This window comes from Staurois parvus, unplaced genomic scaffold (genome assembly GCF_062004578.1).
Source record: "Staurois parvus isolate SC_StPar_1 unplaced genomic scaffold, SC_StPar_1.0 ptg000282l, whole genome shotgun sequence".
NCBI lineage: Eukaryota > Metazoa > Chordata > Amphibia > Anura > Ranidae > Staurois > Staurois parvus.
The window spans coordinates 12,235,154-12,351,862 of NW_028318078.1; the positions used below are offsets into that span (position 1 = coordinate 12,235,154).

Sequence of the window (116,709 nt, forward strand, 5' to 3'; positions counted from 1 at the left end):
CACAAAACATTTCCTCTTCTTCCAATGTGGCCCAGGAAAGCCAAAATGTTAGACACCCCTGATCTATGGAAATTATCCAGTAATCTATTCTGTAACCAAAGCGAGATAAAGACAACCTCAAAGGAAGGTAGTCTCATTGTTTTGGGCCATGTGTTGTGACAAAAGACAGTCTGTGGCTAATAACACAAAATAACAGTGAAATACAAGTACGTCATAAAAATTTATCAGCACTGGACTAATTTTATTGAGGTATTAATAGCTTTCTGCTATCAAGGTTACAGCAGTGCATTAATTATGGCGAGACAGCTACAGAAATGTTTGCCATAAGCACTGAAAATCCCAAAACTCCAAGGTTTGTGGTAATATTCTTACAGTACAAAAACAACTTTTACATCTATTGCAAAGTACTAAAAAGCGTCAAGTGTAATTCTAAGTATGTGGCAAAGCAAGATACCCTCTTTGCATGACTTTGAATGCTTGTACAGCAGGTAGAGGCGGGTCTTCTGGTGCATTTTGCTGGTTTTGTTCAGTGGCTGGTGTCATTTTGTTTTCTAAATTTTCTTGGCTTCCACGAAGTCCAGGGAAAAAACAGTAATCTCCAACTTGCTTCAGCAAGAGTGGCCCAGATCCATCAGGGTTAATCATCATCAATGGTCCTTCTGGCAATGCTTGGAAGTTAGATGATGCAGGGATTGCAAAGTATTTGTTATCAGGAGCAGAGTTCTTGACATTATTCTGCATTGGCTGAACAGAAAGTGGTTTCTCCATACTAATCACATAACCCAATTGATCCCCTGGTGGCTGAGGTTTACATGATTGGGTGGTTTCTTTAGGAAGATTAAATATCTCAGCTTGGCATCTAGGGAGGCTAAAATACCCTGGATGCTTTGTTTCATTTGAAACTAAATTTGACATTGACTGAGCACCAGTGAACATCAGATACGGTCCATTATAGCTCTTTTTAGAAAGACCTTTCATATCCTCTGATGCAGGCATTGTAGTAATGCCACTTTTCCCTCCAGTGTCCAGAGATTCACATTTGCTCTGGTCAGGCATGATCTTCTCCTCTGCTGGTGGTGGTAATAAATTAGATCTCAGCAGACAAACACCAGAATTTAGAGCTTTCTCTGTCACCAATTCTTCTGCTGATTCATACGTTGACTGTGTTGCTACTGGACTGCAAATGTTCAAAGAAAGTTTAAGACATGAAAACAGTCATTGACAAAATAAATACCTATAAAATAAAATATAGGTTCAATAATTATAATAATAACATAAGAAAATGGCACATGATATAAAAGGAAATCGCTGAGAGTCACAGTAATGTCACTTCTATTTAAGACTTCTTCAGCAGAAGACATTGTGTCTCTGTATTCATCTATCAATGTTTCATCTATGTAAATGAATGTGATTGAGTCTTATTTTCCCATTTTGATGTAGAATATAGTTAAATTATAGAAAGATGCAACTATAGACACACACACAGCATAGCTTAGCCCCCTTGCTGCTCACAGGATTTGATTGACAGCAGCAGAAGCCAATGGCTTCTGTGACCAGAGAGAGAGGAGAGAGCTTCCAAAGATGGGGACAGCTCTGGATCAAAATAGGACTCACTCAGGTAAGTATAAAGTGGGGGGGGAGGGGGCAATACAAACACTGTGACATTTTTACTTTATTGCAGGAAATGCATCAAGGTAAAAAATGGCCAGGCTTTAGAACCACTTTAAATCTACATATATCACATACAGTATGTCTGCTCAGCCTGGTGTTTAAACTCGCTATGTGTTGTGACCTCCTGCATTAGTTCTGAACACAGGCATAGAAAGTTTGCTGCTGATGGAGCACAGATATATGACTCGGGGATTTAATTCTTCCTTAAGCTGGGTATAGATGTATCCAAATTCGGCAGGAACAAGCCAATTTTGGTATGTGTGTAGACCTGTCTGTTCAGTAGAAGATGCTTGTTAGACCTGCTTCTGTTGAATAGCCCTGCTGGAAAACCAGCGTTCTATCACCCATTGGCTACAGTGTTGTTACTGCTATGCTAGATAAATATCCCTGGCCGCCCAGGTGGGAAGGGGTTAACCCAAGTTCCAATGTTTCCCAGGCTTGTCTATGCTCTGCCCCCCACCCTGTACTGCTAGTAAAAAGGGGGAAGGCTCTGCTCAAGGGGCTTGGAGCCATGGCTACGCGGAAAGAAGCGCAAGAGGTTGATCATGAAGATGTAGCCACTAACAACCTGCAAAGCACCCTCTGGGGATGTCACCTGGACCAGGACATTCTCATATTTTGGACTACTGTCTGGGGAAGGTGTGCATTGGCCAGCCTGTGAATAAATAGTTATGAAGAGATTGTTGATGTAATATTAGACTGTCGTGTTGAGTGTGTCCAGTAAAGGTTAACTGTTCTGTACCTGGTCTGACGTTATTGCATTTTGCAAAAAAAAGGACCTGTTTTACACACACGGGGTGAAGAGGAGTACATAACGTTTCTAATGGTAACCATCGCAAGGGAATGATTTGACAGACAGACAGTGGAAGTACAGTACCGGCAAGGGTGACATGTTCTCTGCACAGCGAGGAGAGCACTTCGCTGTTTACCTCCCTAGTAGTCGGTGATTTGGTTAACCTGGACCAAACTCACATGGCGGAGACTTTAGGGAACTAGCTGCAGATATAGGAGCCGTTAATCAAGTCAAAGTCATGCATGCAGAGGGGTCCACTTGGGCTCATGACAGGACTTATACGCTATTACTGGGAGAGAGGTGATAGGAAGAATCAGTGGAACCGGACATAGCTCTGCAGTGTTCCCTTCGAAATGTTACATTCTGTAGAGGTGTATGTATCATAAGATAGTGTGGCTCATTCAGTAAACCACAAGTTGTGATACAACTGCACCAGGTGTACAGCTCGCTTTTAATCTGGGGTGTCGCCTTAATGCTGCATTGGCATTAATGCGGCCCTGCCTTTTCCCAGGCATTAGCAGGGTATATACCTGAGAGAGATAGGCCCTGTTTGAATACATTTGTAGGCGGGGCCAGCTCAACCTTCTGAGGGGGGTGTAAGAATACAATAGTGAAGTGGGGGTGTTCCTTGCATCCACATCACTTGTGTGGAAGCTGGAATCTCTCCAGTTTTTTTACATTCAACCCACTGGTTGACTGAAAACAAAAAAAAACTTTGTCTGTATACCGTACTTTAGACCTGAATTCAGTATTTCTGTATTAAATACTTTTGTTTTATATCCGGCCTTTGAATGAGCATATCACATCACGTTAAAATGCTGTGTAAAATCTCCTATTTTCCTGTACTCTTGTCCTTTGGGAAAGCCTAAGGCTCATATCCAACTTATGATCATGTCACTGGTGACAGAATTGTTAGGAGTTCACTTAGTTTCTCCTATGGTGTTGCTCCTTCACTATGATGTTTTGATCAGAGACTTCCATTAGGTAAAGTGGCAGCTGAGCCTCTGTGATTCTGTGCTGTGTGGGACACCCTGCCACTGTAACATGAGCCTAATTCCAAGCTTGTGGTCCAATAGGCCACCGTTTCTGAACAATCCAAGTCCTGCAGTCTATGTATGCATGAAGGAAATAGCCAAAGTATCTGATTAATTCCTCTGGTACTCTACAAGCCTAATAGATCATCATGCTTTTAAACTGGATCTGAACTGAAAAAGTGCAGATTTGCGGTTATAGTAAACTTTTAGAAATGTTGTTTACTAACAGTACCCTCAAATACACCGATGAGCCATAACATTATGACCACACACCATAACCCATTCAAAGTATGGATTCCACTAGATCTTTGAAGGTATGCAATGGTATCTGGCACCAATCAGTAGCAGATCCTTTAAGTTTTGTAGTGTGCAAGGTGGGGCCTCCATGAATCAGACTTGTTTTTTCATCATATCTCACAGGTGTTTGATTGTATTGAGATCTAGAAATTTGGGAGGCCATGTAAACACCTTGAACTTGTGTTCCTCAAACCATTTTTGAATTTTTTCAGACAAGGCCATCTTTTTCCATTGCTCTGTGGTCCAGTTCTGAAGCTCACATTCCCACTGTAGGCGCTTTGGGCTGTGGTCACAGGTCAGCATGGGCACCTGACTGGTCTGTGACTACATGCCCCCATATGCAACAAAGTGTAATGCACTGTGTGTTCTGACACCTTCCTATCAGAAGTAGCATTAGTTTTTTCAGCACTTTGAGCTACAGTAGCTCTTCTATTGGATCCAGGGGCGGACTGACAACTCATGGGGCCCCCGGGCAATAGGGGATCATGGGGCCCCTATGTCCTTGCCCAAACTCAAAAAAGCCTATGAAAAAGGTACCAGGGGCATCTCATGGGGCCCCCTACTGACCCTGGGCCCTCGAGCAGTGCCCGAGTTTCCAAATGGTCAGTCTAATTGGATCAGACTACATTGGCAAGCTTTTCCTCTGTATGTGCATCAGTGAGCCTTGACACTTTTGACCCTGGTGCTGGTTCTCTGGTTTTCCTTCCTTGGACCACTTTTGGTATGTCCTGACCAATACAGACCAGGGATATGCCACCGGAGCTGCAGCTTTGGAGATGTTCTGATCCAGTCATCATGCCATTGCAATCTGGCCCTTGTCAAAGGCATTCAAATCCTTATGCTTTTTGCTTGATTTCGGGGACAACATGTTCACTTACTGCCTAATATGTCCTAACCCTTTTTTAGATGCCATTGTAATGAGATAATAAATAGTATTCACTTTGCCAGTCGTTGGCCATAATGGTATGGCTGATCGGTGTATGTACCCTGAGTCTGGAATTTCTCCTGAAAAATAGCAATGTGAATGTGCCACTCCTGTACCTACAGCCGTATATCTTCAGTGTGAGATCTAAGGTGCTGTTGCCTATGACTACTAGTTTCACCAGATCTGGAATGAGATTTGTTGATGTCACTATTCATGTGTCAAACGAGCCAGAATGGTTGGCTAGAAGCTATTGTCCTCCCCAGTTTATGAATGTCCTGCACAGTCTGACAATAAGAAAATGACATCAGGCTCAAATAAGGTAAACAGAGAGGACTTTGATATAGTGGCAATATTTTCTGAACAGCATTAGCAGTTCACAAAAAGCTTTTTACTTGATGCCTGGAGTTGATTTTTAATGTATTGTTACGCACAGGCAATAGGTTTGCTTTAATGGCATTGCTGCTGATTTATTTAATCATTCTGAACATTTCAAATCCCATAGCAAAATGCACTTTATTAAATTTAGTTACTATTGATTCTCTATCATTTTAAAATACCATTGCTGGAAAACCTCCACCTTGTGCAGAAAGACTAGCTGTTAAAACAGTGACCTTGTTTAAACTATGAGAGATGCCTCTTTCTGATTATGTTGTCTATGCTGCATCAACCCACCAATTAAAACTCACAGACATTTTAAGCAGTGGCGGTGGCAAGGAAGAGAGTTGCAGTTTTACAACTGACATTTCTTTGTGGCAGCTACTGTAGATTAAAAGAATCTAGTTTTTACACAGGTTGTAGTGTTAAATTGTTAGATCAGAATTGTTTCTATGCTGTATTGCAGTTAAACATTAATGTGTTTCTACAAGCAGCAACATTTTTTTTTAGTTTTAGATAAAATGGGTCCCATATCTGCAGCTAGTTCCCTAAGGTCTCTGCCACGTGAATTTGGTCCAGGTTAACCGAATCACCGACTACTAGGGAGGTAAACAGCGAAGTGCTCCCCTCGCTGTGCAGAGAACATGTCACCCTTGCCGGTACTGTACTTCCATGTCTGGCTGTCAAATCATTCCTTTACGATGGTTATTCTTAGCAACTTTATGTACTCCGCTTCTCCTCGTGTGTATAACACAGGCCCTTTTCTTTGCACCATGCAATAACTTCAGACCAGGTACTGAACAGTTAACCTATACTGGACACGCTCAACATGACAGTCCAATATTACATCAACAGTCTCTTCATAACTAACTATTCACAGGCTGGCCAATGCACACCTTCCCAAGGCAGTAGTCCATAATATGGGAATGTCCTGGTCCAGGTGACATCCCCAGAGGGTGCTTTGCAGGTTGTTAGTGGCTACATCTTCATGATCAACCTCTTGCTCTTCTTCCCATGTAGCCATGGCTCCAAGCCCCCTGAGCAGAGCCTTCCCCCTTTTTATTAGCAGCACAGGGTGGAGGGCAGAGCCCAGACAAGCCTGGGAAACATCAGAACTTGTGTTGACCCCTTCCAAAAAACAATGCACATTTTTTTGCAGGTAAATCAACTTTAATGTAACAAACAACCAATAGACACAACTTGAGTAAGTGGAGGTCACATTTCCTGTCTAGAGTGGTGCTCCAGTGTGAGCTGCAAGGCACAATGATTGCTGCACTCGGCTCCCACAGTGATCATTGTGCTCTGAGATCCGAATTTGGGGATGTCTGTGTGCCTCAGACCCTGAGACAGCCAGGCACTCCATTAACCCCTGATTGCTGTGGTACTGGTATAGCATGAAGATGTGTATTCCATGAAACTATGTATCCCCTACAGCAACTGTGCATGCACCAGATTCAGGCAAAATAACCCGAGCGCCAAGCTGCAGATCTTCATGCTACACCCTGACAGCCGAGCGGGTTAAGTCCTTACTTGCCTTGCAACCGAAGAGGTGCCTGGTACCTATGGTTGGTACATATCTTCATGCTACACCAGAAGCCTAGGAATCCAGAGGGGGCTAGGGGCTGTCAGAGGGGTGGTATTTGGGGAGGTTGGGGATGATTATCTACTTGCCCATACAATGTGCACGCATACAGATACACTGATAGGTCTGCAGGAGACCTGCACTGCCCCAACGATCGCTGGTGCTATGCTTTAGAGGCTCCGGAAACAAATTTTAAATGCACATTTTGTGCCTGCACAAAAAATGGGCATTTATTTTTTTTTATTAAAAAGGTGAACTTTTCCTTTAAAAAAAGACAAAAAAAACTTTGAGTGGATGTCGCATGTTTCCTGTTGAGAGCGGAGCTCCTGTCTGCAGCCATTTCTTTGTTATGGCTGCAGACAGGAGCTCTGCTCTCAACAGCAAACAATGTGTCCATTTAATGTGTCCATTAAAGTTCATTTTAAAAAGGTAGAGTGAAGGTTACATGTTTCCTGTTAAGAGTGGAGCTCCAGCTTGACCCCTTTGTACCATTATGCTATCTTCTGTTCTCACTCAAGATGGTCTCAGCTTGAAATACATTTTTCAAAGTGATTTCTCAACATAATAAAGCATGGAGACATGGATAGAAGAGCGAGTTTGCTTTTGATGGAGATATTTCATGTTCCTTATTATGGCTCAAGAATACACAAGAATGCATCCCAAGCCTGGTATAGGGATGGTTTTACCTTAAATGACCTAATGCTATAGGATTGCCATTACTTTGAACTGACTAACTGAAGAAATGTGTGCTATCTTCCTGAAAAGGTAATACCACTTTCCAAGAGTTATGATTGGTCATTATTACTACCAAAAAGTCCTGTGTATACCACAGTCAAAATTGGAGCAAGTTAGTCTCTCACCAGGGCTGCACTTGCATGCGTCCAGGGGCGGACTGACAACTCATGGGGCCCCCGGGCAATAGGGGATCATGGGGCCCCTGTGTCCTTGCCCATACTCAAAAAAGCCTATGAAAAAGGTACCAGGGGCATCTGATGGTGCCCCCTACTGACCCTGGGCCCTCGGGCAGTGCCCGAGTTTCCAAATGGTCATGCGTCTGATTTGATCATCTGCCAAGTCATAGAAAAACGGGTGGGACTGTTTTTTTAAGAGGCATCTATAGCTAAGTTTGTTATTATATTTTCAAAATATTATTTGTTTTACATTTGATATCTTTATCTGTCATTAATTAACCACTTCCCTGCCACCCTATAGCAGAAATAATGCTGCAGGGGTGCACAAAATCACGTATAAATACGTGATATAGTATTTCCGGGTAGGGGGCACGCATGTCCTACCTGCACCATTTGCGGCTGTCAATCACCGGGTCCTGGCCGGTTATTCCCCGCCGGCACCCCGTGATTACCGAAGATCTCCGACGGGGAGGAGGACTGCTTTGTTTATCAACAGTCCTCCTCCCTGTCGGCTCGGACACACTGACATGGCCTCCATTAGTACAGTGTCATTGCTTTTTTTTTTTAGCACTGATCACTGTATTGGTGTCACTTGGGATGTCAGTGACACCAAGTCAGTTTCCCTCAGTGTCAGAATGTCCGCCGCAGTGCTGCTATAAGGCGCTGATTACCGCCATTATTAGTAGAAAGAAAAAAAAAATTCCAGTATCTATACTGCTATTTGTAAACGCTATAACTTTCACGTAAACCAATATTATTTAATTATACTTACCTGCTCTGTGCAGTGACTGTGGACAGATCAGCCACAGATCAGCCACAATCCTCTTCTCAGGTCCCCTGCTGGCACTCCTGGCCCCTCCCTCCTACCAAGCGCCCCTACAGCAAGCAGCTTGCTATGAGGGTACCCAAGCAGGCTTGCTCCTGAGCTGCTTCTCTGTGTGCCCATTCACACACAGGTGTGCCTCTGCCCTTCTCCCAACTCTCTCCTCATTGGCTCACTGGCTGTGATTGACAGTAACAGGAGCCAGTGAGAAAGGGGAGACCCAGGACAGCTGAGGCCCCTGTGCACATCGCTGGATAGAGATGGGGCTCAGGTAAGTATTAGGGGTGCTGCTGCAAAAAAGAAGGTTTTTACCTTTATGCATAGAATACATGAAGGTAAAAAACCTTGAGCCTTTACAACCACTTTAAGGAGGAAAGTCCAATAATTTTCCTTTAGTGCAACTTCACTTTATTCCTAAAGCTGCTGCTTTGGTGAAGCTTATTATAGGTTTGTTGGCAGGATAACAGCTATCTAAAAGGTTTGCTCTATTGAATCTTATTAAGGGTACTTTTTTGCCAAGAAATGTTTCATGGACGAATCAATAGCTGTTTTTTTTTTTTGTTTTAAACTACTACACCCAAGGTTCTGTCATCTTCTTGTTAGGTTGCTTCCTATCATCTGCTTAGTCATCTAAAAACCTTTCCCCACTTCCTAGGACAGTGAAAGTAGACCTATGGGCAACAAAAATGTGATACATGGTACAGTCTGTCATTTGCAGTAAGAGCAGTTTTTGTTTTTCTAAATTCTCCTTGAACCAACTTTCCATTAGAGGCTACAGTCTACAGCATGACATTCTGCAGAGAAATTGCACAGCAGAGTTGTAGGACAGAGTTGGCTTAGACCAGTGGTTCTCAACCTGTGGGTCGCGACCCCCTTGGGGGTCCAACGACCCTTTCACAGGGGTCCCCTAAGACCATCAGAAAACACATATTTCCGATGTGTAAAGAGCAGCTACTGTGTAGAAAGCAGCTGCTGTGTTGAAAGCAGCTACTCTGTTAAAAGCAGCTACTGTGTTGAAAGCAGCAGTATTGGAGGTAAAACGACACACATGAATTATAATTACTGGGTAAATAATTTTATGGTTGGGGGTCACCACAACATGAGGGACTGTATTAAAGGGTCACGGCATTAGGAAGGTTGGGAACCACTGGCTTAGACGGAAGGTAGTTTTGAATGAAATCTATGTAGGAGGCAAATTAAAGCCCAACTGCAGCTAACAAGTTACAGCAACAGTTTTTAATCATCTTTTGAGAAAAAATAACATTTAAACCGCATGAATAAAGGATGATCATTGTAAGCACCCCTGTCAGTGCTAGATGATTTGTTCCAACCCCTGTAAATAAAACATATGCTGGACAACTTGACTTTTTGAAATTAAACATAAATAAAAAAAACTATTCTACTGGCAGGATCAACAAGTAATAAAACTAAATAAATATGTTCTAGGGGGACTCAGAAAAACAAAAAACTACTGTAAATGCCATTGCCAGACTGCATCATATAAATTATTTTGTAGTGCGTCAATACAGTAGTTTCACTTTAAAGGGGCAGCAAATAGTAGGCTACAATTTTGTGTCCCTAGTTAGAACTGTCCTAGCTAGATCCCTCCTACATTTCATATGTTCCCTCAAATAGTTTCAGTTAATTGCAGACATAGGGTTTGGAAAGTCATTGCCTTTTTACACTACACAAACACCCACTTGGGGGTAAAGGATCCACAAGAAAAGAAATCCCAAAGAGAAAAAATCTGTGGCTTTGAAAATTATTTATTGAACACTGTAAGATATCAATATGGCAAAAAATAGTACCTCCACAAAAGTAAAACACAATGACAACATTGTCATATCATAAAATCACCCACCTGGGCATTCAAACATACCTGCCATTCACACTGGAATATGCATAACATGAAAATGGGGCTATGTAGGCTGCAGACCTCATAGAATTAACTGAATGTAATGTCATATGCAATATCACTGCAACTGAATGACAGTATAGAGTTGCAAACTCACAGGGGCCCCTGAATAATCACAGGTAGGTTGTATATCAGCGTAAAAAATCCAAGCGATCATAGTTATGGCAGTCCACCAATCTGAGGATGTATATGCCCAATGCTGACACACATAATCCTGTGTGATGGTCTTTACTTGCAATCAAATCATGTAAAGTATGGCAATGATAGCACTGACAGCGGCAGATAAACAAAAATCCAGCACTGATAGATGGCAGCCACACATGACAGTGACCTGTGGGGGAGTATATAATGAAGCACAGCCTCTCGCTGCTTGCAATTGAAAAGAGTCACCAGGTGTGTAGCTCTCGGCTGAGCAATCACAATCCAAAGGATGAATTCCAATGTGGACACAACCTGGGCCATTAATATAAGCTCAACGCTCCAGATATGGGGACTGATACCGATGGATCCTGATTGGCTGTATGGTGCTGTTGGTCACGCACTCCAAAAAAGACTGCAGTGGCAGATCCAGTGTGGCACGGCTGATTGGTAATTCCATGTAGCGGTGTCTGAATGTCCGGGACACGTTGACGTCACAGCAGTGTCCTACTTTTTACCATCCTCAGCCTTGCTGTGGGGTTCCTGGGCTTAACATTTCTTTCTGTATATATATATATATATACACACACATGCATACTGTACATATATAGGCAGAGGGACAGGCATGACAGGGTGAATAGTGGGGTCAACCTGGAGGAGGTTAAAAGGCAGTTTTGTTTTCGAATGTGTCTTCTTACCTGATTGGTAATGGCAAATGTTGGGAGTGGTCTCAAGACATAACGGGGAGTGGTGAGTCGCCAGAGTCTGGCCAGTGATTCTATGGTGAAAAAGAAGTTTCCTGCTCTCCCTCCCCATTGATGGTCATGGTTGCTCTTATGTGGTTGTCATAGCAGCCTGGCAGTTGTCGGTCTTTGGAGGAGGTAGAATTAAGGATAACTCCAAACGTCGGTGTGGTTTCTTTATTGTATAGGCTTGGTTTGGGGGAGGGGGGGGTATATGGCTCATATTTTACATATTGTTAGTGTGGAGCTGTCAGGGAGAGCTGACAAGTCCATATTGGGATGGATAATGTGGTATATTGTGCTATACTGCAGTTTGCAGTGGTGGGCTACATATCCTTTGGTACCTTGTTCTGTAACATGTACATCTTGAACACATGTTCCAAGCCTATACTTTAAAGCGAGACTTCACCCTAAAGGGGATGTTCCACTTTTCCTCCTCCTCCCTCCCTCCTCTTTCACTTTTGGCACATATTTTTTTTCAGGGGTGGGGGGAAAGGGCGTCTACTTGGTTTTGACAGGTACAGGTCTTAAGCAGAAGTTCTCCTCCCCCTCACTGCCTGCATCCTTCTGGAACATGTCAGAGGTCCCAGAAGGCTGCAGAACTATTCACTAAGTGCAGTGCGACTGGGCAGCTGACTGTAAAGCCGCAAAAAGTCACAGCTGGCTTCCCACAGTTAAGGTACTGGTGCCGGAGACTGAATACTGGTGAAGAAACCGGCTTGGGTGCTAGATCCTTGGAAAGGTGAGTGTCTGTTTATTAAAAGTCAGCAGCTACAGTTTTTGTAGTTGCTGATCTTTAATTTTGGCTGAATAGACTGGAGAAATTATTTAGGGATTTGTGTATTTTCAATGTAGTCCTCAAAGCCACATAAAAAATGCCCTGTTTCCGTTGTACAGAGGGGCTGGTTTGAAGGCACATGGAGGCCAAAAGCAACGTAGATGGGTTATAGGTGAATATGGAGCATGTTGTGTCAGTAAGAATGATATCATAGTCACCGCATTACATAATAAATTTAGATTAATGTCAGCTAGGCAAATGCACTACAGACCTGTGTTGAAAGGCTTTTTTTTTCATTTCCAATGGATTTTTTTACAACAGCTGGTCAGATCCCACCACCTATACTGTATCTGACAAACAACAGGTTAGATATGCCACCAACAGGTAACAAACATGGGATAAACTCACACCATACTGTCAAAACTACATGACAATGACACCCTCAGTCTCACCCTGCACAAAGATTTTCCAGCTTGCGGGACCACAATTTAAGTGCCAGCAGATGCTGGAGTTGGCTAACTAAGGGTATATAGGCATTGTCCCCTTTATGGTGTTATATTTCATTTAAAGTGGAGTGTAAACTGAAAAATAGTGTTTCGTTCTTTTCTTTGTTCAGAACCATAGCAATCTAAATAAAATATATTTGTTGAAAGAGTAATATGGAGTTTTTAATATAATGATTTTGATAAATACTGTAAGCAGGTAGATCTCCATGCCCATTTTTTGTGTTTACCTATAAATTTTTGCCCAGTTGTTTATAGAGCTCAGTAGCTCAGTCTACAAATTACACACACAAGTGAATCATCAGAAGAGGACTTACTTATCTGCTCTCCGTCCTCCCCCCGCCTGCTATGTTCAGGCCCAATGGCGTTTCAATCAGAGACAGAATTTCAAGAAAAATGTCTGCTGTCTCTTGTGCCATGGGTGCTTTACATATATATTGTACATTCACATCAGTCCCTAACCCTCAAGGGGTGTACAATCTAAGGTCCCTAACTCACATTCATACATACACATACTAGGGCCAATTTAGACAGGAGCCAATTCACCTATCAGCATGTCTTTGGAGTGTGGAAGGAAACTGGAGTACTTGGAGGAAACCCACGCAGGCACAGGGAGAACATGCAAACTCCAGGCAGGTGGTGCTGTGGTTGGGATTCGAACCAACGACCCTAGTACTGCCAGGTGGAAGTGCTAACCATTTAGCCACTGTGCTGCCCATTAAATATATATTTCTACAACAAAGGTTATATACTATTGGAAAAAGATAAACATGAACTGTATTATGGGGAGTGGTAGCTCTTGCTTAATGTGCAACTGTGCACAGCATACTTGTAAACCATGGCAGACTTAACTCTGAGTGTTTCTTTCTCTGACGCTGACAGGTCTGTGATCTCCCTTGCTACTTTGTCCCAACTGCTGACAATTTCTCCTATTCTTCTTCCCTCCAGCCATTGGTCAGCCACTGCTAATGTAATTCCTGTACATGCATGCTGACGTTAAACTATTCTGGCTCCATTATCAGCTTACAGATGCCAGGAATGGCCAGACAGTGTACACTGTACTGCACTTTGCTGCAGGCAATTCACACAAAAAAATAAAAAGATTGCTAGAAGGAAGGAGAAGTCAGAAGACGTCTCCAACCATTTTTAGGCTTTAGTTCCACTTTGAGTTTGAAACATGTATAAACTACAGTTAGACTATGTATGTTTCTGACACACCATATTTTATTGACGTTAATCATTGACTAGGTGCTTTAAAAGAACAGCTGGCACTACTATTTTTCAGACACCTGGTGCTGGCAGTATATAGACAGACTCCAGAAAATGGCACTATATTTTCTTAACATTCAGCAGTTTGTATACAGCACATTTTCAGACACCATAAGCTAATGCTTTACTTTTTTTCTTACATCATTTAATGACATTAAACATTTTATTGGAAACATGTCTCCTAATTTCTTCTTATTGTTCACTGTATATGCAATTCACTATGTGACATGTATATTCTCTGCATATCATAAAACTTTATGGAAGAAAACAAAAAACATTTTATTGATAAGAGATGGTATTTTGCTTGGCTACAAGCACTATAGCCTTTAATAAAACACCCTGGATCTTACAATTACCTGATTTGCTAAACACAGTCCAACATTGTCATCAAGGATGAGTAGGGCCTACTCTGCCTCTCCAGCCATCATCATACAAAACTTTTTTGTAAAGTGGTACATAAACATGGCTATACTCAGGGGATGATGAGATGCACACTATTGCGGATAGTAGTGGTGCTTAATTACCATATTATAAGCAAATTGTGGTTCATTTAGACTACATTTTGGTGCATAGGGCTTCCATAAAAGATGTTTCGTAATTTCTTACGTTTAGAATAAACAGTTGTAGAATTGAAAAATAGTTGGATCAATAAAGAAAAAAATCCTTCCAAATTAATCAAACAAATGCTTTCAAGCAATGGCCAGTACACAAACCTTGGGACCATGTGCACAAATGCATGACAGCAAAGTTAGATGTGTATATGCACAGTAGGGATGAACCGACAGTTGGGTGTGTGGCACCCAAACTTTTGCCTGTTTGACCCCCCTGTTCAGCAGGACTAGAACATCTTATATATAAGCTTCTATATATAAGTTCAGGCTGTAAGTGGTTCCCAAGGAAGTAGTGGTTGCTTGCACCCACTGCATCCCAAGGAACTGCTGATATCACTATGAATCCCCACCATGTAAGCAAAGAGGCAGCAGTGAAATCACTGCCCAAATATGTCATCCCTACCGCTTCTCTTAGATAGCTGATGAGAGCTCGGGGAGCTGACATTCGGCTGTGAGTATCACTGCGATCGGTCAAAAGTGCCAAGTTTTTTCTCTGTGAGTGGGCAGGCAGCAGGCTACATTTTATTTTGTCTGTGGGGAGGTGGTATCTGGTGTCCCTCTTATTGTTAAGAGGGGCTTCCAGAATCAGATAAGCCCCTTGTCCACACCCCCCCCCACAATCACCAGCCAGGGTTGTGGGGAAGAGGCCCTTTTCTTGTGCTTTTGCCAAGAGGATCCACCATGATAAGGTACCCTCAATGTTGAGAGCATATAGCCTGATATGGTTCAGAAGAGGGGGTGAATACCAGGCTACAGATTAAGAGTCTGGTATAGATTTTTAGGGGGACCTAATGCATGGCATCCCCATAAAAATCTGTATGAGACACAAGAGTTTGGAATGGATTTCCTGGGGGACTTCACACTTTTTTTTTCCATGAGGTACCCCCTTAAAATCCATACCAAGTCAAGAGGGTCTGGTATGAGTTTTGGAGGGACTTATGGATTTTTTTTTCACTTCTTGCCATAGTATGTGCTACAGCAAAAGTTATATTTACACACGTGTGTACAGGAAGACTATGGCATGAATATTAATGCATGATGCAGGTCAGAAATCCCCCTTCCCTTTACAATTATCCCTTCTATTTTATTTTCCTCTCAATTTTGACTTTTATCCTCTTGTATTTAAAAATTTTCTTTCTGCAACGCTTTATTCACATTGCCTGAGAAGTATCCATATGTACAATTTTAGTCCAGCCCTCAAGTTAATGTCAACAGTGTATTATTATAGCTGTGTTTTTGTTTGTTTAGTTTGTATAATTTGTCAAAATTCTGAAAAACCTTATTTATTCACCAGTAGAAACTCAGCTCATTTTCTAGTCTCTGGAAATAAAAACCTGACAGTAATGTAACCTTATCCCCACTTTCAAAAACTAAAAAAAAAAAAGTTTTGGGTGCAAGTAGGCTTTAACAAGGATTCAGTTACAAAAACATGTGGTGTATATGTTCAAAAATATTTCAGGCATATAAAATACAGAAAGGGTCATAATTTCTCACCTGATCGGAACACATATTGAAGGTTTTTCCTCTTCTGCATAAAAGTCTTGATGTATGAATGGGCTCAAGTTCAGTTTCCAGTATCCCTTACAAAAAACAAAGCAACATTTCCATATAAATATGTTTTAAGTGCACTACAATATTTACATATGTGATTGTCCTTCCACTAGATCCATGGAGTTATCAAAACTAGGAACTACGAAAACTCGTACACATAAATACTAGTAGCGTCACTAACGCTGGTGTCACCTGGTGCTGTAAAACATGATGTCACCCCCCCAGGCTCCAGATCAGCTGGGTATACTATCTAACCCAGGGTTTCTCAACCTTTTTTCAGTCAAGGCACCTTTTAAAATTCTGCACAATCTTGAGACAACCCATTATAAAATGTAAAAAACAAAACTAATAATTTTATATAATACAGCAGCCTCCACATGTGTGATCCAACATTAGAGGTAATTTATTCTTCCAAAGCAAATACACCTGACTAACATTCCAGTGTTTTTCTACACCCTCAGTTTTCCTCCCTCACTGATGGAGAGGGTCAAGGAAGGGGCAAGCAAGGATGCTGTGGAGGCCAGAAAAGAGAGAGCCAGCCTAATCCAGCAAAGAGGTGACCCAATGCAGCAGAAATATCCCAATATATTCAGCAAAGAGACAGCCCAATCCAGCAAAGAGACATCCCCATATATTCAGCAAAGAGAAGTCCCAATCCAGCAAAGAGATGACCAAATCCAGCAAAGACATCCCCACATATTTAGGAAAGAGACAGCCCAATCCAGCAGAGACATCCCCATAGATTCAGCAAACAGACATCGCTAAAGTGAAGAAATAGTTTATTTGGCTGGGGAGTTTTTTTTTAAATTTCTACAGATCACAGTGCTGTGGGTCCTCTCTGCCTCCACCAACGTCCCCTTTCCTCTCTGCTAAATTGGCCTGGTCAGTAGTGGAGGAGCTGAAAAGCACAGCATTCTGGGGGGGAGGGGGCTCCAGCCATGTTTGGAGCCTGGTCGGCTGGGCCCCTCAGGATGCCTGAGACCCCTTCCTGGTTGTCACCCTTTTGGCGGCTGTCACCTGTGAGCGAGCCACCCCCCTGCACACCCATAGTGATGCCACTGATAGATACATTGTTTTTAAAGCTCAAGTCAAGTCCTTTGTACAAAGGAGTGGTAGTTTTTCATATTTGCACCTTTTTAGAAAATACCTAGACTTCAAAAGTATACTAATATAAGACATATAGACCAAAAATTGGTAATGCTTGGATTACAGAAATACAGAAATATTTTATGAGACAAATATTTTAAGCCCATAAATAGAAGGCCAACCTTATTAAGACAGTTTAAAAAAAGTCAATGGGCCATGATCAGAGACCCTAAATGTTATTTGATAATCCAGAAAGGGAGTGATGGTCAACAGCCTGATTCAGTTTTTCCAGTAGTAATGTCATAATTGGATCATCATTTCTTCCAAAGTATAATTAAAGTATACACTGATCATCTATAACTGGGGTCTCAAAACTGCAGCCCATGGGCCGGATGTTGCCCTTTGCTTGCTTTTCCTTCCACTGATATGAAGCACTATTCCTCCCACTGACCGCAATGACGGGGCACTGTTCCTCCCACTGACCCCAATGATGGAGCGCTGTTCCTCCTATTAATCCCAGCGATGGGGCACTGTTCCTCCCACTGACCCCAATGACAGGGCACTGTTCCTCCCACTGACTCCAACAACGGGGCACTGCTCCTCCCAGTGACCCCAATGACGGTGCACTGTTCCTCCCACTGACCCCAGCAACGGGGCACTGTTCCTCCCACTGACACCAGCAACGGGGCACTGTTCCTCCCACTGACACCAGCAATGGTGCACTGTTCCTTCTACTGATACCATAAATTAGGAATTAATTATCCCACTGACACCAACGATGGGGCACTGCTCCTCCCATTGACTACAAAGCCTAGGGTATGGTTTAGCCCCACTGATGCCAGGACATTTTCTACTCCCACTGGCCACAACCCAGCTCCCCTAATGTTTGAAGGGCAGTAAACTGGCTTTTTGTTTTAAAAGTTTGGAAACCCCTGATCTATAACATTATGACTACTGTCAGGTCAATGGAATTATTGATTATCTTGTTACAGTGGGTGAAAGAGGGTGGGATATATTAGGCAGCAAATGTACATGTTGCTGATGTGTTGAAAGCAGAAAAAATAGGAAGTATAAGGATTTGAGCAACTTTGACAAGGGCTAGATTGCAGTGGTCAGGATCTACCAAAAGTGGTTCAAATAAAGAAAACTAGAGAAGTGAACCAGTGACAAGGTCATGGAAGGCCAAGGCTCATTGATCCATGTGGGAAGCGAAGGCTGGCTCGCATAGTCTGATCCAATAGAAGAGCAGCTGTAGCTCAAATTGCTAAAATTCTGGTTCTGGTAGAAAGGTGTCAGAACACAGAGTGCATCATAGTTTGTTGTGTATAGGGATGCATAGCCACAGACCAGTCAGGGTGTCCATGATGACCTGTGTCCACAGCCAAAGGGCCTACAATAGGTATGTGAGCATCAGAACTGAACCACAAAGCAATATAAGGAGGTGGCCTGGTCTGATGAATCATACACTATATTGCCAAAAGTATTGTGATGCCTGCCTTTACACACACATGAACTTGAAAAGCATTCCAGTCTTAGTTGATAGGGTTCAATATTGAGTTGGCCCACCCTTTGTAGCTATAACAGCTTCAGCTCTTCTGGGAAGGCTGTCCACAAGGTTTAGGAGTATGTCTATAGGAATGTTTGACCATTGTTCCAGAAGTGCATTTGTGAGGTTAGGCACTGATGTCAGACGCGAAGGCCTGGCTCGCAGTCTCTGCTCTAGTTAATCCCAAATGGTGTTCTATAGGGTTGAGGTCAGGACTCTGTGCAGGCCAGTCAATTTCCTCCACCCCAAACTCATCCATGTCTTTATGGACCTTGCTTTGTGCACCGGTGTGCAGTTATGTTGGAACAGAAGTCCATCCCCAAACTGTTCCCACAAAGTTAGGAGCATGAAATTGTCCAAAATGCCTTGGTATGCTGACACCTTAAGCGTTTCCTTAACTGGACCTAAGGGGCCAAGCCCAACCTCTGAAAATCAACTCCACACCATAATCCCCCTCCACCAAACTTTACACTTGGCCCAATGCAGTCAGGCAACCAAGTTCTCCTGGCAACTGCCAAACCCAGACACATCCATCGGATTGCCAGACAGAGAAGCGTGATTCATCACTCCATAGAACACATCTCCACTGCTCTAGAGTTCAGTGGCAATGTTCTTTACACCACCACACCCAATGCTTTGCATTGCACTTGGTGATGTAAGGCTTGGATGCAGCTGCTCAGCCAAGGAATTCCATTCCATGAAGCTCTCTATGCACTGTTGTTATGCTAATTTGAAGACCACCTGAAGTTTTGAGGTCTTTAGCTATTGACTCTGCAGACAGTTGGTGACTTCTGTGCACTGTGCACATCTGCATGCGCTGACCCCAGTCTGTCATTTTACATGGCCTATAACTTCATGGCTGAGTTTCTGTTGTTCCCAGTTGCTTCCACTTGTTTATAATACCACTAACAGCTGACAGTGGAATATGTAGTAGCAAGGAAATTTCACGGATGGACTTATTGCACAGGTGGCAACCTATCATGAATGAGGAAAGAACAAACAGAGGGTGCACAGGCCTAGTGCATTACCATAAAAAATGTTTAATAAGAAATAAAGTAGGTGTTGTACTCACAAATGACAATAAAGTCACGGCACAACATAAAAGAACAGCTTAGTCAACACCGTGCTGAGTAACAGTCCGCAATAGGGAGTGTAGACATCCAATAGGCTAACGCGTTTCGAGGACTTGCCTCTTCCTCAGAGCCAGAGTGGTGCCCAGCCACAGGAGTCATGTCCATCGATACCTACTGCGTTGGGTGTTTTTCTGCATCCAATGCAGTATGATTGAGTCCTAAATACCCATCTACTTTGTAGTCCAAGTTACCATTGTCTGACCAAAGTTGACATACATATTTCTATTTCTATCTCTATCTCACAGTATGCCTTTTTCTTTTTACTCACTAGTGAGTGACCTTTGAGTAGTTTGCTCTTGCTGGGGTCGGGTAAGGAATCATCCAACCTTTTCTTCAACCTGAAAAAGAAACATAGTTTTTTCAGAATGCTAGCTCAGAAATGAACACTGTTCTGTGTAATGTGCTCCTTAGGGTACCATTTTACTAGCTTTAACAATTGATCACATAATCCTCTAATCGATCACAAGCAATGCTTGGTCATATAGATAATGTAATTTGAGGTCACCCATGTGGTTTTGCATATAAAATGCTCCTTGTTACCATTTACACTCACCTCTTATAATGCCTGAATGCAAAAAATGCAAACAGTGATACAGTGACAGAGATTACAAAGGCAAATATGCATATGACGTCTGTTGTTAAAACTGCAAAAAAACAAAAAATGAAATCTTATTCTGGGTAAGTTTCAAAAAGCAATATATAATATGCAACAAACAATGGCAACTAATCAGCAATTTTTATTGTTTTGAAGGTGCTAAACTGATGAAAATCTCCACAGGCCACCACAGCATTTAATCCACACTGTGCCTGCATTTTACAAACTCTCTGTGATGGAAGGAAAGTCCAGTCACTTTATTCCTACTGGCACTTTTTTCTCATTAAAATGAAAGGAGGCATTACGATTTGCTTTACCCTCAGTTATTAAGTAGTTACATTTCTTATTTTCTTAATCATCAAAAGGTAAAAAAAAATGCTTTCTAACAAAGGCTTTGGTGTCCCATGGACCATTGATTTATTTCTGCTCTATACAGTTATACAGTTTGGTGTTTGCAAATGTAAGAAGAAAACACTTGTATGGTGTGTTGATCTAGTCTCATGTACTGCTATACGTTTAGGACATCAAACCACATTTAAAATCCTGCTAAGGAGTAATGGCATAGTATACACAGTATATACGTCAGTGATTGAGCACTCCCAGACCCGTTCATGCAACGGTTTGGGTGAACTTAGTGTAGGATATAATCTTAGGCATCCTCCAAGGACACATCAATGAAACTACCCTTTGAATTGTTTTGTCACAAAAGAGTGAATCAGCAAAGCCCTTACAGTGGAAAAAACTAACAGTAGGGTCAATAACAACACACATTATGAATGTGAAAAGAACAGAAGAAGTATGACAATCACAGGCATTACCGAAGGTTGTCTTCCAGGAACAGCTCTGGCTCCATTCACTCCATGTGCCATTATACAGAGACTTTTCATCAGGCTTTGCACGCACCTTGGCTTTGTAGTTCGTTGAGCCCTCAAGTTTAGAAACTGGAAAGTAATATTCAGGTGGATTGCCGGAGACATTGACCAATGAGTAAGCAGGACATTCTTGTTCTCCCTGAAGTGACATACGGGCAATGGTTAAGGTAAGAGCTTTTGCACATGCCCATATATTAGGCATTATGGCTGTACAGAGTGAAATATGCTTGTTGTGGAAAATTTTTGTTTTGTAAAATATGCTCGTAGATGACTGAACTCGAGTGCTGGCGTTTGCACATGTATAGCTGCGTACTGCATTTTTGTAATGTATGTCTATGGGCAAAAATACACTGCAGCTGTGGCTCCTGGGAGCCACAACAACAAGCATAATTTACTCTGTATAGCTGTACGCCTAATATATGGACATATACAAGAGCTCTAATTTTCGCATGTTAGGAACTAGGAAACAGCTGTCTGTCTGAAGTATGGTGACTGAAAAAGGGAAAAGAACAAATGAAAAAGCAGGTAAAATACAAAAGAATGACTTGGGATAATATTAGAGAAAATGCCACATTAAAATATAATTCAGTAATATTATGCAGAACTGTACCTCCTTCCAGTAACACAACTGGTATGTTAATTGGATAGTGGAATAGTAAACCTTTGGTGGGCTCCATCTCAGTGTATATCCATCCTTTGATTGGTCTTTTATTTTGAGATCCATAGGGGACTCAGTCTGAACTGCGACAAAGAAAGATAATCTAATATGTAGATTCTGACAGTAGTATGTCTGTGATCAGACTTCAGCGACCTGGACTTTCAAACCGAACAATAAGGATAGCACATATTATATGAAAGTACAGGTGAAACTCAAAAAATTAGAATGTTGTGCAAAAGTTCATTTCTTTCAGTAATGCAACTTAAAAGGTGAAACTAATATATGAGATAGACTCATTACATGCAAAGCAAGATAGTTCAAGCCATGATTTGTCATAATTGTGATGATTATGGCTTACAGCTCATGAAAACCCCAAATCCACAATCTCAGAAAATTAGAATATTACATCCAATCAATAAAACAAGGATTGTACATAGAACAATATCGGACCTCTGAAAAGTATAAGCATGCATACGTACTCAGTACTTGGTTTGGGCCCCTTTTGCAGCAATTACTGCCTCAATGCGGCGTGGCATGGAAGCTATCAGCCTGTGGCACTGCTGAGGTGTTATGGAAGACCAGGATGCTTCAATAGCAGCCTTCAGCTCTTCTGCATTGTTCGGTCTCATGTCTCTCATCTTTCTCTTGGCAATGCCCAATAGATTCTCTATAGCAGTGGTTCTCAACCTTCCTAATGCCACGACCCTTTAATACAATTCCTCCTGTTGTGGTGACCCCCAACCATAAAATTATTTACCCAGTAATTATAATTCATGAAGTGTCGTTTTACCTCCAATACTGCTGCGTTCAACACAGTAGCTGCTTTTAACAGAGTAGCTGCTTTCAACACAGCAGCTGCTTTCTACACAGTAGCTGCTCTTTACACATCGGAAATATGTGTTTTCCAATGGTCTCAGGTGACCCCTATGAAAGGGTTGTTCGACCCCCAAAGGGGTCGCGACCCACAGGTTGAGAACCACTGCTCTATAGGGTTCAGGTCAGGCGAGTTTGGTGGCCAATCAAGCACAGTGTGGGCAGGTGCCAAATCCTGCTGGAAAATGAAGTCAGCATCCCCATAAAGCTCGCCTGCGGAAGGAAGCATGAAGTGCTCCAAAATCTCCTGGTAAACGGCTGCGTGGACAATAGGACTTAACAAAGCACAGTGGAACAACACCGGCAGATGACATGGCTCCCCAAATCAACACAGACTGTGGAAACTTCACACTAGACTTCAAGCATCTTGCAGTGTGTGCCTCTCCATTCTTCCTCCATACTCTGGGTCCTTGGTTTCCAAATGAGATGCAAAAGTTGCCCTCATCAGAAAAGAGGACTTTAGACCACTGAGCAACAGACCAGGTCTGTTTTTCTTTAGCCCAGGTAAGACGCTTCTGACGTTGTTTGTTGTTCAGGAGCGGCTTGACAAGAGGAATACGACATTTGAAGCCCATGTCCAGGATTCGTCTGTGTATGGTGGCTCTTGATGCACTGACTCCAGCCTCAGTCCACTCCTTGTGAAAGTCCCCAACACTTTTGAATGGCCTTTTCCTGACAATCCTCTCCAGGCTGCGGTCATTCCTGCTGCTTGTGCACCTTTTTCTTCCACACTTTTCCCTTCCACATAACTTTCTATTAATGTGCTTTGATACAGCACTTTGGGAACATCCAACGTCTTTTGCAATTACCTTTTGAGGCTTTCCCTCCTTATGGAGGGTGTCAATGATGTTTTCTGCACAACTGTCAGGTCAGCAGTCTTTCCCATGATTGTGATTCCTACCGAACCAGACTGAGAGACCATTTAAAGGCTCAGGAACCCTTTGCAGGTGTTATGGCTTAATTAACTGATTAAAGTGGGACACAATTGAGCCTAGAATATTGCACCTTTTCACAATATTCTAATTTTCTGAGATTGTGGATTTGGGGTTTTCATGAGCTGTAAGCCATAATCATCACAATTATGACAAATCACGGCTTGAACTATCTTGCTTTGCATGTAATGAGTCTATTTCATATATTAGTTTCACCTTTTAAGTTGCATTACTGAAATAAATGAACTTTTGCACGATATTCTAATTTTTCGAGTTTCACCTGTATATTTAGGAACTTATTAACAGACATGTGCATGCCAGAAATGTTCATTCTGGATGCATTCGTTCTTTGAAGAATTTTGTTTTGCCATATTCGTTATGTTAAACTGATTCGTTTTTGGAATTTGTTTCCCGTTTGGCACTTCTTTCATATATTCGTTGGTCCAGGTGGATTGGAAAAAATTTGCAGTTTTTCAGAGAAATTGCTGTATATTTAATAAATTATCAAATTGTAAGCATTCGATAGTTTCAGGCACTAGTCCAACCCACCAAGAGAAATGACATGAGCTAACTGGACAATAACAACTGGTATCATGTATGTCTGAATTAAATAAAATGAAATTTGGATCTATTCTTTATTTGAATCTGAATTAGCGAACAAATTTGAAAACTTAATTAATTTCCCCATGGGCCTGAAGTACTATCGCATCATGTGACACCATCCGATCGAAACAAATGCATTCGTTAATTTCATTATAACGATTTAAGATTTATTGGCATTTGTTACTATGTCCATTCAGAGACTTGTATACATCGGAAACTTTGGAAAGGAAAATTTCATCCAAAAATCCATTAATCGTAATTAAACAAAACGCAAATGTCTACTTATTAGTGGGAGTAATTCTCGTGTAACATCACAGGCTTAGATGGTGCAATCATCCTTAACATAATGATATGGTACAATTGGTCTCTTGCCATCACTGTGTTCCTTGGTTCTGTTAAACAAGGGAAAAGCCTGAAATTTGGGGGAATTTATGCATCTTCACACTGGGAACTGTATATGAAGAGGACTGGTGTGGATGAGTAGTACAGCTAAGCATTTTTATACCTTTAGTACTATAGGACTTTGTCCCAGCACTGATAGAACTCACTCCACCACCATCAGTGGCAATATTTTGGATAAAATGCTTAATTTTTCTAAATCCCATGCCTGTGAATCCCTAAAATTCTGTTATACCCATGCATCCTCTAAATCTTAATACTAGTGGCTATAATTCACAACATAATTAAAACTATACTCACTATTCTTGCACGCTTTCAAAGTTTTCACCTCCTCCTGTATTCTTACTTGGATACTAAAGGAATTGTTTGCCTTAGATGAAGGTACTTGCAGAGAACAACTGTACTGTACATAAGGCACACTGTTTTTAGTCCCAATCATTTCAGCAAAACATGATTTCTTTCTAAAAAAAGAAAAAAAAACAACACGGTACATTTTAAGAATAAATTAACCTGGAGTAATGTAGAGTATGTAGAGTAGTCCAAATCTCACAAGGAGACAATCCTGCACTATGCTGCAATATCTACTCAGTATTCCAAAGGATCTTGGCAGCAGAAGGCTGATATCGTCCTCTGCACTAAAGCGGCTGGGTAAATGTGAGTATATTAGCAAACTATTTTTCCTTCAGTGGTTTTTTTTTGTAATCTTTTTGGAAGGGAGAGCCACATAGAATAAGTGGACGTTGCAGAAATGCAAGGTCCACTTTAATGTATTTTAGAGACATATAAAGCAGAATCAACAAATCAACTACAATTAATTCCTATCTGTATTTTAATTGATATGGAGTTACATCAATTAAGGCCTGTCAGAATCCTTTGGATGTGCTTGATTCTTAAAGACTATTCTTAAAGAGATGATAAAAGTAATGCCCAATGTGCTCAGATAAAGGGGACTAAGAATATCCAGGCTATGGATAGTCAAGAATTTAAACAATATTAAGAAGCAGTAAATTAATTCCAAAACAAGCCCCCACTGAACTATATGGCTGCATGTGTTGTGGAGCAAATCATTCTCAAAGTTCACAGCAGAAGCAGAGACAGAGGCAGCAATAAGGTAGCAACAACAATAAGTATCTTAGTTTAGGATATGCTAGGTAAGGGCCCCCTTTTTAAATTATATAGAGTAAATAGTGATATTTATTGTGGTTCTAAAGGTTTAAGGTTTCTCACCTTCATGCATTCTATACATGAAGGTAAAAAACCTTCTGTGAGCAGCATCACCCCAAGGCCCCCCTAATGCTCACCTAAGCCCCATCTCAAACCAGCGATGTGCATTGGAGTCTTGGCTATCCTGGGACTCCCTCTTCTAATTGGCTGAGACAGAAGCAGGAGCCATTGGCTCCCACTGCTGTCAATTACAGCCAGTAGGCCAATGAGAAGCAAGAGGGGGTAGGGCTGTGAATGGACACACAGAGCAGTGGGTGCCCCCACAGTAAGCTGCTTGTTGTGGGGGCACCCAACAGGAGGGAGGGGCCAGGAGAGCCTGCAGGGACCCGAGAAGAGGAGGATCCAGGCTGCTCTCTGCAAAACCACTGCACACGGCAGGTAAGTATAGACATGTTATTCTTTCTTTAAAACAAAATAAGCCTTTAGAATCACTTTAAGGTAATATATGGAGACATGCTTTAGATCTGGGAAGAGGATATTAGAGCTTTAAAGAGAAAAGATAAAAAAGAGAAGTGCACAGAAAAGAAACTGTAAGGACAGAAGAGGATGTAGACAAAGGGCAGTGTAAGGGAAGAAGGAGGGTCCCAGAGGATCAGATTACTATGGAAATAAATGGTCAATAAAAAATCATTAAACTGTGAAGGTTGAAAATAAGATATTCAAGCCTGCCAAGTAAGGAGGAATTTGGCAGATGTTGGCCAAGATTGCCATCAGCTCTTCATTTATCATTATATCAGTCAACCTGTTTTTACTGCTTTAAAGCTTAAAGGGAATGTCCTACAGGCCCTTGCAATTGTGTGTCTGGTGGCCATGAATATACAGTCATGGCCGAAATTGTTGGCACCCTTGATATTTTTCCTGAAAATCAAGTATTTCACACAAAAAAGGTATTGCATTAACACATGTTTTGCTATACACATGTTTATTCCCTTTGTATGTATTGGAACAAATATAAAACAGAGGCAGAAAAGCAAATATGACATAATGTCACACAAAACCCCAAAAATGGGCTGGACAAAAGTATTGGCACCCTTAACTTAATATTTGGTTGCACACCCTTTGGAAAACATAACTGAAATCAGTCGCTTCCTATAACCATCAATAAGCTTCTGACACCTCTCACCCGGAATTTTGGACCACTCTTCCTTTGCAAACAGCTCCAGGTCTCTCTTATTGGAAGGACACCTTTTCCCAACAGCAATTTTAAGATCTCTCCACAGGTGTTCAATGGGATTTAGATCTGGGCTCATTGCTGGCCACTTCAGAACTCTCCAGCGCTTCTTTGCCATCCATTTCTGAGTGCTTTTTGACGTATGTTTGGGGTCATTGTCCTGCTGGAAGACCCAGGATCTTGGACGCAAACCCAGCTTTCTGACACTGGGCCCTACAGTGCGACCCAAAATCCTTTGGTAATCCTCAGATTTCATGATGCCTTGCACACAGTCAAGGCACCCAGTGCCAGAGGCAGCAAAACAACCCCAAAACATCATTGAACCTCCACCATATTTTACCGTAGGTACTGTGTTTTGTTCTTTGTAGGCCTCATTCCGTTTTCGGTAAACAGTAGAATGATGTGCTTTACCGAAAAGCTCTATCTTGGTCTCATCTGTCCACAAGACGTTTTCCCAGAAGGCTTTTGGCTTACTCAAGTACATTTTGGCAAACTGTAGTCTTGCTTTTTTATGTCTCTGTGTCAGCAGTGGGGTCCTCCTGGGTCTCCTGCCATAGCGTTTCATTTCATTTAAATGTCGACGGATAGTTCGCGCTGACACTGATGCTCCCTGAGCCTGCAGGACAGCTTGAATGTCTTTGGAACATGTTTGGGGCTGCTTATCCACCATCCGGACTATTCTGCGTTGCAATCTTTCATCAATTTTCCTCATCCGTCCACGACCAGGGAGATTAGCTACAGTGCCATGGGTTGCAAACTTCTTGATAATGTTGCGCACTGTGGACAAAGGCAAATCTAGTTCTCTGGAGATGGACTTGTAACCTTGAGATTGTTGATATTTTGCCACAATTTTGGTTCTCAGGTCCTCAGACAGTTCTCGTCTCCTCTTTCTGTTGTCCATGCTTAGTGTGGCACAGACAGACACACAATGCAAAGGTTAAGTGAACGTCTCTCCTTTTTATCTGCTTTCAGGTGTGATTTCTATATTGCCCACACCTGTTACTTGCCCCAGGTGAGTTTACAGGAGCATCACATGCTTGTAACATTCTTATTTATCCGCAGTTGTGAAAGGGTGCCAATACTTTTGTCCAGCCCATTTTTGGAGGTTTGTGTGACATTATGTCGAATTTGCTTTCTTTCCTCCCTTTTTTTGTTTTGTCCCAATACACACAAAGGGAATAAACATGTGTATAGCAAAACATGTGTTAATGCAATACGTTTCGTGAGAAATACATGATTTCCTGGAGAAATATCAAGGGTGCCAACAATTTCGGCCATGACTGTATATAAGACCAATGCCTGTTCCATGCTTAAAAGATTAGGGATTTATTAATATCCCTGTTGGCAAGCCACATCCCTGCTTCTCCCTCCAGTGGCTGATTGACAGCATCTGGAGCTTGTGCTGTCCCTGCTATACTGTGCCTGTGAAGGGCATAGGGAGTGAACTACACTAGCCAGAGGTTTCGTGGAACCGGTGCTGAGGACCTGGAGCCATTGGTGGTGAGCAGGGAGGGTAAGTAAACTTTTGGGCACAAACATTTAAAAATTGTCCTGGGTTCTTGACATTATCCAATTAATTAGAGAAAAAAGGGCTTAATACAACTACTTTAAGCCCCTCCCACAATTAACACACTTTTGGCACACCTATTGTTCACAGTGGCATGCTACATGTGCCACATTACTACTTCTTTCAGTTGGCCAAAGTCCTAGCAAAGCCCTCCAGGACACAAACAGATTTTATTAAAAGCGAAAAGGAGAGGTTTTATAGATACAGTCATGGCCGAAATTGTTGGCACCCTTGATATTTCTCCAGGAAATCATGTATTTCTCACGAAACGTATTGCATTAACACATGTTTTGCTATACACATGTTTATTCCCTTTGTGTGTATTGGGACAAAACAAAAAAAGGGAGGAAAGAAAGCAAATTCGACATAATGTCACACAAACCTCCAAAAATGGGCTGGACAAAAGTATTGGCACCCTTTCACAACTGCGGATAAATAAGAATGTTACAAGCATGTGATGCTCCTGTAAACTCACCTGGGGCAAGTAACAGGTGTGGGCAATATAGAAATCACACCTGAAAGCAGATAAAAAGGAGAGACGTTCACTTAACCTTTGCATTGTGTGTCTGTCTGTGCCACACTAAGCATGGACAACAGAAAGAGGAGACGAGAACTGTCTGAGGACCTGAGAACCAAAATTGTGGCAAAATATCAACAATCTCAAGGTTACAAGTCCATCTCCAGAGAACTAGATTTGCCTTTGTCCACAGTGCGCAACATTATCAAGAAGTTTGCAACCCATGGCACTGTAGCTAATCTCCCTGGTCGTGGACGGATGAGGAAAATTGATGAAAGATTGCAACGCAGAATAGTCCGGATGGTGGATAAGCAGCCCCAAACATGTTCCAAAGACATTCAAGCTGTCCTGCAGGCTCAGGGAGCATCAGTGTCAGCGCGAACTATCCGTCGACATTTAAATGAAATGAAACGCTATGGCAGGAGACCCAGGAGGACCCCACTGCTGACACAGAGACATAAAAAAGCAAGACTACAGTTTGCCAAAATGTACTTGAGTAAGCCAAAAGCCTTCTGGGAAAACGTCTTGTGGACAGATGAGACCAAGATAGAGCTTTTCGGTAAAGCACATCATTCTACTGTTTACCGAAAACGGAATGAGGCCTACAAAGAACAAAACACAGTACCTACGGTAAAATATGGTGGAGGTTCAATGATGTTTTGGGGTTGTTTTGCTGCCTCTGGCACTGGGTGCCTTGACTGTGTGCAAGGCATCATGAAATCTGAGGATTACCAAAGGATTTTGGGTCGCACTGTAGGGCCCAGTGTCAGAAAGCTGGGTTTGCGTCCAAGATCCTGGGTCTTCCAGCAGGACAATGACCCCAAACATACGTCAAAAAGCACTCAGAAATGGATGGCAAAGAAGCGCTGGAGAGTTCTGAAGTGGCCAGCAATGAGCCCAGATCTAAATCCCATTGAACACCTGTGGAGAGATCTTAAAATTGCTGTTGGGAAAAGGTGTCCTTCCAATAAGAGAGACCTGGAGCTGTTTGCAAAGGAAGAGTGGTCCAAAATTCCGGGTGAGAGGTGTCAGAAGCTTATTGATGGTTATAGGAAGCGACTGATTTCAGTTATGTTTTCCAAAGGGTGTGCAACCAAATATTAAGTTAAGGGTGCCAATACTTTTGTCCAGCCCATTTTTGGGGTTTTGTGTGACATTATGTCATATTTGCTTTTCTGCCTCTGTTTTATATTTGTTCCAATACATACAAAGGGAATAAACATGTGTATAGCAAAACATGTGTTAATGCAATACCTTTTTTGTGTGAAATACTTGATTTTCAGGAAAAATATCAAGGGTGCCAACAATTTCGGCCATGACTGTAGCTATTAAGACGTTGCTACGTTGGCTTAAATTATGAGGGGAAAATGCATATCAAAATATTTGGGGGTGGATGGGGAGGACAAACATGTTTCTTGCAGGCAAGATATGTTAGAAACATAAACATATGCTCAAGAAACAAAAAATTTTAATACATTAATGAGAGGCAATTTAGGCTATGGACATTTAATTAAAGACAATTAAGAGCCATTAAAAATAAAAAAAAATCCTTTCTTTACCCCTCTGCTCCACCCCAAAGCTTATACATCTCACCATCACTGCTACCATCTCCCTACTACTGCTCTCATCACCTCCTGCTGATACTTTACTCAACTGCTGACCCAAACACCAGGACAGGAAGACATGTCCACTCATATACATCCTGCTCCCACCTTACTTTCCTCACCCTACTTCTTCAACTAACCTCTGGGGATATTTCCCCAAACCCTAGTCCTCCAGTATCTCACCCCCACACCAGGCACCCTCCTTCCTCCAGGAATAGCCGCAATCTGCTCAATTTAATCTCTATCCCCATGCTCCTAAAAACCACCCTCCCTTTTTCATGTGCACTGTGGAATGCCAGCTCTGTCTGTAATAAGCTCATCTCTGTCCATGACCTTTTTGTCTCCCGCTCCCTTAACCTACTATCAATTACAGAAACCTGACTTCAAGCAGCAGATTCTGCTTGTCCCGCAGCACTTTCCTATGGAGGCCTTCTCTGGACCCACTCAATCAGACCCAGTGGTCGGAAGGGAGGTGGAGTTGGTTTGCTTCTATCCCCACTGAGCATCTTTCAAGTCCTCCTTAACCCTCCTTCTCTATCCTCTTCTTTTGGGACTGATTGCATTCAGCTGTTTTCTCCCATTTCTATGACGATTGCAGTGATCTATTGGCCTCCTGGACTGGTGTCTTGCTTTCTTGATGATTTCTCTGCCTGGCTACCCTACTTTCCCTCCTCTGAATTACCCACTATCATTATTGGAGATTTTAACATCCCCATTAATGTGAACAACCCAACTACATCCCAACTCTTCAACCTAACCTCATCTTTTGCCTTAATAAAATGGACACAGTCCTCCACTCACTCTGATGGAAATACATTAGACCTTGTTTTCTCCCATCTTTGCACTCCCTACAACCTCACAAACACCCCCTTTTCTCTCTCTGATCACAATCTCATCACCTTCACAGTGTCCTCGCCTTCAAACATCTATGCCTCTAAGCAGCAAACAATTACCCGCAGAAACCATCGCAACTTAAACCCTTCTTTTTTCCACTCTTCAACTGACCGCCTTTATGACAGAATCGCTCCCCTGTCCTGGCCTGACCTGGCCACTGCTGTCTGCAACAGTTCACTTTCACCCACAATAAACTCACTTGCTCCCATAACTACACGAAGTTTCAGGCCCTGAACCATTACAACCGTGGCAGACTGACGACACCAGAAATCCTAAGCGACATAGTCATGCGCTGGAGCGATTGTGGCATAAAACCAAATCTCAGCAAGCTTTTACCCTAAATAAATCTGCTTTCTTAACATACAGTTCCTCCCTCCATGCTGCCAAATAAGCCTACTTTGTCACTCTCATCAATAGCTTGTCATCCAGTCCTCATCGTTTCTTCTCTACTTTTAACTCTCTGCTTTCTCCATCTCCACCCAGTAACTCACTCACTGCTTACGAGATTGCAAATCATTTCAAAAACAAGATTGATGCAATTTGTAGGGGCATCTCCACTGCACAGACATCCATCCCACTTAGCATACCTGATACTAAACCTCCCTCAACACTTTCCTCTTTTAACCTTGCTACTACCGAAGAGCTCACTAAGGTTTTCTCAGAAGCCCGTCTCACTACCTGCCCCCTGGATCCTGTCCCCTCACAACTACTACAGTCATGTTCTTCTTCTATCCTTTGCTCCCTCGCTCACATCTTCAATCTCTCCCTCTCTAACAGTGCCTTCCCCACCCCTCTAAAGCATGCACACATCACTCCCATACTTAAAAAGCCCTCCCTGGACCCCACCAACCTGAACAACTTAAGACTCCCTGCTCCCGTTTACCTCTAAACTCTTAGAACACTTAATCTACAATCGCCTGAGCTCCTACCTCACTGACAACAACCTTCTTGACCCATTACAGTCTGGCTTTCACTCACTCCACTCCACTCCACTCCACTGAAACTGCCCTACTAAAACACACTAATGATTTATTAACTGCTAAAACCAATGGCCCTACTCCGTACTCTTACTATTTGACCTCTCTGCGGATACTGTTAATCATCCCCTCCTCCTCAAAAAAACTCCACTCTCTTGGCCTCTAAGACTCTGCTCTCTCCTGGTTCTCCTCCTACCCATCGCAGCGCTCCTTCAGCGTTACTTATAACTCTGTGTCCTCCACTCCCTCTTTCTGTAGGGGTCCCTCAAGGTTTTGTCCTTGGACCCCTTCTCTTCTCTATCTTCACCTCCTCCCTTGGTCACTTGATAAACTCCCATGGCTTTAAGTACCATCTCTATGCTGATGACAGACAAATCTATCTTTCTACTCCTCACCTCACCCCTTCAGTCTCCTCTTGCATTACTAACCTACTAAGTGATATATCAGCATGGATGTCACTCCACTTCCTTACTGTCCGTGATACTTTTTTTATTTTTGACTGAATTGTTTCTGTCAAAAGTGCACTAATACGGCTACAATCACCTCACACTCCACTTCCTCAAACTCAATCTTTCCAAAACTGAGCTCATACTATTCCCTCCAGCCCGTGCCCCCTCCCTGACTTCTCCATCAAGATCAATAATACAACCATCAGTCCCTCCCTTCATGCCAGGGTACTAGGTGTAATCCTAGACTCCCATCTGTTTTTTAAACCCCAAATCCAATCGCTGTCCAAATATTGTAGACTTCACCTCCGCAACATCTCCCAGATACTCCCGTTCTTAACCTCTGAAACTACTAAGCAACTTATTCACTCCCTTGTTATCTCTCGCCTTGACTATTGCAACTCCCTCCTCATTGGCCTACCTCATTGCAGGCTATCCCCTCTTCAGTCTATCATGATTTCTGCTGCCAGACTCATCCACCTTACTAACCGTTCCATATCTGCCAATCCCTCCACTGGTTTCCCATTGTCCAACGGATAAAATTCAAAACATTAACAATAACATATAAAGCCATTTATAAGTCTGCCCCAAATTACATCACCAATCTAGTCTCCAAATATTACCCAAACCTTACTCTCCGCTCCTCGCATGACCTCCTGCTCTCTAGCTCCCTTGTCTCCTCCTCCTATGCTCGTCTCCAGGACTTCTCCAGAGCTTCCCCCATCCTCTGGAACTCCCTACCCCAATTTATCAGACTATCAACTACTCTGCTCACTTTTAGGCAATCTCTGAAATCCTAACTCTTCAGGGTAGCCTATCCTGCCCTCAGCTAATAATGGAATATTCCTCCTACCAGTCCATCCCCCACAGTTATTACCTTTTGTACCACTAGCCCCTCCCTCTTAGATTGTAAGCTCCAAGGAGCAGGGCCCTTCTAACCCTCTTGTATTGAACTGTATTGTTACTGTATTGTCTCCTGTTATATTGTAAAGCACTGAGCAAACTGTTGGCAATGCAAATGCAACCCTATGGGACCCAGGGAAAACTAAGGAGTGGTAGGACCTAAGGAGAATGGAGGGGGAAAAGCAAGGAAAAGGTGGGGAAAGGAGAAAAAACAAGACTAGAAAATGAGAGACTAGGATGTATAAGCTGTGTGTTACATAACACACATTTAGGCTGGTTAGTAGTGTATGCAAAATACATAAACAGTCATCAACATATAGCTGCAAATTAAAAACTGTATATCCAAACTTTGAGATGGAAGGTGGGAGCGGGGGCTAAGGGAAGAAGGGGTGGGGTGCAGAAAAAAAACAGTAAAGTAGATGCTCTGGAAGGGGGAAAGGGTGAGTTGTTGACAGACAAAGACTGAAAGCTGACTTCATAGCTTTGTGCAATGCACGGTACCATAGCATGCTTTGTGGGGTCAAGCATTATGAATAGCAACCCAATGACTAAGGTTAAGGACCTGTGTTGCAGCACAACTCATGGTCAAGCATTTCTGTGCATTGTGGTGTGCTTTATTTTTTAAAAAATGTTAGGCCAGCTTTTGGTATGCTAGGGTGCTTTGGTAGCACGTTCAAAAAGAATCAGTTGCCTTAAAGTGGTTGTAAAAATACAAAAAATAACAAACAGGTTCATACTTACCTGCATATGGCCCCGAACCTCCTTTTCTTGGGTACCTCGCTGGTGATCCAGGCTCCTCCTCACTGTCCAGTGGCCCCATAGAAAGCCGTTTCCTTTGGGGGCACTTGTGCAGGCTCACTCCCAAGCCCTGCTGTCTGTGTCCATTGATACAGACAGGGGAAAGTGGCCCTGCCCCCCCGCTCCTTTGTCACTGGCTTTGATTGTCAGCAGGGGGAGCCAATGGCTCCCGATGCCCCAGCTAAGCCTGCGAGACCCGGAACTGAGGGGAGAGAAGAGCTATAGACGTGCACAATGCTGGATTAAATTTGGGCTCAGGTAATTAAAAGAGGGGATGAGGAGGAAAAATTATTCCTAAACATTGTTTGCCTTTATGCAAAGAATGCATTAACGTAAAAAATGATTAGGCTTTAAAACCACTTTAATGTAATTCACATTAATGTGTAAGGGGGCCATCAGTGGGAACTTCTACAATGAATGAATTAGTCCACAGTGCCTGCAACTACAATGTCAGCAGGTGGGCTTGTTTTAAAGTTTAGTTATCATTTACTAAGAATATGTAAAAACTTGATTGTCCACAGTCTGGCCACAGTTTCACTTCAAGCTACGTGAATGTTAATGTTTAACTACGGTAAATAATGTACACTTGTTAAGAGCACATATTTCATGTACAAGTCCTTAGAATTCAGCATTGCATATCTCATTGGATGCCTCCTGAGGCAGCTTTTTACAGATGTGCTCATATAATAAAGATAGTCTGTAGTGGCTTATGGTTAATTTTCTATTGTTGAAAGCTTTTATAAATTTGTCTTTTACAACTTTTAATTGTTTGCATAAATATATAATGTGCAAATAAACATTTATTTCAGGAATTATAACAGCCCTTCTCAACCAGGATCCCATGAAAACCTAAGGTTCCTCCATAGACGCACCAATGATCAAATTTTTGCCTTCACATACTTTATCACTGACATCAATGATCTTTTCAGAAAACTGTAAAGGGGGGGTGGCATTCTTCCCACTGACCACCAATGTAAGGAGCATCGTTCCAACTGACTACCATTGTAACAGAACCCTTTTCCACCAACCACCAATCTATGAGGGCCCTTCTCCAGTGACCACCAAGGTAAGGCTCAGTATACTGACCACTAGTATAAGTGGGGGCATTACTGACCACCAGCGTAAAGGGGCACTTTTTCACTGACCACCAATGTAATGTAACAATTTTCATGGTCTAAGTTTCATTTATGAATATTATTTTTTTCATTTCATTCTTACTAAAAACCCTAATTATGCTACATTCCCAATTCTTTTATCTATTCGTATATCCACTTATATCCTAACCGTTCACAGTAATGTCCTGTGAACGGTTAGATATAATAAAAAATATAAGCAGGGGTTTCCTGAGACCTTAAAGCTAATTTAAGGGCTCCTCCACGTTGAAAAGATTGAAAAAGGCTGGATTATTTCATTTGTTTATTACATACATAACACTGTGTTTGAATGCTTGCTGTGCTTTCTAGAAGAAATTCCAGCACTTTCTGTAACCTTTCTGGCAGACTGTTACTAGAAGATAAAGGGAATGAATATGTCCCTCATTTGACTCATTCAACTCTATTTTTACACAACAGCTGCCTGAAAGTAGAATATTTTACTTACAGTGCCTGGAAAGTATTCATACCCCTCCACATTTTGTCATCTTACAACCAAAAACTTTAATGTATTTTATTGCGATTTTATGTGATAGACTAACAGAAAGTGGCACATAATTGTCAAGTGGAAGGAAAATGATAAATGGTTTCAAATTGTTTTACAAATAAATATCTGAAAAGTGTGGCATGCATTTATATTCAGCCCCCCTGAGTCAATACTTTATAGAACCACCTTTTCCTGCAAGTCTTTTTGGGGATGTCTCTAACAGCTTTGCACACCTAGAGAGTGACATTTTTGCCCATTCTTCTTAGCAAAATAGCTCAAGCTTGTCAGATTGGATGGAAAGCGTCTGTGAACAGCAATTTTCAAGTCTTGCCACAAATTCCTAATTGAATTTAGGTCTGGACTTTGACTGAAACATTCTAACTAGAGATGAGCGAATTATTCAAAAATTCGGTTCGGCTGATTCGAGGAATAAATTCGCTTCGAGCCGAATATATTCGCTGCGAATTTAACTTATAAAAAGGGTGTTTCTAGGCTTCAGAGAGCCTTTATATTAGTGCAGAACACTGTACCTTTAATTTAAATGCCCTTGGAGTCTGCTGGGGAAGAGAAATAATACTGTCAGTCAGTATGACATGCAGATGAGTGCCGTCGATCTTAGAATCACCGCACACTTCACTCATTTGGGCAGTCACGGGGCCAAAACCAGAGTGTGGAGCCACAGTGTGGCGGTGGAGGCAGCAGCAATGGGAGGCCATACAGGGACCCATGACACACTCTGGACCTGGCAGCAGCATGAGGAGGCGGTACAGGGGCCCATGACAGATTACGGGCCTGGCAGCAGCATGAGGAGTCGGTACGGGGGCCCATGGCAGATTACGGGCCTGGCAGCAGCATGAGGAGGCGGTACAGGGGCCCATGGCAGAGTGGCGGAGCGTAAGCAGCTAAAATTGAAGGCCATACAGAGGCCTATGTTAAAAAGTCCCCCCAGCAGCAGCGTGGGGAGACGACTATCAAGAGTCCAATGGCAGAGTGGCGGAGCAGAAGCAGCTTCAATTGAAGGCCATACACAGGCCTAGGTTTAAAAGTCCCTCACAGTTAATTCCAATAACGAACTCTACTCCTCCGTGCAATCTACTTACGAGACCCTGGGCAGGTCTGGGTCCAATTTGTGGTAGAGACTGGTTTTGTTCAGCCATGCTTGAGCGAGTAATAACAGGTCTGTGCTGCCCTTTGGTGTCTGGCTTAATGCGCACAACACTGAACGTCCCAGCGTTTGTCAACGATTTGCCGTTAAGTGATGCAAACCCGCTGAACCACGTTCATGAGGAGCCGGTACAGGGGGCCATGAATCAGTATGGACCTGGCAGCAGCGTGAGCAGACGACAGAGGCACATGGCGCAGGGTGGCGGTGTAGGCAGCATTATTCTGAAGCCATACACAGGCCTAGGTTAAAAAGCGGAAGCCGTCAGCAGCGTGAGCAGACGACAGAGACACATGGCGCAGGGTGGCGGTGGATGCAGCAGTATTCGGAAGCCAAACACAGGCCTCGGTTAAAAAGCGGAAGCCGTCAGCAGCATGAGCAGACGACAGAGGCACATGGCGCAGGGTGGCGGTGGAGGCAGCAGCAATGGAAGGCCATACAGCACCCTATCACAAAATGGAACCCACCAACAGTGTAAGGAGACCTGAAAGTGGCACATGGCAGAGTCTGGCAATGAAGTCAGCAGCAATGGGAGGCCGTACAGGGACCCATGACACACTCTGGACCTGGCAGCAGCAAGAGGAGGCGGTACAGGGGCCCATGGCAGAGTGGCGAAGCGTAAGCAGCTTAAATTGAAGGCCATACAGAGGCCTATGTTAAAAAGTCCCCCCAGCAGCAGTGTGGGGAGACGACTATCAAGAGTCCAATGGCAGAGTGGCGGAGCAGAAGCAGCTTCAATTGAAGGCCATACACAGGCCTAGGTTAAAAAGTCCCCCCAGCAGCAGCGTGGGGAGAAGACTATCAAGAGTCCAATGGCAGAGTGGCGGAGCAGAAGCAGCTTCAATTGAAGGCCATACACAGGCCTAGGTTAAAAAGTCCCCCCAGCAGCAGTGTGGGGAGACGACTATCAAGAGTCCAATGGCTGAGTGGCGATCCGGGAAGTCAGCGTTGTGATTGCAGATGCAATGCAGAAATTCTACGAAGTAATGCCGTGGGTGCGAAGAAGATCATATACCAGGGACAGGGGCAGGTCGAGGACACGTGATTTCAGTGGGCTTGCTCCCGGGCCATGCCAACTAACGGTTTTGTCTGACGTACCCACCGACCGTTGGCTGTAGGTGTCAGAGGTGACCTGGGAAGAGGAAGACGACCGAGTCAACCAATCGATGACGGCAGGGTTGTCGGTGGAGACACGACCGCTGGATGACACCGGGAGCACTGGCCTCTGGCTGCGACTAGTGCTGCCTCGACCCCTTCCTGTGCTGTCACGTCTGCTCGCTCCTGAAACATTGCCTTCTCTGCCACTCCTCTGCGTGTTGTCTGACATACTCTTTAATTCAATAAGCACCCCAAAAATAAAACCGGATTTAACTCTTTGAACGTACAATAGTGGTTGTGAAGCAGAAAGTCAGTTTATTTAGCACAATCGGTCAATTGCAGCTTGCCGTTGGCTGGAAACTGTACGTTTATGTCACTGGAATGCACTAATCACCCAAAAAATATTACCGCCACCCGGCGTGTATATGGATTTAACTCTTTGAACGTACAATAGTGGTTGTGAAGCAGAAAGTCAGTTTATTGTACACAATCGGTCAATTGCAGCTTGCCGTTGGCTGGAAACTGTACGTTTATGTCACTGGAATGCACTAATCACCCAAAAAATATTACCGCCACCCGGCGTGTAAATGGATCTAACTATTTGAACGTACAATAGTGGTTGTGAAGCAGAAAGTCAGTTTATTGTACACAATCGGTCAATTGCAGCTTGCCGTTGGCTGGAAACTGTACGTTTCTGTTACTGGAATGCACTAATCACCCAAAAAATATTACCGCCAGCCGGCGTGTAAATGGATTTAACTCTTTGAACGTACAATAGTGGTTGTGAAGCAGAAAGTCCGTTTATTTAGCACAATCGGTCAATTGCAGCTTGCCGTTGGCTGGAAACTGTACGTTTATGTCACTGGAATGCACTAATCACCCAAAAAATATTACCGCCACCCGGCGTGTAAATGGATCTAACTCTTTGAACGTACAATAGTGGTTGTGAAGCAGAAAGTCAGTTTATTGTACACAATCGGTCAATTGCAGCTTGCCGTTGGCTGGAAACTGTACGTTTCTGTCACTGGAATGCACTAATCACCCAAAAAATATTACCGCCAGCTGGCGTGTAAATGGATTTAACTCTTTGAACGTACAATAGTGGTTGTGAAGCAGAAAGTCAGTTTATTTAGCACAATCGGTCAACTGCAGCTTGCCGTTGGCTGGAAACTGTACGTTTATGTCACTGGAATGCACTAATCACCCAAAAAATATTACCGCCACCCGGCGTGTATATGGATTTAACTCTTTGAACGTACAATAGTGGTTGTGAAGCAGAAAGTCAGTTTATTTAGCACAATCGGTCAATTGCAGCTTGCCGTTGGCTGGAAACTGTACGTTTATGTCACTGGAATGCACTAATCACCCAAAAAATATTACCGCCACCCGGCGTGTATATGGATTTAACTCTTTGAACGTACAATAGTGGTTGTGAAGCAGAAAGTCAGTTTATTGTACACAATCGGTCAATTGCAGCTTGCCGTTGGCTGGAAACTGTACGTTTTGTGTCACTGGAATGCACTAATCACCCAAAAAATATTACCGCCAGCTGGCGTGTAAATGGATTTAACTCTTTGAACGTACAATAGTGGTTGTGAAGCAGAAAGTCAGTTTATTTTGCACAATCGGCAAACTGCAGCACCAACTGTGCACGACAGCCACCAAAAAAAAAAAGGGTGTATGTCACTTTAAATTTTCGATTCTTTGATAGCTGTGGCCCTAAGTAACGATTCTGTGTCCCTGAGTAACGATTCTGTGTCCCTGAGTAACGATTCTGTGTCCCTGAGTAACGATTCTGTGGCCCTAAAGTCTCTGTGGCCCTAACTCTGTCCCTTAATACACACAGGTCTGTCTCTCTTGAATGACCGGAGGCTAATGGAGAATTCTAAGATGGCTCCACCATTACACAGTGCTGGCTGGCTGCTGATTGGCTAATGCGATCACATGTCATGAATGCATTATGGGTCAGCGCGCCTTGTCTGCGCGCCTTCCCAGAGATCCCCGCCCCATCTTCTCTGTCCATTTTCTCCGTCGCCACACATGTCGCCGCCATTTTTGGGAAAATTCGATTCGTGCATCCGAAGTTTGCTAATCTTCGGATTCGTCGCGAATAGAATTTTTCCAAATCTTCGGAACGAATTCCACTTCGTCATGTTCGATTCGCTCATCTCTAATTCTAACACATGAATATGCTTTGATCTAAACCATTCCATTGTAGCTCTGGCTGTATGTTTAGGATCGTTGTCCTGCTGAAGGGTGAACCTCCACCTCAGTCTCAAATCTTTTGCAGACTGTAGCAGGTTTACTTCTAAGATTGCCCTGTATTTGGCTCCATCCATCTTCCCATCAACTCTGACCAGCTTCCCTGTCCCTGGTGAAAAAAGCATCCCCACAACACGATGCTGCCATCACCATGTTTCACGGTGGGGATGGTGTGTTTAGGGTGATGTGCCGTGTTCGTTTTCTGCCACATATAGCGTTAAATTTTGGTCTCAACTGACTGGAGCACGTTCTTCCACGTTTGCTGTGTTCCAACTAGATTTTAGTTAGGGGTATCAGAGTAAAGGGGGGTGAACACAAATGCACGCCACACTTTTCAGATAATTATTTGTAAAACAATTTTGAAAACCATATATCATTTTCCTTCCACTTCACAATTATGTGCCACATGGTGTTTGGCTATAACATAAAATCCCAAAAAAATACATTTACGTTTTTAGTTGTAACATGACAAAATGTGGAACATTTCAAGGGGTATGAATACTTTTTCAAGGCACTCTATGATAGACCTATCGAACACCATAAGTGGTAACTGTAAGAGGTAACTGCATCTAACTGTTTAAAAGGCATAATAATATTATTATTATTATTTACTGAGTGCAAACAAAAAAAATACATAAAAAAAAATTTCCTTTAACACATTTGTAATATAGCCATTGGTTTAAAAAAAATTGAAAACGCATGGAAAGTTTGAATATGAACCCAAAAATGGACAAAGCTTACCCATCAAGAGATGCGTTGCTGATTGAAGAGATATTATGACAATCTGTGGGGGATTCAGCGTAGTACAAAGTAAAAGACACAGAGTTTATCAGTTCTCTCCTCACCTCCCAGCTGCACCTCATCTCTACAGATCCATTGTATTCACATTTTACATTTTGAATAATGGCTTTATTATCTGTTGAAAAACAAGCACTGTTTAATGAAGAGTTACTTTTCTTTAGAAATCCTATTCTGTACTTTGTTAGTTTGTTTTACTTGTTCTGTATTTTGTGGATAATCTAACGCTCTATTTTTCTGAGCAAGCCAGCTTTTTCCTGCCAGACGTACATAAAAACCACACAGGATGTCTGGATGTTTTCTGGATGTTACAGTTACAATGCAGGTACACATTATAAACTAACTCACAATGCTCCAACAGAAATAGGTATATAGATACCCAATATTCCCAGGTTTGGATTTATCTTTTTACAAGGTTAGTTGTGGTAGCATAATAAAGAAAAACAGAAATAGATTCAGTCAGAAAAGCAATACGTCCTTGGATAGCCATACTGTTAATGTGTGGAATACGTTGTAGTAAAAAATTTGGTTACCTGCCGAAATCTAAATCCAAATATTTCCACGGGCAAACCCAGGAGTGAACATAATTAGTTGATTTTTGTATATACTATTACATGTTATACATTTTCTATATGCACAGAACTACCTAGTAATAACGGAAAGAACTTTAGTGTCTGCAGGGAACCAATGGATGTCGGGGGGAAGCCAAAAACAGGAACTGCCTTCACCACATGATGAGGGTTTTTATACCAAATATTGCAGTGGTATTTTTGAGCATAGGCTATTATTTAAAACATTGCTCCACAGCGTTCTTTAATATTTTTAAGCCTCAGTTTAGTTACCATACATATTTTTATAGTCTGGCTAAAAAAAGACAAAAATCCATCTAGTTCACAGGTCTTCAAACTTTCTAAACAAAGGGCCAGTTCACTGGCCTTCAGACTTTAGGGGGGCCGAACATTGGCCATTGGGTGTAGAAATGATCCTGGTGGGAGTAAACAATGCATCTTTGGTACTAGTGACCTATGGTTGGTGTCAGTGGGGGGGAATAGTGCCCCATTGTTGGCATCAGTGGGAGAAATAGCACCCCATTGTTGGTGTCTGTAGCAGGAATTGTGCCCCATTGTTGATGTCAGTAGGAGGAATAGTGTCTTGTATAAGTGGAAGGAAAAGTGCCCTAAGGGCCAGATAAAGGCAAGCAAAGGGCCACATCCAGCCCCTGGGCTGCAGTTTGGAGACCACTGATCTAGTTCAACTATAAAAAAAAGCTATAATCCTATATCCACAGTTGATCATTATTAAACAAATCAGCACAAGAGATGATACTTACAATGTAAAGTGTCCCATGTGCTGTAGGCTATAGATTTAGTTGATATATGTTCTCTGATCCCCCCACCCCTGCAATTATAATCTTTCAGTGTCGCTGGGTTAAATACGAGCTGAGGGACCTATCATTTGCATTCAATAAGAGTGCCAACCATGCCAGTCCTTTCTTCCCCCCTCCTCAATTCATAGACACTCTGCTTTAGCTTCCATCAATGAAAAAATGATCTATGAACAGGCAGACCTTTCATTCAGCCACCCATCCTCCATTCATAGATTTCTTTTTATTCATTGAAGTATTCTTTAAAGATCAGCTGCAAGAAAATGAAAATATGCCCCACATTCAAATCGGTTCAGTTTTTGTTTTTCATTCAGCCTGCTTGCTGAATGAAAAAAACAGTGCCATCTATGGCCAGCTTAAGATATTATGGGAAGTAATAAATCCTTTGTATTTCTACACAAAGCAAAAGGGATTCCTAGGGTCTTGGGATACTGAATATGCCTGTTATGCACACTCACTGGGTACTTTATTAGGTACACCTGTTCAATTGCTTAATAACACAAATTGCTAATCAGCCAATCACGTATCAGCAACCTAATGCATTTAGGCATCTATACGTGTTGATGACGACTTGCTAAAGTTCAAACCTTGCATCAGAATTGGGAAGAAAGGGGATTTAAGTGACTTTGAACATAGCATGGTTGTTGGTGCTGGACAGGCTGGCCTAAGTATTTCAAAAACTGCTAATCTACTGGGATTTTCATGCACAACCATCTCTAGGGTTTACAGAGAATGGTCTGAAAAAGAGAAAATATCCAGTGAGAGGCAGTTGTGTGGACGAAAATGCCTTGTTGATGTCAGAGGTCAGAGGAGAATGGGCAGGCTGGCAACAGTAACTCAAATAACCACTCGTTACAACCAAGGCATGCAGAATACCATCTCTGAATGCACAACACTTCAAACCTTGAAGCAGATGGGTTACAGCAGCAGACCACACTGGGTGCCACTCCTGTCAGAACAGGAAACAGAGACTACAATTCACACAGGCTCACCATAATTAAACAATAGAAGGTTGGAAACATGTTGCCTGGTCTGATGAGTCTCAATTTCAGCTGCGACAATCAGATAGCAGGGTCATACTTTGGCATAAACAACATGAAAGCATGGATCCATCCTGTCTTGTATCAACAGTTCATGGATGTGCAGCCGACAAATCTGCAGCAATTACATGATGCTATCATGTCCATATGGACCAAAATCTCTGAGGGATGTTTCCAACACCTTGCTGAATCTATGCCACAAAGAATTAGGGCAGTTCTGAAGGCAAAAGGGGGTCCAACCCAGTACTAGCAAGGTGTACCTAATAAACTGACCAGTGAGTGTATGTTGGTAATTTCCTATGAATGATCAGACATTTATTGCAGATGTTTTTGTCCCAGCCTGGGTATATCTGCTGTTAACTCCAGTCAAATGAATATTAATAAAAAAGATAATTGAACAGAAAGGGGACTCCTGTTCTTCAAAATCTGCATATCTTTCAGTTCAGGTTTGAAATACCTGCAGGCATAGCCCAGGTCAGTTCTTTGCTCCATGCACTGCGGTATGCTGGATCTTTAGGTGCCACAGAACGCACTTTAAAAAGGTAGGAGCTTCCGGGAACAAATGACTGAAGGTTGAAATTGACTTCCATCTTTCCCAAGACATTTATTGAAACAGCATCCTAAAAAGAGATACACAAATTATTTTAACCACTTGCCCTCTAGAGGATTTACACCCATTCCTGACCAGGCCATTTTTCGCGATAAAGACACTGCGTTACTTTAACTAACAATTGCGTGGTCATGCAACACTGCACCCAAATTCAGTTTATGTTTTTTCTCACAAATAGAGCTTTCTGTGGTATTGGATCACCTGTGCATTTTTTATTTTTTGTGCTATAAACAAAAAAAGACTGACAATTTTGAAAAAAAAAACTATATTTTTTACTTTTTGCTATAAAACATATCCAGTAAAAAATGTAAAATATATGTAAATTCATTGGTTTACATGAATGTTTTAGCATCTACAAATGGTGGTATATATATTGGAATTTTTATTTTTATTTTTTTTAGTATTGGCTGCAATCAGCGACTTATAGCGGGACAGCAGTGGGCATTCTGACACTGTGTGGGAACTGACTAACTGCCACTGACATCCCAATGACACTAATACAGTGATCAGTGCTAATAAAAAGCACTGACACTGTACTAATGACACTGGGCAGGAAGGGGTTAACATCTGGGGAGATCAAAGAGTTAACTGTGTATTGTGTTTGTTTTACTTGGGAAACATGCTGCTGTGTATTTCTCTGCTGTGCAGAGAAATACACAGCAGCATGTTCTTGCTGGCAGGAGAGAGATCTGTGTGGTTTACACACAGGTCTTTCCTCTGTCAGTGTTACTTGGCGATTGCCGGGTGCTGGCGGAGAATCTCTGGCTGGGACCCAGTGATTGACATTCGTAGCCGCCAATGGCAGTGCGGGTATAGCGGTGGGCGCGCGCACGCCCGCTCCCTACCTGGAAATGCAAACATATATATATATACATGAATTTGCGCAGACCTGCCACCCTGTAGCAGGATTTCTGTTATAGGGCAGCGGGCAACTGGTTAATACTGAACTCTAGGCAGATATAAAATGTCAGTTTTGTTAGCTAGCTGTCGGCTAACCATTAGTAGGACAGCATACAGGTCTTTATTTATTATTGAAAAATATAATGTATTTTTTTAAACCTAAGCAGTGTTAATTCCTAATACAGCCAGGTGTCAACCACTTACAGTTCATATGCAGCAGAGTTGAGTGCAAGAGAAAGAGGCAGCAAGAAGCCAGTCAGTTCATGGGCTGACAGTAAGCATGTTGATAGGAGGGAAAACAGAGCTCATCAGTCTTCAAGGTAGTGGGTTTATTCACTGCCCCATCTTTCTTGTGCTTTCAATGAATGGCGCCCATGTCAAGTGTCTGACCTCCTGTGCTCACAATGCAGCCAGGCAGAAGCTCGGCTAGGGACCTGGAAGCTAGTGGAGATCACTGGAGTAGCAGTGTCTATTACAGTGTTTTCCAGCTTCCACAGGTATGGCATACATTGAACCAATGTACAGTGGGGATCGAAAGTTTGGGCACCCCAGCTAAAAATTTGTATTAATGTGCATAAAGAAGGAAAGGTATTAATGTGCCAAGGAAAGATGGAAAAATCTCCAAAAGGCATCAAAATACAGATTAGACATTCTTATAATATGTCAACAAAAGTTAGATTTTATTTCCATCATTTACACTTTCAAAATAACAGAAAACAAAAAAATGGCGTCTGCAAAAGTTTGGGCACCCTGCAGAATTTATAGCATGCACTGCCCCCTTTGCCAAGCTGAGATCTGCCAGTGTCATGTATTGTTCTCAATCATCGTCTGGGAAGACCAGGTGATGTCAATCTCAAAGGTTTTAAATGCCCAGACTCATCTGACCTTGCCCCAACAATCAGCACCATGAGTTCTTCTAAGCAGTTGTCTAGAAAACTGAAACTGAAAATAGTTGACGCTCACAAAGCTGGAGAAGGCTATAAGAAGATAGCAAAGCGTTTTCAGATGTCAATATCCTCTGTTTCGGAATGTAATTAAGAAATGGCAGTCATCAGGAACAGTGGAAGTTAAAGCAAGATCTGGAAGACCAAGAAAAATATCAGACAGAACAGCTCGCAGGATTGTGAGAAAAACAATTCAAAACCCACGTTTGACTGCACGATCCCTCCAGAAAGATCTGGCAGACACTGGAGTTGTGGTACACTATTCCACTATAAAGAGATACTTGTACAAATATGGTCTTCATGGAAGAGTCATCAGAAGAAAACCTCGTCTACGTCCTCACCACAAAAATCATCGTTTGACCTTTGCAAATGAACATATAGACAAGCCTGATGCATTTTGGAAACAAGTTCTGTGGACCGTTGAGGTTAAAATTGAACTTTTTGGCCGGAATGAGCAAAGGTACGTTTGGAGAAGAAGGGGCACAGAATTTAATGAAAAGAACCTCTGTCCAACTGTTAAGCATGGGGTTGGATCAATCATGCTTTGGGGTTGTGATGCAGCCAGTGGCACAGGGAACATCTCACGAGTAGAAGGAAAAATGGATTCAATAAAATTTCAGCAAATTTTGGATGGTAACTTGATGCCATCTGTGAAAAAGCTGAAGTTAAAGAGGGGATGGCTTCTACAAATGGATAATGATCCTAAACACACCTCGAAATCCACGGGGGATTACATCAAGAGGCGTAAACTGAAGGTTTTGCCATGGCCTTCACAATCTCCTGACCTCAACATCATTGAAAATCTATGGATAGACCTTACAAGAGCCGTGCGTGACAGACAGCCCAGAAATCTCAAAGAACTGGAAGACTTTTGTAAGGAAGAATGGGCAAAGATACCTCAAACAAGAATTGAAAGACTCTTGGCTGGCTACAAAAAGCGTTTACAAGCTGTGATACTTGCCAAAGGGGGCAGTACAAGATATTAACTCTGCAGGGTGCCCAAACTTTTGCAGACGCCATTTTTTTGTTTTCTATTATTTTGAAAGTGTAAATGATGGAAATAAAATCTAACTTTTGTTGACATATTACAAGAATGTCTAATCTGTAATTTGATGCCTTTTGGAGATTTTTCCATCTTTCCTTGGCTTCTTTATGCACATTAATACAAATTTTTAGCTGGGGTGCCCAAACTTTCGATCCCCACTGTAACTATGGAAAAACCCAGAATTCTTCTTTAATACATTTGTAACAGTGATTCTTTGCATTTTGTATTTTTTCTCAGTTAACATTTAACAGCAAACTCTTGTATATTACGAGTAGAATATTATTATTTTATTGGTGTATTTAGTTTTTAAAGCCCCACTCGAGCATGGTGAACCAATCAGCTTCAGGATTAGATTCTCTAGGTTCCAGTGCTACCAGATTCTGCAGGCAATGTGCTCCTAATAATTTAAAAAGTTAAACCCAAAAAGCTAAAATGTATCAAATTGTTGTTTACCAATTCTTAGACGTGGTCTTAGATGTGGCTGCATTAGGCTTTTTTTTAGGCTTTCTTTCCTTTATTTTCACCTGTGATCCAGCCAGTGTTAGCTGGAGTTCAGCTGCAATATGCTAGTCAAGTCCATTTAAATCTAGTCTAACTCCCCCCTCCTTTCTCCCCCCAGACTGACAAAGCTGCTGTCCGAAGATGTCTGCTTTACTACGCCTTTTAGAATGCAGACACCCTAAGACAGGAAATGTGTTAGGGCTCTTTTACACGAACGTTTCTATCTGATCCACCTGCCCATTTTTCAGGCAGACCCAATTGGAACCTCCATTCTCCACTATGGAGTGACGGGTGTAAAAGAACATGTGTCCATTTACACCCGCCGACATCCAATCCGCCAAAGGGGATGGGGATCCGATTCCCCTTCCATCCGTCTGATCGTATCGGATGAAAACGGACAGGAAAACCGTTTCATCTGACCACCCATTGAGGAGAGTGAGCAGCACTGTGTCTGCTCTGCAGCAGCGGAGGGGACACACAGCTGTCATCCGCTTGCTTAGCGGGGATCAGCAGAGAGATCCCCCACTGAGCAAGCGGATCTGCTAAAGGGGTCCGTCCCACCTGAAAGAGCCCTTACTGGATACATAACCAGATGAAATATTTAAAAGAAAATGAAAACTAATGCAGCCACCACTTTAAACTCCTTGTAATATATTAAAGCTTTGTTTTTTCTTATAGATACACTTTACCCCCAGCTTAATTTTACTAGGCCTGGTCATAAGGGACTGTCCGAAGGTGCAGACATGCTACACTCAGGCCCATCTTGGCGCTCTAGAATTGCTGACAGATTCGCACAATTCTGTCTGTGATACTGCATTGCTGAAAAACCCTCAATGCACGTTTAGGTGCCATTAATGTTAATGGTACCCAAACATGCAAAAGCACCGGGCATTTTGTCACACAAAAAAACACAGACAAAGTTCAAAACCGTGCTTTTCAAAACGTGCCAAAGTCAGCTCCAAAAAAAATGGTACAGGAGATATTGTACTTTGGCTCATCATTGAATGGTGCTGCTCCAAAAACATGCATTTAAAAATGTGCTAAAACTGCAACGCTCTGTCATCACCAGATATGGCCAAAGCATAATATTATCAGCTGTAATGTATTACATTTTTGTGATTAAGAGGTATTTTTTTTAAATAAGTAACATAACATATTTACCTGCTCTGTGCCTGGTTTTGCACAGAACAGTCACAATCCTCCTCTTCTGGGGTCCCCTGCTGGCACTCCTGGCTCCTCCCTCCTTCCAAGTGTCCCCATAGCAAGCCGCTTACTCTCTCACCCACTCCTCACTGGACTCAATGAGAGCATCAGGAGCCATTGGCTTCTGCTGCTGTCAATCAGATCCAGTGATGAGGGGGTGGGATGAATAGATGCACACAGTGTGGCTTGGGATCAGGTTTGCATGTGTGCTATCATAAGAAGCGGCTTCTTATGGTGGCACACGGAGCAGAGGAGGAGCCAGGAGAGCCAGAAGGGGACCTCAGAAAGGAGGACCAGGGCTGCTTTGTGCAATATAGGTAAATATAATATGTTTGTTGTTTTAAAAAAAAAAAAACTTTAAAGCATATTGTAAGGGTGCAAAGACTTTGTGCTGTGTATACTGTGAGCAGGCTTAGGTCTTATTTAACCTTGCCCCTTTAAGCCCAATTCTGCACTTTAATATTTTCAACTTTTTTCATGTGTGGTGGTGGAGGGTTAAAAAAATGATCAGCCCTAGGTCCAGCTATTCTCATGGATTTACTGATAATGTGAACATCACTTTCTATAGCACTTCCTAAAATCCTCATGACTGTTTCCTTAGCTGTGGGCTATTGCCTGAGACTGCATCTCTCTATGGCAACATCTTTTTACTCCCAATCCTTTTCTATTCTCCCTTCCTTCTCTTCCCTGTACCCTTCATTGCCTCCCTTGATTTTCTCCCTTTTTTTTTCCTCTTTCCCTTTCCCACCCTCCTACCCATTGACATATACCTGGATGGATCTGATATTCCAGGATCTTACACTCCCCTACCTGTTTTCCCCTATCCCATGAATTCTGCATTTAGAATAAAAGCTAGTGCTACTTCTACATCCCCCCATCCAAAGTTTTGTCAATTGTGCATTGTATAAACAAACAATATATTTGTATGCCACACTATATTTTGCCATTGACACTCTTAATGTGGTTGTAAAGCTAGAAGGTTCTTTACATTAATACACAGAGCGGGGCTTGGGAGTAAGCATGCACGAGTGCCTCCATTAGAAGCAGCTGATCCGAGAAGAGGAGGATAGGGCTGCTCTGTACAGAACCATTGCAGCTACGTATAACATGTTTGTTATTTTTTTAAAAAGTGGTAAGTTTACAATCACTTTAACTTGTGTAGTTTGTTTCATTATTCTTGTACCCTGCGTTACAAACATTTGGATACTCTTGTGATTTTATTTCCTCATGCCATTAAAGTGTTATTAAACCCAGGGCCCTGCATTTACTATATCTGGTCCCTCAGTACACAGAACATGGAAGTGCAATTATGTTAGAAAATATAAATTGCTAAACGCATTTTCTCATCAGCAGTTAGTGCAGTCTTGTGACTTCTATCAGTGTCCAGCCGAGCACTGGTTAAAGCTTATAGGAGGAGTTTTCATTTAGGAGAACGCAGGACCCTTGACCTTTGTCTGGACAGTGGTGCTTGACCCTGTGCTGATCACATGCACTCTCCCAAGAAAAAAACCCTCTCTGGCAATACACACCACAATGACCATGTGCAGAATGACTCCTCATGATATGTCTTATCAGGAGATAAGAGGGGGGCACTGGAAGAAGGGGAGGATCAGAGAAGTCAGAGTCAAACAACATTTCTAAACAAAGCAGAGGATTAACCCCTTAGGTTCCACAGTGAGTATAACAAGCATGCTTTACTGCATATACAGACTGATTTTACTGTTGTGGGTTTAGTAACACTTTAAAACAATAAAAATATTTTAAATAAAAAGGAGATCTATATAGTGGAATTTTGTGATCTTAGCTTGCTATGTGCTTGGTTCTACTCGTACCATCTTTAAATGTGTTGTTATACTATGTCCAACAGTCTTGCATTCAGTGCATCCATGGAGTGTATAAAACATCCCCATAAAGAGAGAAAAATGATCAAAATTCACATGTGCTTTGAAGATATAGACAAAAATACTATTCATTGTACTGTACCTCCCATGTTTCTGAATCCTTTCTGCAGTACTTGACTTGGTACAAAAGAGATGCAGAAGATGTGTTTTTTGGCATCTTCCAGGTCAGACTGATTTTGACATTGTCCGACTTTTGGACCTTAAGATCTTCTGGCGGCAGCATCCGAACTGAAGGAATACGTTTTAAAATGGAGCAAACAGAAAATACTAAATGTTATCCTACTTTTATCTACAAATCTATGTTACAGCATTCATTATAAATCATAACCATGGGAAGAAAAATGTCTTGCTATCTTTTTTTATATAATCTCTGATTTAAATCTAAACTGAAGCTGAAACTTTTCTCTGTTTTTAGAGAGAGTGAGGAAGGACTAGAACTTCTATCAGGGTTAGGCCTCTTTCACACAGGGCGGCAGTTTTAGCCCTTCTAAACACAGGAACTCCTGTCAGGAAAAAGCTGCTTAAAACCCAGTAAAAGCCACGTATTATGCGTGCGTGCGTTTAAGCATGTTTAGGCACGTCTAGCGTTTGAGCATTAATGCATTCTATTGGCCAATATATTAATTTATTCTGGCCTTTGGAATGCATTAAAGCTCAAACTCTAGACACGTCTAGGTGCACTAAAGCACATTCCTAATTTCTCGGCTCCTCAGCTCCTCTCCTCCTCCAAACGCCTTTGGTGGGTTTTTTTCTGCCTGAAAATTCCTATGTGTGCATGTACATACAGGGGGGGGGGGGGATATGTACTAAATCTTGTGCAGCTGTGCATGGTAACCAGACAGCTTCTAACTTCAGCTTGTTGAGCCTAGGTTCACACTACAGCAGTGCAGTAAATCCCATGTTCACACAGGAACCACACCGCATTCCCATACAAATCACATGCGATTTGTATGCGGTGCGATTAGAGCCATACATTTCGTATGGCTCTATTCGCACCACACCCGCACCAAAGACGTGCAGGACCCTTTTTTGGTCCGCACTAGAATCAGATCGCCTGGGTATTCACACCTATCAGATTCTGCACATCGCACTCCGTTTTGCAGATTGATGTTGGGGTGTTGTTAACTTAACATACACACCCGCATTGGTTTGTATGAACGGGGTGTGATTGTGATGCGGTGCAGAATTCGCACTGAAAACGCTGTGAATTCCGCGCCGCATCAGTGTGAACCATCGGGTTAATAAGCTTTGACAATAACGGTCCTTTCACACAGAGTGGACCCGTTTAGTGGATCTGCTTGCTCAGTGGGGGATATCTTTGCTGATCCCCGCTGAGCAAGCGGATGACAGGTCTGTGTCTGACACAGAGCTGCTCACTCTCCTCAATGGGCGGTCGGATGAAAATGGACCACCTGTCCATTTTCATCCATCCCTTTTTGGCGGATCAGATTGCATGTCGGTGGGTGTAAACGGACAAATGTCTGTTTATACCTGCAGCTCCATAGAGGAGAATGGAGGTTCCAATCGGGTCTGCCTGAAAAACAGGCAGGTGGATCCGATCAGAACGTCCATGTGAAAGAGCCCTAAAATCTGGACGCTGACTGGTTACTGTGCACAGCTGCTTCGGGTTCTGTGTGCACCAGTTTTAGTAAATCACCCTCATAGACTTACATAGAGGTGCTACAGGCTGAAAAAAATGCAGCATTTTTTAAGCTTTGTGTGCAAGAGGCCTTAGTGCTGAGTGGGTCCTTTTTGGGATATTCACTTTCTTTTTTGTTTTGTTAGGTATGGTTACACTTTAAAACAGAACTCCTGCCACAGTCATTTTACAAATTCATAAGGGGGGAAAAAGTTATCTCTTTTGAGATGTGTGATGCATGTTAATTTGCTTGATCCTGTACACAGAATACAAGGTGTTTTGCAGACATGTGCGATTTGTGTTGTTACAAATAGAAATTCAGACGAAATTCGGATTTGGATGTATCCAAATTTTCTAATCACAATAGTAATCAATTTCAATGAATACAAAACAAATTGTATCGACACAAATGATCTAAATGTGAAAATTAATTTAAATTGAAAATTAATTGGAATTAGAAATGGAAACATATTGCAATAAATACAGTAAGGTATGCAAGTGAAATAAGATGATGATTCCTAATTAGGCTGCTTTACAGAGTAAAATAGAAAAGAAAAGAGTAAAATAGAATAGAACAGAATAAAACAGAATAGAATAGAAAAGAATAGAGAAGAAAATAAAAGAATAGAAAAGAAACTGAATAGAGTAGAATAGAATAATGGTTTGGTCTATAAAATCTTACCTATAGATGCTGGTATAATGCAAGTCTCTGTATGTACATCCCGTTCTGTTATGAAGGTGAAATTGGTAGTTGCTAAAGAGCTGAAGATGTCATTAAAGCGGCAACTTATAAGAACTTTCCCATCTTCCTGATTCTGAGAGTCAAAGGGATCACAGCGATGTCTGAATCTGAAGATATATTTAGGAAAAAATCCACAATTTTTAAAAGACAATCCACTGTACATGTGTGATCAGTGTGTACGCTGTGCACTCATAACACTAGTATCATGGAGCATTCTAGATTTTTCTAAAAAGAGGGAACAGCAGAAACTGTTTGTTTTCAGACTCTAGCTGGAGTTCTGTACAGAGAAGGCAGGATTGTGAGTCATTTCTATGACTAATGCCACTGTGTGTGTGTTTAATCTGATCTTAAAGTGGAACTTCACTCTCTCAATCAACACTGACTATTTGTAGTCCTTATGCTGCTAGCATTAGTAAAAAGATAGGAAGCACATCATATTTACTTGTTTTAAACTTTTTTTATAAATTTCTTCCATTGCTTCCTGGTTTCCATACCTAGGCAAATGATGTCATACATCCCAGGAGTCTTCAGGAGGGGAGGGGGGTTCTCAGCTCAGCCAATGCCTGTGCTAGGGGCTGATGCCTTACTCAAGATGGCCACTGCCAGAAATACCAGGAGGTGTTTTTCAACATGAATTCTCAGCAAAATAAAGCATAGAAACATGAATGGCCTGGTGAGTTTGCTTTGAATATTAAAAATGAGTTAAATAGCATTTTTGGTTTGTGGTGCTCAGATGCAGTGCAATTCCACTTTAAGCTCTTCAGTCCTAGGCATTTTCTAACAAGCATTTTTGCGCCAGTTCATAACACAAAGCACACATGTTTATGTATTCCCATTCATTTATTGGGCTGCCAAATGCATGGGAACACAAGTATAGCAAGTGTGACTTTTAAAATCTTACTGTACCAAACCAGATAATTGTGCGTGTTTTCTAGACGTGTTTGGTGTAGCATTAAAAATTAATGGCACCCAGGGCACCACAACAAGCACAAAAACGCACAGTTCCTGCACCGCAAAGGGTGGGAATGCCCCTTAAACATGTGAAAAGGAGTCTAAAGCTCCACCTGTTGGCTAAAGATAGGTTAATATGGAATGTTCATATGCAATATATCCTATTTTCCTAACAGTGACAACATTAAAAATATTTTACAAACTTTATTTTTAGTGCTAAATATATTAACCACCACGTTATATATAAACAGCCGGACGGTGGCAGTGCAGGGTCGGATGGCTGTTTATAAACGGCCTCCCTGCACCCTGCTTGTGCGCGCTCCCTGGGAGCGCGCAGCACCACGATCCGGTGCCCACTGTGTCCTCCGGACACACTGAAACACCGATCATCGGACAGGACCTCTGTACAAGGTCCCGATCATGTGATCACTGCTTGGCCAATCAGTGATCACATGCAAAGTAGTAAGCAAGATGTCACTTGTGACATCATTGCTTACTACATGTGAAATCTGTGAATGATCACAGAGGTCACATGGTACAAGGCTATTCACAACAGCCTTGTACCATGTGACAAGCTGTGACCAATCACAGCTCACTCAGTACTTCTCAATGACTGCAAGAATGCAGACAGAGAGAAAGAGAAATGATTGCTTTTACATCCTATATGGGTGTAAAAGCAATCAGTGTAAAAAAAAAAAAAAAATCTTCATCACCCCCCACTAGTACAGTGCCACCATGGTGACACTGTACTGCTAGGGTGACAGTATGTAAAAAAAAAAATACAAATAAAAAATAATAATATAAAAAAATAAAATAAAAATGTAAAACAAACGTTTAAAAATTATAATTTTTGGTTATAAACTAATTTGGATTTTTTTTTTTACTAAAAAGATAACGGAATACATTTTGGCCAAGATTTATGATGAAATATTATTTATTTGCAAAATGTTATAAAAAAAACACTTTTTTCAAAATTTTTGGACATTTTCATTTACATAGCAAAAAAAATAAAAATCCCAGCGGTGAATAAATACCACCAAAATAAAGCTTTATCTGTCTCAAAAAAATGGTAAAAAATATAGGTACAGTGTTGCATGACTGCGCAATTGTCATTCAAAGTGTGATAGCACTGAAAGCTGAAAATTGCCATGGTCAGGAAGGGGGTAAAAGTGTCCGGTCTGGAAGTGGTTAAAGAAAGTAGCAACCACAAAAACACTATACATTTATTACAGATTTTTTTTACAGATCCTTACAAAAAAGTTGTGTGCTTGTATTTTTGATAAATACGATTAGATTGGGATCTCCTGGAACTATCAGTCAAAGCAGCAGGCCTTAGATCTCACACTGCAGAAATACAGTTAAGTGGCTGTATGCGCAAGAGTGCCTAGGCACACTCACATACCAGGAAAAGCACTGATATTTTCAGCAGGAATACCAGAAAATCTTCCATTCATTTGTAAGTTTAAAGTAATCATTTTTGGAGTATGTGTTAGTGTTATATATTTATGTATTATTCAAAAGCACCTGCTAATCCTGACAGTGTGCGCAGCAGCCAGGTATTTCTTTTTTTGGGCCAACAATGCTAAATTGCTGCTGTTAAATACCACTCCTACTAGTGTTATCGGCCTACTGCATCTCTTTTCCCGTTCTGGTGATGCATCCATATTGGACCCCTTCTCATGAATGAAGACACACAAGGACCCAGATGTGAACCAGAAACCTCTGCTATGTCTGGCAATGTCTTGTTGAGCCACCTGGGATGCTAGACAGCTCCCTGGACAATTCCTTGAATGATCTTGCCTTGAACTTTATTTTTCTTGAACCCTTTACTCCTCTCATGAACATCCTATTTTAGCTGTGCCTTTGCACTTTCTGTTTGCCAGATTATTGTCCTCTCTTTAGCCAATACCTCGCTCTTGTCACTCCAGCTGCTGTCCATATCTCTGCTACCACTCGTTACCAATGAGGTTTTCTCCTCACCTATGCTTCTGCTTAATCCCAACCTGCAACCACTTGTTATTGACCTTTGGCTAGTTTACTGACTACACTTCTGCTTGATCCCTACTTGCTATACCTGCTTCTGGACCCCAGCTTGCTCTCCTCCTGATGGGGAGATCTTGAGGACCGCGACCTGGTACTAACATGCAGCAAAACCCATCTCCATCATCAGGAGCTCTGGTGAACATCCGACCTGATTCAACGGATGGATCTTATCCAGCTGGTCGGTGGGAACTTCTCTACTGCTATAGCTACTGTCCTTTGAGCCTAATCCCTGACTGTGACACCTTATTCATGAGAAAGCTCCAACAAGGCATGTGTACACATCTCCTGAAGAGTTCTTCCCATCCTTGTACCCTAGTCCCAGCAGGCATAAGTCACTTCCTTTAGTGGCACGGCAGGTTTCAGCATCCACACCTCCACCAAGTGTTATGATATGCAGGGAACTTGTGGTCACACGATAATGCGGAAAGAAAAAAGGTAATAATGGTGCAATGTTTATTCATTTAATCATTGCAAACAACATAAAATTTGATAAACTGACAGTGGCCTGTTTGGTGAGGTAAAACTTTACAACTACTTTACCATTTCTAGATATTCCATTCTAATATACCAAATCTTTACTCCTTTTTCCACTTTAAAGTTGCATTCCAGACAGATATTAAAAAAATATTTGGCCCAGCTATATAGTCAGAAAAAAATTGATTGCAGCTAGTAGAAGTACTTTGATAGGTATTCATGTTAGCCTTCTGTAGTCCCCTGCACAGGAGTATTCACATGGGATAGGGAGGATAAGCACTCCAAACCAAGTGGAGCAGTAATTCTTTGCACACTGCAGTCGGTCTATCACTGTGAATATGCTTGCTGGAAGGGAGAATTTGACTGTTCGTTAATATGCAGAAATACCTGTCCAGATTATTCCAGTGGTAGAGTCTCACAGGAAGAATTTCTCGCACTTTCACCATTTCTGTCCAGTGACATGTCCAGTTGTCTTTGAAGTTATTAACACATCTAAGAGAGTCTAAGGGTTCCAAGCCTGAAAAAATAAATTTAGCATAAATATTTTTATTTCCTCCTGTGTAGCAATGACAAATTTCATGACACGGGACCATATCTTATAACTCACAGGACCTTCCATAAATGCTGTCATGGGGCCCTGCATTCTCCCAGTAATGAACTCTCCAACCTCCTCTGATTGGACAAAGCACTGAACCATCTTTCTGCCTGCCTACTTGCACTCATCTGATCTTAGTCATTTAACATTTGTGAAGGGTTTACTTAAATATCTGATGAGTATAAACAGAAAGGTAGGGAGGAACTTGGAATGAACAAATCAGGCAAAGTACGGTTTTCAGGAAGTTCAGAAAACCTAGCCAAAAGGATGCTAAACCCAAACACAGCATTAAACCTCATTAAATCCATTTTTTCTGGCCTTTTTGAAAGGCCAGTTTGCAATTTTTGCAGTTCAAACAAAGCATAGGTATCTGGTCACTGTCACATGTGAGTTTGCAGGTGTAATAGGATGCATTAAAAGTAACGTTTTGTGTTTACAAACAATGGACAGGGATCTGTCATTTAGCACTACTGCTGCTAAATGACAGATCTCTGCTGACTTCCTTTTGTCAGAAACAGGGGATCTGTCATTTAGCTGAAGTATCACTACCACCTATAAATCACAGATCCCTGCTGACTTCCTTTTGTCAGAAACAGGGGATCTGTCATTTAGCTGAAGTATCACTACCACCTATAAATCACAGACCCCTGCCAGCTTCTATTTGCAAACAACCTGCTGAGGATTCTGAGTGACATCATTAACCAAATAACTTCATGACCATATTTGGTTAATGACATTGCCTGGATTCCCTGTTGCTGTGCTTACATTAAAGCAGCAACAGGAATTTGTCATTGCAATGGTAGTAGCAGCAGGTCAACATCATCAGTAATCGCTCATTGCAACTGATGTAGATCTACATCTCTGCATTGATGTTCGATTTCCATCGGGGGCATTATTTTTCTATTTTATTATGTGGTCACACAGGATCCCCGGTACTTTTGTTTACATTGAGGATCTTTTTTTTTAATAAAGGACTTTTTTCACAATGTTACTGCTTTTGTTTATTTATTTATTGTGGATGAGCAACATGAGGTACTCATTTACATGGGAGCACTTGGACATTACCCCTTGTAAGGTACCCAACCAATGGTGAAAGCACATGACCTGGTATGGTTCAGGAGAGGTGCAGCAAACTCACTGCCCTTTCTTTCCTGGCTAGCCTTCATGCATACCTGCACTCAATTTAGCCATTGATATACAGCATATGCTGCAACATAGGGACTCTCATAGACTAGATTTAAGAGCCCACCATACAGAGGGTCCTTGATAAGGCAGTGCAGCTTCCACTGTGTGTGCTGGGAAAATTTTATACTGTTTGTTCTGTGCTAAGCCCTTCTATGTGCATCTTAAAAGCTGTTAATGAATTGGAATGGTTGCCATTTTTACTCAGCCAGGCTGCATACCTGAATAGGAGTGTTTTATAAATTCCCAGCCCATTTTTCCTCTAAAAATGGCCTGCACACTTTTTAACAAATGTCCCCCTAAAAATTCATATGTTTTATTGTTCAGGCATGAGTGTCCCCCATCCTCCTGAATCATACCAGTCCAGATGCCCTCAAAATTGGCAGAAAATCTTGTAAGAGGGAGGCAAGCAGCTTTGTTCTCTTTGTAAACACAGCAGCAGGGGACCCCATTCATCTCTACCAGACCTTTATCCTAGACCTGCGATTTGACTTGGTATTGTTCAGGAAGGGATACTCATGCTTTTCTGGCCTTCCAGCCATGTAAGCGAATGGAGCCAGCATCCTTAACAACCATGAACAAGGGAAGCTGTCATCTATAATAGCAGAAGTAATATCACTTTTATACATGACATTTAGCTCCCACTGAATGGATGTTTGGGCTTTTGCCTCAAATGCACAAACAGCCAAGGCTCAGTCTCACCCCTAGCCAGCACAAAGAATTCCAACTTTAGACACTTTGAAAAAGTTTTGCTGTTGTTTCTCCATGCGGAGAGTTCAATACTGGAGTCCATCCAAGTTTTATCCTTTGTTCAGCCCTGATGAAGGGGGAGTGGTGTTACTCACAAAGCATGCTGGCTATTTTTATATTACTTTTTTTTTTACCAACAATCAGAATTATCTAGGACTTTTTATATCATATTGGTCTGATACTTCTTTCTGTATTTCCATAAATTTGAGAAAGCTGCAATACGACTATCACACTTCATAAGCCAACCATGGATGTACTATAATAAATACAGATAAAATCATCATCTAGTAAAAGTCTTCTCACATCTGATCACTATAATATTGCAGCATTCATTGCAATACAGCATACAATTATTTTAATATCTCGAGAATATCTGTCAGCTCTTTAATTTCCATGAGGGATACACATCATCATCTATCACTCACAACTGACAGTAATAAGTATGGTTTAAAAGCTTGTCTAATATAGAAGCACTGGCTGTATTTTTTAAGGGAAGACTAGAATATACTCAAATTGTGTGAAGAAGCATTTGTATTTCTTTTGACAATAAATTTAAAAAAACATCAACTCCAGTCTAATTAAATAACAAGAATGTGATTTAAATGAGAGTTGTAAAGGGTCAGCCCAGTGAAAAGTGACATTTTAGATATAAGTGTATCCTGATAGAATGGCTTTTACTATGTAATATTCATGAGGGTTGCTTGCCATATATTTAACTAAGTTCCAGTTCACTTGTCTCTGGGTGTTCCTGTACATCTTTGATTGTTTCAGCTCCTTCTTTTACACAATATCAAAAAATCCAGAAATCCATCAAGGTCTTGCATATTATATCTCTGTGTCCTCTTCACCAACTGATGCTGACAGCAAAGCTCCTGTACTATCAGGACACAAAAGGGTCTTGTTATACAATGGGAGCTACATTTATGTTCTCATTTTAAACTTGCATAGCTATGACATGGTAAAGAGTAGGAATGGAAGGGGATCTGAAAGTTTCACTTATTTACATGTGTCTGGCAGTTAGAGGCTGTTGATTAACAAAGCCACACAAATATGATGATTTGGCTTTGTTTATAACCAAAGCCATGTGATAGCAATGACAGTGCTGACATGGCAATTGCATGATTTTGTTTAATGGTTATAAACAAATTGTTAGGATTATCCATTTGAGGTTGCGTGTTATGGTTATTGTTAGGCTTACAATTAAAAATACTGCATTTTTTGGTAGAAGAACAGGTGTAAGATAGTGAAATAGAGCTGATATAACCTTCTGGAACCATTCAAAATCCATTGCACCCTTAAAAACCACCAAAATACCTTTATTTCGCCTTCTTAAAGGATAATTTCACCTTTGGGAACATGTTATATGTTCCAACCATTTTTAGCGTGGAACATGTAACACGTTCCCATAGCCGCAGCCGCTGCCTGCCCCCTCTCCCTCTCACATATAGTATGGGGAGAAGTGTCCCCGTACTATCTGCCAAATTTGAATACAGTGCGGCTGTGAATGAATGAACTGTAAGTCCCGACAGCCTTAGCCGCTGTGGGCTTCTAGTTTTCAATGAACTACCACAGCGCTGTGGAGCGCCGTGGTAGTTCATTGAAGCTTCCTGTCAGAATATCTACTTGCTCGTACATCCCGTATGGTAAGCAGATATTCTGACAGGTCAGCAGGAGACCTGCATGTGCATCAGTGATCTACTGATCGCTAATGCAATGCTTTCCAGGCTCCTGTAGACAAAAATAATAAATACACATTTTTTATCTGCAAAAAAAATGTGCATTTATTATTTTTGTTTAAAAGGTGAACGTATCCTTGAAGTGATCTGATGCATTTTGTTGAATGCCAAATTTTCCCTGAAATGTTACAGGATATGCCAAAAGTTTGGCAAAGTGAAAACTCCAAATTTTACTTATTCCATACTCTACGTATGCATGCAGAGATCACAAAGTTCATAAATTAACATTGGCTGGATTCCTGATTTCTGTGCTCTTTAGCAGATCAGATAGATCTCTGCAAATATTAGGAAAAATCAATCATTAGATCATCAATTCTCTTACTTCTAATAACAATTGCTAATAACAAGCATTTCAGAACATATACACACCTTGTGTTCGCTGTATGTACTGCAGGGTGAAGACTTGCATACACAATCTGTAGAGACTGTATGATGTCTTCATTTTTTCTACTTCCTGAAATATACCAATAGTGGAACAGTGTTAAAATACCATGTACCCCCAAAAAAACATTAAATTATAATATAAAATTGTGCTGATCTGTAAAAAAAAGAGCAATGTAATATATATATACTGTATTTATATATTATATAATGCATTCAGAAAGTATTCAGGCTCCCTTTACTTTTTACAATTTTGTTTTGTTGTTCATTTTTGTTTCTCATTAATCTACACTCAGCACCCCATAATGACAAAATGAAAACAGCATTTTAGAAATGTTTGCAAATATATGAAAAAGGAAAAGCTGAAATATCACATTGACATAAATATTCAGACCCTCTGCAACAACACTTGAAATTTAGTTTCGGTGTCTCCCATTTCTTTTGATCATTACTGAGATGTTTCTACACCTTGATTGAAGTTCACCTGTGATAAATTAAATTGATTTGACATGGTTTGGAAAGGCACACACCTCTCTATAAAAGGCCTCACAGCTGACAATGCATACTGTATCAGAGCAAAAGCCATAAGGTCAAGGGATCTGCCTTCAGAGCTCAGAGACAAGATTATTGCAAGACACAAATCTGGGGAAGGCTACAAAAAAAATTCTGCTACACTGAAGGTTCCTGAGAGAACAGTGGCTTCCATAATTCCACATGGAAGAAGTTTGGCACATTCAGGACCCTTCCACGAGCTGATCGCCCGGCAAACTGAGCAATCGAGGGAGATAGGAGGGCAGTAGATATTTTTTTTCTTTTGGGGGGGGAAGGGTTCAGCTCGCAGCTGGGCTGCATTTTTACCGCTCCCCCCACCAACTTCTCCCCCTTGAAGGAAGGAAGGGAGGGGTGGATGGAAGGAAGGGAGGGGTGGATGAAAGGAAGAAAGGGAGGTGGATGAAAGGAAGGGAGGGGTGGATGGAAGGAAGGGAGGGGTGGATGGATGGATGGATGGATGGATGGAAGGGAGGGGTGGGTGGATGGAAGGGAGGGGTGGGTGGAAGGGAGGGAGGGATGTAAGGAAGGAAGGGGTGGGTGGAAGGGAGGGAGGGAGGGGTGGAAGGAAGGAATGAAGAAAGGAAGGGGTGGATGGAAGGAAAGAAGGGAGAGGTGGGTGGAAGGAAGGAAGGGGTGGATGGAAGGAAAGAAGGAAGGGGTGGGTGGAAGGAAGGGGTGGATGAAAGGAGGGAAGAGAAGAGTAGATGGAAGAAAAGAAGGGGTGGGTGAAAGGAAGGAAAGGGTGGGTGGAAGGAAGGGTAGGTGAATGGAAGGAAGAAAAGGGTGGGTGGAAGGAAGGGTAGGTGAATAGAATGAAGGGAGGGGTGGCTGGAAGGAAGGAAGGAAGGGATGGGTGGAAGGAAGGGTGAGTGAAAGGAAGGAGGAAAGGAAGGGGTGGATGGAAGGGAGGGTGGGTAGGTGGAAGGAAGGGAGGGAGGGGTAGAAGGAAGGAAGAAAGTAAGGAGTGGATGGAAGGAATGAAGAAAGGAAGGGGTGGCTGCCAATCCTCAATGGGGAGTGGGGGACAAAGGTTTAAAATGGAACTTCCGCTTTTGGGTGGAGCTCTGCTTTAATTACATGTGATATTTAAGTTTTTCTTTTGAATAAATTCAGACATTTCTAAAATTCTGTTTTCACTTTGTCATTATGGGGGTACTGAGTGTAGATTAATGAGGAAAAAATGAATTAAAACAACTGTTGTATCAGGCTGCAACATAACAAAATTGAAGAAAGTGAAGTGGGTCTGAGTATTTTATGAATGCACTGTATATACACTGTTCACAACAATTAAAGGAACACTTTAAAAACACATCAGATCTCAATGGGGAAAAATATCATGCTGGATATCTATACTGATATGGACCGGGTAATGTGTTAGGAACCCCCCCATCATTTGATGCAAATGAAAATGATCAACCTATAGAGGACTGAATTCAAAGACACCCTGAAAATCAAGGTGAAAAAATGAAGCCACAGGCTAGTTCATTTTGCTGAAATTTCATTGCTGCAACTCAAAATGGTACTCAGTAGTTTGTATGACCCCCATGTGCTTATATGCATGCCTGACAATGTTGGGGCATGCTCCTAATGATACGACGGATGGTGTCCTGGGGTATTTCCTCACAGATCTGGAGGCGTTTCTGAGCTCCTGGACAGTCTGAGGTGCAACCTGGTGGTGTCGGATGGACCGAAACATGATATCCCAGAGGTGTTCTATTGGATTTAGGTCAGGCGAGTGTGGAGGCCACTCAATGGTATCAATTCCTTCATCCTCCAGGAACTGCCTGCATACTCTCGCCACATGAGGCTGGGCATTGTCATGCACCAGGAGGAACCCAGGACCCACTGCGCCAGAGTAAGTTCTGATAATGGGTCCATGGATTTCATCCCCATACCTAATGGCAGTCAGGGTGCCATTGTCTAGCCTGTAGAGGTCTGTATATCCCTCCATGGATATACCTCCCCAGACCATCACTGATCCACCACCAAAACGCTCATGCTGAACGATGTTACAGGCAGCATAACATTCTCCACGGCTTTTTCAGACCCTTTCACATCTTTCACATGTGCTCAGGGTGAACCTGCTCTCATCTGTGAAAAGCACAGGGCACCAGTGGCGGACTGGTGTTCAATGGCAAATGCCAATTGAGCTCTATGGTGCCGGGCAGTGAGCACAGGGCCCATTAGAGGACCCCCTCAGGCCACCCTCATGAACTCTGTTTCTGATTGTTTGGTCAGAGACATTCACACCAGTGGCCTGCTGGAGGTCATTTTGTATGGCTCTGGCAGTGCTCATCCTGTTCCTCCTTGCACAAAGGAGCAAATACTGGTCCTGCTAATGGGTTAGGACCTTCTACGGCCCTGTCCAGCTCTCCTAGAGTAACTGCCTGTCTTTGGGAATCTCCTCCATGCTCTTGAGACTGTGCTGGGAGACACAGCAAACCTTCTGGCATCCTGGAGGTGTGGGACTGCCTATGCAACCTCTGTAGGGTCAAAATTAGTGAAAAACAGTCAGTAAAGATAAGCGGGGAAAAAAATTTCAGTGGCCCCCATCTGTAAAATCATTCCTGAGGGTTGTTTCATATTGTTGCCCACCTAGTGCACTATTGTTAATTTCATTAACACCAAAGCAGCTGAAACTGATTAACAACCCCCTCTGCTACTTGACTGACCAGATCAATACCCTAGGAGTTTTATTGACTTGATACTATACTCTGATTAAAAAGTGTTCCTTTAATTTTTTTGAGCAGTGCATACATGTAACACCCTCCTAGTTAGCTAGGGGGAACTAGCTAATTATTATTTTAGTTATAAGGCTGAGTAGCAGCCTGGGTAATAGTCAGAGGGGTCAAATGCGGGTCAGGGCTGAGAGGCTCTGCAAATCAACTCTCTGATACCTCCCCCTTATCTAAAGACTTGGAGAGGTCTCTAGAAGTGGGCAGGGGTAAGGAGGAGCTGTTCTACACTTGTGAGGGATCCTGGCCAATCCCCAGGCAGGAGGCTTGGCATGGGGTCAGGACAGCCCTAAAAGTGACTGAGCCTGATCAGAGGCAGGGGAGTTCAGGTGGAAGATGTTGAGATGCAGAGGCCTGGGAGGAGGCTCTGTGGGAAGGGGTTTACCTCCAGGTAGGGTTGCTAGAAAGGAGGATCACTCAACCTCAGGAGTCCCCTGAGAGAGGACCACCTGTGCAACAGGGAAGGAGCCAGCCCAACAGAAGGTCTAAAGGCAGCCACCAACCCAACAAGCACACAGGAGAAGAAGAGTGAGTAATCCTACACCCCCTGGGCCAGTTAAGGGGAAAGGGGCATTCTGGTGGGAAACCTGACTAGCTCTTTACCCGAGACTTTTTCAACTTAAAGTGGCAAGCACTGGATCCCCTTGCCTAGTAAATTCCTCCAAATAGCTGGATGAGAAGAGGATTCATCTGGAGTCTGGGGTGTTAGACCAGGAAAGGCTGGAGAGCTCTCCAAGAAAGAATATTTTCTACAAAAAGACTTGTACATAGTTGCCAGGAAATTGTCTTCAGTTTACTGCTTTTGGGCATCCCATATACTCCATACCCCATCCAAGTTCAAATACCCCTAATAAAACTTAAAAACCAAGTTGTCTCCTGTATGCAAGCCGGAATGCAAGTCTGAAGAAAATGTGTGTTGCCTGGCTGTGCAGGACTATAGGGGGACCCAAATCTTTAGAAACTCCTAACGGGGTAGTGATATATATAGATATATATATATATATATATATACTGTATATACAGAGCTTTTTTCTCATAAAATAGGTGCAGTAACTCCCCCTTCTGAGTCATTCTTGTCTCCGCCCCCCTACCCACCTCCCAGTGCCATACCTTTTAGAGAATGCAGTATCATTTTGTGATGCTAAATAATTTGTATGCAATTTGTTAATGATGACAGGGAAAGCAGAAACATGCAGTAGATCTCCTGCAGCCAGCAGCATTAGAGCCCCCATAGCAACAATAGACCCCTTCAGCAACAATAGACAAAAGACCCCTCCCTCAACACTAGATCCCTTCCAGCAACAAATTATCCCCCACCAGCAACAATAGACCTACCCAGCAACAATAGACCACAACACAAAAATAGATCCCCTTCAGTGACAATAGATCACCAAGCAGCCAACAACAATAGATCCTCAAGCACATTCCAGCACCCCTTGTCATTACATACATTCAGTGCTGGAGGTGCGCGCAGTATATTGTATATACAGGGCTTTTTTCTCAGAGAATAGGTAGAAGAATTTTCACTTTCTAAGTCGTCACTTGTCTCCACCCCTACCAACCTCTGAGCACTATTCCTTGGTTCCACCCCTAACCACTTCCTAGTACAGCTCTTTTAAAAAATAGAGAACCAAGTATCATTTTGTGCTGCTAAGTAACTTGTATGGAATTTGTTAATGGTAACAAGAAAAGCAGTCAAATAGATCCTCTGCAGCCAGCAACAATAGATCCACCCCAGCAGCAACAGATCTCCCCAGCAACAATGGACCACCCGCAAACAAATACCCCCCAGCAACAATAGACCACTGGCAACAAAAACAGATCTCCCCGCAGCCAGTATCAAAGACCCTCCAGCAGTCAGCAACAATAGACCCCCCCACACAACAGTAGATCCCACACAGCATCAATTGACTACCAGCAACATAAGACCAACCCCTAGTAACAATATACCCCCCACCAGCAACTATAGACCTCCCCAGCAACAATACTGTAGACCCCCCTCAAAAATAGATCCTCTCAAGCAACAATAGATCCCTCAGCAGCCAGCATCAATATACCCTCCAGCACCCCTTGCCATTACATACATTCAGTACTGGAGGTGCCGGAACTGTGTTTCCCCGCGTTACTGCTGACAAAAAGCCCAGTGTATATATACAGTGTATATATGAATATATTGCTATTGTGACAACTAGCCCACCTGTGTAATAGATACCTACCACCTAGACTGTGACATTTTATGAGATGAACTGGTACTGTCTTGGTAGCAATATGTTGCGGGTTCAGCACCAGCCACCCTTTTTACCACATGATGTTTAATTTCCAGTATAATTCCATCCACATGAATATATATTTACAGGTTTAACTGGTTTTGGGAGTGATACCATGCTCAAGAAAGGGACAGGGTTGTCCTGCACATTTATTCAGCAAAACCAGTTTCAATGCAGGACAGCAAGCCCATAGCATAAACCAACAAAACATCTGCTTGTACCAGCTACTAACTAAATACATGTAATTTCCTGACTAACAGGATGCCCACTAATGGGTTCCCCAAAACAAATAGGCAACGCATGTAACTCTTAGGCTCCATGTACACTGCAGCTGATAAACTCACGTTTAGGAGCATTTCTGCGATTTTTCAGCAGCCTCTGAACTCTCCCTAATGTTTTCCTATGTGTCCATGTACACATTGTCGTTTACAGTCATTTACAGGCAGTTGAGTTTACAGTTGTTTTTTGAACTCACCAAACTTGCGTTCAGGAGTAGATTTTATCAGCGTTTCAAATGCCAAAAGAGTGTAAATGCGGCTAACCGCATTTATAAGCTTTTGCGTTTGGAAATTTTTTTGAATTCTCCCATTTCCAGATGCTGTCCAGAGCCTTTTTTCAACATGAAAAATGCATGCAATGCGTTTTCCCTGTATTCAAATGGACCTGGTACACCATACTTTGAGGTTTTGCGTGAAAAAAAATATGTTAGACACTGCTGCAATAATTTCTGCACAGAAATGAGCTGGAACACATGCAAACACCACAAAAAAAAAGACAGCTAATCTCAACAAATAATGCTCTCTCTGCTTCTTCTCTCTCTCAAAATGTCTGAAATAGTTAATTATTTGCTATTTTCAGTGCATTCTGGGCATTTTGGAAGGTCTCCTGAGGTTATCTTTAAAAAAACGCTTCTAAATGCAAATGCTCATAAACGCATATAAACAAGGTATGCAAACGCGGCTAAACAGACGTTTTTTAACCTACGTTTTCCAGCAGTCAGTCCCGTGTACATGGAGCCTAAGTGTTCTATCAACAGTCAGCCTTTTCACCCAGCAGCAGGCTCCCACAGAAAAGAGGGTGAGAGAAAATGAGGGAAAAAGCCCAGAGCATTACTCAGCTCACATATATACAGGCCTATGGACAATTGAGAATAGTTGGTCTGTCAACCAGGTCTAGGAATGGAGGATGTAGGTGAGAAATCTTGGTGACATATACACCATCCAGAATCCTGGCAACCCGTGCCTCACAATGAGTGTGTTTGTCCAAAATCCTTGGACTGCATGCTCCAGCAGTCCACAGCCACTTAAATGTCTGAAAATCAAAATTCTGCATGAGAAACTAGACATTTATCATTGTTTGGTCATCTTAAAGTTCTATAGTTCAACAAACCCTTTATTATATTGTAGATCAAACATTACATCATTTTCAAGTTAGCATATTTCTAACTGAAGCAAAAATGTCCCTTAAAGTGTTACTAAACCCACAACAGTAAAATCAGTCTGTATATGCACTAAAGCATGCTTGCTATACTCACTGTGAAACCTAAGGGGTTAATCCTCTGTACTGTGTAAAAACGCTGTTTGATTCTGTCTTCTCTGATCCTCCCCTTCTTCCAGTACTCCCCTATTATCTCCGGATAAGACATATTGTGTGGAGACACTCTGCACATGCTCAGTGTGTAATGCTAGATAGTTTTTTGGGGTTTTTTTTGGGGAGAATGCATGTGATCAGCACAGGGCCAATCAGCACTGCCCAGACAGAGGTCAGGGGTTCTGCATCCTCCTAGATTAAAAAGAAAACTCCTCCTAAAATGTTTAACCAGTGCTCTGATGGACACTGATAGAAGTCACAAGACTGCTCTAACTGCTGATGAGAAAAGGTATTTAGCAGTTTATATTTACTAAAATAATTGCATTTCCATGTTCTGTGTACTGTGGGAGACCAGATATAGTGAATGCAGGGTCCTGGGTTTAGTAACACTTCAAGGCATATCCCTGAATTGTAATTGAGGAGGCTGGAGTGCGACCACAGTTAGTCGCAGCTTACGGAGCAGCAGTTGATTGCCGGATGCAGTGCTGGAGGAACCCTGTTGAAGTGAAGAAATAAGTATTTCTCCTTAATCCTCTACACCTAGACATAATGAGAATTCAACCCTTTTGGGAGGGGGGCCACTGCAGAAGGAGATTTTTTTTATAAATCTGGAGCTGGTTTTTAAGCTTCAGCAGTCACCTAGTAATCCCCAATATGAAAAGGACTCATTATATTAAAACATTAATATATACATTAATACTTGCAGCTCATGGTAATAATACTTTACAGGATCCATACTAGTAAAACCATCCATTCAGTTTTAGATAAATGCAGGTAGCAAAATCATACATTATCTTGTCCGAGAAATCACAGAACATTGGTTTCCTGTTCTTTTTTTAAATTTAAATATTTTATTGTTTTCAAATCACCATATTAAATGTACAAAAGCTAATAAAACAGACAGTATACGTTTCCTGTTCTAACCACCTACCTAGACTTTTATATGCCATCTCACTTGGATTTTACGCTAAGGTACAGGCAGCAGAATTGTGGCAACAAGAGTAATGAGACTTCATGGACGAGGTTGTAGAGCTGGAAACTGTCAAAAGAAATCCCACCACTGAAGTCCCAAAAAAGGCATGAGGGCTGTTCAGTGAAACAGCATCTCCGTAATCACAATATATTAATAAAAGACTATTCTTAAAGGGTCTGTAAAAAACACACAAGATTCTCACAACTTTCACCCAGGATTCACACATTTTACTACATGGCTGCAGATGGAAAATTGTATAAATTCTGGGTGAAATTGTGTGAATCTTATGTGAAAACCTTTATAAATAGACACCCAATTGTTCTGTTCTATTGCTTTAAAGACCTGAAGTCCTGCATTAACTAGCCGTGGAACAATTCTTATTTTCTGGAAATGAACATATCAACATCATGCAGTTGATGAAACCATTTTGAGGTGACAGCATACCAGTTTTATAGTGACGTTATGTGAAGAAGGAATAAGTGATGTGCTGCCTCCTCTATAGGTTGGTGTTTTCTTTTATCCATTATCTTGTCTCACATCTACTGCACCGCCTCTACACATTGATTTCCTGTTACCTGTTTTCATCTCCAGGTCCTGGGTTCTTCATTGAGTGCCTCCATGTAAATAAAGTACTGCATCCACCCAATGTCTGTGAGTGTGTCTCTGTGTTTGAGAGAGACATGCCTGACTCTTTTCCTGTGTGTTGTAACCCCTTCTGGGAATAGAGAAGTGGCTATGTGTCCACATGTGCACATGTTGTAATAAATAAACATGGGAACTTCCAAATGGTACATTCCATTTATTGGCTTAATAGCCCCGTTGCCCTTTTTATAGATGAAAGGGACTGTTGCTGTTAGTAATGTTTGGTGAGCAAGGTGTTAATTTGTTATCTGAAAAAACATCCAAACTTGGAAGTACAGGGAACCATCAGATTATCACGTGCTGTGTTGATCGTCTTTTAATAGGATATTCAGAAAACTGTACAACAGCTGAGGTAGTCATGCATCATCAATTACAGCACCGAAAAAAAAAAATGACCTAAAATAATCTTAATTTTATTTATACAAAAGGTAGATAAAAATCTGTGAGTTACCAAAAAGTAAAAATTCTGCACATGTCTGTATATTGCTCAGGGGGAGGCAAAAAGCCCCTCACCCCTAGACCATACTGTTAACAAATATAAAGATCCATAAAGGAGAATTGGAACTATTGCAAACAAAATACACTGCTCAAAAAAATGAAAGGAACACTTTGAAAACACATCAAATCTCAAGGGGGAAAAAAATTTAATGCTGGATCTATACTGATATGGACCGGGTAATGTGTTAGGAAAGTAAGGATGCCCCATCGTTTGATGGAAATAAAAATTATCAACCTACAGAGGACTTAATTCAAAGACCCCCGAAAGTCAAAGTGAAAAAATGATGCAGCAGGCTAGTCTATTTTGCTGAAATTTCATTGCAGCAATTCAAAATGGTACTCAGTAGTTTGTGTGGCCCCCACATGCTTGTATGCATGCCTGACAACGTTGGCATCCTCCTAAGAAGGCGATGGATGGTGTCCTGGGGTATTTCCTCCCAGATCTGGATCAGCATCACTGAGCTCCTTGACAGTCTGAGGTGCAACCTGGTGGCGTCGGATGGATCGAAACATGATATCCCAGAGGTGTTCAACTGGATTTAGGTGAGGCGAGCATGGGGGCCATTCAATGGTATCAATTACTTCATCCTCCAGGAACTGCCTGCATACTCTTGCCCCATGAGGCTGACATGATTGTTGTGCACCAGGAGGAACCCAGGACCCACTGCACCAGCGTAGGGTCTGACAATGGGCCCAAGGATTTCATCCCCATACCTTATGGAAGTCAGGGTGCCATTGTCTAGCCTGTACAAGTCTTTGCGTCCCTTCATGGATATGCCTCCCCAGACCATCACTGACCTACCACCAAAACGGTCATGCTGAATGATGCTACAGGCAACAGAAGGTTCTCCACAGCTCCTCCAGACCCTTTCACGTCCGTCACATGTGCTCAGGGTGAACCTGCTCTTATCTGTAAAAAGCACAGGGCGCCAGTGACAGACCTGCCAATTCTGGTGTTCATTGGCAAATGCTAATTGAGCTCTATGGTGCCGGGCAGTGAGCACAGGGCCCTCTAGAGGATGTCCAGCCCTCAGGCCACCCTCATAAAGTCTTTCTGAATGTTTGGTCAGAGACATTCACACCAGTGGCCTGCTGGAAGTCATTTTGTAGGGCTCTGGCAGTGCTCATCCTGCTCTTCCTTGCACTATAGAGCAGATACCGGCCCTGCTGATGGGTTAAGGACTTTCTATGGCCCTGTCCTACTCTCCTGGAGTAACTGCCTGTCTCCTGGAATCTCCTCCATGCTCTTGAGACTGTGCTGGGAGACACAGCAAACCTTCTGGCAAAGGCACATATTGATGTGCCATCCTGGAGGAGTTGGACTGACTGTGCAACCGCTGTAGGGTCCAAGTATTGCCTCATGCTACCAGTAGTGACACTGACCCTAGCCAAATGCAAAACTAGTGCAAAACAGTCAGAAAAGATGAGTAGGGAAAATAATGTTAGTGGCCTCCACCTGTAAAACCATTCCTGTTTTGGGGGTCATCTCATTGTTGGCCATATAGTGCACTGTTGTTAATTTCATTAACACCAAAGCAGCTGAAACTGATTAACAACCCCCTCTGCTACTTAACTGGCCAGATCAATATCCAAGGAGTTTAATTAACTTGATGCTATACTCTGATTAAAAAGTGTTCCTTTAATTTTTTTGACCAGTGTATATGGTCTACTATACACAAAACTAAAGTCCTGTCTGTTGACACATCTCCTGGGTGTTGACGCATTTCACTGCTTCTTCAGAAGAACTTAAGTAGTTAGGTATGGTTTTTACAAATCATCTTGGTATATTGTCAGCAATAGTATACTAGAAATCAAAAAATACAAAATGGTACAGTTGCAAGAAAAAGTATGTGAACCCCTTGGGATTACGTGGAGTTTTGCATGAATTGGGCAAAAAAAGTGCCCTGAACGTCATCTAAGTCTGTCAGCGCTCCCAGGTATGACCAGAGGTGTGTGACTGAAGCAGGGAAACGCAGACTTCAGAAATGTGATAAACAATATAATTTATTAACACTAACCATACAAACATAAACGCAGTGCAATACTAAACATACTACAGTGCAAACAAACCAAACCAACCACCCACAGATAACAGTACATACAAGCAAGCGTCGTCAGGCAGGCCGGGTCAATATCAATTGGGCAGGTAGGTACGGGGGGAGCAAGCAGAGAATGGTCGGGGTCACAGGCCAGGTTCAGCAGGTAGCAAGCAGCAAGGTACAGAGGGTCAGACAGAGGGGTGGTCAGGGTCACAAGCCAGGATCAGAGCAGGAGAAGTCAGCAGCAGTTCAGATCAGGGTCAGCGAAGGAACAGAAACAGGATGCAGGACAGATACAGGGCCCAGGACAAACACAACACCAAGGCAGAGTCTGCAAGTCTGGCCATCCCTTAAATACCCCAGTATCATCAGTTCCAGGTGTTAGCTGGCTGAAAGGTTGAGTTTCTGATTGCTGGGAGCACCCGCTGGCCAGCCCTGGTACTGCAGATCAAAAGGCAGGTGAGTCCCACCATTGCTGGCCAGTCCATTCCTAACAGTACCCCCCCCTCAAGGAGCGGCCTCAGGACGCTCCAAACAGTCCTAGCTGGGCAAAATGTTCCACCGCCCGGGTCTGGCAACTGGCGGGATAGCAAAGACTGGCACACCGGGCAGGACTCCGGGCAGCGGCACACCGGGCTGGACTCCGGGCAGCGGCACATCGAGCAGAGGCACTCCGGGCAGAGGCACACCGGGCAGAGGCACATCGGGCAGGACTCCGGGCAGAGGCACATCGGGCAGAGGCACATCGGGCAGGACTCCGGGCAGAGGCACATCGGGCAGGACTCCGGGCAGAGGCACATCGGGCAGAGGCACATCGGGCAGAGGCACATCGGGCAGAGGCACATCGGGCAGAGGCACATCGGGCAGGACTCCGGGCAGAGGCACATCGGGCAGGATTCCGGGCAGAGGCACATCGGGCAGGACTCTCAGGCGGAGCGGCGGGCGCCGGACCCCCAGGCGGAGCGACAGGTCTCGGGCCCATAGGCGGAGCGGCGGGCGCCGGACCCCCAGGAGGAGCGACAGGTCTCGGGCCCTCAGGCGGAGCGGCGGGCGCCGGACCCCCAGATGGAGCGACAGGTCTCGGGCCCTCAGGCGGAGCGGCGGGCGCCGGACCCCCAGGTGGAGCGACAGGTCTCGGGCCCTCAGGCGGAGCGGCGGGCGCCGGACCCCCAGGTGGAGCGACAGGTCTCGGGCCCTCAGGCGGAGCGGCGGGCGCCGGACCCCCAGGTGGAGCGACAGGTCTCGGGCCCTCAGGCGGAGCGGCGGGCGCCGGACCCCCAGGTGGAGCGACAGGTCTCGGGCCCATAGGCGGAGCGGCGGGCGCCGGACCCCCAGGAGGAGCGACAGGTCTCGGGCCCTCAGGCGGAGCGGCGGGCGCCGGACCCCCAGATGGAGCGACAGGTCTCGGGCCCTCAGGCGGAGCGGCGGGCGCCGGACCCCCAGGTGGAGCGACAGGTCTCGGGCCCTCAGGCGGAGCGGCGGGCGCCGGACCCCCAGATGGAGCGACAGGTCTCGGGCCCTCAGGCGGAGCGACAGGTCTCAGGCCCCCAGGCGGGGCGGCGGGTGCCGGATCCCCAGGCGGAGCGGCGGGCGCTGGACCCCCAAGCGGAGCAACAGGTCTCGGGCCCCCAGGCGGAGCGGCGGGCACCGAGTCACCAGGCACGACAGTGGGCTCCGAGTCAACTGGTATGACCGCAGGCACTGGGTCAGACATTGTATGGTCTGGCTGGACAGCGGGCATCGGGTCACCAGGCATCAGGTCATTTGGCTCGACCGCGGGCACCGCGTCATCTGGCAAGGCAGTGGGCTCCGAGTCAACTGGTATGACCGCAGGCACTGGGTCAGACATTGTATGGTCTGGCTGGACAGTGGGCATCGGGTCACCAGGCATCAGGTCATTTGGCTCGACAGCGGGCACCGCGTCATCTGGCAAGGCAGTGGGCTCCAAGTCAACTGGTATGACCGCGGGCACTGGGTCAGACATTGGATCGTCTGACTGGACAGCGGGCACTGGGTCACCAGGCATCAGGTCATTTGGCTCGACAGCGGGCACCGCGTCATCCGGCAAGGCAGTGGGCTCCGAGTCAACTGGTATGAACGCGGGCACTGGGTCAGACATTGGATCGTCTGACTGGACAGCGGGCACTGGGTCACCAGGCATCAGGTCATTTGGCTCGACAGCGGGCACCGCGTCATCTGGCAAGGCAGTGGGCTCCGAGTCAACAGGCACGACAGTGAGCACCGGGGCATCAGGTACCGGATTGTCTGGCTCGACAGCGGGCATCGGGTCACCAGGTATGACAGCGGGCACTGGGTCACCAGGCATCAGGTCATTTGGCTTGTCAGCGGGCACCGCGTCATCTGGCAAGGCAGTGGGCACCGGGTCACCAGGCATTGGATCGTCTGGCTCGACAGCGGGCATCGGGTCACCAGGTATGACAGCGGGCACTGGGTCACCAGGCATCAGGTCATTTGGCTTGCCAGCGGGCACCGCGTCATCTGGCAAGGCAGTGGGCACCGGGTCACCAGATATGACAGCGGGCTCTGAGTCAATTGGCACGACAGCGGGCACTGGATCAGGTACCGGATCATCTGGATCAACAGCGGGCATCGAGTCAACTGGCCTAATAGGATCGTCGGGCTGGATCAGTTCATCATGCTGAGTAGCGGCATCAGGCTGAATGCAGGCATCAGGCTGAGGAGAGGCTTCAGGCTGAAGAGAGGCATCCGGCTGAAGAGAGGCATCCGGCTGAAGAGAGGCATCCGGCTGAAGAGAGGCATCCGGCTGAAGAGAGGCATCCGGCTGAAGAGAGGCATCAGGCCGAGTAGAGGCTTCAGGCTGAGTAGAGGCTTCAGGCCGAGTCACGGAAGGCAGGCTCACCGGTTTGGATACTGGCAGGATGGTATTGGTTGGAAAGAATTTTCGCTTCTTTCTGGTTTTAACTACTGGAGCACTGCAAGTAAACGCAGGTCTGCAAACGAATGGAGCACCTGGAGACAGAGAAAAACTGGAGGATGGAACAGGAGAGGGAGCAGTTGCTACAGAGGGCTCTTTTACAGGGTTAAAGGCAGGATAGGTGCAGCGAGTGGGAACAGGGGACTGACATGCGGTAGATAGCAGGGCAGGAGGAGCTGGTGGGAATACAGGAGTAGAGTTAGAAGCAGGACTGGGTCTTTGTAAGCTGACTGAGGCTGGGAGCAACAAGTCTGTCCATGTCTGCAGTAGGGGTTGAACAAAGCTGAGCTTACACAAAGCCTGTCTGGTCAATGACTGCACTGCGTTGATACAATCTCTTAGTGTCTGTGGTGAACATGTGGAGTAACGCTCCAAAAGGTAACCCACATCATCCTCTAATAACCACACCAGGGACTCTACCTGGTCTGCACTAAATGGTGGCAAAAATTCATCCCTGCATTCGGGGGAACCAGATGAAACCAAATCTGCACAAACCTCAATCAATGGCTGCACCTCAGAGAACACTGTGCCCTGATCTACTAGAACATGAGCGAGCCGTATACATTCTAGCAGTTCATCCCGGGTATACTCCTTCAGAGTTTGATAAGCATACTCCCTGTCATCAAACACTAGCAGATATAAATACTCAACCTCATCAAGATCCATCCTTCCCATCAACAAGCCAAGATGGCTTCCCTGTGCAGCCACTTCTGGTCAGGATTGGCCTTGGTGTAATGTCAGCGCTCCCAGGTATGACCAGAGGTGTGTGACTGAAGCAGGGAAACGCAGACTTCAGAAATGTGATAAACAATATAATTTATTAACACTAACCATACAAACATAAACGCAGTGCAATACTAAACATACTACAGTGCAAACAAACCAAACCAACCACCCACAGATAACAGTACATACAAGCAAGCGTCGTCAGGCAGGCCGGGTCAATATCAATTGGGCAGGTAGGTACGGGGGGAGCAAGCAGAGAATGGTCGGGGTCACAGGCCAGGTTCAGCAGGTAGCAAGCAGCAAGGTACAGAGGGTCAGACAGAGGGGTGGTCAGGGTCACAAGCCAGGATCAGAGCAGGAGAAGTCAGCAGCAGTTCAGATCAGGGTCAGCGAAGGAACAGAAACAGGATGCAGGACAGATACAGGGCCCAGGACAAACACAACACCAAGGCAGAGTCTGCAAGTCTGGCCATCCCTTAAATACCCCAGTATCATCAGTTCCAGGTGTTAGCTGGCTGAAAGGTTGAGTTTCTGATTGCTGGGAGCACCCGCTGGCCAGCCCTGGTACTGCAGATCAAAAGGCAGGTGAGTCCCACCATTGCTGGCCAGTCCATTCCTAACAAAGTCACAACAATAGAAGAACACAGTCTGCTGAACAAAATACTACACAAACATTAGATGTTGCCATGGTTTAATTGCACATAACATGTAAACATTCACAGTGCAGGGAGGAAAAAGTATGTGAGGCCCTAGCGTAATGACTTTTCCCAGAGAATTGGAGCCAGGAGTGAGCCAACCTTGACTCCAATCAGTGTGATGATATTGGATGTGTTGCTGACAGCTGTCCTGCCCTTAAACAACACACACCTGTTTTGGGTTTACTGGTTTCAAGAAGCACTGTCTGATGTGAACCATGCCTCGCAGAAAAGAGCTCTCAGAAGACCTACGATCAAGAATTGTTGACTTGCATGAAGCTGGAAAGGGTTACAAAAGTATCTTCAAAAGCCTTGATGTTCATGTGTCCACGGTAAGACAGACTGTCTACAAATGGAGAAAGTTTAGCACTGTTGCTACTCTCCCTAGGCGAGGTCGTCCTGTAAAAATGACTGCAAGAGCACAGCGCAGAATGCTGCATGAGGTAAAGAAGAATGCCAGAGTGTCAGCTAAAGACCTACAGAAATCTCTGGCACGTGCTAACATTTTTGTTGATACATCTACAATAAGGAAAACATTAAACAAGAATGGAGTACATGGGAGGACACCACGGAGGAGATGCTTGAACTCCTTCCAAACTCTACATGAAGGTTCACTTTTGAAGTACAACAACATGACTCCACACAAACGCTTCATATTTTGATAATGTGAACAGCATTGTGTGCTGTCCATAGTATTAACTGCAGATCACTATACTATGAGTTTGAGGAGAGTTAAAAACATGCCCCAAACTCCTGCGTTTAATGCCAGTGTGAACAGGGTACAAGGCCCTGTTCACACTGGCATTAAAAGCAGGAGTTGAGGTACGCTTCTAACTCTCCTCAAACTCCTAGTAAAGTAGTATGCAGTTGATAATATGGACAGCACCCAGTGCTGTTCACATATGTAGCACTACCCCCTTAGGTCCCCCTATGCTCTGCATGGCTAGGCAACACGTACTTCCCATACTTTGCAAACTGGAGTCAAAGAACAGTCCTGGAGCTTGGTTTTGTGATTTTATTAAGGGGTTAAGAACTTGAATGGGGTCTAGGGGTATATGGGATGCCCAAGGAACTGCAGGACAAACTCCTTAGCAACTATGTACAAAAATGTGGATAGCAACAGTCTTTCCTGGAAGAGCACCAAAGGCTCTTTGGTGTATCTCCCCAGACCCCAGATAATTCCTCCTCTTGATTCAGCTGCCTGAGGGTATCCCTGGGCAAAGAGGCCCAAGAGCTGTTCATTTAGAACAGTCCCAGATGAGAAGCTAGTTGGGTCTTGTATCTGACTGCCCTCACCCCTTATCCAGCCCAGGAGATGTAGATGTACTCGCACTGTCCTCTCCTGTTAGCTTGGTCGGTTGGTGGCTGCCTTCAGGCCTTTCACTGGGCTGGCTCCTTCCCTACATCATGAATGCACCAGCCGCATTTGCAGCTCATTTGCCATTCATTTGGGGCACATTAGGCCTTGTTCACAACAGCCCAAAAAAACCCTAGGCATCTTGGTTGTGTTTTTAACGGTCCTTAAGGCTAGGTTCACACCTGTGCAGCTGCAGTGCCCTGGAACACTTAGAAAAGAAGTCTCTGCACTATGTTTTAAATCGCAGTCCGCAAGGGAACTGAAATTCCCAGTATGGTTGCGATCTCCAGTACAGGCAGTGTGCCATTAGAATTAATGGCACCTGCACATGAGTGCTGCATTTCTCTGTGTGGGGCAGTGCAGCTGCCAGTATTTGTGCGGGTCCTGTAGCGTCACCACCCACACGGGTGTGCACCTAGCCTTAACACGTGTCAAACATGTGTTAAACGTGCATAGGGCATTTGAGGATTGTTTTTAACACATTTTTAACTCGCATTAAACACGTGGCGAACTCAAAGAACAACTTGCATTAACGCTATAGGTGCATTTGTTAAGTTTCAGTATTTTGAGGAAGTGTGAACAAGGCCTAAGACACTTTAAAGCAGAATTAAACTCTGCTATGTTTTTTTTTAATGGGCCCCCAAGAGTTATAAGCAATAATGTGCTAGTACACACAGTGTATTAGCATATTATAACTGACTTACCATTTAAACAAATCTCTCCAGTGCTGCTCTGTCTGGACCCCCGGCACTCCCATCTTCTCCAGAAGATTTTGTGGGGAAGCTCAAAAATTTAAAAAAAATAGGTGTGAGGCCCCCCAATCCATACCAGACACTTTGGGTCTAGTATGGATTGGAGGGGACCTCACACCAAAAATATGGCATGAGGTCCCCCCAAAATCCATACCAGACCCTTATCCCAGCATGCAACCTGGCAGGCCAGGAAAGTGGGAGGATGAGCATGCACCCCCCTGAACCATATCAGGCCACAGGCCCCCAACATGAGGGGGTACATGTTGATGAGGACAAGGGCATCTTCCCCACAACTCTGGCCTGGTGGTTGTGGGGAGTGGGGGGGGGGGAATTAACAGAATCTGGAAGCCCCTTTTCAAGGGGGCCCCCAGATCCTGACACCCCCCCCATATGAGCAAAGTATATACTGTACCTAATGCCCCAATTTATTCACCAAAAATATTACAAGTGTAAATAAATACACAACACAGTTTTTGAGAAGTTCTTTATTAACACCTGAATACCGCACTATAGCCAAAAAATCGCTACAGCGCAGTAGTCTAGTTCCGGGGGGGCGTCAATGGACATCCTCCCAGGACCCTGCCCCCTGTGCGCCCCTGGGGCACACATTAGGTGCGCTCTGTGACCGCTGTGTCCTTTGGATGCAGCTGATAACAGATCAGGGTAAAGAGACAATCACAGTGGCCCTTTATCATGTGATCAGCTGTATCCAGTCACAGCTGATCACATGTGTAGTGCTACCTTCTTGAGAGCCGCTGGTTTTGGGTCCCCCTTTATTTCCTGCACAGCCAGGCAGCACTCATTTTTCAGACACAAGAAACAGTCCATGGGCTTGGTTTTTAAGATTTATTAGGGAGTTCAACTTGGATAGGGTAAAGGGATTATGGAATGCCCAACTTGATTAAAGAATAACAAAATGAGAACAATTTCCTTCTTTAGAATACTGCAAAAGGACAGACTTTTGACTGTGTACCAGCCGGAACATGACATTCTTTAGCAAAGTAATCCCCTCCTAGCAATTTGGCACCCTCTGAGTGGATTTTTAGCAATGTCCCAACTTGTAGGAGCTCTAAGTCCCCTAAGTGAATAGAATACCAGCCCACCTGGCTACAGTATCTGATCCCAGGACAAGGGATTGGGTAAGCTACGAACTTTCCCCTGAAAATATGCAAAGAACTTGCATTCAGCAGACTTCTCCCTTGTAGGCACTGGGGTGTAGAGGTACTCACACTGTCCTTGTCCTGCAGCTATGGATAGAACTTCTTTCAGGCCTTCCGCCGGGCTGGTTCTTCTCCATGTTATGCAGGCTGTCCTTCCCCAGTGGACTGCAGGGCAGTGGAGCTCCCTCCTTCAGCTTTCTTCCTTCCTTCCTTCCTTCAACCTCCAGCCTGGAGGCAGAACCCTCCTTCCCTGGGGCCCCCTCCCAGGCTACACAGCAGCACTTAAATCCTCCATCTTCAACTCGACTTCCCTACTGGCCAGGCTCTATATTTATGGGCTGCTCTGCCACACTACCAGGCCCCTCTGCCTGAGATTGGTCAGACTCTCATAAATATGCAGATAATGCCCTTAGCCGACTGGCTTTTGGCAGCTTCTCCAAGTTTCTAGAGAAGGAGGAGGTAACAGTATCTACTGACCTGTAGATCCCTCCAGCCTGACCTGAAGTAACCCTCTGTCTAAACCCAGGCTTCCAGCAAACCTCGAACTACTCTAAATAACTGTGTATGCTAGAGGGTGAAACACATGTAAGCAGACTTGCCCTTTGTCGACAATCCTTTCCTCACACGCTGTGTCTGCGTGAAGAGAAGAGAGCTGATAATTAGCAAGGCTATCAGTACATGGTTTACACTGATAATCAGGGCATTGATCATCAGTGCCCTGATTATCAGTGCAGCCTCATCAGTGCCCATTAGTGAAGCATATCAGTGTCCATCAGTGCTGTCACATCAGTGCTGCCTCATCAGTGCAGCCTCATCAGTGTTCATCAGCACCCATCAGTGCAGCTTATCAGTCCCCATCAGTGCAGCCTCATCAGTGCCCATTAGTGCAGCATATCAGTGTCCATCAGTGCTACCTCATCAGTGCTCATCAGTGCCCATCAGTGCAGCTTATCAGTCCCCATCAGTGCAGCCTCATCAGTGCCCAACAGTGCAGCCTTATCAGTGCCCATTAGTGCAGTCTCACCATTGCCCAACAGTGCCCAACAGTGCAGCCTTATCAGTGCCCATCAGTGCAGCCTCATCAGCGCACATCAATGAAGAAGAAAATTAACAGAACAGCCAATGCAAAAATGGAAGTATAAACAGAGCATTTATCAGTTTAGTTCCTCTCCTGTTTTTTAAACAGAACAAAAATACAGACTTCCAATTTAAAAATTGGACTTGAACGGATGTGGATATAAACAGATGAAGATGGATGATCATCAATTTGCATCCGTTTGCCCATAGGAAATAGACTGATGAAAAATGGACAAATGGGATGTCCATGTGAAAGGGGCCCAGGGGCTGACTGACCATTTGGAAACTCGGGCACTGCCCGAGGGCCCGGGGTCAGTAGAGGGCCCCATGAGATGCCCCTGGTACCTTTTTCATAGGGTTTTTTGAGTTTGGGCAAGGACACAGGGCCCCCATGATCCCCTACTGACCAGGGTCCCCATGAGTTGTCAGTCCGCCCCTGAAGGGGCCTTAAAGGTTGTCCCTTATTTCTGGCAGTGAACCTGCAAAGTTTATAGCCAAGGATTTGGTGATTCATAAGGCTCGTCCATACTCACCACCTCTTCCCTGTCTACCCATAATTGATTACAATAATCTGATCCCTTCCTTCTATTATCCCCTGCTTTCCATTCTCTGAAAGTGATTTCAATGTCACTTTCAGAGAATGCATGGGAACATGTCTACAATCAACCCCTGCTAAAAGAAGAATGGCTCGCTTTCTTGTTCATTCCTGCAGGCTAGTGATGATGACATTACTCCATTACTCACTGCTTTACTGCCAATATTGAGCACTTGCCACTGCCAGAGGTTGCAGAGCACTCATTCCATTTGCCCAGCCTAACAAGGAAGAACATTATGTTTGGTCATAGTTAGTCTTATCAATGGCAGAAGTGAAACATAACAGTGCGCTCTGGTTTAAGGAAGTCAGTGAGTACAGAAATGAATAATATGTTCTTTGTGATTGTATTTTTTTATTTTCATTTCAGCAATCTAGTGTTAGCAAATAGAACAGGAACATTATTTTCACTATATATGTCTACCATATTACCTTTGCATAAAGGAAATTAATAGTCCTTTTGAACTTTATTTTTTTAATGAATGAGGCAAGCTTATTGTAAATTTAGTTTTTTTTACCAGAAAAGTTGTATTCATCAATAAAAAAACATGTAGTACATAGTACTATAAACAGTGAAGCACATGACACTCTGACAAGCATAGTCAAATAAAGAATAAATTCAAGGATACAAGGACATCCAATATACAATCCGCAATGCAGGGAATCAGACTAAATGACATGTAAGACTGTTAATAAAAAAAATCAAAACCTTTAAGGACCATTCCCAAAGTACCACTTCAGGGGTTAAGGAGGTGATAAGTAAGGTGAGCCTTTACTCCGTAAGGGATCAGGAGAACAAGTGAGGATTCCCACGGTCCGCTATGAGAAAGCACTGAGGTACAAGTTGAAAAAAGTAGAGGACAGTAGGGAAAGAAAGTAGAAGGGGAGGAGGGGGGAAGAAAGAAGAAAAGAGCGACAAGAAGTGGGGGGGAAAAGACTAGGAGGACTAACACCTCAGATAATGAGAGCAAGAGGGAGGGGATCCCCAACAGGGGAGATATTCAGGGAGAAATACCCAGTTCCACATTACCTGGAGACATCAGTGAAGTTATGGGATGCAACATATTGGCTACCATGGCAAAACATTTAAAACAGCATCTGAGAGGAGACTTTCAGATATTCAAGGCTCTGGCCTCCACCCAAACATCTCAAATTTTGCCAAATGTTTTGGAGCACTTGCGTCCCATATAAATTAGTTTGTACAGGGTAGTACAGAGTCAAAAAGTGAGCGCCCTGTGTAATGATAGGGGATACAGATAGTTTTCAGTTCTTTAGGATAGCCTTCCTAGCATAAAACATGACATTAAGTACTAAAAGCTGTTTATGGGTAGAATGAGCCACTGAGTCACAAATGCCTAAAGGAAGCATTTTAGGATCCAGCCCCACCGCCAGATCACCTGCTCTGTTTACATCCCTTACCACTTCTTGCCAAAAACTCGGGATCATGGGACATTCCCAGACTACATGAAAAAATGTCCCATCTGCCTGACTGCACTTGGGACAAAGTGCGGATCGTGTAGGATAAATGCGTGAAAGACGTTGAGGGATATAGCAAGCCCTATGAAGGAATTTTAGCTGAATAAATCTATCTCTGGTCGAAATAACCAAGGTCACATAATGTTGAATCCCTTCATTCCTATCCTCTTCTATTATATTGGGGATGTCAGCTTGCCAACTTTGCAGTAGGTGATGGTCTATCCCTGAATCAGCACAGGTAATGCGAAGATAGATTGAGGAGATAATCTTAGTCGCATTACAAGTAGTAAGAAATCTTTCTTCTTTATGAGATGCTATTGTTACAGTCACTGGGAACTGCACCTGCCCCGCATATTGCAGTTGCAGATATCGAAAGAGCATCTAAGAAGGAAGCTGAAAGGTGTCTTGAAGAGTAGGAAAGGGCAGGAGGCACCCAGTTGGTGTAAATGTAATTTTTCCTTTCAATTGATTTTTGTTTTTAAAAGATACAATGGTAGCCATAGTCATGCATACAGGTAGAAGTGTAAAATCAACAATGGCAAAATGAGTGCGGCTGTGTATAAATCTGTAAAGCAGTAACAAAAGTCAAAATAGTTGGCACTGCAGAAAAACAGTAAACATGTCATAACAATGAGATAATAAGGATACCAGACAAGTCGCCATATGCCTATGCCACCAGAACAGGCATTGGTGAGAGAGATATCTATATAATAAGTGAACTAAACGTCAAACTAGAAATCATAGAGGAACAAACCATATATCGTCCCTGCGGAAGAGCCGAAAATAATAAATAAAAGGGGGAGGGGAAATAAGAGAAGTGAAGGAGCCATAGGGTCTCAGTAGTTATAGCAATGTAAAACTGGCTGGTGATATGGTAGGGTGGGGGAAAAAGAGAATTGAAGGAGTAAACAATAGGAACAAGAGAAGGACGTCTGGAGCGCCCAAATCCAAGTCATAGGGTCTCAGTAGATATAGCAATGTAAAACTGGCTGCTGACATGGTAGGGTGGGCATGTTGGACCCATTGGGTCCATATTTTAAGGAATTTCTCCTTGGTGTCCAAGAGTATACTTGAAAGTTTTTAGCTAATGAGAAAGAAGTCTAGGTGGACTTCCATGAAGGAGATAAATTGTTGTTTCCAGGCTTTCGCTATGGTTTGTTTTGCTGCCAGTAGCACGTAGGTAGCCACTTGAAATTGGTATTTAATAAGGCCCAAGGAGCGCAAATGTAGAATTACATGCCACAGGTCCCTTGGGAAGGGATAGCTAAATAATGAGTGTAGGAGCTTAAGTACTTTTGTCCAAAACCGAGAAAGCATGGGACACATCCACCACGTATGGAGGACATCTCCCGTGGTAGAGCATCCTTGGAAACAGGTACCAGAGGTTGATAGGTGAAGATGAGCCAAGCGGGATGGGACTAGGTACCACCTCGTAACAGTTTTGAAGGCTGATTTGATAGTGAGGATGTTAATAGAACAGGAGGTCAAGGTGGTCCAGATTTGAGACCAGCAACCCCTGTCTTTGGTACTATTAAGATCACTTTCCCACCTGAAAATGTAAGTGTGCTTGTTAGGAATTTAAAGATTGTTCAATTGTGAGTAGAAGATCGATATAAGTTTGGGAGAGAAGGGTGTCTGGTGACATATGTGTTCACATATAGACAGTTGAGCCATCGGGTCTTTATCAACAAGCACCGAGGTCAGTCAGTGTTTGATTTGGAGGAATCGGAAGAGTTCAGTGTGAGGAATTTGGTGTTTGTCCCTTATTTCTGCCCAGGTGTACACAGAGTGACCAGTGAGAAATGAATGGACACAATGAAAATTGTGGGAAATCCTCCAGTGAAAAGCGCTAGGGGACTTGAGACCTGGAAAGAACATAGGGTTACCTAGAAGGGGAAGGAGGGGTAGATGGGGGGATAGTAAACCACTAGAATATTTGGTAGAGTCCCACACTTGCAGCGAGTGGGACATTAGAGGGCTAATGGTTGTTGGCCTTATCTTTGGAGGAAGCCACAAAAGACAGCGGGGGGAGACTGGAGAACAAGAAAGTGCTTCCAAAGTGACCCATGCAGGGTTTGTTGTGCAGTGTATAGAGAGGTCATAGATGCGATCTGAGCTGCCATGAAATATTTGGAAAAGTTGGGGACACCCAAACCCCCCTGCTTCCTATGAATGAGCATAGTATGCCTGGTAACCCAGGGCCTTTTGTTAGACCAGATAAATCTCAAGACATGATTTTGGAATGACGTGAGGGCATAGGAAAGGACATGGATAGAGAGGGTTTGAAATAGGTATAGAAGCTTAGGAAGGATTGTCATTTTTACAGCATTAATTTTGCCAATCCAGGAAAGGTGGTAGTGAGACCAAGATGTAAGAAAAGCTTTAAGGGAGTGAAATGTTGGGATATAGTTAGCCTCACAGAGGGTTTGATAGGATTTGGTAAGGTGGATCCCTAAGTAATCTAAGTGGGTATTCAACCAAGTGAAATAATTTTGTTTCAATTGGACGATCTCCGCCTCAGGGAAGGAGATATTAAGAGCCGTTGATTTATCTTCATTTACTACCAGGCCAGAAATGTTGTGGGAAAGGATAGAAAGAAGGACAGGAGGCGTAGTGTGAGGCTGAGTAACGGTCAGGAGCATATCGTCTGCAAATGCACTGACCTTGAATGGTTGCTGGGCAAGCATAACTCCTTTGATACTTCAGTTAGATTTGATAAGATGTAGTAGGAGTTCTAGAGCTAGGATGAAGAGTATGGGGAACAATGGACACCCTTGCCGGGTACCCCTTTGAATTGGAAATGGAGGAGATTGTTGAGAAAGGTAACGAACCGTGGCGGAGGGTCAATGATATAGGGCTCTCAGCCAGAACATAAAAGGGGCTGGGAATTCCCATTTATCTAGAGCATAATGCATATACTCCCAGGATGAAGAATCAAATACTTTATGAATATCGAGGTCAAGAACTATAGCAGGGGTTTGGTTGCGGTGCAACAAATGGATAAGGTGGGTCACTTTGCGAGTCTTATCGGGAGCCTGTCTAAAGATGACAAAGCCCACCTGATCATTATGGATAAGGTGGTACAAGAAGGAATTTACCTGGTAGCTAGGATTTTAGCGAGAATTTTAATATCAACATTTAGCAGGGAGATGGGTCGAAAATTATGGGGGCCTTGGGAATCCTTCCTGAGTTTCAGAATCATGACTATTTGGGTCATCCTCGATGATGGGTGTAGATCGGTGTGGGAATGAAGATGGTCGAATAAGTTAGGTGAGGAACTAGGATGTCTGAAAATTGTTTATAGTATAACGCAGAAGAGCCATCGGGTGCAGGGTTTTTTTCCACCTTTAGTGTGTTAATTGCTGCAAGGACTTCAGTAATAGTAATATCAGCCTTCATTTTGTCTGACATAGATTGGAAAAGGCTAGGGAGATGGATATCTCGAAATAGGATATCAAAATAGGAAAAGGGTGTGAGGGTTTATGCAGTGTAGTCAAGACTGAAGCGAAGGCATCTACTATTTTGGAAGGACTGGTTGTAATGCCTTTGTTAGATAAGCGAAGCATGATCGGTTTGATGTCTTGTGTATGGGTTTTGAGAAGCGTAACCAGCATCGGGCCTGGCTTATTAGCACATACATAATATTTACCGCGAGACCATCTAATGGGCTTTTCGCCTTGCCATCAAGAAGGAGATTTAATTCCACTCTGGTAGCCTCCAGCTGTTTGTGTAAGGAAGCAGAGTGGGGCTCTTTATATTGAGCTTCCAGCTGCGCAAGGGTGGAAGATAAGGATAATATGCATGAGTCTCTCTCCTTCTTTTATGTGATGCCAGTTGTATAAGTTTCCCTCTAAGTGTAGCTTTGTGAGCTTGCAACAAAATTGTAAAGATTAAGATCAGTCATAATGTAAGTAAGAAACTTAAAGACAAAGTAAACATCACAATAATGTGAACAGGGCTACAGGTGGATGTAAAGCAGCACTAATATAGATGTAATGTTTACCAAAAAGACATTGAGAGAGGTCAGTCTGTATACAGTTTAATGTGGATATAATGCAGAAGAAGGGGTGGACTGACAACTCATGGGGCCCCCGGGCAGCATGAGATAATGGGGCCCCCTGTTCCTATGCCTACACTCAAGCCACAGCTGCATAGAAGGGGCATTTAAATATTTACTGCAGCAAAGTCTGCATGAATGTAGAAGCCACTGGGCACTTCCAGGTTTAAAGATGGCTGCCATGTAGGGGAAGTGAAAGAGAGAGGGGAGTGAGAGGGTGTGAGAGAGAGAGGAGCAGGAGTAAGAGAGAGAGGAAGGGATGAGAGAGGAGGGGTGTGTTTTAAATTGCACTAAAAATTGGGCATGGCTTAAAAGGGGTGTGTTAAATAGTGTCTGAGATAGTAGTGCAGAATGAGGTAATGTTAAATAGGGAATGTACAGTGTGGAGTGTATGACAGTGGGTAGTATGTACAGGGAGAGGAGTGCTGAGTGTATGGCTGTAGGTAGTATGTGTAGGATGGTGTCAGTAGATGGTGTCAGTAGTTCTTCATTTTTATTAGTATTATTTAATTTTTTTTTACAATTTTAAGATTTTTTTTTACAAATTGTTTTATTATTTTTATAATTTTTTTTCAAAATGTTTTTGGGTGGCCAGTGGATGGTGTCAGTAGAGCATAGGTGTGGGTGTCAGAATTTTTTAATTTTTATTGTCTAATTTTTAATTATTTTTTACAATTTATTTCTGTATTATTTTTTTCACAATGATTTTGTGAGGGCAGTGGACAGTGTCAGTAGGGAGTGAACAGGGAGTACTAGTATATGTTGGGCTGTCATTAGATTGGGATGAATAAACAGAACCTGCACCCCCTTATATCGAAAGGAAGGGAATGGATGGAGGGAAGGAAGGAAGGAAGGAAGGAAGAAAAGGGTGGGAGGGAGGGAATGGATGGAGGAAGGAAAGAATGAAGGGAGGGGATGGAGGAAGGAAGGGAATGAAGAAAAGGGAGGGAGGGAATGGATGGAGGAAGGAAGGAATGAAGGAAAGAAATAAAATGGATGGAGGAAGGAAGGAAGGAAGGAAGGAAGGAAGGAAGGAAGGGGAGGGAGGAAAGGAAGGAAGGGGAGGGAAAGAAGGGAGGAAGGAAGGAATAAAAAGGGAGAGAGGGAATGGATGAAGAAAGAGGAGGGAAGAAAGGAAAGGAGGTTAGGGAGGGAGTAAATGGATGGAGGAAGAAAGGGGAGGGAAGGAAGAAAGGGAAGGTGAGGAAGGAAGGAAGGAGGGAGGGAGGGAAGGAAGGAAGGAAGGAAGGAAGGAAGGAAGGAAGGAAGGAAGGAAGGAAGGAAGGAAGGAAGGAAGGAAGGAAGGAAGGAAGGATGAAAGAAAGAAAGAAAGAAAGAAAGAAAGAAAGAAAGAAAGAAAGAAAGAAAGAAAGAAAGAAAGAAAGAAAGAAAGAAAGAAAGAAAGAAAATAGATGGAGGGAGGAAGAAAGGGGAGAGAAGGAGGGAATGGATGGAGGAAGAAAATGAAAAGAGGGAGAAGAGGAAGGAAGGAAGGAAGGGAGGGGAAAGAGCCAGGAAGGAAGGAAGGAATAAAGGGAGGGAGAAAGGAAGAAAGGAAGGATTGAAGGAAGGGGAGGGAAGGGGGAAAGAAGGAAGGGATGATTGAAGGATGAGGAAGGAGGGAAGGAAAAAATGAAGGGAGGGGATAGAGGAAGGAATGAAGGTAAGGAAGAAATGGGAGGGAGGGAATGGAGGAAGGAAGGAAAGAAGAAAATGGATGGAGGAAGGAATGAGGGAAGGGGAGGGAAGGAAGGAGGGGAGGGAGGAAGGAAGGAGGGAAGAAGAAGAAGGGATGAAATGAAGGAAAGAAGGGGAGGGAGGGGGAGCAAAAGGAAGGGAGGGAGGGAGGGAAGGAAGGAAAGAATGAAGGGAGGGGAGGGAAGGAAGGGAGGAAGGAAGGAAAGGGAGGGAGGGAGGGAATGGATGAAGGAAGGAAGGAAAGAAGGGAGGGAAGGTAGAAAAGGAAAGAATGGATGGAGGAAGGAATGAAGGAGGGGGTGGGAAGGAGGAAGGCAGGGGAGAAGGGAGGAAGGAATGAAGGAAATGAAAGGAGGGATGGGAGAAAAGAATGAAAGGAGGGGAGGGAGGAAAGATTGCAGGGAGGGGATGGGGGAAAGAAGAAAAGGGAGAGAGGGAGGGAGGGAATGGAGGAAGGAAGGAAGGAATGGGAGAGAGGGAGTGAGGGAGAGTGGAAGGGAGGAAGGGAGAGTGGGAGGGAGGGAGGGAAAGAGAGAGAGAGGGGAGGGAGAGAGAGAGCAGGAGAGATAGAGTGGGAGGGAGAGAGAGCGAGAGAGAGGGAGGGAGAGAGAGAGGGTGAGGGAGGGAGAGAGAAAGAGGGAGGGAGAGAGAGAGAAAGGGGGAGGGAGGGAGGGAAGGAGGGGGGAGAGAGGGAAAGGAGAGAGAGAGAGAGAGTAAGGGAAGAAGGATGGAAGGAATGAAGGAAATTTAATGAGGGATGGGAGGAAAGAATGAATGGAGGGGAGGGATAAAAAAAATGAAGGGAGGGGATGGAGGAAGGAAGAAAAGGGAGGGAGGGAATGAATGGAGGAAGGAAGTAATGAATGGATTGGAGAGATAGAGAGGGAGGGAGGGTGAGAGAGAGGGAGGGGGAGATAGAGAGGGAGGGAGAGAGAGAGGGGGGAGAGGAGAGAGAGGGGGAGATAGAGAGGGAGAGGGGGGGAAGGGAGAGAGAGTGAGGGAGATAGGGGGGGGAGGGGGGAGAGGGAGAGAGAGAGAGAAAGAGGAGAGAGAGAGTGGGAGAGAGAGATGGGGGAGAGGGAAGAGAGAGAGATGGAGGGAGAGAGAGCCCAGGAGGGAAATCTGATGCACAGTCAAGGATGATCGGTGCAGTGGAGGGACAGTGATAGCACCGATCTCCCTGCATGGATTTCAACATGGCAGCTGGAAGCCTCCCCTCCCATCACCCGACTCAATCTGCCACCACATAAAGTGACAGATGAGCTACTTTTGGGTCAGGATCTGAGACTGCCTCCTCCTCCACTGGCCACCACCTCCTCCTCTGCTGGCCAATGACCCTTAACGCTTGGAGGGGATGCCTCCTCCTCCGCTCCCCACACTGTCACTGGACAGTGATCCTCTCACGGGCCCCCTACTGACCCCGAGCCTTCGGGCAATGCCCAAATGCCCGAATGGTCAGTCCGCCCCTGTGCAGAAGTAACATAGATGTAAAGTGTACCTGTGAAGGAAGAGAAGAGATGTTCAGATGAGCGGAAGTGTCACTTAATTAAAGAACCCCACTTTATTGGAAGAACCCCAACATGTACCACCCTAGCATGTGCCCCCCCTAGCCAAACTCCAGCTAATGCATTTTCAGTTACAGTTAGAGCACAGTTTTACAGATTTTACATACAGTGGGGATCGAAAGTTTGGGCACCCCAGCTAAAAATTTGTATTAATGTGCATAAAGAGCCCAAGGAAAGATGGAAAAATCTCCAAAAGGCATCAAATTACAGATTAGACATTCTTATAATATGTCAACAAAAGTTAGATTTTATTTCCATCATTTACACTTTCAAAATAACAGAAAACAAAAAAATGGCGTCTGCAAAAGTTTGGGCACCCTGCAGAATTTATAGCATGTACTGCCCCCTTTGGCAAGTATCACAGCTTGTAAACGCTTTTTGTAGCCAGCCAAGAGTCTTTCAATTCTTGTTTGAGGTATCTTTGCCCATTCTTCCTTACAAAGGTCTTCCAGTTCTTTGAGATTTCTGGGCTGTCTGTCACGCACTGCTCTTTTAAGGTCTATCCATAGATTTTCAATTATGTTGAGGTCAGGAGATTGTGAAGGCCATGGCAAAACCTTCAGTTTACACCTCTTGATCGAAATTTTTCCTAAAATGGCGGCGACATGTGCGGCGACAGAGCGGGGATGTCTGGGAAGGCGCGCAGACAAGGCGCGCTGACCCATAATGCATTCATTCATGACATGTGATCGCATTAGCCAATCAGCAGCCAGCCAGCCAGCACAGTGTAATAGTCGAGCTATAAATGGCGGCCATTTTAGAATTCTCCATTTGCCTCCAGTCATTCAACAGAGGCAGACCTGGCTGTATGCAGGGAGAGAGTTAGGGACAGAGAAACGTTACTTAGGGACACAGAAACGTTAGTTAGGGCCACAGAATTGTTACTTAGGGCCATAGAAACGTTACATAGGGCCACAGAAACGTTACTTAGGGCCACAGAATCGTTAGTTAGGGCCACAGAAACGTTACTTAGGGACACAGAATTGTTACTCAGGGACAGACAGAATTGTTACTGAGGGATACAGAATTGTTACTGAGGGCCACAGAATCGTTACTTAGGGCCACAGAAACGTTACTTAGGGACACAGAATTGTTACTTAGGGACAGACACAGAATTGTTACTGAGGGACACAGAATCGTTACTTAGGGCCACAGAATTGTTACTTAGGGACAGACACAGAATTGTTACTGAGGGACACAGATTTGTTACTGAGGGCCACAGAATCGTTACTTAGGGCCACAGAAACGTTAATTAGGGCCACAGAAACGTTACTTAGGGCCACAGAATTGTTACTTAGGGACAGACACAGAATTGTTATTGAGGGACACAGAATTGTTACTGAGGGCCACAGAACCGTTACTTAGGGCCACAGAAACGTTACTTAGGGCCACAGAATTGTTACTTAGGAACAGACACAGAATTGTTACTGAGGGACACAGATTTGTTACTGAGGGCCACAGAAACGTTACTTAGGGCCACAGAAACGTTACTTAGGGCCACAGAATCGTTACTTAGGGCCACAGAAACGTTACTTAGGGCCACAGAAACTTTACTTAGGGCCACAGAATTGTTACTTAGGGACACAGAATTGTTACTCAGGGACAGACACAGAATTGTTACTGAGGGATACAGAATTGTTACTGAGGGACACAGAAACGTTACTTAGGGCCACAGAAACGTTACTTAGGGCCACAGAAACGTTACTTAGGGCCACAGAATTGTTACTTAGGGACAGACACAGAATTGTTACTGAGGGACACAGAACCGTTACTTAGGGCCACAGAAACGTTACTTAGGGACACAGAATTGTTACTCAGGGACAGATACAGAATTGTTACTGAGGGACACAGAATTGTTACTGAGGGCCACAGAACTGTTACTGAGGGCCACAGAACTGTTACTTAGGGCCACAGAAACGTTACTTAGGGCCACAGAAACGTTACTTAGGGCCACAGAAACGTTACTTAGGGCCACAGAATTGTTACTTAGGGACAGACACAGAATTGTTATTGAGGGACACAGAATTGTTACTGAGGGCCACAGAACCGTTACTTAGGGCCACAGAAACGTTACTTAGGGCCACAGAATTGTTACTTAGGGACAGACACAGAATTGTTACTGAGGGACACAGATTTGTTACTGAGGGCCACAGAATCGTTACTTAGGGCCACAGAAACGTTACTTAGGGCCACAGAAAACTTACTTAGGGCCACAGAATTGTTACTTAGGGACAGACACAGAATTGTTATTGAGGGACACAGAATTGTTACTGAGGGCCACAGAACCGTTACTTAGGGCCACAGAAACGTTACTTAGGGCCACAGAATTGTTACTTAGGGACAGACACAGAATTGTTACTGAGGGACACAGATTTGTTACTGAGGGCCACAGAAACGTTACTTAGGGCCACAGAAACGTTACTTAGGGCCACAGAATCGTTAGTTAGGGCCACAGAAACGTTACTTAGGGACACAGAATTGTTACTCAGGGACAGACACAGAATTGTTACTGAGGGATACAGAATTGTTACTGAGGGCCACAGAATCGTTACTTAGGGCCACAGAAACGTTAATTAGGGCCACAGAAACGTTACTTAGGGCCACAGAATTGTTACTTAGGGACAGACACAGAATTGTTATTGAGGGACACAGAATTGTTACTGAGGGCCACAGAACCGTTACTTAGGGCCACAGAAACGTTACTTAGGGCCACAGAATTGTTACTTAGGAACAGACACAGAATTGTTACTGAGGGACACAGATTTGTTACTGAGGGCCACAGAAACGTTACTTAGGGCCACAGAAACGTTACTTAGGGCCACAGAATCGTTACTTAGGGCCACAGAAACGTTACTTAGGGCCACAGAAACTTTACTTAGGGCCACAGAATTGTTACTTAGGGACACAGAATTGTTACTCAGGGACAGACACAGAATTGTTACTGAGGGATACAGAATTGTTACTGAGGGACACAGAAACGTTACTTAGGGCCACAGAAACGTTACTTAGGGCCACAGAAACGTTACTTAGGGCCACAGAATTGTTACTTAGGGACAGACACAGAATTGTTACTGAGGGACACAGAACCGTTACTTAGGGCCACAGAAACGTTACTTAGGGACACAGAATTGTTACTCAGGGACAGATACAGAATTGTTACTGAGGGACACAGAATTGTTACTGAGGGCCACAGAACTGTTACTGAGGGCCACAGAACTGTTACTTAGGGCCACAGAAACGTTACTTAGGGCCACAGAAACGTTACTTAGGGCCACAGAAACGTTACTTAGGGCCACAGAATTGTTACTTAGGGACAGACACAGAATTGTTATTGAGGGACACAGAATTGTTACTGAGGGCCACAGAACCGTTACTTAGGGCCACAGAAACGTTACTTAGGGCCACAGAATTGTTACTTAGGGACAGACACAGAATTGTTACTGAGGGACACAGATTTGTTACTGAGAGCCACAGAATCGTTACTTAGGGCCACAGAATTGTTACTTAGGGACAGACACAGAATTGTTACTGAGGGACACAGATTTGTTACTGAGGGCCACAGAATCGTTACTTAGGGCCACAGAAACGTTACTTAGGGCCACAGAATTGTTACTTAGGGACAGACACAGAATTGTTATTGAGGGACACAGAATTGTTACTGAGGGCCACAGAACCGTTACTTAGGGCCACAGAAACGTTACTTAGGGCCACAGAATTGTTACTTAGGGACAGACACAGAATTGTTACTGAGGGACACAGATTTGTTACTGAGGGCCACAGAAACGTTACTTAGGGCCACAGAAACGTTACTTAGGGCCACAGAATCGTTACTTAGGGCCACAGAAACTGTACTTAGGGACACAGAATTGTTACTTAGGGACACAGAATTGTTACTCAGGGACAGACACAGAATTGTTACTGAGGGATACAGAATTGTTACTGAGGGACACAGAAACGTTACTTAGGGCCACAGAAACGTTACTTAGGGCCACAGAATTGTTACTTAGGGACAGACACAGAATTGTTACTGAGGGACACAGAATTGTTACTGAGGGCCACAGAACCGTTACTTAGGGCCACAGAAACGTTACTTAGGGACACAGAATTGTTACTCAGGGACAGACACAGAATTGTTACTGAGGGACACAGAATTGTTACTGAGGGCCACAGAACTGTTACTTAGGGCCACAGAAACGTTACTCAGGGACACAGAATTGTTACTCAGGGACAGACACAGAATTGTTACTCAGGGACACAGAATCGTTTAATTAAAGAGTATGTCAGACAACATGCAGAGGAGTGGCAGAGGAGGCAATGTTTTAGGAGCGAGCAGACGTGGCAGCAGAGGAAGGGGTCGAGGCAGCACTATTCGCAGCCAGAGGCCAGTGCTCCCGGTGTCATCCAGCGGTCGTGTCTCCACTGACAACCCTGCCGTCATCGATTGGTTGGCTCGGTCGTCTTCCTCTTCCCAGGTCACCTCTGACACCTACAGCCAACGGTCGGTGGGTACGTCAGACACAACCGTTAGTTGGCATGGCCCGGGAGCAAGCCCACTGAAATCACGTGTCCTCTACCTGCCCCTGTCCTTTGGTGTTCCCTCACCAAGCGAAGTATCGCATGCTGTGGGCTCAGCCCCACTGTACAGTGAGGAAGAGCTAACAGAGGGCGGTCAGGAACGGGGGGAGACATCCACCTCTTCAGCAGCCAGGCGAAGAAGTAGTGGCGAGGAGAGTGGCTCGGTAGCCGGTCTAGAGACAGGTCTGTCTCCTGACCCACACGCAGCCGAGGGGGCTAGTAGTGAGGCGGAGACCCTAATTGATGATGATGAGGCTAATCGCACTTGGCAGCCTCGTCGTCATCAGGCTATTGCTTCCGCATCATCAGGAGAAGAGGGTGGCAGCTTGGCAGCGAGCAAAACAGTCGGTGGGTTGCCCAGGAGGCAGCAGGGTCGCAGCAGTGTCAGTGGAGGCAAACGGCCACGGAGTACAGCACCAGCTCCACTGCAGCCTACCACCACGGCCAGTAGTGGTGCCGGTGTGCACGGAGGAAGCAGCAGTCAGCCAGTGAGGAGTATCGGGGGCAAAGTTTCCTACTCGGCGGTGTGGCAATTTTTTGTCAAGCCTCCCGAGGAAGTAAACGTAGCCGTATGTCGACTATGTGGCCAGAAAGTCAAGCGTGGCCAGGGGGCCCATGTTGGGACTACAGCGTTGCGGCAGCATATGCAGCGTCGCCAATTGGTGGCCTGGGAAAACCGTGATAAAGATACGGACGTTCTGTCCGCCCCAGCCCCCGCTCCATCACCCGCTCCGTTACTTGCTCCGTCACCCGACGTCAATCGCCCTCTATCAGCCAGTCAAGGCTCCAACACCTCTGCTGAGGGGAGTTGTCGCTCGTTGCCATCTTCCGCTCGTTCAGATGCTCCTTCTCCTGCTACTCCTCTTCACGGATTCCGTCAGCAGTTTTTCTTGGAATCCGTTTCCAAGAGACAACAGTTTGCGAGCACGCACCCGACGGTGCAAAAGCTGAACGTCCTCCTGTCCAAGTTGCTGGTGCTGCAGTCCCTCCCTTTCCAAGTGGTGGACTCAGCACCTTTCCGAGAAATGATGGCTTGTGCCGCGCCGCGGTGGAGAGTGCCAAGCCGTCATTTCGTCGCCAAAAAGGCAGTGCCAGCCCTGCATTCACATGTAGAAGAGATGGTGGGCCAGTCTTTGAGCATGTCGGTCTCTGCCAAAGTGCACGGCAGCGCCGACGTGTGGAGCTGTAACTACGGTCAGGGACAGTACATGTCATTTACGGCCCACTGGGTGAACGTGGTGCCGTCACAGCTGCACCAACAACTTGGACAGGTCACGCCGCTTTTGCCTCCACGTTTGCACGTCCTTGGTCCACAAAAGATGTCCGCCTCTACCACCTCTTCTTCCTTCGTGTCCTCAGCCGCCACCCCCGTGCCAAGTCCCATTACCCGACCGGCATATCACATGTGCAGGGCGCAACGGTGTCACGCTGTGCTGCACCTGGTATGCCTTGGAGAACGTAGTCACACAGGGGAGGAACTTCTCAGTGTAATGAACAGAGAAATCGACAGATGGTTGTCTCCGCGCAAACTGAAAATCGGAACCATGTTGACCGACAACGGAAAGAACATGGTGTCTGCTTTGCGTCAAGGAAGGTTGTGCCATGCGCCATGCATGGCTCACGTGTTCAATCTGGTTGTCAAGCGGTTCCTAAAATCCACCATCCCACTGCAAGACATCCTTAAAATGTCACGTAAACTTTGCATGCATTTCAGCCATTCCTACACTGCAAAGCACACCCTCCTTGAGCTGCAGCGGCAGAACGGAATTCCACAGCATCGCCTGATCTGTGACGTTGCAACAAGGTGGAATTCAACCCTACACATGTTAGACCGCCTTTACGAACAGCGAAAGGCCATCACCGATTTCCTGATGTTACAAGCGGATAAAGGTACTCCCCTGTGTAACTTCGATGTCAGCCATTGGCAGCTCATGCGTGACACCTGCGCTTGCTCAGGCCCTTTCAGGAGGCCACGCTATTCGTGAGTCGGCAGGACTATGGGATGAACGACGTCATTCCTTTGTTGCACGTCCTGGAACAAATGCTGTTAACAATGGCTGGTCAGGGTGCGGTAGACGTGGCGCACAGATCTCAACGCCACATGACCCCTGTGGGGGCAGGACAGGAAGAAGAGGAGGAGGTAGAGGAGGACATTTGTGCTCAGGAATTATTGAGTGAAATGGGTGGTTTTTCCACTCAGCGGACAGGAGTGGAGGAGCAGGAGCATCTGGTAGAGGAGGAGGAGGAGGAGACAGAGGACCCAGACGCACCGTGGCAGTATGCTGTGGAGATGGAGGCAGGGAGTCCCTCGCATTCCTTGGCACAAATGGCCCATAGCATGCTCGGTTGCTTGCGTAGCGACAGCCGAATAATAACCATCAGACAGAGGGATGACTTTTGGCTGTCCACCTTGTTGGACCCTCGCTACCGTTCAAAAATGGTGGCCTTTTTCACACCTGCTGAGAGGGAGGCCAAAATAATGTACTATAAAAACCACCTATGTAGTCAGTTGGTCTCTGCCTTTGTGCGCCAACGTCCATCCTTAGACACTGTGGGCCCTGTGCGCTCGCGTTCCGCTGCCATGGCAGCAGGGGAGGGGTGGGGTGGTAGGAGCAGTGGTAGCTCCACCAGCAGCGGCTGCCTCAGTCTGCAGTCGATGATGAGTAGCTTTCTTCACCAGCGCAGTGAGGAAACTACTAACCAGCCGCAGCAGCAGCAGCATCAGGTGGACCTGGAGCAGGACCTCAAACAACAGGCTTGGGCCTACTTGGACAGCACCCTGCCAACCGAGGTAGACAATTCCCTTGACTACTGGGCAACGAAACTTGACCTTTGGCCCCAACTAGCTGAATTTGCCCTTGAAAGGCTGTCATGCCCGGCCAGTAGCGTGGCATCGGAGCGCGTGTTTAGTGCGGCAGGAGGTATTGCAACTCCGCGGAGGACACGACTGTCCACCCAAAGTGTGGAGAGACTCACGTTTGTGAAAATGAATCAGGCATGGATTAGTCTGGATTTCAAACCACTAGTTCCTGACACAACTGACTAAATCCGCCATGAATCATGCCCCAAACATGTGCCACTTTCAGGTCTCCTCACACTGCTGGTGTGTTCCATTTTTTGTCATAGGGTGCTGGCAGATTACGGGCCTCCCATAGCTGCTGCCAGGCCCCTAATCTGCCATGGGCCCCTATACCGCCTCCTCATGCTACTGCGAAGTCCAGAGTCTCTCATGGGTCCCTGTACGGCCTCCCATTGCTGCTGTCTCCATCGCCACACTCTGCCATGTGCCACTTTCAGGTCTCCTCACACACTGCTGGTGTGTTTCAATTTTTTGACATAGGGTGCTGGCAGATTACGGGCCTCCCATAGCTGCTGCCAGGCCCCTAATCTGCCATGGGCCCCTATACCGCCTCCTCATGCATCTGCCAAGTCCAGAGTCTGTCATGGGTCCCTGTACGGCCTCCCATTGCTGCTGTCTCCATCGCCACACTCTGCCATGTGCCACTTTCAGGTCTCCTCACACACTGCTGGTGTGTTCAATTTTTTGACATAGGGTGCTGGCAGATTACGGGCCTCCCATAGCTGCTGCCAGGCCCCTAATCTGCCATGGGCCCCTATACCGCCTCCTCATGCTGCTGCCAAGTCCAGAGTCTGTCATGGGTCCCTGTACGGCCTCCCATTGCTGCTGTCTCCATCGCCACACTCTGCCATGTGCCACTTTCAGGTCTCCTCACACACTGCTGGTGTGTTCAATTTTTTGACATAGGGTGCTGGCAGATTACGGGCCTCCCATAGCTGCTGCCAGGCCCCTAATCTGCCATGGGCCCCTATACCGCCTCCTCATGCTGCTGCCAAGTCCAGAGTCTCTCATGGGTCCCTGTACGGCCTCCCATTGCTGCTGTCTCCATCGCCACACTCTTCCATGTGCCACTTTCAGGTCTCCTCACACTGCTGGTGTGTTCAATTTTTTGACATAGGGTGCTGGCAGATTACGGGCCTCCCATAGCTGCTGCCAGGCCCCTAATCTGCCATGGGCCCCTATACCGCCTCCTCATGCTGCTGCCAAGTCCAGAGTCTGTCATGGGTCCCTGTACGGCCTCCCATTGCTGCTGTCTCCATCGCCACACTCTTCCATGTGCCACTTTCAGGTCTCCTCACACTGCTGGTGTGTTCAATTTTTTGACATAGGGTGCTGGCAGATTACGGGCCTCCCATAGCTGCTGCCAGGCCCCTAATCTGCCATGGGCCCCTATACCGCCTCCTCATGCTGCTGCCAAGTCCAGAGTCTGTCATGGGTCCCTGTACGGCCTCCCATTGCTGCTGTCTCCATCGCCACACTCTGCCATGTGCCACTTTCAGGTCTCCTCACACACTGCTGGTGTGTTCAATTTTTTGACATAGGGTGCTGGCAGATTACGGGCCTCCCATAGCTGCTGCCAGGCCCCTAATCTGCCATGGGCCCCTATACCGCCTCCTCATGCTGCTGCGAAGTCCAGAGTCTCTCATGGGTCCCTGTACGGCCTCCCATTGCTGCTGTCTCCATCGCCACACTCTGCCATGTGCCACTTTCAGGTCTCCTCACACTCCTGGTGTGTTCAATTTTTTGACATAGGGTGCTGGCAGATTACGGGCCTCCCATAGCTGCTGCCAGGCCCTTAATCTGCCATGGGCCCCTATACCGCCTCCTCATGCTGCTGCCAAGTCCAGAGTCTGTCATGGGTCCCTGTACGGCCTCCCTTTGCTGCTGTCTCCATCGCCACACTCTGCCATGTGCCACTTTCAGGTCTCCTCACACACTGCTGGTGTGTTCAATTTTTTGACATAGGGTGCTGGCAGATTACGGGCCTCCCATAGCTGCTGCCAGGCCCCTAATCTGCCATGGGCCCCTATACCGCCTCCTCATGCTGCTGCCAGGTCCACAGTGTCTCATGCCATGTGCCACTTTCAGGTCTCCTCACACTGCTGGTGTGTTCAATTTTTTGACATAGGGTGCTGGCAGATTACGGGCCTCCCATAGCTGCTGCCAGGCCCCTAATCTGCCATGGGCCCCTATACCGCCTCCTCATGCTGCTGCCAAGTCCAGAGTCTGTCATGGGTCCCTGTACGGCCTCCCATTGCTGCTGTCTCCATCGCCACACTCTGCCATGTGCCACTTTCAGGTCTCCTTACACACTGCTGGTGTGTTCCATTTTTTGTCATAGGGTGCTGGCAGATTACGGGCCTCCCATTGCTGCTCCCAGGCCCGTAATCTGCCATGGGCCCCTGTACCGCCTCTTCATGCTGCTGCCAGGTCCAGAGTGTGTCATGGGTCCCTGTACGGCCTCCCATTGCTGCTGTCTCCATCGCCACACTCTGCCATGTGCCACTTTCAGGTCTCCTCACACACTGCTGGTGTGTTCAATTTTTTGACATAGGGTGCTGGCAGATTACGGGCCTCCCATAGCTGCTGCCAGGCCCCTAATCTGCCATGGGCCCCTGTACCGCCTCCTCATGCTGCTGCCAGGTCCACAGTGTCTCATGCCATGTGCCACTTTCAGGTCTCCTCACACTGCTGGTGTGTTCAATTTTTTGACATAGGGTGCTGGCAGATTACGGGCCTCCCATAGCTGCTGCCAGGCCCCTAATCTGCCATGGGCCCCTATACCGCCTCCTCATGCTGCTGCCAAGTCCAGAGTCTCTCATGGGTCCCTGTACGGCCTCCCATTGCTGCTGTCTCCATCGCCACACTCTGCCATGTGCCACTTTCAGGTCTCCTCACACACTGCTGGTGTGTTCAATTTTTTGACATAGGGTGCTGGCAGATTACGGGCCTCCCATAGCTGCTGCCAGGCCCCTAATCTGCCATGGGCCCCTATACCGCCTCCACATGCTGCTGCCAGGTCCACAGTGTCTCATGCCATGTGCCACTTTCAGGTCTCCTCACACTGCTGGTGTGTTCAATTTTTTGACATAGGGTGCTGGCAGATTACGGGCCTCCCATAGCTGCTGCCAGGCCCCTAATCTGCCATGGGCCCCTATACCGCCTCCTCATGCTGCTGCCAAGTCCAGAGTCTGTCATGGGTCCCTGTACGGCCTCCCATTGCTGCTGTCTCCATCGCCACACTCTGCCATGTGCCACTTTCAGGTCTCCTCACACACTGCTGGTGTGTTCCATTTTTTGTCATAGGGTGCTGGCAGATTACGGGCCTCCCATTGCTACTGCCAGGCCCGTAATCTGCCATGGGCCCCTATACCGCCTCTTCATGCTGCTGCCAGGTCCAGAGCGTGTCATGGGTCCCTGTACGGCCTCCCAATGCTGCTGTCTCCATCGCCACACTCTGCCATGTGCCACTTTCAGATCTCCTCACACTGCTGGTGTGTTCCATTTTTTGTCATAGGGTGCTGGCAGATTACGGGCCTCCCATTGCTGCTGCCAGGCCCGTAATCTGCCATGGGCCCCCGTACCGACTCCTCATGCTGTGACGTTGCAACAAGGTGGAATTCAACCCTACATATGTTAGACCGCCTTTACGAACAGCAAAAGGCCATCACAGATTTCCTGATGTTAAAAGCGGATAAAGGTACTCCCTGTGTAACTTAGATGTCAGCCATTGGCAGCTCATGCGTGACACCTGCGCTTGCTCAGGCCCTTTGAGGAGGCCACGCTATTCGTGAGTCGGCAGGACTATGGGATGAACGACGTCATTCCTCTGTTGCACGTCCTGGAACAAATGCTGTTAACAATGGCTGGTCAGGGTGCGGTAGACGTGGCGCACAGATCTCAACGCCACATGACCCCTGTGGGGGCAGGACAGGAAGAAGAGGAGGAGGTAGAGGAGGACATTGGTGCTCAGGAATTATTGAGTGAAATGGGTGGTTTTTCCACTCAGCGGACAGGAGTGGAGGAGCAGGAGCATCTGGCAGAGGAGGAGGAAGAGGAGACAGAGGACCCAGACGCACCGTGGCAGTATGCTGTGGAGATGGAGGCAGGGAGTCCCTCGCATTCCTTGGCACAAATGGCCCATAGCATGCTCGCTTGCTTGCGTACCGACAGCCGAATAATAACCATCAGACAGAGGGATGACTTTTGGCTGTCCACCTTGTTGGACCCTCGCTACCGTTCAAAAATGGTGGCCTTTTTCACACCTGCTGAGAGGGAGGCCAAAATAACGTACTATAAAAACCACCTATGTAGTCAGCTGGTCTCTGCCTGTCTGCGCCAACGTCCATCCTCAGACACTGTGGGCCCTGTGCGCTCGCGTTCCACTGCCATGGCAGCAGGGGAGGGGTGGGGTGGTAGGAGCAGTGGCAGCTCCACCAGCAGCAGCTGCCTCAGTCTGCAGTCGATGATGAGTAGCTTTCTTCACCAGCGCAGTGAGGAAACTACTAACCAGCCGCAGCAGCAGCAGAATCAGGTGGACCTGGAGCAGGACCTCAAACAACAGGCTTAGGCCTACTTGGACAGCACCCTGCCAACCGAGGGAGACAATCCCCTTGACTACTGGGCAACGAAACTTGACCTTTGGCCCCAGCTAGCTGAATTTGCCCTTGAAAGGCTGTCATGCCCGTCCAGTAGCGTGGCATCGGAGCGCGTGTTTAGTGCGGCAGGAGGTATTGCAACTCCGCGGAGGACACGACTGTCCACCCAAAGTGTGGAGAGACTCACGTTTGTGAAAATGAATCAGGCGTGGATTAGTCTGGATTTCAAACCACCAGTTCCTGACACAACTGACTAAATCCGCCATGAATCATGCCCCAAACATGTGCCACTTTCAGGTCTCCTCACACTGCTGGTGTGTTCCATTTTTTGACATAGGGTGCTGGCAGATTATGGGCCTCCCATAGCTGCTGCCAGGCCCCTAATCTGCCATGGGCCCCTATACCGCCTCCTCATGCTGCTGCCAAGTCCAGAGTCTCTCATGGGTCCCTTTACGGCCTCCCATTGCTGCTGTCTCCATCGCCACACTCTGCCATGTGCCACTTTCAGGTCTCCTCACACTGCTGGTGTGTTCCATTTTTTGTCATAGGGTGCTGGCAGATTACGAGCCTCCCATAGCTGCTGCCAGGTCCCTAATCTGCCATGGGCCCCTATACCGCCTCCTCATGCTGCTGCCAGGTCCAGAGTCTCTCATGGGTCCCTGTACGGCCTCCCATTGCTGCTGTCTCCATCGCTACACTCTGCCATGTGCCACTTTCAGGTCTCCTCACACTGCTGGTGTGTTCCATTTTTTGTCATAGGGTGCTGGCAGATTTCGGGCCTCCCATAGCTGCTGCCAGGCCCCTAATCTGCCATGGGCCCCCGTACCGACTCCTCATGCTGCTGCCAGGCCCGTAATCTGTCATGGGCCCCTGTACCGCCTCCTCATGCTGCTGCCAGGTCCAGAGTGTGTCATGGGTCCTTGTACGGCCTCCCATTGCTGCTGTCTCCATCGCCACACTCTGCCATGTGCCACTTTCAGGTCTCCTCACACTGCTGGTGGTTTCCATTTTTGTCATAGGGTGCTGTATGGCCTCCCATTGCTGCTGCCTCCACTGCCACACTGTGGCTCCACACTCTGGTTTTGGCCCCGTGACTGCCCAAATGAGTGAAGTGTGCGGTGATTCTAAGATCGACAGCACTCATCTGCATGTCATACTGACTGTCAGTATTATTTCTCTTCCCCAGCAGACTCCAAGGGCATTTAAATTAAAGGTACAGTGTTCTGCACTAATATAAAGGCTCTCTGAAGCCTAGAAACACCCTTTTATAAGTTAAATTCGCAGCGAATATATTCGACTCGAATCGAAATTTTTCCACGAATTCGCCGAATCAGTCGAATCGAATTTTTGAATACTTCGCTCATCTCTAATTATAACTTTTTTCAGATTCGTTAACATTTGTTAGTATATCTGTTCGGAGATTCGTAAACATTCAAATCTCCAAAAATCTAATTTTTGTCCAAAAATCAATTTGTTACAAAATGAAATGCACATGTCTAGAGGTCATATTAGTTCATTTACAATCCTCAATACCTATTCTAAAACACACTTTTTGCTACTTTGTGCATACCAAATAAGGAAAACTAATCTTGAAAAAACCCAAAACAGTCTCCTTAATTTAACAAGTATACAGTATAGCATGATGTACCCTGTACACAAAAATGAACATTTTTACAGGCATCAGTGACAAGCACGTTTGCTTAATGTAAACCCTGAACAATTTATACTAAGAATACATGAACAGGTTGCATTTAGTTCAACCTCCTATGCCTTCCTATCACGTACCTGGTGTTAGAGGCCAATGGAGAGAGGGCTTCCCTTGCAGCTAAGTTCCAGACACTCCTGGATATGGGACAGAAGGAGTCTGGCCCAAAGTAGCACGGGTTGTTTGTAGGAGTGCTTGTCAGAGGTATACCCAGGAGCACAACTGATGCACTGGAATGGTGTCTGCAGACAGGTGGCGCCTGTGAGAGGTATGCAGGTCTTTAGGGTAGTAGAGGACCACAGAGTAGTTGGTGCAAAGCCAAGGTCAGATGCCGGGTGGAGATTGGAGCAGACGTAGTCAGTAAGATAGCCGGGGTCATACACAGGAGAGCAAGTGAGAATATCTATTAGCCAAGCCGGGGTCAGATCAGGAGAGCAGGTGCGAATATCTATTAGCCAAGCCAGGGTAAGGCCAGGAATCGTGCAGAGAAGACAGGTCCAGGAACAAGCCAAATCGGTAACAGCAAATCAAAGTAGCAAGGGGACATGGGCAAAGGTACTGTGGAGCCAGAGATCAACCAGCAATTTGAGGGAGTGATGGGCTTCCTTATAAAGGCCGTCTGGCGCCAAACTGGGCTAATACATGCGTAACTATGCGCCAGTGCGTATGCGTGTTCCGGCTCACACCTGTGCGCCAATGCGCATAGATTTTCGCCAGTGTGCGTTTCTGCGGCCATGCAAGGTACTGGTAGGAATGCCAGGTCTCTGAGTACCTCTGCTATGGACAGAGCCCTTACACTTCTGATGGCTTGTTCCTACCTGCTAAACCTTCTTGAGGCTCATTGAGGACACTCATACCAACATGTTAAAAAGTTAATGGGTGGAGGGATATTATAAGGTAGAAGGTGAAGATAATGTGTATTGCCAAGCTTGACTTGCATATAACTTTAGCTTTTAATACCACTGGATAAACTGGTCATTTTGACATTGATTTTCATGGAAGGTACTCTGTTTTCACAATTTTTTTAAATTACAGGCACAGTTTGAATTTGTGACGTTTCCTTAAAAATAACTTTTTCTGTAGACTATTGAAAGTCCACCATCAGCCTCCAGTAGTATTACATGAGCCTTGTTTACTTGAATCCTTATTTTATGCTTCAAAACTGCTCCCCATATATAATACTGCAGAGCTGCCTGCTAAAATCAATCAAAATAAATTAAACGCAGTAACAGTTTTTCAATTTGTGCTGCTACAATTAATTAAAACTTTGTTTGAATTCTTACTGATAATAATCCACCCTCTGAGATCAGTATACAATATTTTCTTGCATTGTAATAGTAATCGAAACACTAACAGTTTTATGTAACTGTTTATATAAAGAACATTCACATTGTGTTGCATAAAACATTAATTAGGGCACATAATATGGTATGTAGGAGTGTAATGTACAGGAAGATGGGTGTTTAGACAACCAATAAAAAATGTAAGCCATAGTTGAAAATCTGGCAAAATTGGAACATTTTGGTAGTAACCCAAAAAGCTTTAGGCTAACTTAAAGTAATTGAAACTCTAACCATGTACTTTTTAAATTTGCTCTCTTTAGGTCTGTTAAATACGCAACCGTGTGTTTGATAAATGCCTTGATCTTGATGTAAATCCAGCGAGCTCATAACTTTCTTTGCTGCTCAAGTCTCTGAACTAGAGAACAGTTTTCCCTTTGTTGTGGAGAAGTGAGAGAGGTGGTAAGTCGTCCAAATCAGGACAGCAGTCTAGGGTAACAACACTACTCGTCTACAGTATAGAAAAAAAACTGAAAATAGAAGAGTAAAGCAGGAACCACATCTAAGGACTAGTAAGTTGCATTATATCACATTTAACATTGAAAAAAAATGAACAGATCCCTCCATGCACACAAACCAAGTAGATGAAGAAATCTCCCTAGCTGGGGCATTGTATTCTGACAGTGGCACCTGTTGCTGACAGAATACACTGATTTATTTTAGAATAATCAATGTTAGCTACCATATGGAAAAGGGTTAACTTTGTGTTTCATCCAGAATCTAGACTTCCTCTATTTAAATGGTAAATAACTTCTCCAATTGGCTTGAAAGGGCTGGTTAAAGAGCAATGGTGATGGCAGGAAATGAGATCCCTCAGCCATATGCTTGGAACCACAGAGTGGGAGACTGAAAGGAAGGGTTCAGCTATGAATGTGCTTCCTGACCAGCTGAAGAAATCCTGATCATTGCAGAAACATATATCAGTCATCAGTTTCTAATTTGAAGCCAAGTAACAATTATTGTGGATATTATTGTTATTTGCTTAAACAAGAGTAACTAGATAGTTTAAGAATTAACTGCTTGACATGCATATATATAGATAGACTCACAGATTTCCTAAGTGGCTTTGAACCCGTACATCTTTTTACGTCTTTAATTACTGTAAGTAAGGATACCCTTTTAATACGAAATTTTTGTAAATGCATATACTTTCTTGAAGAACTCTGGGACCAATATTTACCTGAAGTAAAACATTTGGGGACTCTACAAGATCAAGAAAGACTATGCTAGAGGGGAAAACAAGACACTGCAAGAGAGAAACAATACCAAGAACCTGGATTTCTGCAATTGCTTGAGATGCATGGAGTCCTGTTTGCTACAGAAATTGTGGACCAGTTATAATGGTAGCTAAGTGACTTTTTAGTGTATCCCTTTAACATACAGACCATTTTTTTATTATAGATTGAGCAATGATAAACAAACATTCAGAACATAGATTCATTGACCAATACAGAGGAAATTGTACGGTATGATTGAGAAATAATGTAAAGCGTACATTGGAATAAAAAAAAAAAAACCCCAAAACGTCAGCTTTAACTTATTACAGAAATGCCCGATAGGAAGGATACGATTAACAATCTTTGATGGTCAATGATAGTGTAGATTCTGAGAGAGAAAATTGCTACATCGAAAAATATTAGACAGGTCGAATCTCGATGGTTGGGCTATATCCAGCCAGGGATGCCATATCCGCAGAAATTTTTTATGGGTATCCAATAATATGGCCGTCAGTTTTTCATTAACCATGATGAAGTTCATCCGATTTTTGACAGCCTCAAAGCTGAGAAGGGGAGTCTTCCAAGCCCTCGCAATTGTCAATTTAGTAGCCATAAATAAGTATGATGCCAGCTGCCATTCAGAACGGAGAAGGCCCTCCAGTGGTTTAAATAGAAGCGCTTCGTACGGGTTACGCTTAATGTCTGTGTGAAGCATAGTGCGAAGGAGGGCATACACCCTAATCCATAATCTGCTTACTTTAGGGCAAGTCCACCAGATATGAGCCATGGTACCCAATTGTTGCCATCCCCAAAAGCAAACCAGGGAATATGTAGGGATGAAACTAGCTAAACGAGCAGGTGTATTATACCATCGATAAAGAATTTTGTAGGCATTCTCAAGAATAATGACATTCCTAGAACATTTAGATAATGCTTGGGTCATGGTCCGCTAATCGTGTTGGTCTAAAGTCTCCCCCTAATTCAGATTGCCAGCGCTGATGATAGGAACAAACCGGAGGGGTTCTATAAGAAATAATGGAGGAGTAAATCAGGGAAATCAAACCCGGTGCATGGGGTCTGTGTCTGCACTGGCTTTCAAAGGGGGACAGACGATACGGTCCCGAATGCATGCGTATTAGTGTATTAACAAAGTGATGAAGTTGAAGATATCCAAAGTGTTCCCGCAGAGGAATATTATAAGAAGAGAGCAGAGTTTCAAAGGAAAGTATTCGAGTGGGAGATAGAAGTGAATGTACATCGTAAAAACCATGCGTCTGCCACCAGGCAAATTGCCTGGGGTTGTCCCGGCCTGGAGGGAATAACGGGTTATGCAATAGACGTAACAGCGGCAGGTGAGCAGAAATAAGGGCGGCGGAATATTTGATAGAATCCCAGAGACGGAGCGAAAGCGTCAGCGTCGGGCTAAGGGTAGATGGACGTTTAGAAGTAGGAAGCCATGGCAAGGAGGAGAGCGGTATTGGGTGGGAGTCCATCATATCCATGACAGCCCACAAGGGAAAGTGATAAGAAGCATGGATATGAGCCAAAGGGGCAATATTAGCCGCCAGATAGTAAGACTGGAGATTTGGGACAGATAACCCACCTTCCCTCCTTTGCGCGAACAAAATATGTTTACTAATTCTGGGCCGGGAAGAACTCCAAATAAAAGACAAAAGTTTTCGCTGATGAATACGCAATATATGCGAAGGTACAGGAACTGGTAAAACCCGAAATAAGTACAGTAGTTTAAGGAGATAGGTCATATGGATCGCATTAATTCTGCCGAACCATGAAAGCGGGAAATGAGACCAGGAGGTCAATAGTTCGGTCAGCTCCTGAAAAACAGTAGGAAAATTAGCCTGGTACAGTCCGTCATATGTCGGGGTGAGCTTAATTCCTAAATTTGGTAAGGCCGAATGCCATTGAAAAGGGAAAGTTTGCTTCAAAGTTGTCAAAAGTGATGGTGGGGGGGTAATCGACATAGCTTTCGATTTGGCGGGGTTAACGTGAAGACCCGAAAGAATTGCAAAGGAATCGAGAACCGTGAGTAAATTAGGCAGAGTAACCCCCGGATTCGAAATTGACAATAGTATATCATCTGAAAACAGAGACAATTTACTATGTTGGGAGCCTGCCACTTCAATCCCCTTAATATCATGATTCATACGAATGGCTTCCGCCAATGGTTCCAAGGTTAGAATAAAGAGTATAGGGGAGAGCGGACAACCTTGTCTAGTGCCTCTGGCGACCGAGAACGTAGAAGACTCAAATCCGTAATATTTAAGTTTCGCTTGAGGGGAAGTGTGTAGCGAAGAGATCCATCTTAGAAATGAAGGACCAAAGCCAAAGCGGTGAAGGACCGATAGAAGATAAGGCCAGGATAAAGTGTCGAAGGCCTTATTGATATCTAAGGATAAGAGCATCATGTCGAGTTTACGGGTATGGGCTAAATGTTGTAATTGTAGGATACGTCTGATAGCATCTCCAGCTTGTCTGTGGGGAACAAAGCCCACCTGGTCCTTTGTGATCAAACGAGAAAGGAAGGAATTCAATCGAGTAGCCAAAATCTTAGTGAGAATCTTCATATCGATATTAATAAGAGAGATAGGCCTATAATTTGCCCAGGAAGAATGATCTCGATCCGGTTTAGGGATCATAACCACATTGGCGGTCAAAGAATCCGGGGAAAAGTCCACGCCCCCCTTCACCGCGTTAAACATAGCGGCAAGGTGGGGCGCGAGCACGTCAGCTAATTTCTTATAGTATAGTGCCGTGTAGCCATCTGGACCTGGGCGCTTGCCCGTCTTCAGGTCTGCTATGCATTTCAAAACCTCAGTTGTTTGAATATTACGGTCCATTAGATCCCTATGGGCTGAAGTCAAAGTAGGCAGGGACAGACGAGATAGAAAGTCAGAAATGGATTGGGAATCAGCCCGTGTAGGGTCAGTGTAAAGTTTGGCCAGACGAAACCGGAACTCTTCTAAAACCGCTACCGGATTTCTCAAAAGGGTATTGTGCTGAGTGCGTAAAGATATCGGTTTGGGATGGTGTGCAAAAGAACGTAGTCTATGGGCCAACATGGAGTCCGGTTTGTTTGCTTTACTATACCACTTCTGGCGTGTCCAGCGTAAGGAGCGTTCAGCCTCATTCGTTAAGCATAGATCCAGTTCTAAACGGGCCTGATCCAACAATCTACGGTTCGATGGGGTAGGTGACTGTTTAAATTGAGCCGATATGGAGGTCAACTTAGATTCTAACTGACACTGTTTAAGCTGTCGTTCCTTCTTTCGCCTTGAAGCTATCAGGATAATATGTCCCCTAAGAACTGCCTTGTACGCTTCCCATAACGTTACTGAAGAAGAGACAGAACCCGAGTTTAATTGAAAGTATTCCTGAGATTTACGATGGAGTTCCGCCTGAATCTCCTTCAGCGAAAGCAAGGAGTCATTCATTATCCACGAAGAAAAGGCCGGCCTACATAGAAGAGATTGACAGACCACCAAAATAGGCTCATGGTCAGACCACGGTACCGTAAGAATAGAAATAGAGCGAACCAAGGGGAGATGTTTATGTGATACGAAGGCGTGGTCAATTCTGGAATGAGAAGGATGAGGGTGGGAATAGTAGGTATAGTCTGTCCCCCGAGGATGAAGTTCACGCCATAAGTCCACCAGATCGTGAGTATGTAATGTACGTATAAAGGACTTCGCCGATGCGGAAGGGTCAGAACGCTCTGCTGGATATTTATCTAATGCCGGATTTAACTCTAAGTTAGAATCCCCGGCCATCAAAAGAGTACCCCGTTGATGTGTAGCCAGGAGAGAACACAGATGTGACAGAAAAGGTCCAGGATTAACGTTAGGAGCATAATAGGACATTATGGTAACTTCTATACCTTGTATTGTGCCCTGAAGCAGAAGATATCTGCCATTGGGATCAGCAATACGTCTCACACAGACAAATGGAGTTTTTCTATGAAAGGCGATCAATACGCCTCTCTGTTTAGTGGGGTGATTAGCCTGAAATGTCTGAGGGTAACGAGCATCAAAGTATTTTGGGGCAGAAGTAGATGAGAAGTGGGTTTCTTGCAAACAAGCAATGTCAACTTGACGAGCCCGGAGAAATGTAAATATCTTTACCTGTTTCTGCGGAGAGTTCATCCCCTGGACATTCAATGATAACCAGTTCAACGACATGGTGATCTATAGGAAGAAAGATCAAATGCACCGCAATCCCCGGGAGCCCTGAAAAAAACATTTACGAGGACACACAAAGCAAAAAACAAAAGAGAGGAGACGAAAAAGGAAGGAGAAGACAAGAAGACATCTGATATACAAGCAATATATCTGTGAAGCAATAAGGTTAATTCAAACATCATAGCAGTTAACTGTGGGTAAGACACCCACATAGAAGCTGGGTAGCGGGCGGGACAAAAAACCAGACCGCTAGTCAGCTCGGAGGGGGACACGTTAGTCCACCGGAATAGCTCGGCATTAATAAAAAAGAGATCTAAACATATTATACAAAACAACTTAGGCTAATACACCTGTGGATGATCAATCCAAAACTCGCAGGACAAGGAAAATCTCAACCAATCAATGAGGAGAAAACAGACATCCACCATAGATTGGAAGGGATAAAACATATGGAGGTCATGAAACCTTTGAACAATTCTAGCTTTAAATCCAGGAAGTGGCGATAAAAATCCACTTGTGATGAGAGTACATACTGGCAATCAGCCTCTAAGCATCAAGTCGCGGAGACTTCCTGAAAACGCTGGGCCTGCAGAGATCGGAGGGCCTGGGAGCCACCTTGACGAGGAGGAGATTTACGGGGAGGCTGGGAATTTCGAGGACGTGAGGAGACTGAAGCCTCCTCACTCTGGGAATTTACATGAGGCGGCGGTAATCTCCTCTCGCACTATAGCACGGAATTTGTGTAGCAAGGCTTCAGGATGTTGTTCAAGAGTATCTGCCATCCCCGATGGAAAATGCTGCTGACTATCGCCATCAGACTCAGGATCTCCAGGAAGCTGAGTGTTATCATCAGGCTCAGGTGGGCTAGGCATCAGCTTAGCGGCACGGCCCTGCGGGGGGATTGCTGTTGGGCCCGATGTTTAGGTTTAGTGCGGGGAGTGCGGTGCATTGTTAGGAGTGGTCCAGAGGATGCCAAATCACCTTCAAACTATTGAGATAGTACACTAGGGTGTGGAAGCCCATTTGCCGAGAAGAATATTTCGGTGGCACGGCACCGGAAGGTCACTCAGGCATTTCCTCCCGGTACGTGTCCCCCGCCAGGGAGGTGTTCACATTTGATTCATGCTGATAATACAGCCTTGGAGGCGCTGGTAGTTAAGGTAGTTGGGCCAGGTGTGCAGGCTTTATGGTAATTATTCCAAAGTGCCCCAGGCACCCCAGATTCATCCACGCAGGATGGGGGCTGATAGAGGGAGCCTCTTTACCCATGCAGCACCACCCCCGCAATAAGTGTGATCCCCAGTTCCTCTGTGGGATAGTACAGGGGCTTGGTATGGACTACAGGGCCACCAGCAGAACCAGGGGGACTCACCCAGGCTGCCCCAGTAATCGTCCTGTCTCAGAGGCCAAAGGAGCAGAGCAGCGATGTGGCCACCCCGCCGCAGCGGCAATCCGTCCCGGCCGCGGGATCAGGCGAGACCGCGGCTCCACACGCCGCGATAGGCCGCAAACCATCCCACGCCCCGGAGTGTCGGAGAAGGGTCAAAACCGCTCAGCACCCCTCCTCGAAAGTCAGGTAAGGTCCGGACAACAGGGGATCTGCGGCGGGTTACTGTTTCCCCCCTGATGGCAATGGATGGGGGTTCAGACTGCCGGAGCTCTCAGGAAAGCGTCTGTCCCCGTAATTATTAAACTTTTCAATAGGGAAGTGGTGAATATTGTTGGCCACTAGCCAACCCCAGCAGTTCAGGCAAACAATACATTTTGGTAGTAGCGGACATGGTAGGACAGACACAGACACATGGTAGGGCAGACACAGACACACACATATATATATATATATATATATATATATATATATACAGTGAGGAACAGAAGTATTTGAACACCCTGCGGTTTTGCAAGTTTTCCCACTTAGAAATCATGGAGGGGTCTGAAATTCACATTGTAGGTGAATTCCCACTCTGAGAGACAGAATTAAAAAAAAATTCAGGAAATCACATTGTATGATTTTTAAAAAATGTATTTGTCTTGCACTGCTGAACATAAGTATTTGAACACCTGAGAAAATCCGTGTTAATATTTGGTACAGAAGCCTTTGTTTGCAATTACAGAGGTCAAACGTTTCCTGTAGTTCTTGACCAGGTTTGCACACACTGCAACAGGGATTTTGGCCCACTCCTCCACACAGATCTCCTCTAGATCTGTCAGGTTTCGGGGCTGTTGCTGAGCAACACGGAGTTTCAGCTCCCTCCAAAGATGTTCTATTGGATTTAGGTCTGGAGACTGGCTAGGCCACTCCAAAACCTTGATATGCTTCTTACAGAGCCACTCCTTGGTTATCCTGGCTATGTGCTTCGGGTCATTGTCATTGGAAGACCCAGCCACAACCCATCTTCAATGCTCTGACTGAGGGAAGGAGGTTGTTGCTCAAAATCTTACAATAAATGGCCCCATTCATCCTCTCCTTAATACAGTGCAGTCGTCCAGTCCCCTTCGCAGAAAGCACCCCCAAAGCATGATGTTACCACCCCCATGCTTCACAGTAGGGATGATGTTCTTGGGATGCAACTCATCCTTCTTTTTCCTCCAAACACGACGAGTGAAGTTTAGACCAAAAAGTTCTACTTTGGTCTCATCTGACCACATGACTTTCTCTCATGCCTCCTCTGGATCATCCAGGGCCTGGACATGTGATGACTTGAGCAGGGGAACCTTCCGTGCAATGCATGATTTGAAACCATGATGGCGTAGTGTTCTAGCAACAGTGACCTTTGAAACTGTGGTCCCAGTTCTCTTCATGTCATTGACCAGCTCCTCCCTTGTAGTTCTGGGCTGATTCCTCACCTTTCTTATCATCAGTGATACCCCACGAGGTGAGATCTTGCATGGAGCCCCAGTCCAAGGGAGACTGACAGTCGTCTTTAGCCTCTTCCATTTTCTAACAATTGCTCCAACAGTTGATCTATTTTCACCAAGCTGCTTGGCAATTGCCCCGTAGCACTTTCCAGCCTTGTGGAGGGCCACAATTTTGTCTCTGGTGTCTTTTGACAGCTCTTTAGTCTTGCCCATGGTAGTAGTTGGCGTCTGACTGACTGTGGGGTGGACAGGTGTCTTTAAAGAGCTCAGACAGGTGCTACTAAGTTAGATTAATGAGTGGAGTAGAGGTGAACTTTTTAAAGGCACAGTAACAGGTCTTTGAGAGCCAGAATTCTTGCTGTTTCTTAGGTGTTCAAATACTTATGTTCAGCAGTGCAAGACAAATACATTCTTTAAAAATCATACAATGTGATTTCCTGAATTTTTTTTTTAATTCTGTCTCTCAGAGTGGGAATGCACCTACAATGTGAATTTCACACCCCTCCATGATTTCTAAGTGGGAGAACTTGCAAAATCGCAGGGTGTTCAAATACTTCTGTTCCTCACTGTATATACAGTACATTCACATCAATCCCTAGCCCTCAAGGAGTGTACAATCTAAGGTCCCGAATTCACATTCATACACATACTAGAGCCAATTTAGCAGGATCCAAGTATCCTACTAGCATGCCTTTGGAGTGTGGAAGGAAATTGGAGTAGCCGGAGGAAACCCACGCAGGCACAGGAAGAACATGCAAACTACAGGCAGGTGGTGCCATGGTTGGTCTTTTTTGGGTATGTCACTACCAGCTTTGTACATGAAGGGAGTGTAATTTTTGCCCATTCCTCTTTGCAAAATAGCTCAAGCTCTGTCAGTTTGGATGGAGAGCATCTGTGAACAGTAATTTTCAAGTCTTGCCACAGAATCTCAAAAGGATTTAGGTCTGGACTTTGACTGGGCCATTCTAACACATGAATATGCTTTGATCTAAACCATTCCATTGTAGCTCTGGCTGTAGGTTTAGGGTTCTTGTCCTGCTGGAATGTGAACCTCCGCTCCAGTCTCAAGTCTTTTGCAGACTCTAACAGGTTTTTGTCTAAGATTGTCCTGTATTTGGCTCCATCCATCTTCCCATCAACTCTGACCAGCTTCCCTGTCCCTGCTGAAGAAAAAAAAGCAGCCCCACAATATGATGCTGCCACCACCATGTTTCACAGTGGGGATGGTGTGTTTAGGGTGATGTGCAGTGTTAATTTTCCACCACACATAGTGTTTTGATTTTAGGCCAAAACATTCACTTTTGGTCTCATCTGACCAGAGCACCTTCTTCCGCATGTTTTCTGTGTCCCCCACATGGCTTCTTGCAAACTGCAAACAGGACTTCTTATGGCTTTCTTTCAACAATGGCTTTCTTATTACCACTCTTCCATAAACGCCAGATTTGTGGAATGCATGACTAATAGTTGTCCTGTGGACATATTCTCCCACCTGAGCTGTGGATCTCTGCAGCTCCTCCAGAATTACCATGGGCTTCTTAGCTGCTTCTCTGATTAATGCTCTCCTTGCCTGGCCTGTCAGTTTAGGCAGAAGGCCATGTCTTGGTAGTTTTGCAGTCGTGCCATACTCTTTTCATTTTTTGATGATGGATTGAACAGTGTTCCGTGAGATGTTCAAAGCTTGGGATATTTTTTTATAACCTAACCCTGCTTTAAACTTACCCACATCTTTTTCCCTGAGCTGTCTGATTTGTTCCTTGGCCTTCATGATGCTGTTTGTTCACTTATGTTCTCTAACAAACCTCTGAGGGCTTCACAGAACAGCTGTATTTATACTGAGATTAAATGACACACAGGTGGACTCTATTTACTAATTAGGTGACTTCTGAAGCCAATTGGTTCCACTAGATTTTAGTTAGGGATATAACAGTAAAGGGGGCTGCAAACAAATGCACACCACACTTTTCAGATATTTATTTGTAAAAAATTTTAAAAACCATTTATCATTTTCCTTTCACTTCACAATTATGTGCCACTTTGTGTTGGTCTACCACATAAAATGTATTAAATGTATACATTTTTGGCTGTAACTTGACAAAATGTGGAACATTTCAAGGGGTATGAATACTTTTCAAGGTGCTGCATGCAATGCCAGTTTGCAGCTAGCCTGATCTGGAAGCAGCTGTTAGACCCAAGCTGACACTGGGGAATTGGGAGCAGAAGTCAAGGTCAGTCTACACCTGTCTCACAGGAAACTCA

General features: G+C 44.5%; 1 protein-coding gene across 1 annotated transcript; it reads right to left on the reverse strand.

Annotated features, from left to right (window-relative positions):
- Positions 1-220: 220 nt before the first annotated feature.
- On the reverse strand, positions 221-70,492 carry CSF2RB (colony stimulating factor 2 receptor subunit beta). Its single transcript, XM_089681948.1, has 14 exons — positions 70,389-70,492; positions 61,685-61,769; positions 57,440-57,569; positions 53,525-53,691; positions 51,286-51,431; positions 44,557-44,719; positions 41,619-41,793; positions 24,917-25,077; positions 21,762-21,892; positions 21,098-21,290; positions 20,238-20,328; positions 19,953-20,022; positions 15,863-15,948; positions 221-1,177 (listed from the first exon to the last, which is right to left on the reverse strand). The coding sequence occupies exons 2-14, from the start codon at positions 61,755-61,757 to the stop codon at positions 430-432; spliced, it is 2,334 nt and encodes a 777-aa protein (XP_089538074.1). The 5' UTR covers positions 61,758-61,769; positions 70,389-70,492; the 3' UTR covers positions 221-429.
- Between the last annotated feature and the right edge of the window lie 46,217 nt (positions 70,493-116,709).

What these genes read in the sequence shown, in the direction of transcription:
- CSF2RB (XM_089681948.1), bottom strand. Translation starts at nt 61,757, where the DNA reads ATGAAGACATCATACAGTCTCTACAGATTGTGTATGCAAGTCTTCACC. An exon ending in CATTATACCAGCATCTATAG is followed by an intron (nt 51,432 to 53,524) that starts GTAAGATTTTAT and finishes GTATTCCTTCAG; the next exon opens with TTCGGATGCTGCCGCCAGAA. An exon ending in AGTTGTGTTACTGGAAGGAG is followed by an intron (nt 21,291 to 21,761) that starts GTACAGTTCTGC and finishes ATGTCACTTCAG; the next exon opens with GGAGAACAAGAATGTCCTGC.